Genomic DNA, 111,224 nt, shown 5'->3' on the forward strand with positions numbered 1-111,224 from the left:
TAATCAAAACCCTGTGAACAGGCAGGCTGGGCTGGGGTCACAGCGGGGACCATGGACTTGGTGGTGAGCCTGGACCCCCTGATGGTCAGTGACCTGAGGTCCAAGAATGGGAATGTGGAGAAGGGGAAATGGGGCCAGCCAGTGCCCACGGGCACTGCTGAGTCTCTCTCACCACTGCTGCCTCCCTGATGGCTTTTACCGTGCAGTAAAAATTCAGTCAGAACCTTTTCATCAAACAGCTAAAAATTCAACCAAAAGACAGATATTCATACATAGATATAAGTAAATGTTCATTCAATATTATTCATGAACAGAAAAATATGTTCCCTATTATGTACAATTAAAACAGGAAAAGGTTACATGAGTTATAGTGTAGCCATCAAATTATGTTGTTTTTAAAACTATTTAATGATATGGGGGAAAGATTATCACATACAATTAAGCGGAAGAGCTTGTGTGAGAGGGGTGTGGTGTGTGTGTGTGTTTGTGTGTGTGCGCCAGTGATGCAAATTTTATAAAATTATTTTCATACACATGCAGAAAAATGGCTAGAAGGAAATATACCACAACCCAAGTGGGGGGTTATGGGTGATTTTTATTCTTTCTATATTTCTCTCCAAGTGATTATATAGTAATAATTTTAAATTGTCTAGTGTGATTCATACACTCATTTACATAGGCTTTTTTGTTTGTTTGCTGATGTGTGTGTGTGTGTGTTCTGCCTTATAGAAGATATCTACAATTTAAATTCCTGCCAAAAAATCCTCTTTTTAAAAATTTATTTATTTATTTATTACTGATGTATAGGTGCCGCACAATACCATACAAGTTACAGGTACACAACACGGGAATCCACAGTTCCCAAAGGTGACACTCCATCCACAGCCATTGCAAAGTATTGGTTCTATTCCCCATGCTGCAGGACACATCCCTGCAGCCTGTTCTATACCTAAGAGTTTGTACCTCCCAGTCCCCACGCCCATTTGCCCCTTCTCCATTCCCTTGCCCCATTGTTAACCACTAGTCTGTTCTCTATATCTGTGAGTCTGCTTCTTTTTTGTTAAAAAATATCCTCTTTTTAAAAAATATTATGCCAACACACTTATTAAAGACGTGAGGGGACATTTTTATTTTTTTAACATCTTTATTGGAGTATAATTGCTTTACAATGTTGTGTTAGTTTCTGCTGTATAACAAAGTGAATCAGTTATATGTATACATATATCCCCATATCCCCTCCCTCTTGCGTCAAGGGGACATTTTTAATCTCAGTGAGATAGAGGAACTGTTAGGAGACCACAGCTGGTCCCCTGGTCTCACCTTCAGTGATGCGATCAATAAAAGGGGCCAGGACAGTCCCTTCCGGAGTGAATGGTTAGCCATGCTGCTCAGAGCCACAGACTCGGGTCGGAAGCCCTGCCCTCCATCCTCCCCTGCCCTCCCCCTCATATGCAAGGATGAGGGGACCACACTCTGGATCCTTACCAACTGAGGACCCTCACCTGCTCTCGGGGTCACATCTCCAGGGAGGAAAGGATGGTGCGATACTTCTGGCCACTCTCTCTCACACTTGCTCTCTCCTGATGTCCCCAGATTCCACCTTGTTTCACCAGAAAATAATTCTGGCTGATTTTCTCAGTCTGACGTCCACTATGCTCGTGGCTATGATAAAGCAGAGACGTGGAACAGACAGACATCCTGGAAGGATGCCCCTCATTGTACAAACTGGGAGATGCTGTCTGTGGACCCTGACATATGGAGGGTGCCCAGGAGCAGGGAGGAGAGAACAGGGACCCACCACGTGGTCAAGCAGAGAAGCTTCTCAGCATCAGTCAGGCCCTGGCCTCCACCCACCGCCCCCCCCCACCCCCAATGATGCAAACGTGCCAGGTACGTGTGGGGAGGCATATGGAATCGCGATGGGCTTAGACCAGCCTCCCCTGTAGGAGTGTGATTCCTGTACATCTTGTTGATCTGGGAATACAATATGCTATATGTTTTACTTCTATGCCAATGAGACCCTCATCCAATTTCAGAGCCTCTGCAAGACACCCACTCAGTCTCTCAGGGGGTGACTTGGAATAACACACACTTGGCACAAGTGGCTAAATCATTTACATCCTCTTACCAGCAGGTTCCAGTCACAGCAACCTGATCAATCTCCTGGCCATCTACATAAATCCCCAAAATGACACGGATAATCCGATTAGCTGCAGTGTAGCCCAGTCCCAATTTACAATAGACCATCTGGTGACAGGGTCTCCTCCAAGAGCAGCCCAGAAGGGCCATCTGCTCCAATGCTCCTTATGTCCTGGTGAAGGAGGCAAAGGTGAGGCCGACCACACACCAGCAAGCCACCCTCCTGACTTTGCATGAATCAAGACATCCTGAAATGCTCTGTAATTTAGCTGCTCATGTCCTGTGGAGCCTGCTTTGCATTCTCGGTGAACACATCGTAATATTCAGAATGCAAATTAAACTTTATGGGTGCCATAACCTTGGCCATTTATTGCAGTAGATTCCGTAATTGCCTGATGCTGCTAATACTGCCAAGACTACTTTGGCATTTTTTAAAATACTTTTGCAGCTAGAGCTGCCATGTTGATTAAGCAATCCTGGTGTTTCTTTGCACAACTTCTTAGGCTAATGTATTAGTTAAGGTCCTTTTGCTACAAGCAACCAGAGTCAGTCACAGCGAGAGAGTGACAGTAAAACTGAAGATAACATATATTAGTATACTCAAGTTCAAGTGTATTTCTCAAGTACTTGAGAACTAAGTAGAGGTAACATTCTAAGGGAAAATAGGGTTGCACCAAAACACAAGGAGAGTCAGAAAAAAATAGGTCAGTTTAAGATCAACTGGTGACTATAAGTTATACTAGACAGTAAAGTTGTTTCTTTGAACGATTTGAACCACAAAAGCCTCTCCGGTTTGTCCCAACTTTGAAGAAAATCACGCAGCATTAGGATTATGGCCAGAGGAGAAAAGTCAGGGCTACTATTGACTTATGTGATACCTGTGTGTGAATTAGAGAAAGTCCCCATTCCTCTGGGCAGATCAAATCAGCCCTAGTCAGGGACAAACAGCCAGTGGAGCAGGCAGCAGAGTCTCAAGAGACATAGATCTGTGTTCAGGAGCCAGAAAGCCTCCCCAAAGGCGGCTGCCAGTGCCAGCCCCCCCCCACCCAGGTCATACACTGTGAGTGATTCCTCCTTCAACCTATACCTCCTTGTACTGCCTATTAGTAAACATCTCACTTGGTTCCAAATACACTGTCGGCATCAAGAAAAGTAAATGACGATGAGACCAAAATCTGTCGTCATCTCTGCTGCCTGCTGACCCATTCCTGGAATTTCTATTAACCAATTTTTCCCCTCTGCATAGATGTTTATCACCCATTTATCATGGCAAACTGTGATCACTGGACACTTACATCCTCTTATAAAAGGTGGCTTCTGCGGACAAGCTGGGACCTGGTCCTTCTACCAGGAAAGGCAGTTGCTCTGTGCCCTCTGGGCTTGAGCCCCATCCCAGGGGCTCTGCACCCCTTCACAGGTTCATCAGAAAGCCTTATCACAACCTTTAAAAATGCACCCCACAGAGTGGTCTTGAGGATTACATGTTCTATTATGAGCTTAGACACCTAGCACAGTGCCAGGCACATACTAAGAGTTTAATAAATGTTAGCTATTATTACTCATGTAAAGGAAGAAAGTGGAGTGTCTAAGCAAATACACATTGAGCTTGGTTTTTAAACTCTGAGTAATTAAGGCCCTCAAATTACTTGCATCAATCACAAACTATCTTTTGCTTGAAAAATAGCTTAGATAAAGCTTTCTCAATTTCCCACCATGAACCTCCTATGCTTTTCACTCTGAAATAAACAGAAGGTGTGGCAGAGGAGCAGATGTTATCTGCACAGCCCACATCTCCATGGTCCCCACCATCTCAGTCCATTCTGGTGTGCAGGATGGGACAGGGGCTTGGGGATACCGTCTCCAGGAGTGGCCCTCAACCAATGACCAGTGGCAACTGGTATAGAAATCCCTCAGTCTCCTAACCCCTGGTGGGGGGCAGCAGCTCCCAGAGCTCCCAGCAAAACTGAGCTCCAGGTGCCCATGGTGGAGACCTGCCAACAACACACTGTTAGTGCACCCTTCCATGACCACCAGAATGTGTTGTCTGGAATCACCGTCCAAATAAACCACTTGAGCCCTAATCTTGTCTGATTCTGGGGAAAACCCCAACTCAGACAGTCAGCAACATAAATACACAAGCTAAAAAATTGGGCTTTAAACATATTTGTCTCCAAATTTAAAAACTACTAAGACACACACCAATCGAATTCAAGAAACTCCAACTTATTCATCAGAAAGCCTTATCACAACCTTTAAAAATGCACCCCACAGAGTGGTCTTGAGGATTACATGTTCTATTATGAGCTTAGGCACCTAGCACAGTGCCAGGCACATACTAAGAGTTTAATAAATGTTAGCTATTATTACTCATGTAATAAGTACATGTAATAATTCTACTTTATGTAGAATTTGTTTGGGGCTTTAGATATTTAATTGTTTCAGGAGAACTTTACTTCTTTTTAAAATCTTTGGCTCACAAATGCTATCACACAGTGAACATTCTGTTCTTTACTTCGATCTCATTTGAGACTGGAAGAGTGAGTTTGACCTTGTTTAGAGACACCTTGCATCCTTGGGCTCCAAGCTTTCTCTCCCGCACCCCAAGCTCCATTTAGTGCCAACAAAACATGACTTTATATTTCAAATAAAAATATCTTTGAAAAGGCTCATTAAAGGGTTCATAATATGTGTTGGTGTTTGAAATGAGTCTAAGGTGTATAAATGAATCAGGAACACACAGATTAAGTTTCCCTTGAAATAGAGTTTTCAAAAGAAAGGAATCCTTGGGAGAAAATAGTTATAAGGATTTACTGCTTTGTTTTGTTTGCTGGTTGTTTCATTTTGTTAAACATTTGAAAGACTGTTGAAATTTTTCTCTTCAATAAAAATACCCCTGAATTCTCTTAAAATTGCTGTTAAGAGACAATCATTTCTATGGGCAATAAATATTTAAAGTTCTTGTTACTTAGAGAACAAATTTCTAGAGGTTCTGTCAATCCCCCCAAAATTGTTTTAATATCCTAAAATGAAACATCTTTAAGGACTGGGCAATCTAACATGAATAGACTTCAGCATATGTTTACGTTTCTGCCAAATTTATAAAGTCATCAGCATTACAGCTCATGAAAAACAATTTGTAAGAAAGATTGAAATTCCTTTACATTTTGCAAATTCATTTGCTTGACTTCCATCAAACCTAAAAAAATTTTTTTGGTAAATTATTATCATATCCAAATGTCTCCATGTTTTAAACACTTCATTGTAATTAAATATGCACCAAAGAAAGATTTAAAAAAAAATACTTTTGCCTATGCATGACTAGGCTAACATGTAAAAACGTTAAACGAGATTTAAAAAACTCATTGTTTTCATAACCTGTGCTATAGAGTGGATGCAGTTAGACCTGAGAAAAATTAATTATAAATGACACAACACATGCCTGGTCCTCAAATATTTTAAAGTAACTTGCTTTGACAAAAATGCACAATAGTGGGTTTCTGGGTAACCTATTCACTAAGAGCATTTTCTCTTAGGTATTTCTAATATATTGCCTCTTATAGTTTGAATGGTCTATTACTTTTAAGAAGAAAAACACAGACAGTAATTACTTTTTCAATTTATAGATATATATATGTATTTTAAAAAAGTACTCTTCTTCCTTTTCACAAACAAATCCTAGTCTAGTTGTCCTTTTTTCCCTTCTGGTTACATCTCAGTGGTGACCTCTCCTGTCTCTTGCCCCTACACACCCCACACATACCACATACATCACACACACACACACACACCACATACATCACACACACACACCACATACCACACCACACATACACATACACATCAAACCACACACATAAACACACCACACACACATACCACAAACATCACACCCCTGCCAGCGATTCTTCTGTCTCTGTGTGTGTCTCTCTCTGGCTTCCTCTCTTGATTCTTTCTCTCTTCCCTACTTCCCTATGTAAACCTCTCAAAGAAACTTACTCTTCAGAATTAAAGCACAAATAAAATAATTAATTTGCTAAGATTATGTTGATAAAAAGGAGCAAATAATAAATGATGATAGCAAGTGATAAAAGCAAGCAAATCAATCAGTTTTATAAAGAGTGAACACCAGCTGCTGCCACAGAACAATACAGGAGCTTGATCATTTAACATGTTAAATGTGAGTTGCAGTTCTGCGTTATGCCTCTCTGAGAGGCGTTAGTTTATTCAATAAGGACAAGCCTGTCTCTCCGAGGTGAGATGCAAGAGTGACAGATTCAGCTGGCTTTGAACCACAGACATCACCATCACCCTGCGATACAGACAGGACTCACCGTCCAGAGATCCTTCCAGTCACTGTGTTTCTTTCAGCGAGAGGGAGAAGGGGTGAAATCCATGGCAGAGAATGACAGAACATTTCAGAAACAGAATTTTATTTGTTCTTTTGTTGGGAGAGCTAATTACATGTCGATTTGTGACCTTATGTCTTGATAAACTTATATTGATTGAACAGATTACTTCTTGCTGGTTCAGAAACATTCAGACATATTTGTGTTACTACCTATATAATTTATTGGAGGGCACTGATGGCTTTAATGAAGTCAGAAAGTTTCGAGTAGCAGACGTAATGTAAGGCAGACTGCAATCTATGAATTTTCTAATTTTTCATTCTGGCTAAAACTATTAACTATTTTGATTCATTAGCCATGTTTATATGTTTACATAGTGATTTATTTACATAAGCAGGTCTGTGTAAAGTAGACCAATAACCAGTTCCCTGTACAAGTTCAGGAAACAAGGAAAGAGGGGTCCAAGCTCCCAAGAGAGAGATTTAAATGGGAAGCTGGACCCGTGAGACACTCAGGCAACTGACTAGTGAAATCTGCAACAGTAACTGCAGCCTCAGCCACACTGGCTGCGCCCCACTTTCTACTTCGATGGCCTTTGAACTTGTGGTTCCCTCTGCCTGGGCTGGTGTTTCCCAGATGCACGCATGGCTCTCGGCCCAAATGTCTATGGAGAAAGCTTTCCTGACACCCTAAGTCAAATATACAAAATAGCATCCTTCATCTTCGTTTTATTTTGTTCTTAGCTTCCTATCTTCATTGGCCTGGTCCATAACTTTAGTTATATATTTTATCCACTAGAATTTATTCCTTTTTGTTTACTGCTTTTCTTAGCTCCTAGAAGGGTGTCTGAAGGGCATTAAAAAAATAATTGTTGAATTGACTAGAAGGTAACTGTGAAGCATTAACATCATTTACCTTGACTAATATCATCTCAATACCATGCAAGCCACTGTGACAAATGAAAGACATGGTCCTTTTCTTCGAGATGCTTATAATCTATTTGGTGAGACAAGCCTGTCACATATTATTTTAGCTATCTATTACTGTGTAACAAATTACCCCAAACATCAGTAGCTTAAAACAATAAATGTTTATTATAACACACAGTTTCTGTGGATCAGAATCTAGGAGTGGCTTGGCTGGGTGGTCCTGGCTCAGGGTGTCTCATGGGGTCACAGCCAAGACATCGGCCGGAGCTGGTCATCTGAAGGTTGCCTGGGGCTGAAGGGCCACGTCCAAGAGAGCTCAGCCACATGCTGTCAAGTTAGAGCTGGTTTTTGGTTGCAGGCTTCAGTTGCTCACCACATGGACCTCTCCAGAAGGCTGCTTGAGTGTCCTCATGACCTGCAGCGGGATTCTTCCAGATGAGTGACGCAGAAGAGAGCCAAGTGAAAGCCTCAATGTCTCTTCTGACCTGCCTTGGAGGTCACCCTCTGACATGTTTGTAACTCCCTTATGGTCATACAGGTGAGCCCTATCTGCAAAAGAGTGTGAATACCAGGAGGTGAGAATCACCTTGGAGACTGGCTATCTCACACATGGAATAAATAACGAAGTATATGTGTCCATGTATAATTAAGTGCTATACTGTGAAAACATTCTAGATTCAATCTGTTTTTAGAACTTGGACTTACATAGTTGGAAAGACTTAGTTAGATGGCAAATTTAAACCTCATCTGCACAAAGGTTCCAGATATTTTCACAACATAAACCCCATTCATTTATTCAGTAAATATTTATTAAAGAATTATTCATTAAATAAATATTTATATATAATATTTATTAAGCCACTGCTTGCTGTGCTAGGTCCAGGGTTTAGAATAAAGCTCAGATCCTGGGAAGGGGGAACTCACAGTCCAGGGTGTGTAAGGTCCAAACTTTGGAGCCATAATGGTTTTGAGTGAATTTAAATACTTTGTGCAGTGGGGCAAGGACCATCATCCAAAGCCAGTTTTTCTCTGGACACTAAAAACAGAAATTACAAATATACAAAATATCTGTTACCGAAAGTGGGGTCTGGCTGCTCACTGCTCAAAAGCCAATAAAGAGCCAAAGTTGGTAGAAAGGAAAATTTGCTTTATTTCAGATGCTGGCAACAAGGGTGGGGGTCGGGGGTGCAGACTCATGTCCAAAGGCCACCCCCCACACTGACAATCAGTGGGTAAGAGCTTTTATAGGCGGAGGGAGGGGGCTACATGCAGAAACAGCACAGTCGGCTCTGACAGTCATCTTGAAACTGGTCATCCACCAATGGTCTGACCACCATCATCTTGATTGTTTTAAGTACAGTTAATCTTCAGTTCCAGGGTTGGTTTGCTCCCACTTCTCTGAGGCCAGTTCTTGGAATTGTGTCAGCTTATGTCATGGCTACAGTCTGGTCATCATGCAGTTAATGTCTTCCACCTGGTGGGGGTTTCAGTATCTATAACACAGCTCGCAGGATATGGCTCAGAATATTATCTCTAGCCCATGAAGAAGAACTAAAGGTTCCTCTTTGCTTCATGATTAAACTATTATTATTTAGTCTTGTTGGACTGTTTTCCTTTGTTTCTGCAGTTTCCCACTTTTCTCATTAAACTAATTCTTTGGCTAAAGTTTTTCCACAGACAAAAGGCAGGCTGAGGACATGGGGGTCAAGGACCATATGGTCCTGCTCCGTTTCATATTCACATTACGTGAATGGAAAATAAAATTGTCATCATACTCTCAGTATAAGCAATTTCAATTTAATAGCAGAAAGGTGGATTTTGGAAATAATCAGCTAAGTAATCTAACATCAAAAAATTCACCAATCATGATTACTAAATGTGAAGGGAAGCCACATGTGAAGGGAAGCCACATGACCACCTTAACAGAAGGAATCAGTAGAAACCGATCTTATTCTCTAAAGCACCTCTACTTCCCCTCCCATGCCCAAATGGGAATGCAACCGATTTTTATGGGTTTTTAATTTATCAGGCCACCAAAACATGTTCAAGACCAACGACTCTCCACTAGTGTTTGTCACAACAGTGACTGACCAAAAAGACATTTAGCATCTAAATTAAGTGACCATTGATTCTTTTAACATTTTCTCTTCTCCCTATCCATTGCCTGATTTATTATTCTTATCTCACTTTCAGGCCCAAGTTTATGGCCTATGTTAATGCTAATTTTCCCCCCTCTCTAAGGAATTAGAGAACAACTACCATCTCAGTCATTTGGTCAATGTTCTTTAATACAGAGATTAACCCAATGCACGGTTACAGGTAACATAAAATTCAAGCAGAAACCAAACCCCAAACAGTTATAGGACTGAAGGATCAAAAAAATAAAATAAATTTAAGAACATGAAAAAAAAAAAAAAACCCAGCATAGCAGAGAAATAGACCCTCTACACCTGTGGTGGAACCAAGGACAGACGTAAGAGCCTGACAACTGTACAGACACACTGACTTACTAATTCCTCTTCTAGGAAGGACAAAAATGTGAATGGACCCAAAGATGGAACGATAAGGATGTTCATGGCAGTGATGTATATTTGTGAAAACAGAAACAAATTAAATGCTCATCAAGAGAGTGTTTCATTGTGTGGATATAATTATCTAAGTACACAAAAAAGCAATGGAAACAATCGTGTGATCGATATTACATATGTGCTTTTAAGAGGACATATTTACTTGGAAATGAGGTTGGAAGGATTTTTACAATGCAGCAATGATTTATCTGTAGTTGGTAGGATTGTAGGTTATTTGCATTTTCTTTTTCCTTTTTTTTTTTGGCCATGCTCCTCAGCTTGCAGGATCTTAGTTTCCCGCCCAGGAGCCCTCGGCAGTGGAAGTGCGGAGCCCTAACCACTGGACAGCCAGAGAAATCCTGATTTGCATTTTCTTATTGAGATTTTCTCTTCTTTTTCCACAAGCACACTTAGTGGATGCATCACATCAAACGCTCATCCCTACTCTCAACGACTTTGGCTCTGGGGTAGGCTGTGTGACTTGTTTGGCCAGCAGGATGTTAGCAGGCATGGTGCAGGCAGAGGCTTGGAAAGCACTGGCACGATGGACTTACTCTTGCTCTTGCCCCTCTGCTGTCTCCACAAGGACATGCCCATTGGCAGATGAAAGGTGGTGGGTGAGTGAGGCAGAGCTGAGCTGCCCGTTTTCCCCGAGACTGCCCCAGCTCCCCAAGGGCCGGCCAGTCCCCAGATCCTGAGTGAGCCCAGAAGATCAGCAGAGTCCTGCTCAGGCAGACCTGCCAACCACTGGCCCAGGACGTGAGACCAGAGGAAGGTAGTCACGCCCCCCAGCCTTGCAGGGTCCCTAACTCAATCACATGCTTTGTTCTCTGCTGCTGGCATTTTGTGTTTGCTGGCTGCCCTGCATTCATGTAGCCACAGGCAACCAGGAGAGCACGATGGGAGTTGGAAGAAAAATCAACAACCAGCTCAGGTTCAAACCAAAGTTGTAGTATAGAACTTGCCAGAAGACATTTCTGAACAGGCTAGACTGGAAGAAAGTTTAAAATCAATATAAAAATGGAACTGAGGGCTTCCCTGGTGGCGCAGTGGTTGAGAGTCCGCCTGCCGATGCAGGCGACACGGGTTCGTGCCCCGGTCTGGGAAGATCCCACATGCCGCGGAGCGGCTGGGCCCGTGAGCCATGGCCGCTGAGCCTGCGCGTCCGGAGCCTGTCCTCCGCAACGGGAGAGGCCACAACAGTGAGAGGCCCGCGTAACGCATAAAAAAAAAAAAAAAAAAAAAAAAAAGGAACTGATGTTCTAACATGTGCAAGGCACTGTGCCACGGTCTGGGTGGGTCACCAAGGGCAAGGACACACCCTGCCCCCCTCCTGGAACACACACTGCAGTCGGGGACCCTCCTGGCACAGACCCGGCTCTCAGACAGTCACCAATGACTGGATGCACGTGCCACCGCACTCAAGAGCTTTAAACTTGAAGGTAGTTAAAAATGCATCAGCTCTTCCCCAACCTGATGTTGAGAGCATCATGAAATCAAAAAGGCTGCTCCAACAACTGGATGAACTTAAAGTAACGAGGTCTCTAAGTTGACTCGAACAGAAGAAAATGATATTACGTTTTCAAGGAGGACAAATGAATGTATCTACCTGTAACCTTTCTGACAGCCAGAGACCCACTGCCATCGAACATTCTGCGGCTGGGGTGCATCATTCCCAGCCAGCTGAGAGTTTATTAAGACATCGCAGAGACACCAAACCTTCCAGTCCGAGGCCCCCTGCTGGCAGCCCCAAGGCGCTCACTTTGGAAGCTGACAATCTGAGCTAACATCAGGGAATGGAGATGCTCAGACATGGGGTACAGACTGGCACAGGGATGTCCGCCCACTGGTCCCTCCCTCCCCCTGGTGCCTGAAGATTACAGAATGGTATGACATCCCAAACTTGTCCAGCACCCAGCACCCTTATGTGTTCATCCTGGAGACGCTGGGGGTGTTGCCAAGCCCCGCTGCCCTGTGGAACGAAGTGCTGCCTTTGGTGTGACGGACAAATCTTTCCTCGAGCAGAGCCCAGCCTGCCTGGCCAGCCCTAACTCCCAAGATCCTTTCCCTCCACCCGCTGCACTCCGCTTACCCAGGTTAAATATCTGCTCTTCCTGCTTTTCTCACCTCTGTGCTCGTTCAGCCTGTGACTCTCATGCCCTCCAGCCTCCCCCTCTTCTATCTTCCAATTTGGGCTTTGCTTCCTAGGACTCGCTCCCCAACTAGACTGTAAAAACGATCATTAAAGGACTTCCCTGGTGGCGCAGTGGTTAAGAATCCACCTGCCAGTGCAGGGGACATGGGTTCGAGCCCTGGACCAGGAAGATCCCACATGCCATGGAGCAACTAAGCCCGTGTGCCACAACTACTGAGCCTGCACTCTAGAGCCCACGAGCCACAACTACTGAAGCCCGTGTGCCACAACAACTGAGCTTGCGTGCCACAACTACTGAAGCCCACACGCCTAAGCCCGTGCTCTGCAATGAGAAGCCACCACAATGAGAAGCCTGCTCACCGCAACGAAGAGTAGCCCCTGCTCGCCGCAACTAGAAAAAGCCTGTGCACAGCAATGAAGACCCAACACAGCCAAAATATATATTATGAATAAATTAAAAAAAAATAATAAAAATGATCATCACATAATATGCAACGAGCCAGGCACTTTGTTAGGTGCTTTGCCTGTCTTAGCTCATTTTATCCTGTTCTACAACTCTAGGAGATTAGCATCATTATTATTATTATCATCACCATGTATCCTAGTTTTCAGATAAGGAAAGTGAGGCAAGAAGAGGCTGAAGCAACTTGCCCAGAGCACCAGTACCAGTGGGTCTGGAGGTCACATGTTCACTATAATATTACCAGTGCCCATCGCACTGAATGAAGGAACGAATGAAACCTCTCCTTGAGGCTGTTCCTGCAGGCAGAATTAATCGCACTCTCCTTTGCTTTCAAATCTCCACCATAACACATTCTACCTCATAAAACTGGAGCCCAGTTTCCAAATAATCTGCACTGTCATGCACTGCTGTGCATTCATACCCAAGACCTCCTTTGCTGGAAAGAAGTCAGGCTTGCATAGATCAGGTGACCTCCAGCTCTGGCACTGCTGGACGGCAGCTGCTCCTGAGACAGGCCCAGAAGACCACAGGAGAAGTGGGCAGAAGGGCTGTGGGCAGCCCTCACCATGAAGAAGCACAGCCTTTCCCCCTCTGATGAAGGGGCTCCAAGAGCTTGCTGGTTCACTTAGAACCACCATCTAAGATGCAGGTCCCCTGCCAACCTCCCCTCCTATGCCTCCCACATCTTAGCTTCAAACACAGCAGTAGGTGAGGTTGTGGTGGTTATGGAGGAACAGGAGCAATGGGCTGCAGGCAGATAGCTCAGCAGGAAGTGGAGAGAGGAAACGGTGGTCATGGGAGCACCTAGAGTCTGAGCCAATTGTGTGGTGGAAGCATTGAGTCCCCTCAGGCCAAGACCTAGTGGGGTTTAAACATCAGGTGTTGCTGTCATTGGCCTTCTCTGCAATTCAAGAGGAACCGAAAAAGGGATTTAAGGGGGGAGTCCTAGTTTTTGCTTAACCCGCTCCAAATGAATAGCTGAATGAACATCTGTTGAATAGCTATTGACAGCCCAGGTCTAAAGCTGTCTGTTGACCTCAGAGTCTGTGAGGTATGGCATCTCACCTCTGGCAGGGGACACCTAAGAGGGAAGGAATTGTATGAAGGGATTTTGTAGCTATCTGGAAAGAGCTCCCTCTGCTTTGAGACATTGTTTTCAAATGTACTTTCTGCTTGGAGGACCCCCTATATTTTTCCATTGCTCCATCACTAGATAGAAAATTCCAGAAGAAAGGGGTACAGCCACACACATTTCTCTCCTGCCAGCTCCTTTCCCTCTGCAAATTGCAAGAGGGTTATTTTATAAAATTTAAATGTACGCAAGTTAATTGCCTGTCATAATAAGCAAGTGTCACTGCTAAAACAGACTAATTCTGATCAAATATTTTGGTCAGCTTCCTGGCTTTCAAAAGGTCTTTGGAGCCAGGGTCCAAATTCCACCTTGCTGGTTGAGGCTGTGCTTAAACACACACGGGCTCCCTGTGAAAGGCATTCACATATTTACTGGAATGCATCCAAAGAGACAAAGAATCCTGACACTGCCCATCAGTATTAAGACCCTCCCCCTCCACTGTCTTGAACTGAAAGTCTGTGAGGAAGGCAAGGTGATTTAAACCCACAGCTAAAGTTCAACAGTGAGATGTCCCTTAGAAGACAGACGTTGCTGTTCACATACCCATTAGAGAGAAAATGGTGATGCTGCTAGTGACGATTTCCAAAGATTAATTTTAAAAAGAGAAAAAAGGAAATCTGATATTGATGACTAGCAGATGGAGTAATACAAAACTAAGACAAGTGATCATGTCAAATGCATAGTTAAATTTAATCTCAATAACTATAACTGCACATTTAATCTCAATAACTATAACTGCAATGTCCTTAAACACATACTTGGTTTCCTTCTAAAAGAATAGAAGATAAAGTTGATTTACAAAGCACTTTCACATAACATTTCTCATTTTTTCCTCACAATGCTTTGCTTTAGAAAGTTCCACCCCCATTTTACATAAGAGGAAACCAGATGAGCATTCTACCACCCAGCTAGTAACCAGGTTATTAAACAATATAGACAGTAATTAAGGGCATGGGATCCGGAGCCAGACAGAAATGTACTCAAATTCTGGCCCTTCCATTTACTGGTCATATGACTTAGACAAGTTAATAGTTAAAATCTGGACCCAAACTTACATTTTGCAACTCATAATCCTATGACACAATACCAAAGTGCTAAGGAAGACACAGGCAACACAAGGGGGAGGGAAAAACATGCCTACTTTTCTTTGTCAAATGAGACGCCCCACCATCATGGGCATATCTCCACTCTATGTGATTACTGTAGTGTCTAAAACTACTTACAAGGAACAAGTGACTCACTCTCACAAGCCCTTAGTGCTATGTTGGTGGTGTTGGTATACTATTTATTTGTAATATCTATACATATGCTGCCTCCTTGATAAAGCAATAAAGTTTCCAATAAAACTTACCACTGTGGGCAGTGCAGGGGTGGGCTGAGCCAGTCTGAGGGGCCAGTCTGGGCCAGAACCAAACAAAGCTGGGAAGGTCCAGGCAGAAGGCCTCAGGCTAGCACTCTGGGTCCACCCAGGAGGCAGGACTATTGTGACAGTAGTTCCAACCTAAGGAGAAAATGTTGCAGGTACAGCTGGGAAGCTGACACCACAGCTGGTCTGTGAGATTGTTGCTGGGACCAAGAAGCCAAGTGTGTCGGTTAACTAGGGCCACAATAATGCCGTGTAATAAATGACCCCAAAATCGAGTGGCTAAAAGCAACACTCCTTTATCCTATGGCTCTAGAGGTCACCTGGGGCAGCTCTGCTTCACTCTGCAGGTCTACAGGTCTGAGTTCTTGCCATGGTCTCGGTCTCTCCCTCTCCCAGAGGGCTTGTGGGGGCACATTCCTCTCAAGGTGATGGCAAAGGCACAAGAGGAAAAGAAGAAACATGCCAAGCCTTGTAAGGCCTTGACTAAAAATTGGCACTATCACTTCACCCCTATTTCATGGAGCAAAGCAAAAGGCCAAGCCCAATGTCACAAGGCGGAGGACACTCTGCCCATGACAGGGCCGTGGTAATTATGCAGGAGACTCAAAGAACTAACTGGAGCCAGTAATCCAATTAACTCTGCCCACCTCCATGGCCACATCATTATATCCCTCCAGTACAAAAAACATCCCCACCTCCATCAAAGGGCACCCAGAAGTCTCACTCAATTGTGGCATCAGGAAACATTTAGGACTCCATGATTACATATGGTCCAGATGTGAAATGGACCTGGGAACTAAAAGCACAAGCTACCGGCCCACCCCCTCCCACACCCACACAACAAGCAACACTGTAACAGAGACAGGATAATCACAATAGGCACCCCTATTCAAAATAAGGAAACTTGATCTTCAGCAAATCTGAAGTCCCTCTAGGCAAATTAGAAGAGTTCCCCTGCCATGGGAGTAGGAAGTGCTTCTTTCTCTCTTTTTTTAAAAAATTAATATATATATTTTTAAATTCTTTTTCAAAAAAGTTTATTGGAGTACAGTTGATTTACAATGCTGTATTAGATTCAGGTATACAACAAAGTGAACCAGTTATACATATATCCACTTTTTTTTAGATTCTTTTCCCATATAGGCCATTATAGGAAGTGTTTCTTGATTGGATCGTGGTTCTGTTCCCATGGGAAATGGAGGAGTGGATGGGGGATGGGGTAAGGGTTGGGACCCACAGTCCATGCTCTCTACAGCTCCCGGCTCTGTCCCAAGATACCCTTGCCGTCATGTTCCTCATTGCTTCTGAAGAGGATACTGAAAATTATACCTTTCATTGGTGCCTACGTTTTCCCAGTCTGCTTCCCACCTGAAGAAAATTGGACACACTCAAAAAGAGTTTCAGTCTCTTTAGTTCAGGCTGGTAGGACTTTGGTAATATCACTCTCTCTACAACTTAGTGGGCTTTCTATGGATTTGATTGCAGTTCATTCCATGTGTCAAAATCACAATGTTTTTCAAGACACGTTTCTCTCCAGATTTGAATTACTAGCACTTTGGGCACAACCAGTGGCTGTGGACCCATGCCTCTGTCCAGCTGAAAGAGCTACAAAAAGTCATTTTGTCATATTTTGCAGTGTTACAGCCACACCCCTGATTGGGTCTTTGCCCTGAAGCCATGTTTTCTTGCAAGTCACCTGAATTTGGTCTTTGTCTTTCCTGTTATATAATTCAACAACCATTACCTGGACTTAATCTTTGTCTCCAGGCTGTATCTTAATTTAAGAATCTTTTCCTGCCTAGACTGGCTGAAGATAACAGTTTTATTTTCTAAGTAGCAATTTCTGGGCTGCTTGCAAACTGTTCTTTTCTTTTGTTTGGTTTCTGTTTTGAGCGCATCTCTTCCTTGTAGTAACTTACTGTATGCATTTAAAAGCAAACAACTCATTCTTTCAAAAATTTTCTCTGTCTGCCCTTTCCTTTGGTTATGTTGCCACTTCTTTGAGTGATTTTACCATGCAACAAATCAGTGGATGGAAAAATCCTAATATTTAGATTTGTTCACAGAGAATGTCCCACTTGGACCTTAAGACCAAATTTATCTGTACTAACCAACTCTTCTAGAACTCTACTGAGAGGTATCAAGAACTCGTTCAGCCCTAAAGAAATATTAGAATTTTTAAATTGTACATTTCTCCTGTTGGGACCCAATAGAGAGAAAAATGATAGAATAGGACTTGATCATTTCAAAAATTTTCAAAATCTTACCTTCATCCTTTGGAAGGGCCACAGCAAATTCTACTGGTCTGGAAGTATCTGGAACAAAATGCTACCATTTGTCAGCCCCAATATGGTGGAGTCATAGATTACCTGCTATTTGGTAGAGGCAGTAGATGGCAGAATGATCTGGTTCTACTTAAAGCAGCAGTCCCCAACCTTTTTGGCACCAGGGACCGGTCTCGTGGAAGATAGTTTTTCCACGGACCCAGGGAGGGGGATGGTTTCAGGATGATTCAAGCGCATTACATTTATTGTGCACTTTATTTCTCTTATTATTACATTATAATATATAATGAAATAATTATGCAACTCACCGTAATGCTGACAGGAGGCGGAGCTCAGGCGGTAATGCAAGCTATGGGGAGCAGCTGTAAGTACAGACAAGCTTCGCTAGATCGCCTGCTGCTCACCTCCTGCTGTGCGGCCCAGTTCCTAACGGGTACTGGTCCGTGGCCCGGAGGTTGGGGACCCCTGACCTAAAGCACTACACAGGTCACCTCAGATTCATGAATGCAAGGTTCTTCTAGAAAGAGCAAACAACCATTTTTTTTTGTTTTTATACAAAAAAACCTGTTTTTATACAACCTGTTGTTTTTATACAACAGGTTATTAGTTATCCATTTTATACATATTAGTGTATATATGTCAATCCCAATCTCCCAGTTCATCCCACCACCACCACCCTGCCCCCCCCCCCCCCCCCGCTGCCACTTCCCCCCCTGGTGTCCATACGAGCAAACCACCATTTTTTTCCACAAAGACTCTAGACTGATCTGCAAAGTTTATGACAGCGCCTAGGTCTATAGTAGATGGGTTAACTAACTGTGGCCCATTGGCCTCCACTGCAGAGCCAGTAAGGCCAAGGCTATAGACATTACAGACTCTTGCAAGACTTTGTCCCACTGGAGGCAAAAAGAGACTAATCCATTCAATGTACACAGTTTGTCTCCAGTAAAGATAGAGCTAAGCCTCTTACCAATGGAAATCCCTGAATGAATTTGGCTTCTAGCATGGGGCAAATGGACAAGGTCTTCCTAGAATATAGGGTAACGGAGCTGGCTTCAGTGCTCAACTCTACAGCATCTGCAGGTCTAACTGGGGACTCAGCTTCCAATGGGTGCTGACCCTCCCTAAGTTCATGGAGGCTGTAGACTGGGATGACTTGGCCCAAATCATTCCAAAAAGGATCAGGTAGCCTCCTCAAACTGGACAGAGGGGCTCTTACTCGAATCCAAATGCTTGGGCAGAAGGCCCTGACATATTGCCTTACACCTCACATATCAAACCTGGTGTAACTAGTGTACATAGTTTAACTTCCCTTGGAAGGCAGATGCAATTTCCTTACAATGTTTTCCTTGGGGCACAACTAGATGCTCTGGCTATAAACGTAGGGTACTGCTCACCTCTAGGCCTGCCCTAGAAGGCAGCTAATCATATCCTTGGTCCCAGACCCACAGAAGTAGGTGTCACCTCTGGCTGTGCTGAAAGGAAGATGTTAGTCTATTAGGACCCAGAGGAGCATGGCAGTGGCAGTCAGAAGAGAAAGGCTCTGAGCCAACGGCATTCAGTCATAACTTGCATCTTTTCCATGTGTTCCAATTGTTACACACACTTTATGTAGCTTATTATGTTTCCTTTCACAGTAACCTCCACTCTACAGATAGAAAGAAGCCTAGGCTCGAAGAAGTTCAATAACTTGTCTCGGGTCTCCCAGCTAGTAGATGGCAGCACCGGGATCTGAAGGCAGGCATTCTGTTTCCACATGGGATGTTATCTGCGGGGAGGGTCTTCAGCCACGTGTGAGTCTCAGCCCTGAGGACAGAGATGTTAGTTGACTGCACCTTCATCCTCTTCCTGGGCACATGGCATCTGGAAATTTGAAAGCCTGTATCTTCACATGAACAGAGGCTCCCCCAGCCGCTTCTTGGAAGGAGACTGCAGTTTCCTCTGCCGAAGAGCCAACTCAAATGTTTGTTCGCAGCATCATTTTGAGCTGCCCAAGCTCACAAAGACTCCAGTGGACATTCCAGACTCTATCACTTAGACCACTGCAGAGTCGAATTCAGTCTGGAAATTTCAGCATCTTACGTACGGACTCTCACTTTGATAAGCACCGGCTGCTCCACCAAGAGGAATTAGCTATAAGTGATCTAACCGACCTACTAGTTGGGGTTTAGATTAAACACCTGAATTGTGGATAAAGTCTTGCAAATACAGTTGAAGTCATTTTTATAGTTGATTCTAAGGAGTAACACACAATGGGATCAATTACTTCTTGAGATATTTCGTAGGCTGTGAATATAAAATCATACTGCTAAGGAAAAGTGAAAGAGTTTTTCTAAAATACTCTGGAGTAAATTCAGCTGGAAGAAAAAGGAAGCCTTAGCCTTCACTGTTTTAAACCACTTAGAATTGAAATACGATGTGTGGAGAGACTGTTCCTAGTCACTCTGGTTCGTAGTGTGGTGTTGAAACATAGATTTTGTTAAAGCATGAACAGCCTAGACTCTTAGCTGAACTTACACAGTTTGGCCCAAAGTTGACATGTGTCCTACGTTTCTAATATGCATGTGTTCCTACCTCAGTGAACAGCACTGTGAACACCAGAAACCTGGTCCCATGCCTATATCCAATCTCCAAGTCCTGATCATCCACTCATGTTAATCGAGCCTGACTCTATCTGCCTCTCTCCATCAAGGCACCACCATAATACAGGCCCCCATGCTCTCACAACCAAATTACCAAGTAGCCTGCCCACTGACGCTCTTGACTCCACGGTCCCTCCTGCTCACTCACCCACACTGCACTGCTGTGAGTTTCCTCAAATGTTTGAACCTCTTCCCCAGGTTGCTTAGCCTGGGTACACAGCCTCCTCATCTGCTGTGGCTCAACTTCCCCCCATCACACTCCACTCCAGCTACTTCAACCAACACCAGGGCCCAGATGCTTTCTTTTCTTCTCTGCTTAAGCTTTGGTTTTTGTTTTTATGTGCATGGAATGCCCTTTCCCCTACCCCTGCCCCCAGGGAGAGGGAGGTAAAGAGAGGGAGCCAGAGCTAGAACTGGAGATGGATGTGCAGACACACAAGTTGATGAACACAGAACATGAGTGAGAAGGACACCCACCGAAACCATTCATGGGGACCCCTAAGGAATGGGGCTCCAGGGGGGATGTTAAGGAAGTGGTACTGCAGAATGTACCTTTTACTTTTGTATATTGTTTAGATTTTTCTAGAATGAATACGTTTAACCTACCTCTATATATTTTAAATTACATTTTCCCATCCTCACCTCCAGAGATACAGATTCAGTGGGGAAGGGTCCAGGATTCTAATCTTCCAAAAACCCTCCACAGACTCTTACTCAGTTAGGGAACTGTAGCTGAAAAGATTGTTTCCAGTATAATAAGGCAATTGACATTTTTGTTTTTTTAGAAAGCTCCAACTCTATTACACAACCATTTTTTATTATTTCCTTTTATTTTATAGTAGCTTCTTTCTACTACAAATTCACATTCTCTAAGTATATTAGATTTGAAATATCTGTAAGAATTATAATAGCATTGGCAGTCATTTTAACAGTTAGCCACATTTGAACAAAGGGCCTAAATAATCATTGTAAAGCATGTATTTGTGAAGTAGGTTTCATAAGTCATTTTAAAATTAAGGCAAACAAGAAAAAAACCCTACAAATACAAATATCAGGGTTTCTCAGATTCTAAATTTATAACACTAACTTAATTCCATTTGATTGACTCTCAAAACAATGGATATTTTCAAAACACAAAGTAGAAAGTTATTAGAAATAACAACTTCAGTATAATGTATACCTATTTCACTAAACATTTTTAAGTTTTGACTTTGGGAAAATGTGAAGATGTAAATGTTTTTATAATTAACTTTTGAAAATATCTGTAATGCCCTAAAATGCAGACATCAACGCATCTATTTCTTTAAACTTGTTACTTATATTTTCAATACATTCTCCAGCTTTTAATCTTAGCCCATCAATTACAAGATAGTCCTCTTCACAGTGGTTCTCACGCGAGCTGCCAACAGGAGCTTCAGGGTCACATTTCGATAACTGTAAAAGTAATCATACAAGTCAGCAAATTTACTTGAAGACCAGGCTTAATTATTTGAACAAAACATAAAGTTGTCAGTAACTCCTTAAGAAGGTGTTCCATTTGCTGTATAACGTACAGTAAGTGTGTGAGTGTAAAAATAACATAGTATTTAGTCCTGTCTCTACTCTCCAACATCACACATTTTTAGTTAGTTTTAATTTTATGCTTTGGCAAAATGTGGTCTTTAAAATTAAACTTCTGAGAGTTTTCTATATTTGTTTATTTTAAAAATGATTATTATGTGGAATACAAGTTAAAACTGTTTTAGTCACACTTTTCTGTTCTCATTTTCTCATAAGCATCTGCATTCCTTATGAACAGTGAGAGTGTGTGCTAGCTTAGTGGGAAAGAACACAGGTAAAAACAATGCAAACACACACACACACACACACACACACACACACACACACACGAGATTTACAACTTCAAGGGTCATTAAAGGCAGAGGTAACTTCCCACACAATGTAAGAAAAAAAATACATGCAGTTTATGGGACTTCCCTGGTGGTGCAGTGGTTAAGAATCCGTCTGCCAATGCAGGGGACACAGGTTCGAGCCCTGCTCTGGGAAGATCCCACATGCCGCGGGGCAACTAAGCCCATGTGCCACAACTACTCAGCCTGCACTCTACAGCCCATGAGCCACAACTACTGAGCCCATGTGCCACAACTACTGAAGCCTGTACACCTAGGGCCTGTGCTCCGCAACAAGAGAAGCCACCGCAATGAGAAGCCTCTGCACTGCAACGAAGAGCTCGCTGCAACCAGAGAAAGCCCACTTGCAGCAACGAAGTCCTGACACAGCCAAAAATAAATAAATAAATAAATTAAAAAAGAATACATGCAGTTTAGACAAGTGCTTTCATGTATCAAAAATGTACCTTTCATTACAATAATTATTAAAATAATTATTATTCAGTAAACTCTGTCTTATCTGTATATGGACTATCTAATTTGTGAATTATTCAGGTGGATTCTTATAATAATCTGAAATTAATTCCTTCCCATTTTTTTCCACGTCAGGGCATGTCAACTAGTGTTAATATTAGCTAAGAACATAATTAATTAGAAAGGTGACTCTACTGAGGAAAATAATCTCATAAAGTATTTCAATGACAAATAGAAATGGATTTTGATTATCCGTGTGTGTATGCTTTTTGTTCATGTTGCTACGCTCAATTCATTGGTATAAATACTTGAGAGTAATTGACCTGAAACCTCATACATGAAATGAATGATGAAAACATCATCAAATTCACAACTTTGAAAATAGCTCAAACACTATCTGCCCAGAGAATAAACATGCTCAGAACTTTAAAATTATCAGATGGCTCCTTTTGATGTGTTAGCTTGTAAAGGCCACTTTCTCCTAAAAACAAAACACATCTTCAGTGTTAAGTGGTATTACCTTTGGAAGATATATTAATTTTTCCTACTAACAAAAAAAAGAAATCCCTTAGGTGATCATTTTTTTATTTTTAAGCTGTAAATTGCTCCAGCTTTGACAGCTGGTCTCATTGCTATTCTCCTTATTTAAAAGTGAACAAGGTCCTAAGTACCCTGAACCTGCCATGAATTCCAGACTTGTAAAGCTCAGTGTGGAGAGAAGCTTACGAACCAGTCAGCAGGTGGCACTCACCTGCCTACTACCAGCAAGTTAAAATGGTTAAATTTTATAATTTCTAAATGACTTAGAAAGCATAAAATATTACAAGAATCTAAAACAAAGAGCAAGCTCCTGGCTGGTGATGTATAAAAACTATGTATTTTACCTTAAGAAATAAAAATCAGAAGTAATTTTCTGTTCTATGAAGCTACTAGTTATAATGGCAAAATAGAAGCCAATTCTGTGGCTGTAAAAGCTCCAGGACATTTCTATAAAAATCAACCTGGCTGTATTTTTTTTTTTTTTTTTGCGGTGCGCAGGGCTCTTACTGTTGTGGCCTCTCCTGTTGCAGAGCACAGGCTCCAGACGCGCAGGCTCAGCGACCATGGCTCACGGGCCCAGCCGCTCCGCGGCATGTGGGATCTTCCCAGACCAGGGCACGAACCCGTGTCCCCTGCATCAGCAGGCGGACTCTCAACCACTGTGCCACCAGGGAAGCCCCTGGCTGTATTTTTGAAAAGACAAACTGATAAGACTGGAAAAAAAAAAAAACCACTGCAAAAATCCATATGGTGCTCAAACAAAACACACATTTGCTAGAAAAGAATAATTTATATATTAACTACATGTATACAACATATATATCACCAATCTATAGCTCTTGTTCTACAAAGGGTAGGATCTATATAGAGACAACAAGTTTTTTGTTTTTTGTTTTTTTAAAAAAGGAACTCTAATTGGAAAAATGGCATTCACAACCCATGGAAATTCAAGTACAAGTTGGTATCGCTGACCAAGAAAACATTTATGTTTTTCAGCTCAGCAAGTGTTTTTATCATTAATTTTATTTTCCTTGGCATTTTGATCTCAACTGTAAATTCTGTATATTTTCTTGATTTCTAACTCGGTCAAGGAGGTATTTAAGAATCATCTTTATTCTTCTTGAAGTTCTGAATGAAATCAGCCAAAGTGGGTAAACAATCTTGTCCACTTACAAATCCACCTTTTCTGCATCTCAGAATAGATAGACTTGGGGATGGGTAGTTCCGCAAATTGAGAATATGGGAAAAGAGACAAAGTGACAAATTCTTAGCTCATACTCTCTCCAGTGGCTGCCACTGACAATTCTCATCTGTAATAACAGCCAACCTTAGGTGTCAATTACTCTGCAAAGCACTTTTCCTGGTTTGCCTTGTTTCACCCTTGGCTAGGCAACCTTGCCAAGTTCCCCAGGTCCTCACTGGCAGGACCAGGATGGGCACATAGGCACTGTATCCTGAGCCTGTCTCCTATCCACTGCCCTCCTGACTCCAGGCACACTATATACCCAAATGAGGGAATGAGAGAAGGAATGAAACCTTAAGGTTCCAGGGCTCCCCACTGCTGTTTTTCTTCCTAACTACATAGGGAACAGCTGTACCACCTTGTGGAAGCATCTGCCCCATGACTTATTTTTCTCACATCTGCCACACTGCTGCTCTGTGTTAATGAGCTGGGCTTGTACCTCATTTTATTTGCACAGACATGGAGCTGATGTGCTGAGCAGTGTGTCAACCAACTCAAAATTGCTGTTTTCATATATAAATATTGAATACAGTAAGCACACATGGCCTTTCTCAGCCCAATATAGCTGACCAAAAGAAAAAGACAATTTAGTTAAGAATGGTGAAATAGAGTCCAGTGAAAAACCCCACCTCCAGGATGTTACTAATGAGGTTTGTCCCCATGGAGATCAACCCTGTGCATGAACCAGGCAGAGCAGGTTTCCTGAGCGGCTCTCGTCCCGGCCCTTCTCCTGACTGTAAAGATGGGCACCCCCTTGATGACAGTGAGCCCCTCCATCTCTCTTCATTCCAGCCTTAAATATCTAAAATAAAAGAGCTCCTTGGCTCAAATATACTTTTTTCAAAGACTGATAGATGCATCTTGATTTCTCAACAGGCTACTAGTTTATTATTCACCTCATGATAATCAAGGGCTCAAGTTTCAGAAGTGAAAAGCACTTCCCATAGAGTGAAAATGAAGATCCAGGAACAATTTCTGCTGTTTGAGGAGTCTGGAGTTGCTGTTTAGGCCTGATGGTCACTATGGACCTTACCTTTTCTCCTGTATCTGTCTCCTCTCTGTGCTCCCCTTCGGACTCATCAGGGGCGGCTGTGGGCTCCCGCGCTTGCTCTAGCATTTGCTCCAGCTCTTTTAGTAAAAGTTCTGTCTCAGAGACAACTAAAGAAACAACGTTAATATAGTCAAAAATGTTATATCTTAATTAATTCAATCTAATTCATACTATTAACCACCCCCAAAGAGGACATTTTCTAAAGTTATGAGATTAAAAAATAAATACTTTGTATAATTTTCAGATAGGCCTCTGCCTGATGTGAAATTACTATGGATTTCCAGGTGAATCTTTTATATTGAATAATTATTCCTTGAAAAATGTAGGTTACATTCTTGCTATGTGTAGACTATAAAGTATCCCTGAAACATCAAAAGCTCACTAGAAGTTTGCATTTTTAAAATAAGGAGCCAAGGGCACCAAACTAAATTGTTATTTATAGACCGAGGGTCAGCAACTTTTTTTCTGTGAAGGACCAGAGAGTAAATATTTCAGGCTTTGTGGGCCAGATGGTCTCTGTTACAGCTACTCAATACTGCTGTTGGATGCAAACCATACACATACTTAAACCAAATGAGAGTGGCTGTGTCCCAATAAAACTTTATTTACAAGAACAGGCAGCAACTGGTGGACCGTGGGCCACAACTTGTCAATTCCTGCAATAAACTATTAAAGCTACTGTTTAAAAGGGGAAGCCATGTAATTAAGTGGCAAGGCTAAGTCCAGACTAGTTTATTCCTAATCAAAATATCAATGCATCTTAACTGCCTAATCTGATTAAAAAAAAAAACCCACACACTTATAAAAATTGTGGTTTTTTGGTGCTACTGTGACAGAAATATGTAAGTATGTAAAAAATCTGGTAATTGATTGAACTTGCTGAGATAAAATAATATCCCCATCAAAGAAATAAACACCTATTATAACTCTACAGACTCAATCACTGATTAACAATATCAACTGAATTCCCGATTTAAATAAAACAAACATTTTCATTTGATACCAAGTCTTGTTGAAGTAAAGATAAGGGGAAGGAGACCCGGGTGGCCTGCTCCTGCAAAACAGACTGATGGGGGCCCTGAGAAGTCTTCCAAGGGCAGCATGATTGAAAGAGAAAGGCCACGAACACATACCCCATCACCTTCCACTCTGGTTATACAAATCTGACACACCACCTCTATTATGGACTGCTCATTGGCAAGTAACCAAAAATCACACGAGGTAGAGCAGCTGAAAGTTCATGGAACCCAAGCAGGACGCACCCTTCAGCACTAAAATATTATCAATGAGTATATCAAGGTGTTCCCAGCAATCATATTAATTTAATTGTGCATGATATACACATCCATTTGTGTGTGTGTGTTTACACACACAGGTATCCTTGTAAACTAAGCACGCTATAAGGTAAAAACAGAGATTATTAACGTGAGACGTTCCAGCTCAAAAGAATTCATATTTTATTACCATCTTCTTTTATTTAATCAACAAATGTTTATTGTGTGCCTACTAAGGGTCAGGGGCCCCAGAGAAGAGCCACAGACCAACGAGCCTTCCTGGTCATCATCTCCATCTAGCCAGTCTTAGGTTTTCTTTGTGGAAAACTCTCAAAAACAGTTTGAAAGAAGCTTTCTGATAAGCCATTCCATACCTCAGAACCAGTTCCTATGTTTAAAGACAAACAAAAACCGTAACTGACATGTTAGTTGTAAGCACACAGACCTGTGTTAACTGCAAAAGCCTAAGAACACAGAGGATAAGCTATTACATTCTAGAACAATGATATTCAAAATCTAGGGGCACAAGGATCACCTGGAGACTTTATTAAAAAATACGAATGCAACACCATATCTACTGAATCAGAATTTTCTGTAGGAAAGTACATTTTCACTGAATCAGTTTTGTTAATGAGATTAACCTCTCTTTATGACAGATTTCTTACTTAGTAACCTGTCACTTAATAACAACTGTGTGGCTATCTTCACACCAATTCCCCAGTCCCACTCACAGATGTTGGGTTTTCCTACTTTACATTCTGAGTCTATGGAAATTGATAACTGACATTCAGTGCACTGCTGAGAAGGTGTATTTTGAGCTCTGCTGTAAAGGAAAAATGGCACACAAACTTCTTTTTATTTCTAAGGCTAAAATACAATCAATTTATGATAATGAATGTCATTGCCAAGCGCCATTGCAGGCTCTCTGTTTTCAAGTGATCTGGAAAAGTATGTACACTGCCTTTCGATCAAAGGGAAGACAAAGTAATGGACGACTTCATGAATCAACCAGGGTTCATAACACCAACTTGACTGATGTCAAATTCTGCTTCCAGAGCAACAGGAGGCTTGCTTTTCTAAATGGGTATTCCTATACTGTAAACGCAGAGAGTGCAAAAATAATTCTCAGAAATTGCAGTTACTGTAATCTACAAACTAGGTTATCAAAATTGGTCAATGATCTCCTCCAAAGATAGAGAATGCACGCCTGTGCTAACTGCATGACTAATCAACTTCTATCAATCCTCATTATCCTGTAGTTTTCCTAACTTGCTTCAATTTGTTGAGTGATAGCTGCTCTATCATGCAGAGAAAGTGGAAAAAAAAAAAAAGAAAAGAAAAGGAAAGAAAAAAGTATCTCTCATACTGAAGTCCATATCTGGCTTTTAAAAATGACTTTTTATAAAATAAATCAGTGTTTTTTTCCACTCCTGATAAGAAATAACTTACTGTTTATCTCAATAAATCAGTCACTATTTTTAAAAATAAATTTATTTATATTTTATTTATTTTTCACTGTGTTGGGTCTTCGTTGCCACACGTGGGCTTTCTCTAGTTGCGGAGAGCGGGGGCTACTCTTTGTTGTGGTGTGCAGGCTTCTTTTTTTTTTTTAACATCTCTATTGGAGTATAATTGCTTTACAATGGTGTGTTAGTTTCTGCTTTATAACAAAGTGAATCAGCTATACATATATATATATATCCCCATATCTCCCTCTTGAGTCTCCCTCCCACCCTCCCTATCCCGCAGTGTGCATGCTTCTCATTGTGGTGGCTTCTCTTGTTGCGGAGCACAGGCTCTAGGGCCACGGGCTTCAGTAGTTGTGGCACGTGGACTCAGCAGTTGTGGCTCGCGGACTCTAGAGCACAGGTTCAGTAGTTGTGGTGCACAGGGTTAGTTGCTCCGCAGCATGTGGGATCTTCCCAGACCAGGGATCGAACCGGTGTCCCCTGCGTTGGCAGGCGGATTCTTAACCACTGCGCCACCAGGGAAGTCCAATCAGTCACTATTTTAAAAGCCTTCAAATGTATATTTATGAAGTTTTCTTTACTCTCTATTTCTCTATTAAATGTCTAAAGAAGCTATTTCCTCCCTTATATAACGAGGTCACTGGCTGGGTTATTTCAAACCTGGCACTGAAAACTAGCATCTTAAATAAACTTTCAGGGCCATTTCAATGTTGGAATTTTGAAGTCATTCTTACAGAAAAGGAGGGTGAAGAGGCGGAAAAAGCACTTGGTTTTGTTTTGTTTTCAAGTAACCACAAACCCTCCTCTGCGTGTTCATGATTTAAACGTAGAGATGAGTGAAATACAGGCTGAAGTGGAATGAAGAAGAGGACACCTTTCTGGGACACAAACAGAAACAGGAGGCACAAAGGCCTAGAGGTTAAAGGTGACTCCAAACCAAGAGCAGGTGGGCAAAGTTTGCCTTGAATAGCAAGACAGCACCCTTCTCCCCGTTAGACTTTTACACTCCAGACCCAGGCCTCAAGCTTTCATCTCCTACTCGGGCTCAGCCACCGTCCAGACCTTTCCTATATTAGCCATTCTCTGCCATGCTCACCTATCTCAGACAGCTAATGAACACATCCTTTGCTAACTTATTAATTAATGTTAGTAGATTACTAGTTAATCCAGGGTACTATGTCAATCTTTCATCTATCAAAAGTTTAATACACTGTCTACTTCCCAAAAATGAGGTATTTACCAACAGAAAACACTGATACAATAAAACAAATGACAAAAACTCAAAGACTGAAAATAAAAGAAGTCAAAATCAATTCATTAAGGAAGATACGAAAGGCATTACATTTAAAAAATGCTTAGACCAACTACCATTGCTGTAAAGAAAAACCATAAATTTAGCTTTAAGCTTCTGGTACTCAAAGCAACCAAGGAAATTGTTGCAAACTTTGATTAATTTTAAGAAGCTATGTGACCTTAGAAAAGTCATGTAACCTATTAAGTACCTCAGTTTCTCCACTGACAGAATGGGCGTTAAAATAATATCTACCTTATCTATCTCATATAGATCTTGTGAGGGTTAAATAAATTGATATATATGAAATGTTTAGAAAAGTGAGGACACATACTAACTGCTACAGGTGTTATCATTATTATTATTGTATTATTATTTCATCATCAATGGATTTTTTTTTTTGGTCTCTAAACACTGAAAAAAAATATATAATACAAGATATTCCGGGTGGCAATTCTCCAAAAAAATACAGACATGCTCCACAAATAGCTATTTCTTAGATTAAATCTCTTTTTATAACCACTTTTTAAAATTGAAGTATAGTTAATTTACAATGTTGTGTTAGTTTCAGGTGTACAGCAAAATGATATATATATATATATATATATTATTTTCCAGATTTTTTTCCATTATAGGTTATTACAAGATATTAAATATAGTTTCCTATGCTATACAGTAGGCCCTTGTTGTTTACCTATTTTACATATATAGTAGTGTGTATATGTTAATCCCAAACTCCTAATTTATCTCTCCCTCCCGGCATTAGATTAAATCTTTATACAGCCATGAATATACAGTTTAATTTATTTAATGATTCCTCAATTTTTTCTATTATTTTCCAGAAATAGTCCTCTCTTTGTCAGATAAGAGGGCTTCTACTGCATCTCTTTATTACAGATGAAGAAACTGATACTTGGAAAGGTAAAGTAGATCCACTTAATTGACTCTCCCTGGGATCTCTAACTAAGGGAAAGAGAGAAGCAACTGTAGAGTATAAAACCCATAATGGAATATCACAGCTGGGGCAGTAGACTAACAGGAGACACATTAGCACCTGGGAGCATAAGGAAGGAGGGTCCAAAAGTGGGGTGGAGACTCAAGAATCTGATGGTATAATTTTCCTCTGTTGCTCGATCTAGGACTGATCCTACCTTAAGCTAAGAAGAAATGAGAGATCTCAGAGGCCCGCATCAAGGGATCCACAGAAATATGGGTAGTGGGTAAAAAATTTGAGGAGGGTATAAACTACTGAAAAAGAACTACTCTTTCAGGAAGTAGTCAGCTCTTACAAAGAACACAGAAGACTAGATGTTTCTGTTCTTTAGTTCAAATGGGATTGAGGAGTGGAACACTGATCAGGTAAACTATTTTAACAATTAACTACTGAGACTTTCAGAGCCATACAGAACATGACACTACTGACAGGGCTTCCCTTTAGTGGAAGACTACTGAGATGTGTTCACTCATTTACATGGAAGAGTCATTTCCAGTCAGTGGATTCCTGGCAGGCATGAATTGCTTCTGTAGGATCCTGTGCTAGTTGGAGAGGAGAAGGATCCAGCTGTAGTATCAGGGTCACCTGGTGGTAACTCAGCCTAGGGCTAAAATGACTTTTGATATTTCTACAGGAATATCTGAAAAGATCATGTGAGGCAAAGCAACAAAATAACCAAAAAAGAAAAAAAGCACCTTAAATAACAGGAAAGCAGTAGCAGAATAAGTTTAAGAAGAGATAGAAACAACAGAATTTTGTAGTGGTTTAGGAGAGGAGCCAAAGAAATTTCTTTTTAAAAAATAACTACCTCGGGCTTCCCTGGTGGTGCAGTGGTTGAGAGTTCGCCTGCCGATGCGGGGGACACGGGTTCATGCCCCGGTCCGGGAAGATCCCACATGCCACGGAGCAGCTAGGCCTGTGAGCCATGGCCACTGAGCCTGCGCGTCCGGAGCCTGTGTTCCACAACAGGAGAGGCCACGATAGTGAGAGCCCTGCGTACCGCGCAAAAAAAAGAAAAAACAAAAAAACAAAAAAAAAAACCTACCTCGTCCTTCCTCTGCCTGCTTTCCTTTCTTTTACTGAGACTGAAAACAAATGGCGTATTTAGCCAATGGAAATGAGAGCCCCGTAGGATCTTGGGGTGGCTTCAAGGAGAGGGAGTGTGGCACAATGACTTCTCTGGGTTTAACTGGCTTTGAAACCTCTTTGTATGGCTGCCAAAGTTCCACCTAGCAAACAAGCATGTACCTGCTTTTCAAGACCAACGAAAATGTAGGAAAAGTAAAGTGCTTTTGAAAGTGAAGACCTTCTCCCTGCAGGCGACATTCTCCCTACTGTGGTCTAACTCCAATGGCAATTAATTCAGCTGGAAGCCCTAGGCTGCTGCTTTTCTTCCTTCTCCCCCTTTGGCACCCCTAGGACCCCAATAAATATGGAATAGATAAGTCTGGATTGAAGCGTATTGATGCTGGTATTTCCTCCCACAACTGCTGATGCTTTATTTTAAAAAATTAAATATATGACAAAGCCAGAGAAAATTTAATTCGAGGGAATAGAAACCTGAAGACAATTGAAAATCCCTAGTATGTAAATCAATACCAAAAACCCACTAATGTTTCTCATATATGTATACATGTCCATTTTTTTTTCCTCAAAGGAATACAATTATATGTGGTGAAATTAAATATAGGTAAAAGAACTAAAAGCAGGACAGGCCTTCACATACCCATGTTTTCCTCTGATAAGGCATCATCTGAACAAACATTTTCAAAGGATGATTTTAAAATAGCTTTCCTAGAAAAAGAATTTGACAGATTTATTTTCAAAAGATCAGGCATGTATATTTAAATAACTGTTCATGCATATTCATTGGTAACTGTAAATTATGAGTATATATTTCCTACCTTGGGGTACTTTTTCTTTGTTGTTGTACACAGTAAGTAAGGCAGTGAAAAACAAAATAATACTGATCTGAGCTCTCACTAGGTGAAAACCACTAGTAATCTACCCAGCACCTTACAAAGCCTTTTTCGTGTAATCCTCCCTCCAAAAACCTACCAATTGTTACTCAGAGGAACTAAGAAATTTGACAACATAGGAAAATGGTTGAATGTGACAGTACTAAATTCTGTCAGACTGCAAAATCCATGCTTTTCCCACTACACCATGTTGCTGATTTAGAGTCAGAAAACATCTGTTCAAACGCATTTTCTCTAACCAGAAGATCTTGAGAAAGTCACTTAAATTCTTTAAGGCACAAATTCTTCATCTTTTAGGTGGAGATAATTATGATATACCCCTATCTATTTGATGGGGTTACTGTGAAGTGTCAAGATTAGGAAGTGAAAGTCCTTTTTAAAAATTTAATTATTCATCTTCTAATAAAGGACAAAGAAGAAGAGAAGGACTGTCATATTAGGCCAGTCTTTGTCTTTGAATAGGACTCCTTTTCACATAACACTGATTACTATTCATTAAAAAAATAAATAACCTGTATGGCTGGTTCGGTGATAAACACTAAAACTTGTCATCAGTGACTCATTATAAAGGCTTATTTCTGGTTTGCATTACCTATTTTTAAACTAAAAACCTGCTTCTTATCTGGTTGCTCACATGATATTAATCTTTGAAACTTATAGTTCAACACATCTGTACCAACATAAAACTTTCTCCATAATTCTAAGCCTACTACTTATCATTTTATTAATTCTTTTAGAAAATTTAAAACGTATTTCCCTAGAGAAACAAAATTAAGAACCAGGGGGAAATGTCATATAAAAATTAAACCCAAACAACCCCATCCAAAAATGGGCAGAAGACCTAAACAGACATTTCTCCAAAGAAGATATAAAGAATGCCAACAAACACATGAAAGAATGCTCAACATCATTAATCATTAGAGAAATGCAAATCAAAACTACAATGAGATATCATCTCACACCAGTCAGAATGGCCATCATCAAAAAATCTAGAAACAATAAATGCTGGAGAGGGTGTGGAGAAAAGGGGACACTCTTGCACTGCTGGTGGGAATGGGAATTGGTACAGCCACTATGGAGAACAGTATGGAGGTTCCTTAAAAAACTACAAATAGAATTACCATATGACCCAGCAATCCCACTACTGGGCATATACCCTGAGAAAACCAAAATTCAAAAAGAGTCATGTACCAAAATGTTCATTGCAGCTCTATTTACAATAGCCCGGAGATGGAAACAACCTAAGCGCCCATCATCGGACGAATGGATAAAGAAGATGTGGCACATATACACAATGGAATATTACTCAGCCTTAAAAAGAAATGAAATTGAGTTATTTGTAATGAGATGGATAGACCTAGAGTCTGTCATACAGAGTGAAGTAAGTCAGAAAGAAAAAGACAAATACCGTATGCTAACACATATATATGGAATTTAAGGAAAAAAAATGTCATGAAGAACCTAGGGATAAGACAGGAATAGAGGCGCAGACCTACTGGAGAACGTGCTTGAGGATATGGGGAGGGGGAAGGGTGAGTTTTGACAGGGTGAGAGAGAGTCATGGACATATACACACTAACAAACGTAGTAAGGTAGATAGCTAGGGGGAAGCAGCCGCAAGGCACAGGGATATTAGCTCGGGGCTTTGGGACAGCCTGGAGGGGTGGGATGGGGAGAGTGGGAGGGAGGGAGACGCAAGAGGGAAGACACATGGGAGCATATGTATATGTATAGCTGATTCACTTTGTTATAAAGCAGAAGCTAACACACCATTGTAAAGCAATTATACCCCAAAAAAGATGTTAAAAAAAAAATTAAACCCAATATATATATATATATTTCAATTTTATCGTAATAGTTTTTAATTTAAAAAAGCATACCTTTTCCTAAATTTGGGCTTTTTCTTTTGAGTATTATTTTTGGAAACTTGCATCTGTAAAGTAACAACACAAAAAGATCAGTTAGTTCATATGGGATACGATGAGTTCAGTATAATAATGGATCCTATATGGTCTGAGTAAGTTAGCCCAGAATAAAAACTCTGGTCCCCAGCCCTAAACAACATATGTAATTCTAAGTCAGCCACTTCATCATCACTGCAATTCCACTGACCTGCTCAACTTCTAGGAATGGTCGACTCATCCAGTACAAATGCCTACCCCCTATATCCACTCTCCCTTCCTCACCTTCCACAAATACACAAAAATACTAAGTAAAACTACTTTTAAATTTTAATTCATATATGATCTTTAAAGAAAGAAAAATTCAGATGCCAGAAACATGTGGAATGCAAAGCTATATAGGTGGGAACTGACATGGTGAAGACCCACAGAGAATTTATACCAGAAAAGGGCCAAAAGGGCTTGGGACTGGGGTTTTAATGTCTAAGCAAGGACAAGATGAAGGATGTGGAGGAACTGGAACCCTCGTACATTGCTGGTGGGAATGTGAAATGGTGGAGCCATTTTGGAATACTGTTTGACAGTTCCTCAATGTGTTAAATGTAGAGTTACCCCATGATGCAGCAATTCCACTTCTAGGTATATGTCCAAGAGAAATGAAAACATACGTCCATGTAAAAAATTATATTTGGTCATAATTATGAAACTATGAATGTGCATAACAGCATTATTCATAATAGCCAAAAAAGTAGAAACAACCCAAATATCCATTAATGGATAGATATGTGATATATCCATGTAATGAAATATTACTCAGCCTTTAAAAATAGTGAAGTACTGACACATACTACAACGTGGATGAATCTTGAAATCATTACGGTAAGTGAAAAGTTGAAAAAAAGTCAGACACAAAACGCCACGTTGTACGATTTCATTTATCTGAAATGTCCAGAAAAGGCAAATCCATAGAGACAGAAGTAGATTAGTGATTGCCAGGGACTGAGGGGATGTAGAAATGGGCAGCGATTCCTAATGAATATCAGGTTCCCTTTTGGTGGTATGAAAAAGTGTTCTGAAATTAGATAGTGGTATTGGTTGACAACTGTGAATATACTAAGAAACACTGGATTTTACAATTTAAAGGACTGAATAAGTTATATCTCAATGAAGGTAAAAAATTTTTTTAATGCAGTGACATGGAAAAATTGAAAGTAAGTAGATACAATATATCAATGATTATTAACAAAGGGAATACTGCTACAGTATTACTCGTAGAAAAAAGCAGATATTAAGGCAAAAAGCATAATCAGAGATAAAAAGGTTATTACTTAATGCTAAAAGAAACAATCTACCCCCAAAATATAATAGTCCTGAACCTGTATATACCAAAATCTTAGCCTTAAAATATACAGAGAAACAGAATTACAAGTAGAAACTGATGAATTTACAGTTAAAAGGGGATATTTTAATTTACTTCTCATAAAAAAATTATATCCTAATAATCACTCAGGGGAAGTTTGTATGAAACATTCAGGGAATTCATATTATTATGATGCTAAAGAGTAAGTGATCTTCTTTTTGTGATCTTCAACCTCAAGGTAATATTCAAATAGTTTTTCCAGGACTGTTATATATCTATATGTTAAAAAATATGTATAGAAATACTGTTGTCTAAATCATTGAACTACATCTCCAAAAACAATGTAATGCTATTACTTCTATCTTGTTATTAAGGATCAGTTTATATTACATGCATATTTGAGTATGAATTGAAAGGCTGGTCACAAGTGGAAATGAAATTCAGGTAACAAAGTGAAAACTGCTTTATAGGTACTAATAGAAAGAAATACTGCTAGACGACTACCATAAATTACAGTGAGTTGTGCTGGTCATAATAAATTCCTTTTCTCCTTTGTTAAATACTCCATAGCAGCCAAAATGGACTAGTCAGTATTTGCCAAACGCCCTGTGCTTTCCTGCTCCAGCCTTTGACAACGTATGATGGATGGAGAAGGGCACTGCATCTGGAAGGAGAGGGTCTGGATCTGGACACTGACTCTGGCACCTACAAGCGGGATCACCTTTGGTAAGTCACTGACTACTCTAACATCCAGCAAGAGCCTGGCGTAAGGTAGACACTTAATAAATATTTTCTGACTAAATGACCATTCTGCATTTCAGGGTCTTCTTTTGTTAAATAATGCTAAAAAAATAACTACTTCAAGGCATTTGAGGGAAGATTAATTACACAACATGCCAGGAAGTATCCAACAGTGTTTGGCAATTAGTTGATGTTCAGTCACTGTTTCATTGTTATACTAGTCCACCAGGTCAGTGTCAGAACTCTACCCTTTTTCCTTAGACCATACGACAGAGGGAACTTGGCACTTTGATATGGCTGGACTTTGGTAGTGTATTAGTTTCCCAAATCTGCCATAACAAATTACCACAGATTTGGTAAAGCATCAGAGAATTATTGTCTTACAGTTCTGAAGGATAGATGTCTGTCTCATAAGAACACTTATCGTTCCATTGAGGGCCCATATTATCCAGGATGAGATCATCTCAAAATCCTCACCCAAAGGATTTGCAAAGATCCTTATTTCAAATAAGGTCACATTCTGAGGTTCCTGGTGGATGTATCTTTCAGAGGCTACTATCCAACCCAGTACAAGTAGACACTAAAGATTACTTTATCTAATCTATCTCTTCCCCTTCTCTTCTTGTGTTGCACAGCTGATTCTCCTATGTTGTCCAGTCCAATGCTATTCCGAACAAGAGCCACAACATGACAGAATCAGCAACATCTGAGAGCTTGTTAGAAATGCAAATACTCATGGCCATCCCATGTGTACCAAATCAGAAACTCTGCGGGTGGGGCCTGGAATCTGTACTTAAATAAGCTCTTCAGGTGACTACAGTTTTCCAGGCACTGATCTAGCCCACACCCATCCACACAAATATATTGCTATACAAGCATCACTGATTTTAAAGAAAACAAAGCAAGTATTAATTCTTTTCTTGGACATAAAAACAAAGAGGTGTATGTATAGACAGCATATGCCATTTACTGAAAAAAAATAATTAGCATTGTGGACTAGAATGGCAAATGAGAGAACTGCCTTTTACTGCAAAGGACAGAAAATCTATAAGAATTGTGTTTATATCAGATTAATATAATCTGCATAAACTGACTTGATATTGCCCATTTCCTTAAGCCACTATTCATCTAAATTAAAAACCTTTTTTTGGCTCACACCAAGGAGTACTTCCCAGAACTTCTGCTGCCAGTGTCCTTGTCCCCACAGTGAGCCACAGCCACCCCCTGCCTCTGCAGGAGACCCTCCAACACTAGCAGAGACCCCTGATGTTGGGGAGCAGTTGAGGACCCAGACCAGTCACTGATGGTGACCACACGAAGACAAGTTCTGGAGACTAGGAAGTCCAAGATTAAAGTGCCAACCAGAGCTTTGGGGGAGGATGGCGGACATCACCTTCCTCCCCACAGATACACCAGAAATACATCTACACGTGGAACAACTCCTACAGAACACCTACTGAACGCTGGAGAAAACCTCAGACCTCCCAAAAGGCAAGAAAGTCCCCACGTACCTGGGTAGGGCAAAAGAAAAAAGAATAAACAGAGACAAAAGAATAGGGACGGGACTTGCACCAGTGGAAGGGAGCTGCGAAGGAGGAAAAGTTTCCACACACTAGGAAGCCCCTTCGCAGGCGGAGACTGCGGGTGGCGGAGGGGAAAAGCATCAGAGCCGCGAAGAAGAGCACAGCAACAGGGGTGCGGAGGGCAAAGCAGAGAGATTCCCGCACAGAGGATCAGTGCCGACCGGCACTCACCAGCCGGAGAGGCTTGTCTGCTCACCCGCTGGGGTGGACGGGGCTGGAAGCTGAGGCTCGGGCTTTGGTCGGAGTGCAGGGAGAGGACTGGGGTTGGCAGCGTGAACACAGCCTGCAGGGGGTTAGTGTACCACGGCTAGCCGGGAGGGAGTCCGGGGGAAAAAGTCTGTACCTGCCGAAGAAGCAAGACTTTTTCTTCCCTCTTTTGTTTCCGGGTGCGCGAGGAGAGGGGATTAAGAGCGCTGCTTAAAGGAGCTGCAGAGACGGGCGCAAGCCGCGGCTAACAGCGCGGACCCGAGAGACGGGCATGAGACACCAAGGCTGCTGCTGCCGCCACCAAGAAGCCTGTGTGCGAGCACAGGTCACTATCCACACCTCCCTTCCGGGGAGCCTGTGCAGCCCGCCACTGCCAGGGTCCCAGGATCCAGGGACAACTTCCCCGGGAGAACGCACGGCGTGCCTCAGGCTGGTGCAACGTCCCACTGGCCTCTGCTGCCGCAGACTCGCCCCGCATCCACACCCCTCCATCCCCATGGCCTGAGTGAGCCAGAGTCCCCGAAGCAGCTGCTCCTTTAACCACGTCCTGCCTGAGTGAAGAACAGACGCCCTCCGGCGACCTACAAACAGAGGCGTAGCCAAATCCAAAGCTGAGCCCCGGGAGCTGTGCGAACAAAGAAGAGAAAGGGAAATTTCTCCCAGCAGCCTCAGAAGCAGCGGATTGAAGCTCCACAATCAACTTGATGTACCCTGCAGCTGTGGAATACATGAATAGACAACAAATCATCCCAAATTGAGGAGGTGGGCTTTGAGAGGAAGATTTATTATTTTTTCCCCTTTTCCTCTTTTTGTGAGTGTGTATGTGTATGCTTCTGTGTGAGATTTTGTCCCTAGGGCTTTGCTTTCACCATTTGTCCTATGGTTCTATCTGTCCGTTTTTTTTTTGTTGTTGTTTGTTTGTTTTGCTTTACGCGGGCCTCTCACTGTCGTGGCCTCTCCCCTTGCGGAGCACAGGCTCCGGACGCGCAGGCTCAGTGGCCATGGCTCATGGGCCCAGCCACTCCGCGGCATGTGGGATCTTCTGGGACCGGGGCATGAGCCTGTGTCCCCTGCATCGGCAGGCAGACTCTCAACCACTGCGCCACCAGGGAAGCACCTGGTTTTTTTTCCTTTAAAAATTTTTTTTTTCTTAATAATTATTTTTATTTTAATAACTATTTTATCTTTATTTTATCTTCTTTCTTTCCTTCTTTCTTTCTTTCTTTCTTTTTTCTTTCTTTCTTTCTACTTTTTCTCCCTTTTATTCTGAGCCATCTGGATGAAAGGCTCTTGGTGCTGCAGCCAAGAGTCAGTGCTGTGCCTCTGAGGTGGGAGAGCCAATTTCAGGACACTGGTCCACAAGAGACCGCCCAGCTACACATAATATCAAATGGCGAAAATCTCCCAGAGATCTCCATCTCAACACCAAGACCCAGCTTCACTCAACGACCAACAAGCTACAGTGCTGGACACCCTATGCCAAACAACTAGCAAGACAGGAACACAACCCCACCTAGTAGCAGAGATGCTGTCTAAAATCAAAATAAGTCCACAGACACCCCAAAACACACCACCAGACGTGGACCTTCCCACCAGAAAGACAAGATCCAGCCTCTTCCACCAGAACACAGGCACTACTCCCCTCCACCAGGGACAGGCACCAAAAACAACAGGAACCATGAACCTGCAGCCTGCAAAAGGAGACCCCAAACACAGTAAGATAAGCAAAATGAAAAGACAGAAAAACACACAGCAGATGAAGGAGCAAGATAAAAACCCACCAGACCTAACAAATGAAGAGGAAATAGGCAGCCTACCTGAAAAACAATTCAGAATAATGATAGTAAAGATGATCCAAAATCTTGGAAATACAATAGACAAAATGCAAGAAACATTTAACAACGACCTAGAAGAACTAAAGATGAAACAAGCAATGATGAACAACACAATAAGTGAAATTAAAAATACTCTAGATGGGATCAATAGCAGAATAACTGAGGCAGAAGAACGGATAAGTGACCTGGAAGATAAAATAGTGGAAATAACTACTGCAGAGCAGAATAAAGAAAAAAGAATGAAAAGAACTGAGGACAGTCTCAGAGACCTCTGGGACAACATTAAACGCACCAACATTCGAATTATAGGGGTTCCAGAAGAAGAAGAGAAAAAGAAAGGGACTGAGAAAATACTTGAAGAGATTATAGTTGAAAACTTCCCTAATGGGAAAGGAAAGAGTCAAGTCCAGGAAGCACAGAGAGTCCCATACAGGATAAATCCAAGGAGAAACACGCCAAGACACATATTAATCAAACTGTCAAAAATTAAATACAAAGAAAACATATTAAAAGCAGCAAGGGGGGATTCCCCAGTGGCGCAGTGGTTGGGATTCTGCCTGCCGATGCAGGGGACGTGGGTTCGTGCCCCAGTCCGGGAGGATCCCACATGCCATGGAGCGGCTGGGCCTGTGGGCCATGGCTGCTGGGCCTGCGTGTCTGGAGCCTGTGCTCCATGGCAGGAGAGGCCACAGCGGTGGGAGGCCCGCATACCTCCAAAAAAAAAAAAAAAATCACCAAGGGAAAAGTAACACACAAAGGAATCCCCATAAGGTTAACAGCTGATCTTTCAGCAGAAACTCTGCAATCCAGAAGGGACTGGCAGGACATATTTAAAGTGATGAAGGAGAAAAACCTACAACCAAGATTACTCTACCCAACAAGGATCTCATTCAGAGTTGATGGAGAAATTAAAACCTTTATAGGCAAGCAAAAGCTGAGAGAGTTCAGCACCACCAAACCACCTTTACAACAACTGCTAAAGGATCTCTAGGCAAGAAACACAAGAAAAGGAAAAGACCTACAATAACAAACCCAAAACAATTAAGAAAATGGGAATAGGACCATACATATCAATAATTACCTTAAATGTCAATGGATTAAATGCTCCCACCAAAAGACACAGACTGGCTGAATGGATACAAAAACAAGACCCCTATATATGCTGTCTACAAGAGACCCACTTCAGACCTAGAGACACATACAGACTGAAACTAAGGGGATGGAAAAAGATATTCCATGCAAATGGAAACCAAAAGAAAGCTGGAGGAGCAATTCTCATATCAGACAAAATAGACTTTAAAATAAAGACTATTAAAGAGACAAAGAAGGACACTACATAATGATCAAGGGATCGATCCAAGAAGAAGATATAACAATTGTAAATATTTATGCACCCAACACAGGAGCACCTCAATACATAAGGCAAATACTAACAGCCATAAAAGGGGAAATCGACAGTAACACATTCATGGTAGGGGGCTTTAACACCCCACTTTCACCAATGGACAGATCATCCAAAATGAAAATAAATAAGGGAACACAAGCTTTAAATGATACATTAAACAAGATGAACTTAATTGATATATATAGGACATTCCAACCAAAAACAACAGAATACACATTTTTCTCAAGTGCTCATGGAACATTCTCCAGGATAGATCATATCTTGGGTCACAGATCAAGCCTTGGTAAATTTAAGAAAATTGAAATTGTATCAAGTATCTTTTCCGACCACAACGCTATGAGACTATATATCAAATACAGGAAAAGATCTGTAAAAAATACAAACACATGGAGGCTAAACAATACACTACTTAATAACGAAGTGATCACTGAAGAAATCAAAGAGGAAATAAAAAAATACCTAGAAACAAATGACAATGGAGACACGATGACCCAAAACCTATGGGATGCAGCAAAAGCAGTTCTAAGAGGGAAGTTTATAGCAATACAATCCTACCTTAAGAAACAGGAAACATCTCAAATAAACAACCTAACCTTGCACCTAAAGCAATTAGAGAAAGAAGAACAAAAAAACCCCAAAGTTAGCAGAAGGAAAGAAATCATAAAGTTCAGATCAGAAATAAATGAAAAAGAAATGAAGGAATCAATAGCAAAGATCAATAAAACTAAAAGCTGGTTCTTTGAGAAGATAAAGAAAATTGATAAACCATTAGCCAGACTCATCAAGAAAAAAAGGGAGAAGACTCAAATCAATAGAATTAGAAATGAAAAAGGAGAAGTAACAACTGACACTGCAGAAATACAAAAGATCATGAGAGATTACTACAAGCAACTCTATGCCAATAAAATGGACAACCTGGAAGAAATGGACAAATTCTTAGAAATGCACAACCTGCCAAGACTGAATCAAGAAGAAATAGAAAATATGAACAGACCAATCACAAGCACTGATATTGAAACTGTGATTAAAAATCTTCCAACAAACAAAAGCCCAGGATCAGATGGCTTCACAGGCGAATTCTATCAAACATTTAGAGAAGAGCTAACACCTATCCTTCTCAAACTCTTCCATAATATAGCAGAGGGAGGAACACTCCCAAACTCATTCTACAAGGCCACCATCCCTCTGACCAAAACCAGACAAGGATGTCACAAAGAAAGAAAACTACAGGTCAATATCACTGATGAACATAGATGCAAAAAGTCTCAACAAAATCCTAGCAAACAGAATCCAACAGCACATTAAAAGGATCATACACCATGATCAAGTGGGGTTTATTCCAGGAATGCAAGGATTCTTTAATATATGCAAATCTATCAACGTGATACACCATATTAACAAATTGAAGGAGAAAAACCATATGATCATCTCAATAGATGCAGAAAAAGCTTTCGACAAAATTCAACACCCATTTATGATAAAAACCCTGCAGAAAGTAGGCATAGAGGTAACTTTCCTCAGCATAATAAAGGCCATATATGACAAACCCACAGCCAACATCATCCTCAATGGTGAAAAACTGAAAGCATTTCCACTAAGATCAGGAACAAGACAAGGTTGCCCACTCTCACAACTCTTATTCAACATAGTTTTGGAAGTTTTAGCCACAGCAATCAGAGAAGAAAAGGAAATAAAAGGAATCCAAATCGGAAAAGAAGAAGTAAAACAGTCATTGTTTGCAGATGACATGATACTATACATAGAGAATCCTAAAGATGCTACCAGAAAACTACTAATCAATGAATTTGGTAAGGTAGCAGGATAAAAAAGTAATGCACAGAAATCTCTGGCATTCCTATACAGTAATGAAGAAAAATTTGAAAGTGAAATCAAGAAAACACTCCCATTTACCACTGCAACAAAAAGAATAAAATATCTAGGAATAAACCTACGTAAGGAGACAAAAGACCTCTATGCAGAAAATTATAAGACACTGATAAAAGAAAGATGATACAAATAGAAGGAGAGATATACCATGTGCTTAGATTGGAAGAATCAACATTGTGAAAATGACTCTACTACCCAAAGCAATCTACAGATTCAGTGCAATCCCTATCAAACTACCACTGGCATTTTTCACAGAACTAGAACAAAAAAATTCACAATTTGTATGGAAACACAAAAGACCCCAAACAGCCAAAGCAATCTTGAGAGTGAAAAACGGACCTGGAGGAATCAGGCTCCCTGACTTCAGACTATACTACAAAGCTACAGTAATCTAGACAGTTTGGTACTGGCACAAAAACAGAAATAGATCAATGGAACAGGATAGAAAGCCCAGAGGTAAACCCACGCACATATGGTCACCTTATCTTTGATAAAGGAGGCAGGAATGTACCATGGAGAAAGGAAAGCCTCTTCAATAAGTGGTGCTGGGAAAACTGGACAGGTACATGTAAAAATATGAGATTAATCACTCCCTAACACCATACACAAAAATAAGCTCCAAATGGATTAAAGACCTAAATGTAAGGCCAGAAACTGTCAAACTCTTAGAGGAAAACATAGGCAGAAGACTCTATGACATAAATCACAGCAAGATCCTTTTTGACCCACCTCCTAGAGAAATGGAAATAAAAACAAAAATAAACAAATGGAACCTAATGAAACTTCAAAGCTTTTGCACAGCAAAGGAAACCAGAAACAAGACCAAAAGACAACCCTCAGAATGGGAGAAAATATTTGCAAATGAAGCAACTGAGAAACGATTAATCTCCAAAATTTACAAGCAGCTCTTGCAGCTCAATAACAAAAAAACAAACAACCCAATCCAAAAATGGGCAGATGACCTAGACATTTCTCCAAAGAAGATATACAGACTGCCAAAAAACACATGAAAGAATGCTCAACATCATTAATCATTAGAGAAATGCAAATCAAAAGCTCAATGAGATATCATCTCACACCAGTCAGAATGGCCATCATCAAAAAATCTAGAAACAATAAATGCTGGAGAGGGTGTGGAGAAAAGGGAGCACTCTTGCACTGCTGGTGGGAATGTGAATTGGTACAGCCACTATGGAGAACAGTATGGAGGTTCCTTTAAAAACTACAAATAGAACTACCATATGACCCAGCAATCCCACTACTGGGCATATACCCTGAGGAAACCATAATTCAGAAAGAGTCATGTACCAAAATGTTCATTGCAGCTCTATTTACAATAGCCTGGAGATGGAAACAACCTAAGTGCCCATCATCGGATGAATGGATAAAGAAGATGTGGCACATATATACAATGGAATATTACTCAGCCATAAAAATAAAGGAAATTGAGCTATTTGTAATGAGGTGGATGGACCTAGAGTCTGTCATACAGAGTGAAGTAAGTCAGAAAGAGAAAGACAAATACGTATGCTAACACATATATATGGAATTTAAGAATAAAAAAATGTTATGAAGAACCTAGGGGTAAGACAGGAATAAAGACACAGACCTACTAGAGAATGGACTTGAGGATATGGGGAGGGGGAAGGGTAAGCTGTGACAAAGCGAGAGAGTGGCATGGACATATATACACTACCTAACGTAAAATAGATAGCTAGTGGGAAGCAGCTGCATAGCACAGGGAGATCAGCTTGGTGCTTTGTGACCACCTAAAGGGGTGGGATAGGGAGGGTGGGAGGGAGGGAGACGCAAGAGGGAAGAGATATGGGGACATATGTATATGTATAACTGATTCACTTTGTTATAAAGCAGAAACTAACACACCATTGTAAAGCAATTATACTCCAATAAAGATGTAAAACAAAAAACACACACACAAACAATAACAACAACAAAGAAAACCTTTGTTTTTTTTTTTTTTTTTTTTTTTTGGCCGTGTGGCATGCAGGATCTTAGTTCCCCAACCAGGGATCGAACCCAAGCCCCCTGCAGTGGAGGCATGGAGTCTTAACCACTGGACCTCCAGGGAAGTCCCAAAATTAAAAATCTCTTTAAGCAAGAAGAACAAGTTTGTTAGCTGTGCTAAATCTGAGGCTGTAAAATTTTGATCAGCAATTTATGCTCATAGAAGACATAAATATGTTTTGTAACCTTTTGAGAATAATTATCAGTCAGTAATCAGTAAAGAGCTGCCTACTTTGACAAAAGAATGAATCTGTATCTTGAATAATGTACATAAACTCCTTGTCAAAAGTCATCATATAGAAGGAAAAGCCAATATTCTCATTCCCCTTTGGTAAATCTGCTGGGAAATATATGCTTGGAAAAGGATGAAAACTGGTTTCATGCAACATTGTAAAAGATGGTTATTACTTAATCTGAGTATCTGGAGAGTACCAATAATAAAGTTAAGTCTTCGGGTTCAGATAATATTTGTTTTTAACACTTCTTTGAAAAGGAAGGAAGGTTGAAATGATCATTTTCTAGCCCTATTTAAACATGATTTCAACAGATCATCTACAAATCCAGTGTTTCTTACATAGATATCTGCTAATGACCAATGTTTCACTCTCGTCAATCTTCAGTAGAGGGGTATTCCTGTGAGATTTGGACAATATCAGAGACCAGTCCCTGGCAACATGACTTATAAACATCTAGTTGTCCCTTGCACTCTCTTCAGCCATGTATAAGTTCACACTAAAGCACTGTGGATTTCTCTGCTTTGAGGAGCTTACTAGAAAAAATACTGGAGTGTGTGGTCAAGCAGTGAGCTGAGACACAGGAGAATATTTTGCCCTAAGATAGAAATTGACCACTAGACCACCTTAAACAGAAGGCATGAAAAGGCCTTCCATTAACAGCTCCCAATCTTGGCTGAGGACAGAAGTAACAGGACACCTCAAGGAACTATATGACTATGTACTTCACTGATAAATTTTGAAGTCTTGCACTTGATTTTTTTTTTTAAACAGTCTTTGACCATCTAGCTATACCAGTGATAGAACACAGAAATTCAGGAAGTTTATTATTTTTTAAATAGCACAGATTGTACTCATATTTATATAGAGCTTCAGAATACTAAGGACTAATAGGAACAGAGTGTCCAGAGAGGAAAGAGTTCCATGGAAATCAGAAAAAAGCAGAACTTATATCAGTGGTTTATCCGATTGAATGAAGCTGGTAAGTTAGATTATTTGACTTGCAATTGGACACTGTCTAAAAATCCAAGTCTGTTGAAAACAATTCCTATTTGTGTATAGTTTTTCCTAAGTCACTGGATATTTTAGCAAGAGGAATGTTGGGAAAAGGTAAGATTTCTCAGGAAGACTTTCTAGAATCTACGTATTTCAATTAAATCCTAAAAAGCTGATGTACAGAGAACATTCAATGATTATAGTACCCATATTACACTATTCTTTCTGGACTAAAGAACAAATTTTGAGACCTTCATTATCTATTTTACCACTTTTCTCTCCATCAACTTGAGTAGTAAGGATAATTGGCCTGATTCTTTAACCCATCACTGTCAAATTCTGAACATTAATCCTCAGCAACATGCAAAAGAAGATGATCTCCCCTACACAGGAATAGACAGACTCTGCAAAACAGCACAATTTTTTTAAAAAAAAGACTATTCTTTAAAATATTTTATCTGGATCCAAGTCTTTACATCAGCTGAGGATCCCAGAGGTTGAAATGAAAGACATTCTTGAGCCTAGATTCATGGAAGGATATGCAAGATACACCTCCCTTTGTTTGATCTGGGTGACTGTGTTCCCAGTATGTGGGGGAGTACAGATTTAAGATGTGTACCTAATATACATATTTCATAACAGAGCAAATTATTTTTGAAGCAAAGTAAAGGTATTAGTACATAAAAAAAATCACCCCAAAGTCATTACAATTTTAAAGAATTTAAAAGTAATAATTTATGTGTCTTCAAAGAAAAGCAATAGGCTTGTGTTGTCTAATATAAATAAAAAGTTTGAAGAAGCTATTATGGGCAGAAGTCAAATGTTTATAAATTTAAAATTATAGATTCATTCTAATAAGTTATATGTAAATTCTACTAATTTTCACTAGCATACTTTTTCCAATGATAACAACTTCCCTCTGCAAACAGGAAAACGATAGCTATTTCTATTAGACATAGAAAGAACATTTTTAATATCTAGTGCAATAGCTACATTCAAATTCCTTTTGTATGTCATATCCACTTTTCTATGGATTAGTAAGATTGGTTTTGGTTTTAATGGAATGGGATGAGGAAGGTGACGATGAATGAGAAATATCCCAAACTTTGGAAGAAACCCAGATTCATCGTGTGTGTAGCTTGATGTTGGAGTCATAATTTGTGTGTCTGGATGAGAGAAAGGACTATACTTGTAATGAATATAATCAACAAAACTGAAGAAAGCTGCATAATACAACCTTTAGTCCCAAATAACAAAGGACAACACCTGCTCTTCATGTGATTAGTAGGACTCAAGTTGAAAAGGTTTTTGTATCTTAACAAAAGAGCAATCACATTTTGTAGAATTCTTTTTATTGCCTTCTGGCTCAAAGTTAAAATATAGAATAGAAAACGTGGAGAGTTATGGTTGAAAAGTTTTGAATTTCTGGAATCTGTGACACTAGATTTTAAGTATTACTAAACTTGAATTCCAAGTGAATTAATACCTTGAGTGAATTTTCAAATGGGTATAATGTGCAGAGAAACAAAAATTAATACAATCTTCTATTATTATAAATGGTGACATTTTAAAAATGATATTTTATTTTTTAGTAATTAGGATGAAAACAATTCTTAAAAGTTAAGAGAGGATATTACTGATAAAGATGAATTTCTGTTTACCAAGTACCAGGTCTGCATAACTAAACTTTGAATTTACACTCGCCACAACTAGAGAAAGCCCACACACAGCAACAGAGACCCAATGCAACCAAAAATAAATAAATAAATAAATGATTTTTTTTTCATTAGAAAAAATAAAAAAGAGATCCTTTTCCAATTAGTAACAAATCATGTGGGAAGGCCTTAGTTAGAAATACGTAAAATTCTACATTGAAAAAAACTGAAGAAAAAATGATAAAGAGACATATTTCTACGTGTGTGCATTCACTTTATAAACATGTAATTTCTCTCCAAATGAATACATAGATTTTCTACAATACCAATCATCACCTCAACAGAATTTTTCTTGGGAGACTTAACTAAATATTTCTAAAGTTCATCTGTATGTTGTTAAAACTATTTAAATTGTGCCTTTATTGAGGTTTCCATGGGAAAGGAAATGTAGGGTAGGGTAAACAGTTTAGGACTGGCTACTTTGAATAATTTTGGAAGGCTTTGGTCTAGAGGGGTGGTCTCCATTGGCTGGAACCTGGGCCTGGGATAATTTAGGGCAGGGGCAATACTGGCTTGGTATTTGAGAATTTGATAAGAAGGTAGTTGGGTGATGTGGGTTTGGAATTAGTTGGTACATATGAAAGATGTACCCTGTGCCATCTAGAAGATCTGGCTAGTCTTGGGAGGGACAGTCTCTCCCCAAACAGAAAGGGTTTTTAAAATGTCAATTCATCATAATATACATACATACATACATACAATCTGAAAAACTAAACAGGCAAGAACTATGAAAACAATTTTTGAAAAAGTAGGGTAATGAAGGATCACCAATCCATACATTAAAGAAAAGATAGAGAAACAATAGCAACAGCAATTTAGAATTCTTTTAAGACTAGATACGTGATATAGAAACAGATATTTTGACATGTTAAATGCCGTATGTTATATTATGAAGAAGGTATACTATATACTATAAAGAAGATAACAAAAGAAAAACAGTAAAGTAAAGAAGGGAAAGATTATTTATTAGTCAATAAATGGTATTCGGATAACTGGTTTTAGTGTAGGGGAGGAAAAATGTCTTTTTCCTCTATCCTTCTAAGCTCTCAGTTGGGGCCCCTGTAACAAAAGATAGATTAAAAAGAGAAAAGCATACAAATTTATCTAAGGTAAGTTTTATGTGACAGGGGAGGCTTCATAAGGAAATGAAGATCCAAAGAAGCAGTTCAACCTATAAATCAATCAATCAAAGTAAAAAAAGCTCATGGAAGAAATGGGCAAGGATATGCACAGGCAGTTTTCAGAAGAAATATGTCCAATAAATATATGAAAAATGCTCAACCTCACTAAAATAAAAGAATAAATAACAGCAGATTGAAATAACAACGGCATATTTTTCTCCTTTCAAATATTGGCAAATATGTAAAAATTGGTGATATCTAAAGCTGGCAAGGGAGTGGGAAAAGCATTGATAGTGGTGGACACGAGGAGAGAAACTACTATTCGAGAATATTGTCACTTAAGGAGACTGTCAAGGCTCAACCTATCCCAATCACAGTTTTGACAGTAACTAGAGTTAAACATATCTCCACACACAATGTATAGAATGACATGTTAAATTTTAAGAATTCTTTTAAAATGCTATTAACTTTATAAATTTTCATTAAAAAGATTCATACAAATGTCTGATATTGTTCTCTACTTAACTTTAAGGTAAAGTCCATATTAAGCTGTGAATTTTAATTATTTGAATTTTCTATGAAGATTGCATACATTACAATAACATGACATATTAAAAATATTTTAGTATATGAGAGTATGTACAAATAAAAGCAATTGTTTATTTGTTAACTTACAATTTTCTATTATTCTAATATTTGATAATTCTATAACATTGATATAAGTAACTATAAATATTAAATTTTTAGTGTCAACTAACATTTAGAAGAAAAATTTGATTATATGTCATTTTCATTTAAAATATTAATTTAATTTTCTTTTAAAAATAGTGTTAATCAGATTGAATTTGAAGTCTGTATATTTGATTTAATAAAACATGATCTTACCCCTTTCTTGGCCACCACAGCAACTCTGCCATCTGCTTTGGATTTGTCTGTAAGATAATAAGGTATGGCTGCTTCAAAAAAGTGAACTACACTCCTATTCAAATAAATGCAACATTACACAGTTAGAATTTTCTACTTTCTTATACCATGATATGTGTTTTCAGTGGTTCTTTTGATCAAAATGCTAACAAACTCAGCTCCCAGAGTTGAGTAAAACAAAGTAATCCAAAAGTAATGACATCAGGGATTGGTATACTTATTTGACAAACCTCCTCCCTTAAATCTGATGGCTGGTTGGATGTCCACCAGCTAGCATCTAGTGTATCTCATTTCTAGACAGCTTATGGTCAGCTTATGTGCTCTAGAGTATGTAGGATCTGGAATTAAATCCCAGCTACCTCTACGTGTACATCTATTGGGCTGGCCAAAAAGTTTGGAAAAACTCTAACGAACTTTTTGGCCAACCCCATACTACCAGCCAGACATGTAATAAAGACTTTATAGAGACAATATCTTATTTAATCCTCATGATAGTTTTAAAAGGGGCGTACTCCATCTGCACTTCACAGCATGAGGTCATGCAGTGGGGGCAGATCCATTTGACTACAAATCCCTAAGCTTTATGCCTGCTGCCTCCATCTGGGGTCCCTGAGCTGCCAACAGTGCATCAGAGAAAGACTCAGCAATAATGAAGAGTCTAATCAAATAGAGAACAGATGACCTTTGAACAACATGTGGATTTAAAGTGCAGACCCCTTGCACAGTGAAAAATCCACGTATAATTTTTGACTACCCTAAAACTTAACAACTAATAGCCTACTGTCGACTGGAAGCCTTAGTGATAACATAAACAGTCGAGTAACACATATTTTATATGTATTATACACTGTATTCTTACAATAAAGTAAGCCAGAGAAAAGAAAATGTTATTAAGCAAATAGTAAGAGAAAAAACATTTACAGTACTGTACTGTATATATCAGTGCTGTAACTTATCTGTTTACAAGATGAATCATCTGCCTGTCAGTACCTACAGCAATAATGTCTTCTATGATACAAAACACTGTAGATGTCACATGTATTACTAACACTAGACATCAAAAATTAAAAGATAATGTGAAAATGAAATTCATGTTTAACAAAGAAACAGCAACATGACTGCTTTATGGTTGCCTAGTGTAATTGATATGATTGTTTCACAGTAGCCTTTCTTATACACTAATGAATGAATGGTTATCACATTTTTATGGCATAGAGTAGTACAGTCATACTCATAAGATAGGATGGGAAACACTGTTACATTTTGTTTAAAAACCCTTACCTGTGATGATAGGTTGATATGCAGTATCTCCAATTATGAGAGAGAGGAAGAGAGACATACTGTATGGTAATGTAATTCTTTGAAAGCAAAGTTATAAGACAGTAAGAAAACTAACATGTTATTACTTTTATGTTAAACATCACTCACCTTATGCCTATATAAGGTTAGGCTATCCACCTCAAAACACACTTTGCACACAATGTTCTACATGATGAATACTTGGGCGTTGATGATGATGAGGACACAAAAAGTCTCATACAGTACTTGCCATACAGGTATTTGATTTTCACATGAAGATACTCTCATAATACACAACAGATAATTTTATTAACTGTATGGCAAGATGATTATTTACTATTCATTGAGTAGAAGTGGATCATCATAAAGGTCTTCATCCTCATCAACTTCATGCTGACTAGGCCGAGGAGAAGGAAGAGGAGGAGGGGTTGGACTTGCTGTCTCAGGGGTGGCAAAGGCAGACAAAGTGGAGGAGATGGAAGGGGAGACAGGGGAGGCAGGCATATTTGGTGTAGCTTTACAGAAGTGCATCTTAATTTCTGTCTGACTTTTTTGCTTTTTCATTTCTCCAAAAATGTTTCTATATGGTACCAACCCTTCTTCCACCGTTTGCTTTAGTTCCAGTGCCTGTATCGTAGAAGGGTCCCTGTTGTTTTGCTTTAGCCCATATCATAGAAGAGTCCATGTCGTAAAAAGTCAAAACCTGTCTTGAATATTTGGAAACCTTCTGCCAGCTTGTCTGATGTCAATTTGTTTTCTGGCACTGCTTCTTCTACATCCTCGTCCTTACCTAGCCCTGGTTCAGAAGCACTCATCTGTTAATTCCTCTGGAGTTGGTGTCTCTTAGCTCTTGAATTTCTCCAAGATCCATATCTTGAAACTCTTCGCCCCCCACCCTTTTTGCCTTATCCACAATCTCTTTCATGATTTCCTTGATTGGCTCCATCGTAAATCCTGTGAAGTCACGCACAACATCTGGTCACAGTCTTCTCCAGCAGGGATTTATTGTTTCAGGCTTGATGGCTTTCACGACTTTTTCTATAACAACAATGGCATCTTCAATGGTATAATCCTTCCAGACTTTCACAACGTTCTATCAGGATTCTCTTCCACAGCGTTGACAATCCTTTCCATAGAGCACTGTGAGTAATGAGCCTTACAAGGTCCTTATGACCCTCTGAATTAGAGACGTTGTGTGTGGGGGGCAAGTAGGCCACTTTGACGCCTTCAGTGTTGAACTCATGGGGTTTTGGGTGGCCAGGGGCATTGTCTAATATCAGAAGAACTTTAAAAGGCAGTCCCTTCCTGGCAAAGTACTTCCTGACTTCAGGAACAAAGCACAGATGAAACCAATCCAGAAAAAGGCTTCTTGTCATCCAGGCCTTCTTCTTGTAGTACAACCAAAAGACTGGCAGCTGCTGTTTATCTTTTCCCTTCAAGTCTTATGGGTTCGCAGCTTTATGGATAAGGGCAGTCCTGATCATAAACCCAACTGCATTTGCACAAAATCATACAGTTAGCCTATTCTTTCCTGCTTTAAATCCTGATAGTCACTTCTTTTGCTTACTAACAAATATCCTTTGTGGCATTTTTTTCCAGAATGCACTTTTGTTTTCATTAAAAATCTGTTCAGGCAGACATCCTTCCTCCTCAGTGATTTAATGGTGTCTGGGAACTTGTCTCTTGCCTCTTGGTCAGCAGAAGCTGCTTTTCCTGTTATCTTGACATTTAAGCCAAACCTCTTTCTAAAATTATCCAACCATCCTTTGCAGGCATTAAATTCTCCAACTTTAGATCCTTCACCTTCCATTTGCTTTAAGTTGGCAAATAATGACCTCACTTTTTCTTGAATCATATTAGAGTCTAAGGTATGTCCTTCTGATAGCAAACCTGCACCCACATTAAGGCCACATCTTCAAGATAAAAAGGTACTGCACAAAAAGTGCAAGGTTTTTCACATGCTGGTGTAACCACAGTGACGGCTTCACAAATTTCCTTTCCTTCTCTTTTTTATTTCTAAACAATGGTTGGATTCATCCATCTTGAAATGGTGGCAACTTCAGCTGCAGACCTCAATCTATGCTACATACCAAGCATGACTTATTTCTTGGGAGCACTTCCAACATCACGAGTGGCACTTTGTGGGTCCCATGGTGTTATTCAGGGTTTATGGTATTGCAGTAAATATTATGGAAAATATTGGGCTGGCCAAAAAATTCGTTCAGTTAGTGATACATTGTTCAATAAAATTCTTGGTAAAAATGAAAAACGCGTCTTTTATTTTTACTTAAAACCAAATGAACTTTTTGGCCAACCAAATACATGAGAACCACGAGAAAGAACTTCCTACTGTGATATGCAACTTAGTGGAAAGACGAAGTGCTCATGTAGAGGTGACTGGTGTCACAGCGTTTTAAGCAGATGTGCACTACATTTGGGCTTACTGCTACAGCAGCAGGAGATGGCTAGGAAAGTATTACCGTAGTACAGTATGTATCACAGTTATCTTTATGCAATCATGGTTTAATACTGCATCTTTATGCTTGTTTACATTTCTCTCGACTATGAATGGTTCCACATACAATCTGTGTTTGCATACATTTTGATAAATTTTAACTTTTTATAATAGATTTGTGCATATTTCATGGTAGTAAATGATAAAATAGACTAGTATCTACATATATTTTAATCATTCATGACATACCTTTTTCTTAATTTTTTCAATATTTCTAGGCTATGCAGTTCATCTGTGAATTTTTTCAAGTTGTCACAAATCTCCCCAAAACTTTCCATATATTTATTAAGTGAATTCGTTGAAATGTGCATGTAAGTGGACTCACGCAGTTCCAACCCACGTTGTTCAAGGGTCAACTGTATAGAAAATTACTTCAAGATATCATTTTGATATGAGCAAAAGTATATATGTGTGTGTATTAGTAAAAATCATTGGCACAACTGTTGGATTTTTAAAAAATGTTCAATCTGGAATTCCATAATTGAATAATTATATGTAAATATTTATTCATAGATATGTTTTAGAAACCTTAATATTGTGGTAATGAAAAATGGAAAGAGCTATGGACATTAATTGTAAAGTTTTAGGGTTACATTTAACATTAAAGAAAAATGTATAGAAATTTAATTTATCAATATAGAATTTTAATTCACAATGAACATGTAAAACAAACAAAAAGGATAAATACCCATGAATATAAGAGAAAATAAATGCTTGCTATCTAAAAGCAAATTTTCTAGTAAAAAAACTATTCGCATAAAACAGAAATCTAGAGGAGCAGGTTATTATATTTATACCTACAACTGGCTGGCCACATGTGAACTGCCCTTTTTCCTGTGCTCAGCTGTGTGCTTGAAATAATCCCTTCTTCTGGAGTACACTTTTTCCCTACTGATGAACGTACAAGACCATCTACCAACACAGATGATTCTTCAACTAGGAGAAATTCCCACCTCTTTTGCAAATCCATAGTCACCTTAGTCTATAGAACTTTCTAACTTGTACTGATATTATGGTTACTTCTATATATGTGTAAGCACTCTGCAAGGCTAAGATGTGCCTCAAGGCAGGGACCATTTTTCATATGTACAGGTGCTCAATTTTTTTATAGTTAATTAAATATATATGTATTTTATTCAAAATATTATATGGATCTGAAATATACATTGTACCTGAACAAATCAGTATAATGTATTAATTGAAATCATAGAATATTTACATGGCATAAGTTACTATACTAGACAGTGTAAAATATAAAACACTGTATGTTCTCAGACCTTCAGTTTCTTTACTGATAACCCAGGAGTAATATATTGGTATACTGTGAGATTTAAATAATATAATCTACATAAATAAAGCTCCTAAAACAATGTCTGGTAGATTTTAGATAATCAGAAATGTTCTCTTCCATTTTAGCTAATTGGTATGTGTGTTAGAGAAAGAGAGAGACCTCCTTGTAGTACTAGGGAAAATAGTTCATTGATGATATATTTCACTATTGTCTCTTTTTAAGTGATTCCATCATTATTCCATTTAAATAATTATTTGTCTTTCAAACATAGTTGGAAATAATTGATGAGTAATGATAAAATAGCAAAATGTTTCAAAAGAGAGGAAAAAATAAGATCGTGGCCCAGCGAAACCTGATAGCAGTTACAAGATAGAATAAGTTTTGTTGTATCTAAAAATTTTTTTCCTCCCTGTTCTTTTGAAGACCTCTGATAACAATAAAAATCACAATGAAATATTAATCTGTACAAATGGCTAAAACTGCACAAAAAGAAACACAGAAACTAAAATTGGATCCAAAGGACCCTGATCATATATTGAGAGTTAATGATAACAGAATAGAAATTTATGTTTCTCCTCACAACGTAAGTCATTCTTATGTAAAATTTCCAGTAGGGAGATGAATTGGGAACAGAAATATCCAAACTGTTGTTCAATGAACACTTTATGCTCAAAAGTTGCAGAATCGTCTTCCAATGCAAGAGAACCACTCTAATTTCAAATGCCAAAGGGAAATTCTAATGTAATACTTAAAAACAAAACAATCACTAGCAGTTTCTCTGATAGTAACAGTAGGCCCATGTTCAACTTCAGCACCATCAACTACTTTCTAAGAGCTGCATTCTCCCTAGTGAGAAAGGTTTAATTTCCTCCCTTCAGAAATCTCTGCATGTAAGGACCCTCACATACAGAGTGAAAAGCAGTTAACCGGAAATGTAGATTTGGATAATTAAAAGGGCCTCTTCTGAGCTACATCCAAATCATATTTTTAAAGTATAAAAGAGAAGCTGCAGGTAGAAAATGAAAATGTTCCAAATGAGTAGCGATGGTTATGCCTCATGACCCATAACAGATGTTAAAATTTTTATTTACAACCATATTAGAGAGAGGTACAAATATTAATATAAATCAATGGCTTATCTTCTTTAAATAATTTTTCTAAAGCTTGTCCATTCATGGCCTCAGAAAAACTGTCAGTATGTTCTTTAAACATGACAGCTGAGAGCATTTTCTTAAAAACAAAAAGGACAGTCCAGTTTTCTGTCTGTCAGTAAAGAGCTTGGAAGTCACCACTCCAACCTAACAACAAGTAAAAGGATGAACAGACTGAAAATCAATAACTCTTCTTAGATCCCTCAGGGAGTGAGTTCACAGGGTAAACCACTGCCCCCAAATTTGGAGAGACAAATTGCTTACTGGCAAATTAAAAGAACCACAATTTACTGGAGTTGAAACCTTGCCAAGAGCCAATGCCTGGGAAGGAAATAGGAACTGAAATCCACGAAGTGCTGGAGGCTCAGTGTGAACAAGCCTGAGAGAGAAAAACCCCAGAGGGATCCAGTCCTGGGGGAGGGAGATGTACTTTGGTGAATTTACCTCCAGGAGCTCCATCAAGTTCTCACAGTGCCAACTGGGAAAATAATTCCCTGTGCTTCAGGCAGTGGGAGGAAAAAAGTAAGGGTTCTGAAATATGCCAGAGCTTTCAATTCTTCTAACAAGGCCTGTCCTCAAGAGAAACTGTTTTACCAGAACCTAACCTACTGGGGTTTTTTCAGAGCCTAACCAGCCTGGAAGAAGGGAAATGCCCAAATCCAGCCTGTTGTAGCCTTCCATGTGGGGGAAGGGAATTCCAACTCCAGCCCCCTTTAGCCATCATGGACCACCTAAGCGGTAAAAAAAAAAAATGAGAAGCACTCATTAAACTCAAAGCCCAGGACTGAGACCTAATCACAGGACTCCAAAATGCCTCCCCTACCCCACACACCTTACCACTGCACTAGTAAAGGCCTCTTTAACACAGTTCTTTTTACCTGGTACATCATATTCACCTTTCCACAAAAAATTACAAGGCATACTAAAAGGGAAATCACAGTTTGAAGTGACAGAGCAAGTGCTGGAAGCAGACCCAGATATGGCATAGATGTTGGAATTATCAGACTGTGAATTTAAAGCAACTACAGTTAATATACCAAGGGCTCTAACGTTAAAAGTAGACAACTTGCAAGAACAGGTGTGCAATGTCAGCAGAGATAAAGAAATTCTAAGAAATAATAAAAAAGAAATACTAGAGATCAAAACACTGTAACAGAAATGAAGAATGCCTTTGATGGGCTCATCAGTAGACTGGACACAGCTGAGAAAAGACTCTCTGACCTTGAGGATACATCAATAGAAACTTCTAAAACTTATAAAGAAAAAAGACTGAAAAAAAAACTGAACAGAATACCCAAGATATATGGGACAACTACAAAAGTGTAACACGCGTGTAATGGGAATACCAGAAGGAAAAGAGAGAGAGAAAGGGACAGAAGAAATATTTTAATTAATAATGACTGACAATTTCCCCCAATTAATGTCAGACACCAAACCATAGCCCCAGGAAGCTCAGAGAACACCAAGCAGGACAAATGCCAATAAAAACTACACTTAGGCATGTCCTACTTAAACTGCAGAAGAATCAAAAATAAAGAAAATTCTTGAAAGAAGCCAGAGAGGGGAAATTCTTATCTTTGCTCCTTACCTATAAAGGAGGGAAGATAAGAATTTCATCCAGTTCCTCTCAGAAACCGTGCAAGCGAAAGGAGAGTGGAGTGAAATATTTAAAGTGTTGAGAGAAGAAACCCACGAAATTAGAACTCTGTACCCTGTAAAATTATTCTTCAAAAGTAAAGGAATATACAAATTGTGAGACAAAGAAAAATTGGGGGAATTTATTGCTAGAAGTCCTGCCTTACAAGAAATGTTAAAAGAGAGATAGAGGGACTTCCCTGGTGGTGCAGTGGTTAAGAATCTGCCTGCCAATGCAGGGGACACAGGTTCGAGCCCTGGTCTGGGAAGATCTCACATGCTGCAGAGCAACTAAGCCTGTCCACCACAACTACTGAGCCTGCACTCTAGAGCCTGTGTGCCTAGAGCCCGTGCTCTGCAACAAGAGAAGTCACTGCAATGAGAAGCCCATGCACCACAACGAAGAGTAGCTACCGCTCACTGCAACTAGAGAAAGCCCACGAGCAGAAATGAAGACCCAACACAGCCAAAAATAAATAAATAAAAATAAATAAATCTATTAAAAAATTATAAAAGAGATAGAAAATGGTATAAACCAGAAATTTGGATCTACATAAAGGAAAAGCAGCAGAGAATGACTAAGTAAAAGTAAAAACTTTTATTTTTCTCATTCTTAATGTAACTAACAGAAAATACTTTGTTCAAAATGATAGCAACAATATATTCAATAATATATATATAGTGTGTGTGTGTGTGTGTGCGCGTGTGTATGTATGAAATGAATGACAACAATGATACAACGGACAGAAGAGGAATCAGGAAATTTTTGTTAATATAAGGTACATTCATTACTCATGAAGTTATAAAGTGTTATTTGAAAGTGGACTTGGATAACTGTAAATGAATATTGCAAACTGTAGGAAAACCACTAGAAAAATTAAAAAGAAAGAATAATTGATATGCTAAGAAAGGAGAGAAAACAGAATTATACGAAGTGCTCAATTAACACTACAAAAGGCAGAACAGACTATAAACTACTTCATTTAACAACAGCAGCTACACATTCTTCTCAAGCTTGCTTGGAACATTCACCATGATAGACTACATTCTGGGCCGTAAAACATACCTTAAAAGGTTAAAGAAATAGATATCATATAGGGTTGGCCAAAAAGTTTGCTCGGGTTTTTCTGTAAGATGTTTGGGAAAAACCTGAACAAACTTTTTGACCAATCCAATCCAATAATATGCTCTCATATCACAACGGAATAAAAGTAGAAATCAAAAACAGAAGGATAACTGGAAGATCCCAAAATACTTGGAGCTTTAACAACACATTTTTAAATAACATATGGGTCAAAAAAAATCTCACAAGAAATTTTAAAATATTTTGAATGAGATGAAAAAATAAATATGGCTTATCAAAATTTGTGAGATACAGTGAAAGCAGTGTTTAGAGGGGAATTTATAGCATTAAATGCATATATTATGAAAGACCAGAGATCTAAAACCAGTATGCCAAGTTTCCACCTTAGGAAGCTAGAAAAAGAAGAGCCAGTTAAATCTAAAGTAAACATGAGAAAAGAAATAATGGTACAGAAATAAAAATTAGAGGAGAAACAAATGAAATTGGAAACAGGAAATCAATAGAGAATATTAATAAAACCAAAAGCTGTTTCTTTGAAAAATCAATAAAATCAGTAAGCCTCTAGCCAGGCTAACTAAGAAAAGAAAAGAGAAAACAGAAATACTAGTGTCGAAAAATGAAAGAGAGGGCATCACTACAGATCCCATGGACTTTAAAAGGATAATAAATAAATGTTATGAATAACTCCATGCCCACAAATTTGATAACCTAGATGAAATGGACAAATTCCTTGAAAAACACAATCTGCCAAAAGTCACACAGGAGAAATAGACAATCTGAAGAGCCTGTATCTGTTTAAAAATTGAATCAATATAATAAACTTCCAAAACAGAAAGCATCAAGCCCAGGTGAGTTCTCTGGTGAATTCTACCAAACATTTAAGGAAGAAACTATACTCATTCTCTATAAACTCTTTCAGAAGATAGAAGCCAACAGAATACTTCCTAATTCATTCAATGAAGCCAGTATTACCTGAAATACCCAAACCAAATAAAGATATTACATGAAAACCACAGAGCAATCAATATTTCTCATGAACATAGATGCAAAAATCCTCAACAAAATATTAGCAAACCAAATCCACCAATGTATAAAAAAGAATTACACACCACAATCAAGTAAGATTTATTCCAGGTATTCGAGGCTGGTTCAACATTCAAAATCAATTAATGTAATCCATTACATCAATAGGCTAAAGAAGAAAAGTCACATGATCATATCAATAGAAGCAGATAAAGCACTTGACAAAATCCAACACCCATTCATGATAAAAACTCACAGCAAACTAGGAATAGAGGGAAACTTCCTCAATCTGAGGAGAATCTACAAAAAATCTACAGCTAACATCATCCTTAATGGTGAGAAATGCAAAGCTTTCCCACTAAGATCAGGAGCAAGTCAAAGACATTCCCTCCTCACCACTCCTTTCAATATTGTACTGGAACTCCTAACTAATGCAAGAGGACAATAAAAGAAATAAAAGATACAAATTGAGAAGAAATAAATAAAACTATCTTTGTTTGCACATAACATGGTCATCTAAGTAGAAAATCCAAAAGAATCAAGGAAAATACTCCTGGAAGAAATAAGTGATTAGAGCAAAGTTGCAGGATACAAGGTTAATATTAACACAAGAATCAATTGCTTTCCTATTTACCAGCAATGAACAAGTGGAATTTGAAATTGAAAACACATTACCATTTATATAGACACCCCCCAAAATGAAATACTTAGCCATAAATCTAAAATATGGACAAGATTTATACTAGGGAAGCTATAAAACTCTGATGAAAAATGAAAGAAGATCTAAATAAATGGAGAGATATTCCATGTTCATGGACAGGAAAACTCAATATTGTCAAGATCTCTGTTCTTCCAAACTTGATCTATAGATTCAATGCAATCTCAATCAAAATCTCAACCAGTTATTTTGCAGATATCAAGCTGATTCTAAAGTTTTTATGGAGAGACAAAGACCCAGAAAAGCTAACACAATATTAAAGAAGGGCAAAGTTGAAGAACTGATCCTACCTGACTTCAAGACTTACTAAAAAGCTACAATGATCAACAGTATAATATTGGGAAAATAATAAAAATAGATCAATGGAACAGAATACAGAGCCCAGAAACAGACCCAACAAACATAGGCAACTGATCTTTGACAAAGGAGCAAAGACAATATAATGGAGAAAAGCTAATGTTTTCAACAAATGCTGTCGGAACAACTAAATATCCACATGGTGTGCACACACACATATACACACACAAAAGAATCTAGACACAGACCTTACACCTTTCACAAAAATTAACTCAAAATAGACCACACATCTAAATGTAAAATGCAAAACTATAAAACTCCCAGAGAGTAACACAGGAGAAAATCTAGATGATTTTGGACATGCTGATAACTTTTTTTTTTAATGGTACAGAGAGGGGTAGATTTTATTTATTAATGTAGTGATTAAAAACATTTAAGAAGAGGAGCAAAAAAGCAAAAACTCAGAAAAAAAATAGACTCAAGGCACTTATAAGGAAATGTTATAGGAACTTTGAATACCATTCCCAGACCACATGCTTCTAAAACAACAAGTATTCACAGTTCCAAATAATCTCAGCCCTTGATATTCAGATAGTCCAGAAGTGCAGATATGCACCAAATCTCAGCTTAGGAGAAGGATTTCCAAACACTCAGTTCATCATGATTTACATTCAGAGGAGGAGTTGCTGCAAAGGAAGAGCAGCCCTCAGAAACCTTCTGCATCTTTAGCTGAGGCACAAAGAACAGAAAAAGACAGGAAGACACTTTCTATCCATTTCTCCTTTCCCACACCTTTGCTTTACAGTCAGGAAAAACCCTCAACAGAAGTACCCAGATTCCCAGACTGATAACTTTTTAGATATAATACCAAAGGCAAGATGCATGAAAGAAATAACTGATAAGCTGGATTTCATTAAAATTAAAAACTTCTATTCTACAAAGAACACTCTCAAGAGAATAAGACAATCCACAGAGTGAGAGAAAATATTTACAAAATACGTATCTGATAAAGGACTGCTATTCAAAATATACAAAGAATCTTAAAACTCAACAATAAGAAAATGAACAACTGGATGACAAAATGAGCAATAAACAGACAACTTACAAAAGAAGATTCAAAGATGGCAAATAAGTATATGAAAGGATATTCATCATCATATGTCATTAGAGAACTGCAACTAAAACAATAAGATACCTCTACACACCTATTAGAATGACCCACACCAAGGATGTGTAGCAACAGGAATTCTCATTTATTGCTGGTGGGAATGCAAAATGGTACAGCCACTTTGGAAGATACTTTGACAGTTTCTTACAACACTAAACATATTCTTACTATGTAATCCAGCAACTGCACTCCCTAGTATTTGCTCATTTACTCAAGTGAGCTGAAAACTTATGCCCACACAAAATCCTGCACACGGATGTTTACAGCAGCTTTATTAATAATCGCCAAAACAGGGAAGCAACCAGGATATCCTTCAGTGGGTGAATGGATAAATGAACTGTGGTACATACAAACAATGGAATATAATTCAGTGCTTAAAAAAGAGCTATAAAGACATGGGGAAACATAAATGCATATTACTAAGTGAAAGAAGCCAATTTGAAAAGCTACATACCATATGATTCCAGCTACATCACATTCCAGAAAAGGCAAAACTATGGTGACAGTAAAAAGAACAGTAGAGGAGTCAAGAAGGTAGAATAGGAGGACATGGAATTCATTGCTCCTCACAAGTACATCAAGAATACACCTACAAATGGAACAATTCTCACAGAGCACCTGCTGAACATGAGCAGAAAACTTCAGACACCTAAAAGGACAAGAAAAATCCCCTCAACAACTGGGTAGGATGAAAGAAAGAAGAAAAAAAGAAAAGAGGAATCAAAAAAGGGACCAGCAGCCCTGGCGGAAAGATGAAGGTGAGGGGAGGTTTCCACACTCAGAAAAACTCCCTCATGGTGGGGAAATCAGCTGGGACAGAAAAGGAACTTCGAGGGATCAAAGGAGAATGCAGTGGATGGTTTGTGGAAGACAGGACAAAGTAAGAACTGCATGCATGATCTACACCACAGCTCTGCGCATTCCAGTCTGAGTCATGAGTGGCCAGTTGCAAAGGGGGGCTGGGTCCTGGAAAGAGAGATTTGGAGCGTGGACCCAGGGAGGGGACAGCTGTTAGCTGTGAAAAGATAACCAGAAGGGACAGGAGTAAGGAGATCCACAACCAGGAAAGTCTGTGGAAAAAGCCTGGGACACCACAGAAGCAAGGCGTATTGTTGAGTAGTGCGCAAGGGGCAGAGCCGCCATTACAACCCCTTTCCCCACCCACTGACTTCTTCAGCCTCCGGGGACACTGGGAGGGGCTCCCATCTAAGTGGGCCTGCCTGCCCCTCAGGCCAGGGTCTCCTTCGCCCGTGTAGGTTCTGGGGGCCTGAGCACTGCCCATCCCAAAGCCTCCTTGAGAATCAGCCCTGGGCACCCATGCCTGGGACAACAGTCTGCCGATGCTGGCGGGGGCTGAGTGCTAAAGTGAGGGGTTGGCAGAACGGATATGGGGAGAGGAGCACTGTTGGCTGTGCAGATACAGCAGAGAGGACAGGAGTGAGGGGATGCATGGCCAGGAATGCCCCTAGAAGAAGTGTGGCCTGCCTGGAAAGCGAGGCGCCATAGTTGAGAGGCACATGGGGGGCAGGGCCACCACCGTGCCCACACATCAGTGCCTGCCTCCGTGGGCACTGGGAGCGATTCCCACCAGAACGAGTGCACCACAGTCTGTTGCAACTGCCTGCTGGTCCATGCCACTGCAGGCAACTCACGCACAACCCAATTGTAGCCGCCGTACCCCTCCCCAGCCTGAGTGAGTAAGTGTGCCCCAAGCAGCTGCTGCTTTTGCTCCCTCTTGCCTGGACAAGGAACAGATGCCTGAGGGTGGCCCACATGCAGAGGTGGGGCCAGAACCAAAGCTGAGCCCCAGGGGTAGTGTGACTAAGGAAGAGGAATGAAAATCTCTCTGTGCAGCTACACAAGCTGTGGATTAAACCCCTGAGAACGGCTTGGTAAATCCTGTGTCTGTAGAATACCTGAATAGATGAGTGTTCCCACAGTTGAGACCAATCTAGCCTTTGCAGCAGTGGACTTTGGGGGCAAGTACACGTGGGAGTTGAGCCAGGTCAGAGTCTGAGCTGGCCCCACAGTGCCCAAAGCAGGTCCAGACCTACCTAGAAGTACTGGAAGGCCTCCTGGGGAGGTGGGGGATGGCTCTGGCTCACGGTGGGAGCAAGGACACTGACAGAGGAGGCCCCAGGAAAATATTATTCCTGTTATTCTTTTCTTCTTTGTTTCGTTTTGTTCAGTTGTTGGTATTGTTGCTTTTATTTTTCTTTTTTTAATATATATATTTTTTACTTTTCTATTTTTACTTCACTTTTTTGCTGTTTTGTGGGTTTTCTTTATTTTTGATTGTTTTTATCCTTCTGTTTTAGTTTCATTTTCATTTTTTGTTAGTTTAGTCCTTATTGACTGTTCTCATTTTTGAATTCTTTTGTTTGTTTTGTTTTATTTATTTATTTATTCTGTGTCTGAGTGTTGCCGCTGTTTGTTTGCTGCTGTTTTTGGTATTTGTCTTGGGTTTTGTTTGTCTGTTTGCTTTCTTTTTATTTTCTCTCAGGCTGCAATGTGCAGCTTGTGGGCTCTTGGTTCCCTGGCCAGGGGTTGGGCCTGGGCCTTTTGGTGGGGGAGGGGGTGACAAGTCCAGGACGCTGGACCACCAGAGAATTCCCGGGCCCAGGGAAGATTAATCGGCATGTGCACTACTGGAGGTATCCATATCAACACCAAGAGCTGGCCCCACACAACTGCCTGCAGGATCCAGTGCTGGACACCTCACAACAAACAACCAGCAAAACAGGAACACAGCCCCACCCATCAGCAGACAGGCTGCCTAAAGTTGTAGTATGCTCACAAACACCCCAAACATACCCTGCCCGTCAGAGGGAAAAGATTCAGCTTCACCCACCAGAGTGCAGGCACCAGTCCCTTCCACCAGGAAGCCTACGCGAGCCCCCAGACCAACCTCACTCATCAAGGGGTAGACAGCAGACGCAAAAGGAACCACAACCTTGCAGCCTGCAGAAAGGGGACCATAAACACAGTAGGTTAGACAAAATAAGATGACAGAGAAATATGTTGCAGATGAAGGAGCAAAGTAAAATCCCACAAGATCGAATAAATGAAGAGGAAAAGGCAATCTACCTGAAAAAGAATTCAGGGTAATGAAAGTAAAGATGATCCAAGATCTTGGAAACAGAATGGAGGCATGGAACCAGAAAATATAAGAAATGTTTAACAAGGACTTAGAAGAACTAAAGAACAAACAATCAGTGATATACAATACAATAACTGAAATGAAAAATACAACAGAAGGAATCAAGAGCAGAATAACTGAGGCAGAAGAATGGATAAGTGAGCTGGAAGATAGAATGGTGGAAATAACTGCCGAGGAGCAGAATAAAGAAAAAAGAATGAAAAGAAATGAGGACAGTCTCAGAGACCTCTGGGACAACATTAAACACACCAACATTCGAATTATAGGGGTCTAGAAGAAGAGAAAGGGAAAGGGCCTGGGAAAATATTTCAAGAGATTATAGTTGAAAACTTCCCTAACATGGGAAAGGAAATAGTCAATCAAATCCAGGAGGTGCAGACAGCCCTATACAGGATAAACCCAAGTAGAAACATGCCAAGACATATATTAATCAAACTAACAAAAATTAAATACACAGAAAAAATTACTAAAAGCAGCAAGGGAAAATCAACAAATAACCAACAAGGGGATCCCCATAAGGTTATCAGCTTGATTTTTCAGCAGAAACTCTGCAGGCCAGAAAGGAGTGGCAGGAGGACATATTTAAAGTGATGAAAGGGAAAAACCTACAACCAAGGTTACTCTACCCAGCAAGGATCTCATTCAGATTTGACAGAGAAATCAAAAGCTTTACAGACAAGCAAAAACTAAAAGAATTCAGCACCACCAAACCAGCTTTACAAAAAATGCTAAAGGAACTTCTCTAGCTGGGAAACAGAAGAGAAGAAAAAGACCTATAAGAACAAACCCAAAATAATTAAGAAAATGATAACAGGAACATACATATTGATAATAACCTTAAATGTAAATGGATTAAATGCTCCAACCAAAAGACACAGACTAGCTCAATGGATACAAAAGCAAGACCAATATATATATGCTGTCTACAAGAGACCCACTTCAGACCTAGGGACACATACAGACTGAAAGTGAGGGGATGGAAAAAGATATTCCATGCAAATGCGAATCAAAAGAAAGCTGGAATAGCAATACTCATATCAGACAAAATAGACTTTAAAATAAAGACTATTACAAGAGACAACGATCATATGACTATTACAATCATAACAATCAAGGGATCAATCCAAGAAGAAGATATCACAATTGTAAACATTTATGCACCTTAACATAGGAGCACTTGAATACATAAGACAAATGCAAACAGCCTTAAAAGAGGAAATCAACAGTAACACAATAAGAGTCGGGGACTTTAACACCCCACTTACACCAATGGACAGGTCATCCAGGCAGAAAATAAATAAGGTAACACAAGCTGTAAATGACACAATAGAACAAATAGGCTTAATTGATATTTATAGGACATTCCACCAGAAAGCAGAAGAATACACTTTCTTCTCAAGTGCTTATGGAACATTCTCCAGGATAGATGGATATCTTGGGTCACAAATCAAGCCTCGGTGAGTTTTAGAAAATTGAAATTGTATCAAGCATCTTTTCCAACCATAACGTCATGAGATTAGAAATAAATTACAGGAAAAAAACTGTGAAAAATATAAAAACATGGAGGCTAAACAATACACTACTAAATAACCAAGAGATCACTGAAGAAATCAAAGAGGAAATAAAAAAATACCTAGAAACAAATGACAATGAAAACACAATGACCCAAAACCTTTGGGATGCAGCAAAAGCAGTTCTAAGAAGGAAGTGTATAGCAATACATTCCTACCTCAAAAAATAAGAAAAATTTCAAATAAACAAACTAACCTTACACCTAAAGCAACTAAACAAAGAAGATCAAACAAAACCCAAAGATAGTAGAAAGAAAGAAATCATAAAGGTCCGAGCAGAAATAAATGAAATAGAAATGAAGAAAATAATAGCAAAGATCAATAAAACTAAAAGCTGGTTCTCTGAGAAGATAAACAAAATTGATAAACCTTTAGCAGACTCATCAAGAAAAAAGAGAGAGGACTCAAATCAATAAAATTAGAAATGAAAAAGAAGTTACAACTGACATCACAGAAATACAAAGGATCATAAGAGACTACTACAAGCAATCATATGCCAATAAAATGGACAACCTGTAAGAAATGGACAAATTCTTAGAAAAGTACAAACTTCAAGGCTGAAACAGGAAGAAATAGAAAATACGAACTGACCAATCAGAAGTAATGAAATTGAAACTGTGATTAAAATCTTCCAGTGAATAAAAGTCCAGGACCAGATGGCTTCCCAGGTGAATTCTATCAAACATTTAGAGAGGAGCTAACACCTATCCTTCTCAAACTCTTCCAAAAATTTACAGAGAATGGAACATTCCCAAACTCATTCTACGAGGCCACCATCACCCTGAAACCAAAACCAGACAAAGACACTACAAAAAAAGACAACAACAAGCCAATATCACTGATGAACAAATCCTCAACAAAATACTAGCAAACAGAATCCAACAACACATTAAAAGGATCATACACCATGATCAAGTAGGATTTATCCCAGCGATGCAAGGATTCTTCAATATATGCATATCAATCAATCTGATACTCCATATTAACAAATTGAAGAATAAAAATATATGATCATCTCAATAGATAATCCAACACACATTTATGATAAAAACTCTCCAGAAAGTGGGCATAAAGGGAACCTAGCTCAACATAATAAAGGCCATATATGACAAACCCACAGCAAACATTATTCTCAATGGTGAAAAACTGAAAGTATTTCCTCTAAGATCAGGAACAAGACAAGGGTGTCCACTCTCGCCATTATTATTCAACATAGTTTTGGAAGTCCTAGCCACAGCAATCAGGAAAGAAAAAGAAATAAAAGGAATCCAAATTGGAAAACAAGAAGTACAACTGTCACTGTTTGCAGATGACATGATACTATACACAGAAAATCCTAAAGATACCACCAGAAAAGTAGTAGAGCTAATCAATGAATTTAGTAAAGTCGCAGGATACAAAATTAATACACATAAATTTCTTACATTCTTATACACTAACAGCAAAAGATCAGAAAGAGAAATTAAGGAAACAATCCTATTTACCACTGCACCAAAAAGAATAAAATACCTAGGAATAAACCTAGCTAAGGAAGCAAAAACCTGTATGCAGAAAACTACAAGAAACTGATGAAAGAATTCAAAGGCAACACAAACAGATGGAGAGCTATACCATGTTCTTGAATTAGAAGAATCAATATTGTGAAAATGACTATACTTCCCAAAGCAATCTCAAAATTCAATGCAATCCCTACCAAATTACCCATGGCATTTTTCACAGAACTAGAACAGAAAATTTTAAGATTTGCATGGAAACACAAAAGGCCCTAAATAGCCAAAGCAATCTTGAGAAAGAAAAACGGAGCAGGAGGAATCAGGCTCCCTGACTTAAGACTATACTACAAAGCTACAGTAATCAAGACAGTATGGTACTGGCAGAAAAACAGAAGATCAATGGAACAGGATAGAAAGCCCAGAGATAAACCCATGCACCTATGGTCACCTAAGGTATGACAAAGGAGGCAAGAACAGAGAAAAGACAGCCTTTTCAATAAGTGATGATGGGAAAACTGGACAGCTATATGTACAAGAATGAAATTAGAACACTCCCTAACACCACACACAAAAATAAACTCAAAATGGATTAAAGACCTAAATATAAGGCCAGACACTATAAAACTCTTAGAGGAAAATGTAGACAGAACATTCTTTGACATAAATTGCAGCAAGATCTTCTTTGAAACACCTCCTAGATTAATGACAATAAAAAATGAAAATAAAAACAAAAATAAACAAATGGGACCTAATGAAACTTAAAAGCTTTTGTGCAGCAAAGGAAACCATGAACAAGACAAAAAGACAACCCTCAGAATGGGAGAAAGTATATGCAAATGAAGCAACTGACAAAGGATTAATCTCTAAAGTATACAAGCAGCACATAGAGCTCAATATCAAAAAAACAACTCAATCCAAAAATGGGCAGAAGACCTAAATAGACATTTCTCCAAAGAAGACGTACAGATGGCCAAGAAGCACATGAAAAGAGGCACAGCATCACTAAATAAGAGAAATGCAATCAAAACTACAATGAGGTATCATCTCACACTGGTCAGAATGGCCAGCATCAAAAAATCTACAAACAGTAAATGCTGGAGAGGGTGTGGAGAAAATGGAACCCTCTTGCACTGTCGGTGGGAATGTAATACAGCCACTACGGTGAACAGTATGGAAGTTCCTTAAAAAACTAAAAATGGAACTACCATATGATCCATCAATCCCACCACTGGGCATATACCCAGAGAAAACCATAATTCAAAAAGACACATGCACCCCAATGTTCACTGCAGCACTATCTACCATAGTCAGGACATGGAAGCAACCTAAATGCCCATCAACAGAGGAATGGATAAAGAAGATGTGGTACATATATAAAATAGAATATTACTCAGCCATAAAAAGGAATGAAATTGGGTCATTTGTAGAGATGTGGATAGATCTAGAGAGTATCATACAGAGTGAAGTCAGAAAGAGAAAAACAAATATCGTGTATTAGCACATACATGTGGCATCTAGAAAAATGGTATAGATGATCTTATTTGCAAAGCAGAAATAGAGATACAGAAGTAGAGAACAAATGTATGGATACTGAGGGGGAAAGGGTGGTGTGTGGGGGAGGAATGGGTAGATTGCGATTGATCTTATACGCTACTGACACCATGTATAAAATAGACAACAAATGAGAACGTAATGTATAGCACAGGGAACTCTACTTTATGCTCTGTGGTGACCTAAATGGGAAGGAAATCCAAAAAAGAAGGGATACATGTATACGCATAGCTGATTCATTTTGCTGTACAGTAGAAACTAACACAACATTGTAAAGCAACTATACTCCAATAAAAATAAATTTGAAAAAAAAAAAAAGGACAGTAGTTGCCAATCAGAGGGGTAGGGATTGGGCTGGGAGAGGAATGAATAGGTGGAACACAGGGGATTTTTAGAACAATGAAACAATTCTGTATGATTACTAAAGTGGTAGATACATGTCACTGTATATATTTGTCAAAACCCATAGAATGTCCAACACCAAGAGTGAACCCTAATGTAAACTATGGACTTTGGGTTATAATGATGTGTCAGTGTTGGTCTATAGGTTGTAACAAATGAACCACTGTGGTGCAGGATGTTGACAGTGAGTGATGCTGTGCGTGTGTAGGGCAGGGGGTATATGGGAACTCTGTACTTTCTGCTTAATTTCATTATGAACCTAAAAGTGCTCTAAAAAATTAGTATATTTAAAAATAAATAATTCAGAGAAACAAGGGTAGAGATAAGGACATCTACCCTAAAATGTAGAATATATAAAAAATATTCATCCTACAAATAATACAAAATCCTAATGCTGAGTTATAAAGAAACTATATGAGTAACAACCCTATTCATTTAAAAAATACAATTGAAAATAAAAAATAATGAATTTCCTATATAAGAAAAAGTTTTCTAGACCCAACAGAAGAATCACTGATTTGGAGTAATAGTTAATACAACAAAAACACGGTAACCAAATCATGTGTATAGGACATGGAATTTTGTTATACTATGACTGGGTCTATATTTATGTATCATTGACTGACCCTGTAGATTTCAACAATGAAACAATTGCATCAAACATAATAGTGGGCCAATTTCTGCAGGGTAGGAAGAATTTAGGCCAAAAAAATTAGTAGTAATTATTTCTAGGTTGAAAGAATGAATTTTGGGGGTAAAGAAATCCTCAAAGTTGCTAGAATGAAATAAGTGGTTTGCCTCTAAGCAACTAACCTTTTGTAAAATATCTGAATAATGGTTAATTACCTCTCAAAACTACTTTGAATACAGTAAGAAGCTGAATACGTCCTAGAATCCACCCTGGAAGCTAAGCAGGCACGGGACTAAACTGCTTATTTTGGAGACAGTGAAGAGTGAGTATGCAATGAGTGAGCCCATGATGGCAAAGACTGAGCTCCTGGAAGTCTGTTCGTGCCTGTCAATTTGGGCTACTTCAGGCACAAAATGACAGTCCTTAGGCATATGGCTCTCTATAATCAGGCCGAATTACACAAATTCTGCATGCAAAAATCATCAGACTTTCAGCTAGAAAATGGTCTGTTCCTGCAAAACTGATTAGATATAACCCGGCTCAAGAGTCTCTGGACGAGTAAGAATGCCAAAGGACCCAGACATAAACACCCTGGCACACACAACAACGGCAACGGCATAGTTCCATAACTTAGTGAGAAAGCAGGATATTGCTAGTGTAAAATGGTTGTAATGTAACTTTTAAAGGTAACAGATTATATTACTTCAAAATATTAATGTTTAAAAAAACTAAATATGTCAAAGTTTATTCTGGTTACACAAGAGAAATGTACAGCCCATGCAAAGTGTAAAATTGTATTTGTGACAGTAAAGTGAGTTCAACCTTTATGGCTAATAAACAGAGACATTATATTTTCAGCACAAAGAATAAAATCACATTTGTGGTAATAAATGTCTTTTGACCAGAGTAGTTTGCTTGTCATTCTTTTTCCACTCTTTTCAAACCTATTTATATGCTTTAAAATCTAAACTTAGGTGGCTAGGTTAACACTTAAACTTTTTTTCAAGTAAAATGTTTTTACATATAAGTTTTCAAAATATATATATTAAACTTTTCCACAGGATAAAAAATATCACTCTTACTTTAAAATTCAGTTAGCACCAAAGACCAGATCCTCCCATAGAATAATCTGTTTTAGAACTTTAGGTGGATAAAATGAGAAGGGGCCTTGTAAGATAAAAAAAATTCTTATGATCACTAAGCAGAAAATTTTTTTAATATATTTGTTTATTGAAAAATCATTTCCATGCAACTATTACATTCTTTTTAGAGTTAAAAATGTGTTCTACCTGCTATATGCCTTATGATCAATTCATTAAAAAAGCTATCCATAAACCATAATATTTATGGTTCAAGAGAACTTTCCTTGAAAACGACTTGAAATATTATAATATTTTTTCACCTAATTAAAAACGTTGAAGATTATTTTTCTATCTCTGCCTTGAATTTATTTAAAAATAAAACATTTTGAAAAATACTTTGTTCTGAAATAATATAGCACATCCAAGTAAAAGTTTCACTCCAGGAATATATTTTAAAGCCATGGCTTCTAATTTTGAAATACATGCTTTGAAATACACAAGAGGACCTATGTAGAAACGCTAAGAACAAAGATGACAGAGCGCTAATTAAAACATCTACATTTAAATAGACTGCATGTTTAGTCTTGGAAAATAGTTTCAGAGGGCAAAAATGCATACTATTAACCAATATAAGAATGATTTTTCATTGGACAAAGATATACTATTTTCCTATGAAAAGGAGAGAAAATTTTTTTAATGTGCAAATATATTTTGGAAAGCATGCACCTGAATAAATCCTTATTTTGAGGTGGTAAAGAATAAAAAATCACATGTACCCTGTTTCGATAGGCAGCACCTTTCCAGTCTTTGCTCGTGAGAGTATCCATAGAGGAGGTATGCTTCTTGTAGTGCACTTTTATACCACTTCTTTTTATTCGTACATTTTCCTGGCTAAAGAAAGAGAGAAAAATAATAAGATTCATGTTTAAGCTTATAATTTTGTTTTAACATCGACTTGATTTAGCTGTTGAGCTGGAACTAAATCTAAGCATTGTACAATATATTCCTTAGATTTTGTTATCTAATTATTATTTTATTAGTATTTTAGAATATAGCAAAGTTATGGAAAATTTGCATGTTAATAACCAAAAGGGTCAGAGTCTTAATTCACTAAAATAATATTTTAATATGATTTATCTCCTATTTAGAAAGTTACAAAAACTTAAGACCACCAGTGTAACAAAGTAGTGAATATTAATCTATTTTATCAGAATAATGTTGATTCCCTTTTAAGTAACATAGCAATGATAATGAAATGATAAAAACTGAAAAGCCTAGTTTCTTATTGTAGTAAATAAAATTAATTCCATTCACATCTAATAAATGACTGTTTTCAGGCATAGTAAGCGCTCAATAAATGTTATTCTACTTGAATACGGTACTTTTTCTAAATGTTTATTTAGTTTTTTTCTTTTAGTTCTCTATTTTTTTTTTAAACTTTTTGTTTTATATTGGAGTACAGTTGATTAACAATGTTGTGTTAGTTTCAGGTGTACAACAAAGTGATTCAGTTATACATATACATGAATCTATTCTTTTTCAAATTCTTTTCCCAATTAGGTTGTTACAGAATATTGAGCAGAGTTCCCTGTGCTATACAGTTGGTCCCTGTTGGTTATCCACTTTAAATATAGCAGTGTGTACATGTCAATCCCAAACTCCCTAACTATCCCTCCCCCAACCTTCCCCCCGGTTACCATAAGTTCGTTCTCTAAGTCTGTGAATTTGTTTCTGTTTTGTAAATAAGATCATTTTTATCATTTTTTAAAAAATATATAATTTGAAAAGAAAAATAGAGTCAAAGAATCTCTAGGTTAAAAATGACTATAAAAATGATCTGGCCCAGTAATTTTGCAAATGTTATTTTAGAGCTTGCCCCAAAAAGGTTTTTCTAATGTTTATAAATGTTACAATTTATAAAATACATGCCACCATTTTCTTTTTGAAAACTTCACCATCAAAAAGAATACAGGTGTTACACTGCATGTGGTGGTCCTAGACACCAATTTATTTGGTATAAAAGCAATGAAAAAAACGTATCAAACAAAAACCTAGTTTTGTATACAGAATATTTAAATTTCATTTATTAAGTTATTTCTTAGGAAAAAGAAAAGATAGGCGGATACAATTCAATGAACATTAGAAAATTTAAACTAACTTAAGAATAATTAACATTTACAGATTTAAGACATTTCTGCAACTCAAATGTTGTAATGATGCTAAGAATTAACGGGTAGTGAAAAATCACCTGTAAGCTGTTATAGCACTAAACAACTGAAGTTAAGGAAATTTCTTGAGGAAAACCAATGTGATACATTGCTAATATAAACTGGCAAGTTTGGGGAACTAAAAAGCATTTTTTAAACCTGTGTCTCTGAATCTTTAAGAATTTATCAGTAAGTATGTGCCACCTAGTGGTAGTAATACAATTAAACATCTTCTAAAGAACTCAAAAAGTTAAAGACTCTTACTTTATAAAGAATTCTGAATTCCAGAATAAGGCTCAGCTATGCATTGTATTTTTTCCAACTAGTTTGTTCTTTAATTGAAGTGATTCTAAAAGTGTAGAATGTGACTCCCTATCCATCCCTAGTACTGAGTGTTTCTCCCAAAGACACCCAATATTACCAGTTTTTTTCAGTCTTCCAGAGACATGGTATAGTACCTACAGGCATTTACATCATTTAAATATCTGCTTTTACAGACTGCTATGAATTGTTATATACTTTGAGTTTTTCTATTTGTCTTTCAGATTGCTTCATTTATGGATTTATTCAACATATTCTAGACCCTTGGGATCAATCACTGAAGAAAACAGACAAAGCTTACATTCTAACCAGTGGAACAGACAATCCACAATAAGCATAACAAATAAGTTAAGGCTACAGTTTAAGAGGTTATAAATACTATGTAATAAAGAAAAGATGAGGCAATAAAGTGGTCAGGGTAACTGTCATTGAAAAAGTGACAACTGAGCGAAGACCTAAGGTAGGTCAAGGAGTTAGTCCTGTAGATGTCCAAGGAAAGAGCACTGCAGGCAGAGAAAAAAGGCTTTAAGATAGGAGAATACAAGTTTATTCAAGAGGCATCAAAGAAGGGAAGGTGGTTGTGGGTGAATGAGGAAGCGAGTGAGTAACAGGGAATGATGTCCAATAAATTAACAGGGGCCAGGTCATGGAGGTCCTTGCAGGCCATTGTAGGGATTTGGGCTTTTACTCTGAGTTAAACAGGAGCCATTACAGAGTTCTGAGCAGAAGAATAACATTTGACTTGATTTAACATTTTACAACAATCACTCTGCTTGCTTTGATGAGAACAGATTATACAAAGGCAAGTGTAGATGTGGATGACTGGCTACTGCAATCATCCAGGCAAGAAATAATGGTGGTATAGATCAGGTCATAGCAGCCACTGTGGTGAAAAGTGGTAGGATTCTGGATATACTCTGAAGGTAGAGCAAAAATAATTCCTTGACCAACTGAAGATTGGTTAAGAGAGAAAGAAAGGATGACTCTCAGGCTTTGGGACTGAGCAAGAGGAGGATGTGATTTGCCATCCACTGAGATGGGGAAGGCTATCAAGGAAGTGAAATGGGGGGTGGTGGTGGAGATCAAGAGTTCAGACATGCTGAGTACGCATTATGACACCCAAGCGAAGGTACCAAGTAGCAGTTTGGTAAGGGAATTCGGGAGAGAGAACTGAACTGCAGATAAAATGTAGGAAACATAGACACACACCACACACACACACACACACACACACACACACACACATGCACACCATATTTAAAGGCAAGAAATTAGATGAGAAAACCAAGGGAATGAGGATATAGATGTATGTATATCCAAATACGTAGTATGGCATGTACCATTATTTATTTTACAAACACCCTTGTGATGGATTTAAGTTTTTTCAAATATTTTGCAATATGAAACAATGCTGCAATAAAAATTTTTTTGTCTGTATGTCTCTTTACCCTTGTGAAAGTGTATTGAAGCATAAATTCCTCAGATGTTGAATGACAGGTTTATACATATTTTAAATTTTGGAAGCTTTTGTGAAATCACTCTTGAGTGAGGTGGTCAAAATTTACCACGCCATGAACAAATGCTTCCTCACACTCTGGAGAACACTTCCATTACCAAACTTAGATCTCTGCCAATATTTTTAAGGAAAAGATTGGTATTTCCTTTTTATTATCATTTTCATTTTTTGAATTCTGTAATATGAGCAATTTTTCATAGTTTTTCCAGCTTTACTGAGATATAATTGACAAATAACTGTGTAAACTTAAGGAGTACTACACAATGACTTGATACACATACACATTGGGAAATGATTACCATATAGGGTTAGTTAACATATCCATTAGCTCACGTTAAAACCTTTATTTGTGTGTGTGGTGAGAACATTTAAGATCTACTCTCTTAGCAACTTTCAAGTATATAACACAGTAATTAATGTTAACTATAGTCACCATGCTATACATTAGATTCCCTAGAACTTATTCATCAATTTTTCATATTTTAAAAAGTCATTTATATTTTCTTTTCTATGAAATGACTGTTCAAATCCTGTGTTAATATTTATATTGGTCGTTTTCTCATTGATTTGTAAGAGGTTTTTATATATTAAAAAATTGCCCTTTGCTATATGTATTGAGAACATCTTCTCCTGTTAAGTTTATCTTTTAGTATGTTTGTATTTTCTTCTTTGTTCATTTAAATTTTTCATCCTTCTAGAACTAATCTGGATGTGAGGTGTGAGGTATAGCTTCTGCTTCATTTTTTCCTAAGTAGCTAGCCAGTTGTACATACATAATTTATTAAACAATACAACTTTTCTTTAATTATTTGAATATAACCTTATCACTATTTTCAAGTACTTTTGGACTGTATATTGTTCTATTAATCTATCAAATAACTGTTAATATCAAACTGCTTTAACTACTAGAGTATTACTATAATTTTATAGGTCTAACTCCCTCCTCTATGTTTTAGTTTCTTACAAATGTTAGAATTTGACCCTTGAACAACACAGGCTTGAACTTTGCAGCTCCTTTTATATGTGGAGTTTTTCACTAAATAGGTACTGCTGTACTACACAATCCATGGTTGGTTAAATCTGTGGGTGCAGAACAGGTGAACTTTGATGGCCACTGTGAAATTACTGCAAAGTTACAGGTGGATTTTCAACTGCAAAGCGGGTTGGCGTCCCTAACCCCCAGGTTGTTCATGGGGTCAACTGTAGGGTGGGGTTTAAGTCCTTTTTAATGGATGTGGTACATATATACAATAGAATATTACTCAGCCATTAAAAAGAATGACATAATGCCGTTTGCAGCAACATGGATGCACCTAGAGATTATCATATTAAGTGAAGTAAGTCAGACAGAGAAAGACAAATATCATATGATATTGCTTATATGCGGAAACTTAAAAAATGATACAAACGAATTTATTTACAAAACAGAAACAGACTCACAGACTCAGAGAACAAACTTATGGTTACCGGTTGGGGAAAGCGGGGGATGACAGATTGGGAGTTTGAGATTGACATGTGTACACTGCTATACATAAAATAACCAACAAGGACCTACTGTATAGCACAGGAAACTCTGCTCAATACTCTGTAATAACTTAAATAGGAAAATAATTTGAAAAATAGATACATGTATATGTATAACTGAATCACTCTGCTGTACACTTGAAACAATACAACATTGTTAATCAACTATACTCCAATATAAAATAAAATTAAAAAATAAAAATTGAGATTGCATAAAAATTAATTTAGGGAGAATGGACATCCTTCCATATTAAATCTTCTAAACCAAGAAGAGGATTATATTTTTCCATTTCCTTAAGTTTTATTTTCTGTCTCTTGGTAGCATTTTAAAGTTTTATTCATATAGATCTCTTATGTGGTGCTCCTTAAACTTACTCCAGTACATTATATATGCTTTGTTGCTATTATAAATGCTATTTATCCCTTCATATTTTCACATTTGTTACTGCTTTAGAGTAATTTTACAACTGCCACATAACTGAATCTCCCTATTGTTTGTAACAGTTCTTCTGTTGTTTATAATAGTTTTATTTATAATAGTTTTTCCATTTGACTTCTACAGGTTTTCCAGGTAGACAATAGTAACAAAACAGAACAGAGACAAGCTTTTAAATGTCATAAGAAGGAAATCTTCAAGGCAGCTCTGTAACAGATTTCCAAGGAGCTAAAAGCTTATGAAGTCAAGGATTCAGATCAATGACTTCAGATGAGACTACAGAAAGGGCTGGGCATTCTTCAAATTCCAGTAAATTCTTTGATCCCAAGAGAGAATATCAGGGACTTCCCTGGTGGTCCAGTGGTTAAGAATCCATCTTGCAATGCAGGTGACGCTGTTCTATCCCTGGTCAGGGAACTAAGATCCCACACGCTGCAGAGCAACTAAACCTGCTTGCGGCAACTACAGAGCCCACATGCTCTGGCGCCTGCATGCCACAACTAGAGAGCCCACGTGCTCTGGACCCTGCGCGCCACAACTAGAGAGCCTGCGTGCCCCAAGTAATGAGCCTGTGCACTCTGGAGCCCGCATTCACGACTAGAGAGAACCCCACGCACCACAACTAGAGAGGAGCCCCTGCTCTGCAATGAACAGCCTGCGTGCTGCAAAGATCCCGCATGCCGCAACTAAGACCTGACACAGCCAAAAAAATAATAAAATAAACAAATAAATTTTTTTTAAAAAAGAGGGAATATCATATCTTTCATTATGTTTATATTGCTTTGGCAACTGGAGTTTTCTCAATCAGTTTTATTAAATTTAGGGTGGAGGGGGAAAATAATCATCATAGAAAGAGAAGGAAGACATATAGTCTAAAAATTTTTGTGAATTTATGAGCATAAATAAGATAATTCTTGATAGATGTGTTCTTGATAGATGAATAAGCATGTAAATATTTGGAGTAAAGACGAGGTTTGAGACTAAACAGATGGTTAGGCAGGGAAAGATAGTACCCTATGTCTGAGAAAATTCCTAGCTGTATCCAAAATTGAAGTTTGTAAACTACTTTCCTAAGTGATCTTGTTCCAATCAAGCATCACTGGCTGACTGAGAGCCTCAGTACCATTTTCATATTTCCTAGGGTCTGAGGAGGAGGCTGAATGTCCCTTCTCAGTAACTTACAACTCACTGAGCATGCTGTGTGTTAACACCATATACTAATACGAAGTGGCACATTCAAAGAGAAGAATACCTATGTATTTGTCCACCCAGTAAGGCCATTAAAAAGAAATCTGCAATCTGGCAGAAATTCATATCATCTGTTGCTTTCTATTTTAAGATTGCTTCTCCACATAAAAATTAATCAAGATATAATCATCTGGAGCTGTAGCAGGATAAGTTTCACTTCTCAAACTCAAATGTGTGAGCAATGTCACATTACCTTCTTTTCGCTAAATAAAATTGAATGTGACAGCCGTTGTCCAACAAGGATAAGAAATTTGATCTTGCTCATTTTTGGGCCACCCCTTACTTTCTCTATGTTCCTGTAAATTGGAAGGGAATACATGGTGCCCGAACAGCGAGGACAGATCATTACTCCTCAACGCATAAGGCTTTCATGAATAACATCTGTGTTCAAGTCCCTTGAAGTCAGGTAATCGAACAGCTTCCTTGCCATGCCTGGTCCAAAGGATCCTTTCCAAGGCTGTGAACCTTGCCAGCATGGCTTCAACCTCCTGGTGCACCTCGTGCCCTTCTTCTCCAAAGTGTTCCACTCACCAGGGCACCGGCAGACCTCTGTCCTCTTCCATGTCTGAGGGAATCTCTTCCTTGCCTAGCTGCTCCTGCCTGCCCTGTTCCCATTACTGCCCACCCTCAGGGAACTCAGGTCAAGACAGGTAAGCTCTGCTTTAGATCCCAACAGAAAATGCCCCTGAGACATGAGAACATGAGGGGCCTGACCACTTTTTGGAATAAGTGAAAGGGAAAAATATAATCAAAACAAGAATTATTATCAACCAACCACTGGTATCTGGCTGGCTGTGGGGAAGGATTTCCTAGCGCATGGACTCTGCAGATGGAGTCTTTCCTCCCCACCCCTGCTCCTTCACTCTACCTGCCTGTGTCTCTCCCTTCATTTCTCCCCATGGCACTCGTCAACAACTAAAAAAAATTAACTTGTTGACTATGTGTCTCATCCCACTAATTTAAGTCTCGTGACAGCATTTAAGTTTTGTCTGTTTTGATCACTTCAGAGCCTAGAATTGGTAGAAATAATAGCAGCTCAGTAAATATTTTGGGTATTATAAATAGACATTTTTTATTCAGGGTGGCATGGGGAAAGCCCAGACAGGAAATTGGGGATGAAACTAAAAGGCTGGGCTACAATCCTGAATTATGTTATTATCCTTAGAAAGGTAAAAGAAAAATGTATAAGCATGATGACTATCTAGCATTATAATATGGTGATATTACTACTAAGATGATATTAAACTTCATTTTTTATAAGGATGCAGATCTTTAAAGTACTTCATGAGCCACTGATTTATCCTATGATATTAGTGGCATTTTTTTCTTGAAAAAAAAAGTGGGCCTAATTTCAAGTACTTTGAATGTTATGTAAAAAATAGTACTTAATTTTAAAATTAAATTCAATCAAATGCTTAATATAACCTATTTGGGGGGACAGTAGAGCCTCACTAAAATCCTGTAGGTACAATATAGCATTTACTATCCAAAATTATCAATTCAAATTTTGATTATATAGACATAAAAGTTAGCTGCAAATAAAAGTATTTACAATTTAGAAAATTTATCTTCAGACATAATGTTGAGCATCTATTAAAAATTTGGAAAACTGGAATCATAAGTACCTAGATTGCTTTATTGGGCTTCATAAATTCATTGAAATGGCTTCAAATATTGACAATTACTTTAAGTTATTTCATTACTTTAAGTTATAATATGCCTTTAGAAACATGGGGAGATTAGTCACAGATTTCATAACCTAAAGAAATAAAAATAATTTTCCTTCATAATACATCTCTGCTAAATGTTTGAGGATCAACATCACCACCTATTATAAAGTCCTCTGCCTGGGGATTCGTGTTGACTGCTGCTATTTATACATTCAAGCTTCCAGTGCACCTCGTTGGCTCTATGATGCACCCTTCTAAATATTTACTATCGGGCCAAAGCTATTGTTTTCACTTAAAGCAATCCAACAGAAAGTTAATCACAAGGCTATCTTGTCTTCCTTAAATTGGATTTCTCCAACAGCAACCAGTAATCTCGACAGTAAGAACATTCCCATTCCTTTGATGCCAACTAGAAGATAGTCACAGCCACCCCTGTGAACCACACACGCCTGGGCTTCCTAACACCTGTCTCCCTTCTCACCTGCCGTCTTTAACATAGGTTCTGGATTATTTAGACAGCTCATTCAAATTACTGAACACTTGAAGCAATAATGCTTTCAAAATCATAAATAGGAATTTGCTTACTCTAACTCAGCAGGATTTTAAGGTCAAAATAACTTAGGTCCCCCACTTCCTATACCACTAGAAAGTGTGAACCAGTTAAGCTGACACCCCCCAACCCCCCAAAAATGTTCTAGCTCTGTTTAGTCTGATCCTTTACATCAATTTGAAAGATAATACCAAGAATGCAATGAGTACTAGGAGAGAAATTAGGCAGAAAAGAAAGAATAAGAAAATGTGAGAGTCAAATCTTTACAGTGTGATTCCATTACTTGGCTTGAAACACTGGGAATTACCAATGCCAGGGCCTGAGCATACCCTGAACCTTGATGGGGGGAAGTGGAAGGAAGCCAAGTAGTTTTAGGTAAAACAGCCCCAATGGACAACTCAGAAAAATCACAGGCAGTATAGATAAGCTCCTTATTAACCTAGACCTTAACATATGTTTTCTAAGTATTTTGAATATCTAAGTTCTTTTCCTACCAAGATGGATAAACAACCACTGCATGTTGATTTTAAAGAAGACCCAGTCTAACATTTTAGGCTGGTCTATTATCTCGACTGACATCATTTAGAAAACAATTTTTTTTTTGCGGTACGCGGGCCTCTCACTGTTGTAGCCTCTCCCGTTGCGGAGCACAGGCTCCGGACGCGCAGGCCCAGCGGCCATGGCTCACGGGCCTAGCCGCTCCGCGGCATGTGGGATCTTTCAGGACCGGGGCACGAACCCGCGTCCTCTGCATCGGCAGGCGGATACTCAACCACTGCGCCACCAGGGAAGCCCCTAGAAAACAATTTTTATACAACCAATACATTTGTCATTTAGTGTGTGGACCTGAAACCAGATTTTGAGAGAAGGAGAGAAAGAAACAGGGCTCCAGATATCACAGCAGGGAGACAATGAGTCACCACCAAAGAGAGACGCTAATTAAAGGGACAGGGGAATCTAACATCACAATTTTGCTAAAGATTTGCGTGGCTTCTTTAGCACCACAAACTCATAAATACATTAATAAATTTCACAAAGTAAACATAATAAAATAATGTATGTTTCATATATCTCTTTTTTAGCTAATTCTAGTAAACCAGAAAATAGGTATTATGGTGAGAAAATCGGCTATACAGTGGTTCTTGAGCTTCACTGAGGAACTGTAGAGATTCTCAGCACGCTCCCCAGTATGCAGGTTCAGGAATATATATTTTTAAAGAGCTCTATGGGAGAATGTGATGATGAGCAAGTTTGGGAACCAAAAACAGAGTAAAACAAAACAAACCCTGGCATCAGGATACCAACGTTAATAATAACCAATTATTTCTAAGAGAATTACAAGGGAATGAAATAATAAATACTAGCTTTTAATGACAGCCACGAAGAGGCCCAAAATCTATGGCTGGGAATCAATGCACTAAACGTGAAGAGAGCTTTCACATCTTTGTCCAACTTTGAAAAGCCCTGGTTAAAGGTTAAGTTAATTAATCAAGCTGGCTGAATTAACAACAGGAGACCAATAAGAAGGGCTTTGTGATTTTCCAGTTTATAGATGAGAGCTTATTATGAATTTGGTATGCTTATGAAGATTAGAAACAGATGGTCCAATGTAAGCCTCAAGCAGGCTGACATATAATGTAAAAGCCTGGGGCTTGCACTCAGAAGACCTGGGCTTCAGTCCCAGTTCTGCTGCTATGTGACCTCAGGCAAGTCACTTAACCTGAGCCCTAACTTTCTTAACAATAAATGAAGATCACATGAGATAGCGTATGTAAGAGGTACTTTATAAAATGTAAAGCATTTTCAAATGTTGGTTATCAATGTCATAAATGATCAGAATATAAACATTTATCATTTAGTCTCTGCAGTCCAAGAAAATGAGACAGAAACTCTACCTATAATAGGGAGGAGTTGACTGAGTGTGTACTTTACGTCCAAAGGAATTCTACTATTAAAGAGTCCATTGTTATTTTTATTTACTAATTTATCCAATGCTTATATAGTACTAAGTGTCAGGCACAGTCTGAAACACTTTACAACTTTTTTTTACTTCCCAACAAGCTTACAAGGTAGGTACTATTATTAACCTCATTTTACACATAAAAAACTGAGGCACTGAGTTTAGACATTGCCCAAGTTCATACAGCCAGTAAGTAATAGAGCTGGGATTCATACACAGGCAACCTGGCTCCAGGATTGACGGGCTCAATGACTATAAAATGGTATTTCACAAAAAGGCATTCTGTTGCACAAATCTCCAAGATGGTGTTATGAAGAGATTGTAGGTCATTATCATAAGAAATAAATTGTGTTGAAAATGATCGGAAACTACCATCTGGCATTTTCTGTATCAGGTAATAGTTACATTGCTTAGGAAAATTTTTTCTAGGATTATTAATCAGCCGTTAAAAACTTAAATCACCACTGGATATACGGTTAAAATGGTAAATTTTATGTTACATATATTTTAGCACAATTAAAAAAATAAAAAACCTTCATTTTATTTATTGTGTACAGTTTAAAGTATTTTACATATTTTGATTTCAAGCTGTAGAATTTTTATTTTGCAAAACTGAATATATCATTAAGTCTGCAACAAGAAATTATTTCATTGTTCTGTAAAAGTATTAGTAATATATTGATGAAATAAAGCACAGGAAGCAAGTGAGCACTGGGTCAATAGATAATTTTTAAGGCCCGTGCTTATCTCCAGGGCTGCTGTCTCCCACAGCTCTGGCCAGGCTGCCTGCTCCACCTGGGGAGTTAAATAGAAGTTGGAGAAGGGTTTAAATCAGCCATGTGCTCATTTGCTCTGAGCCTTAAAAAAGTCAGGATTGGCTTAAAGGATTTTAAGTAACAGTATGAATGGATATCAAGACCTGAGCCTAAATGACAGTTAACATACTTGGCTGCTATTTTCTACTCCACATTTGCTTGTTTTTTAGGGAATATGTGTTTATGGGAAAACAAATGTCATATTTATTACAGACAGACGCTCGGATTCTGTTTAAAAATAGAATCATACAAGCAGGTGGGAGAGCCAGGAGAAGAGGATGGTTAAATATATGACACAATCAGTTCATATCCTGTGAGCTGAACAAAATGGTGAGGAAGTGGTAATTCTGGAATTTATTTTCAAAGTCAGTTCAATCTGCATTGTTTAGGGTTTTGCCTGAATCACAGACTGTTCCTGGTAATTGGTTAGAAGAAATTTTTTTTTAAAGTGGAGAAATTAAAGAAAAGAGCAGTTAATATATCAATTGTACACTTTCAGTTATATGGCTCTGAGTTTTGGACTTCATCGTTCCCTAATGGAAGAATGTACCAAAAAGTTACTCTGCAACTGTTTACTAATTTAAGAACCTCAACATAGAAGACTCATTATATAAGGAAGCCTTACTCATAAGGGATATGACCCTGAAGGCAATTTAGTGAGCCTTGTATTTTGGCTTAAAGACAATGATCTGACTCTGGTTTCTTTGACAGAAAATAAGCACTTCTAGAAAGTTGAGAAGGCTATATAAGGCTAAATGTTTCTAGGAAAGATTATTGTTGTTCCACTGAGGAGTCAATATGAGAAATCTAGCTGACTTAATACATTTTTCATGCATTTGATGATGGGAAAGGTAGCCACCTGTTCCTTCCTTTATCAACTGAGTAAAGTTGGTCATATTATTTGGATTTGGACTTTTAACTTCAATACAAGTTCAGATATCTAAATTCATAAGAGATTAAGTCGAGAGATGACAGAGGTAAATTCAAGAATTTATTTGGAGCAGCAAAGTCAGCATATATAAATCGAAATCGTAAGTAAATCGAAAAGACAGAAGAGAGATATGGAAAAAAACTGGTTTTATTCAGTTGCAAAGAACTTGAAAGATAATATTTCCTAGTCTCTTCCAAATTCCATCAAAGAAATTTAAAGTATCTTGAGGCATTGCTGATATTAGGGACTATTCATTCACCAAGTAGTCAGATTAAGAAGGCTCTAACCTATCTCCTACTTTCAAAAGGTCTTAGCACTTCTGCTTACACTAAACTAGAAAAGCACGGCAGCAATTTCTGGGAGCAACATATTGGCTGATTAAAAAACACTAAAAGCATGTCATTTTTCACATATAATCTTAGTCAAAAGAAAATATATTATTATCCACCTGATTGTTATTTTTTTTTTGTACTCTCTCCTGTAGATGTGGGTTTCTAGGAAGAGGAAATAAGTAATGTAGCTATATATTTCTCCTGTACTTCCAATGACAGTATGAACTATTACTATTATTATTAAGAGCCTACTACATGACAAGCACTGTGCTAAGTGCTTTACATGTATAATCTCAGTTAAACCTGTAACAACTCTATGAGGCATATACTATCATAACCTCCATTTTAAGATGAGGTGTGTGGGATTTGTAACAGGTAAGTGACTTCCCTCAGGTCAAATGTCTAGTAAGTAGTACAGCCAACCTTCAAACCCAAAAAACCTGGCTCTAGAGCCTGCCTTTTTAAATCACTATGACAACTTCACTCTTTTCCTAATACATTACTACAAGTTTTCTTGGCAGATTATCCACAAATAGTTCACAGTTATAAAAACATGTTCTAATTCCCTTAAACTTTCTCCAGGCCAAAACTAAAGGATGCTTAGAAAACAAGCAAACAAAAAAATCTTAATCCAATAATACCAAAATTATAGCAAAATTTATACCAAATATGGAATTGGTATGATAAAAATTTGCTGAGAGGTTGGTAGGTATACAGGTTATTTGCCAGCAGGAACATGGTACAAAAACACACATATATACATATGTACATTTTTTTTTTTTGGCAAATGTGATTTTCCACTGAGAGCTGGCTCAATAGATTTGTATCCAGTTTCACTTCATTACTCTAAGAGTGAAATGTTGCCTGATAATCTAGTTATAAGCTAATTTGCTAATCCTTATTATAGACTACATTCTTAGAATTTGGATCCTAATAAATCTTAGAAGAAAAACACTTGCTCAGATAGATGTTAATCCAGACACACTTGTCAAACGACTACTGCAAATGTAATTTGAAAACATCAAGAGTTCTGCTTGGTCACTAGTCCTCCTCCAAAGGGGAACATCAAGCAGTAAATAAAAAACAAGTCTACCAGAAACTGCCATCATTCAACATGTATATTAGAATTAAAAGGTGGAAATGTTCCTCATTTCAATGTGGAAAAACATTCAACAATAAATTAGACTATTGCTTATGTATACGTAAATTGGCAAGGTATAGGAGAGAAAAATTGGACCTCGGGGTTAGACATCCTGATTCTAATCATTGCCCCATCCCTTAGCAGCTGATTGACCTTGGGCTAGACATGAAGCCTGAATCACAGTTTCTTCCATATGTCAATAGTGGTGATGCCTATCTTCATGGGGTTGCTATGAGACTTTAAATATTAAATTTATTATATTATATATTATTGTGTTATATTATTATAAAAGGATCTACCCAATCCTTGGCCTGTAGCAGGGGTTCAATTACATGATTGCTATTTATAGGCTTGTTTAGTTACTGGAGTCACTGCAGTGCATACTGACAATCAGAGCCCTCTGCTGGAGGATATTTACTGGACCAAATTTAGATTCAATGTATCATCAATGCTGGTAATTTCTATCATATGTTTATCATAATACAGAAAAGAAATCAACTTATTTGATAAATTACTACAGGTTGTGTTAGTTCTACTTACAGACTGGAAAAATTAAGAGTAATGTGATTTCAGTCGTTTGGCTGTATTCTGAAGAGTACTGAAGCTTCAGGAATGGTCCTGCTAAAGATACAGGTTACAAAGAACTGTAACATCCTCTGTACTATCATTAGTGTATCTGTTAGGATAATCCTAGGGGCTTAAAGTGAGGCCTATATCTTCTTCATGTTGCAGATCTGTTATCTGGTGGCAGTGGAGGCCTTTGCTAAGAGTGATCAAGGGATCTGGGCTGAGAGAGTAGCAAACGAAAATTTCAATTATCAGTCACAGAGCCACAGAGAAATAGAGAGCTCTGGATGATGTTGCACTGGACACAGTCATATGCTCAGATATTCATCACTCACTCACAACTCATTGGTCTCACCCCACCTCAAGAGTATCAAATGTGCATCTCTACTTTATAACAGGAAGGCAGTAACCTGCAACATTTTGGTGAACAGTATTAATGACCACCCCAATTAGGAAGCAGAATTCTAGGAATTGCAGAGCTCAAATTTAGCAATACAGCATTGCTCCTTTTTCATATCCCTGGAAAACAGAGGCAGCTCCATAATACAACGGGTAAACACCCAAATGACATCTGGTACCCAAAGAAATGTTTACACATCTCCAGGTATATCCTCCCTACAGTAGTGAGCAGACTGTTAAAATACATAGACAAAAAAAATCCACTCACATCATGGACCAAAAGAAACCTAAATTTTACCACAGGAGCCTCCTAGCATCAGGGGTGAACAACTTACATTTTCTTGGCAGTATAAAGAACTAGAAAATTGGGCTTTCCTGGTGGCGCAGTGGTTGAGAGTCCGCCTGCCGATGCAGGGGACACGGGTTCGTGCCCAAGTCCGGGAAGATCCCACATGCTGCGGAGTGGCTGGGCCCGTGAGCCATGGCCCCTGAACCATGGCAGCTGAGCCTGCACGTCCGGAGCCTGTGCCCCGGAGACGGAGAGGCCACAACAGTGAGAGGCCCGCAAACCTCAAAAAAAAAAAAAAAAAAAAAAAAAAAGAACTAGAAAATTGTAGGCCAAGCGATCACTGGTTGGAGTTCATAATTTATGTCCAATAAAAATTATAATGACTCTATATAACTTATAGATCATCAACTAAAACATGCTATACATATTACATTTAAATTATACATCAGCTTTATCAGCAATATCTATAAATTATGTTCAATGACAAGATTGACTTTAAAGCTGTGTTCAGGGAAACTCTTACTTCTGGGTTAGACATGTGAACCTATGGCAGTCAGCATCATCTCCAGGCAAACCAGAGTGAAAGACTAACAAAGGAAGTAGGAGAAACGCGTCGTGAAACAGTGAGCCATGACCACAGTTACATTACTGCACTAGTAGAGTTAAACCAACAAAAGTCTGATGCCTCAAGTTGAGAAAACTTAGTCAGTGGTTCTCTCTCTCTGGGATACAGATTCATTTGAGGGACTTAGAAATGCTGAGTCCTGGCCTTACTCCAAGAGCTTCTGATTTAATTGATCCAGTAGAGTACAGCCCAGGCATTGCTGTGTTTTGTTTGCTGTCATTGCTTTATAAAGCCTTCTAATGCAAAGCGAGGCTTAAGAAATACTAAACTAAGTCATGTAGTCTATCAAGCAAAGAAATAAACTTGCAAATAATGGATTCTGCAGACATGTACCTACTAAATATAAAAGAAACAACATTTGTGCTAACTGGGGAAAGAACTGTATTCCATGCATCAACTCTTAAATAGCTATCTAGCACATGTTCACATCTATTTTCTCTAAGTAATTACCAGAGTGACAGGTATTTTGAATATATACCATAAGAGAATCAAGGTTTCTTTAAAAGGGGAAGGGAATTTCAGCTATCTTTATACTACTGATTTTATAGTAAATGAAAAAATAAAATGTATGAGTAAACTAATATAAATTACAAATACAAAATCTAAATATTACTTTCAACTTTTTTCTGAAGTATATCCCAATATATTGATGAGTAATTTTATTTACTGGGGAAAAGCTTATCACCTGTATATTCATATACATATTCATCCACAGTGACAGAGCTCTGTTGTGCTGTCAACAAGAAAATTAATAAGTCACTGGTCCCATAAACATACCAATTTTTCAGTGACCACTAAAAAAAATAAAAGAAAAAAGAAAAACTAGACAAACCTAAACTAAAAGAGAAGACTTAACATTTTCAGAATCTAAAACTAAAAAATATTTAATTTTTTCATAAATGCATATAATGTCTTTCTAGAAGAGCTTATTTCTCTTTCACAGTAAAACACACACTGCAAAATATAGTCCACAGTCAGTGAAAACTCTGAAATATTATTTAATCATTTGTTAAACTAAGCTTACACAAATTAGGAGAAAGTAATGTTGAAATAATATATATGAAGTAAGATACAGTCAGCTTAAACAGTGAGAGCTGTATATGCCTATCATTCTGTGTCTACTTTTAGAAAAGGAGCTCAGACAACAGGTGCAATGTGCAACCATTCTCCATCTCTTCTACAAAAATCTTTAAGAAGGTCTACATTGTCTAATATACATTTTTTATTTTTGTGTAAGTGATATTTTTATGGGGGGAGGGGTGTGAATTTAATATCTGGATCAACCTGGCACAGTGTAGAGACAGTATTTGAGGAAGTAGGAGCTCCAGTGCAGAGAGGACCATAACAGATTAAATTCCTGGGATGTCTAGGCAATTGAACTGCACGTTGGAGTCAATACTATCTCCATCTCCAAGGGATATAGTTTGATATTATTCATTTTCAAACAGTTACTCATAGGTACCATTTTTCTATCTTGGTTGTCAGTTGACCTCTTCGCTTTCTGTTTCTTGACTTCTCATTGGGGCAATGAGCCTTTAATCATCTGGGAGTTTCCTTCTTGGCAAGCGGAGATTCTTAGATAGCCAGGAGTAGGGAATCGGAGCATAGCAGGGCAGCTGGGCATGTGCCAGCTGAATCTGAGGTAAAGGGGAACTAAAATTTCAGCCTTGAATGAAGAGACCCACAGAAGAAGGCATCCCTATTATATTAGCTCCAAGAGAGGAAATGAAGAAAAAGATACAAACAAGAAGAGAGTAAGAGACACGAGCCTGTAGGTAGACACCATGAATGACAGTAGAGGATAGAGCCTGTCCCAGAGCCTGTGGTCACCCAGTGAGTTATCCACCCAGAGCACCCAGCCAGCTGGGGGAGTAGGGAAAGAAGAGGTGAAACAAATGCTTTATTTTTCTCTGTTCTCATTCTTGCTTTAGGAGCCTATTTAATTTAAGCAGCCCTGAATTCATGGTCTTTGCTTGTATTAATGCTTTCAGAAGGTTAAAACCTTATGGCTCCTGATTCTTGAGTTTAGTTTTGTTTTGCATCAGATTTTTTCCTTGTCCCAGGGATTAATGGTATCCTCAGTGGAATCAGACTATTCAAATTTATCCTGACAGAACTCAAATCCTGAGAGTAACATTACTTCAGACAAAAATACACTTTGATTTTTTATGTATGTTTAAATACAATTTCTTAAGAATGCCCTGCTCTTTATCACACTGTCAAATATTTAAGATTCTAATTTCTGCCTCATGAGAAGCTAGGTTTCCCTATCTTTTAGAAAAGGGGAGGGGCACATAAGGAAGAACACTCCTTCCTATCTTCTGTGGTTGCCATCAGAAGTGCCCAGGGACACATCTGAAATGTCCGAGCAGAGAAGGTGCCTCATACTAAAATGACTGGCTCACAACTACCATGAAATGGATGTATGTGATGTTATTCCATACTTAAATATTTCTACTGAAACAGCCTTCCCTTCCAGCTGCTTTCAAGCTGAATAGAACAAAGGTACTGTTTATGCCAGAGAAAAAGTAGAAGTCCATCTGCAAGTACCTCAGATTTCCTTATACTGTGGATTAAATGGAGAAGTATATATATATACTTCTCACTCTAAAATAGGAACCATCCAAATTGAGTCAAAGGCATTCACATTTCTGACATCTACTTTTTAATCAGATTTCTAATGAAAGCATGGTTTGCAGATGAAAAGTTTCAATATTAGAATACAGATACGGATAATTGAATTAATTTATAACAGTTAAACCAAACCCATGAAAACAGGTCCAATTCACTTACTCTCATCTCATCAACTTGAGAATTGAGTCTATTCATTAATTGTAGTGTGTGATTTAAAGTTTAAAAAGAATCAAAAAATACTGAAGGAGTTAGTATAATGAAATACTGTTTGAAATTTGAAAAATCTGGTTGCATTCCATAATTAATCTTCCCTGTGAGCTAGGGCTATAACTTAGAATCTTCTCAAGAGAATTAAAAAATTACCAAATGATGGAATTGTAAATCTGTTTCAAAAGACAATTATGGAGTCCTCAGTTGATTTACACTATATTGCCATTAGAGAAATAAAATTTAAAACTACCTCGTGGCTATTTTTATATCCATACTTCCTTTGAAAAAGCTGCTTTAAAAATACAAATATTTGAATTTAAACAAATAGTACATACTATTTTGTTTATATAAATATAAAAGTAAAAAATTATATCTCTTTTAGGATCTGAGACAAAATGGCCATAATTAAAAACAAGTGCAAGAGGAACAAAGTTTTGATGTTACTGTACCTACCTTTAATGTGATACTATAATGTCCAACAAACGTTGCATCTATCCATGATCTTGAATGGGGATCACCCAGGAATTCTATGTGATACTGTTCAACATCTCCATCCAGGTCATAGGTCACATATTTCCCTTTAAAAGGATCAGGGCAAAGTATCCCTGGCCAACTTTCAAAAGAAAATATTTTTATTATTTTGATGCTTTAAAAAAGGCAGACATTAATATATCTGTCACAATCACCTGTCAAACTTTGCCCTTTGAATTTTAATAACTTCTTTACAAATTTTAAACATAGTCATATTGTATCTTTTAAAAGTAGGATATTCAATTGATGCAAGTGATCATTTGTATCTTTGTAGATATAGAAAGCTTTGAAACAGTCACATACTCAAGACATTCATAAGATATGAGGAGAAAGACTCATAAGACAAAAGAATGATTTCCAGGGTCTATAAGAGACATTTAGGCACTGCTAATAGGAAAGATAAGAGAAAAAAGAGTCATCAGATTCATGGCAGGCTTGAATCAACTCTCACCAATCAGAATGATTAACTACTAAAATGTTAACCCACTGACAGGGCTTCTGATGGGGTAGGAGAGAGCTAGCGATTCATGAGCCAGGATTGCCAAAGTGGTTTGGGCTGTTCTGACACTGAACTTTGTAACAACTGTGAGAAAAGTAGAAATAGAGTCAGCGGTTCTGTGTTATCCCTCCCCCACCACACCTGTTCCACTGGCAGTGACCAAATGGCTAAAAATCCTCAGTACTGCAAATAAGGTTTATTCTTTACTAAAAATAAATCTTAGGGGAACGTACAGCAGAAATCTGACTGAATTTTACAGATCAAGATCCAAAATATGCATATCTAATATACCCAAGCATTCAAAAATCTGTACAATTATCAAGTTCTATTATTTATAATATTATAATTATCTGTACAATTATCAAGTTCAATTATCTGTACAATTAACGAGTTCAGTTTGCAGTACCACAGAGCGAAAAAGGTAGAGAAGTTCAAATTAGAAGATCCAGGCTCTAGTTCTGCCTTCTACCAGACAGGAGGCCTCAAGCAGGTAACTAGGCCTCACTATAACTCTGGTTCCTCACTGCGCTGTTTCAAAGTTCAAACAAACATGTGCTTTACACATTTTTGGTTTCTGGCAAATTAAAATGGTGTAAAGCGCCATCATTATGGACTGAATTATGTGATCCCACCAACCCGCATTCATATGTCGAAGTCCTGACCGCCAGTACCTCAGAATGTGACTGTATTTGGAGAGGGGGTCTTTAAGGAAGTAACTAAGTTAAAAGGTGAGCCCCAATCCAACATGATTAGTTTCCTTATAAAAAGAGAAGATTAGGACCCAGACACACACACAGGGAAGACCATGAGAAGACACAAAAAGAGAGACCCACCTACAAGCCAAGGAGAGGCCTGAGAAGAAATCAACCCTCTGACACCCTGACCTCAGAATTTTAGCCCCCAGAACCGTGGGAAAATAAGGGCTAGAGAAATTAAAAATTGAGTCAGACAATCTTTAAGCCAAAGAAGAATTGGAAATGATAATGGAAAGTCAAGTGAAAGTTCAGGACCTAAATGAAGAGGACCATCTGGTTGTTATCAGGCTCACGTCACGGTATCTTACTGCTATTTGGTGACTCTTACTGGGCTGCACTTAAGAGTTAAACTTGAGTGCAGTTTATCTTTTAAATCTACAATGGAAATATAAATTGCTGAGGGAACACACTCAAAAGAAGGGGGCTTCAACAGGCAAATGAATGACTAAGAATGAGTGGTAGCTGCAATGGAGACCCTCAACTTACCAGAAGTCAAGGAACAAGTGGGTCCTTCAATATGATCAATAGCTATTTTAAAAACAACCAAACTATGATTGTTACATTATATTTGTTTAAACTGTTTATAAAAGGTAAGGGGCTCATGTTTAATACTAGGTGATTTGCACTTCACAGCAATTTTAATATGGATTACTGTCAACCCAATACCAATTTATGAGCAGTACCTACTCCATTCAGTGTAAAACAGTCTCACAAAATGGATTTCTGATATTTAACACATGAAAGAAAGATTCTGCAGTTATTATGTGTAAGATGAGCTGCTACTTTTCTGACACAAATTCTGATACAACTATTTTTTAAGTGGAACCTATTGGGTCCCAGAGTATTCAATTTAAATTATTACTCAATAAAATATAAACAAAAAGAGATGACTCCTAAAAAGAATTAGATACCAAAAAAAGAAAAAAGCTTTGGTTCATTATTTAAAACATATTTTATTACAGAAAGTATTGCATACTGATTTAAAGATGAATTATGAAAAGTATTATGAAATGTCCAAATATCTGGGGTACTTTCAGGTGGTGCAAAGGAATTGTCTGACTCCTAGTCTGTACATATCAGCTAAAACAGAATGTACCAAACTACAGGAAAAGCTGAGCAGAGGCAATACATCATGTAGAAAACATGATTACTTCTCTCCAGCTGCTCCATCCATCATCATCTCTGACTTCCTGTGATTGAAGAAAGAAGGTGATGTCCATTTTTTCCCCTCACTCTGACCTCAATTTGAGTTCCCAAACTGTCAATGATGATAGTGCATTGTGCATTTCTACTTCCTGATTTTTCACTTTCATATTGAGGAGTAATTCTGAGTGTTGTGTGGGGCTTAAAGGTGAAGAGGGACAGTAAGAATAGGCCACCCAATGGAAGGGTGTCAGAATTACAAGGAAAGTGTATGGTCAATCTCAGAACCTGTGGGTGGTGGAAGGTAAAATGTACAAACACAACAAGGTCAAATAGACATCAGGTGTTGAAATCCACTTGCAGGAGGAAATGGAAAATTTTGGCAGGACAAGAAACTTCAAAGGAAAGTGAAAATACATTACAAAGAAACTAATGTCTTACACATTCCTTATCCAGCGGAAATGATCTTTAATGAGTTGGCTACTGCCTTCAATAAGTTGAAGCTTAAGCATGATAACAGCTGCCATGTATTTATACCGAATGAGAAGAAATATATAACTTTTATTTTCAAACTGTGGTCTGGATGTTTAAGAAGATAGCAGATTTACTTGGGCCTCATTCTTAATCTGTGGGAAACAAAATGGATGAGTTGGAATCATCACTAACTTAATGTCATACTTTCCAAGAAATGTCTTTGTTATACCTAACTGCAGGGACCGTTGGGAAGAGGAAATTTCTCATCTGCACACATATAAATCCATAAGCAAAAGTATGCAAATGAGAAATAATCAAATACTATTTTATAATACTGAAAGGATCTAGTAGAAACCACAATTTATAAATGTATATACTATATCTAAAAAGTATCACTGGATTGGTTTGTTAACTTAAAGGCATATCTGATTACTAAACTGTTTAGACTACAGTATTTAGAATGCAAATATATTTTCTATAAATTAATTTTCATACTTATGAGAAATCATTGTAAAATGTCTGGTAAACATGCCTAGTTTCTGCTTGATACTGTATTTTCCTATACTAAGTGAGAGATGCACTGCTAATTTTTACTTTTAATTTCTTTGCTCTTTCTAGCTAAATACAATGTATTTGATCAATCTTTAAAAATAAAGACTTCTTAAACATTATAGAGATAGTTTTTGTCTTCCTAGTAATGCAGACAGCCCCACCCTCAAGCTCACATAGGCATTACTCAAAGGCAAGAGGCTGCATAAGTATTTTATAAGTATGTAGGTGTGTGCTATCTTATAATGTGATGATAAATATAACTATTTTAATTTGATTTTCCATGGAGCTTGACCATAGACAAAGAAAATGATAGGCTCTTAACTATTATTTATTTTTATTATATAAAGATTAAGCAGGCATTTCTTGACTCTGTATCAGTCTCTCTTTAGCTTTTCAGCTTTATTGGAAAGTATGAACTCTTCTGAGAAAGAATAACTCTGAGATGTTGATAAGATTGAATTTCTGAGCCTTCAAAAGCTACGTATAAGGACATGGGCTAATAAGAATTGACCCAGATAATGCTACACTGTTAAGCGTCTCTGTAGCCAGCTGACTGATCTTCCCACTTGAAATTTCAGGGTCTATAACATTTCTTAATTAAGAACTGATGTTTGGCTGCTTTTAGTAGGCTAATTCAGCTTTATATTCTACTACTGCAATTTATCTTGTTATCATCTTTCTATTGTATTTGTGGAACTGAATAAGCAATACAGCAACAGATTTGAGTTTCTTAACCTGAATTTTAAGTCTGTGCTCATGTGTACTTAGTTTATAAAAAGAAATATATGTGACTACATGCCAAATGCATTCTACTCTTTCCAAACAACAAGAAGGTAGTTACAGCTGTATTCTGCAGCATTTTGACAATCCTAATCATAGACTGGAGGTAATTTAGGGACTAGAGTAAAACATGCTTCATTCATATTTCAAATCCTAACCCTCAGCTACAAGTACAAAACTGCAAAAGAAATTCCTAATCAAATTTCTAACATAATATTTCAGACATAGTGACAAGATTCAAAACCATTCCTTGAATGAGAGTTATTGAAACTTCAGAATTTCCAGTAGAAAATACAAATGCTCTGCTTTCAAAATGTTAGAGATATGAAAAATGACAATGAGACTACAAATACCTTCATAAGTAACTTCAAAAATGAGTGTTCATATACATAACCATCTAGTTCCTCTTCATGCCCATCCTAGTTACACAGAAGTCAGTTAATATATATATCTTTTTACAACATTTCATATTTGATCCTTAGAAAAACTCTCAGTAACAAAAGGTTACTCAGAGCTGATGTGTAACATTCCAAATCTCTCTGAGATGTGGAAATCTCTCTGAGGTCGATATTAAGTGTATTGGTTGAATCTCTCTGCAAAGATATTAAGTGTATTGGTTTGCTAAAGTTGCCATAGGAAAATACCAGAGACTGGGTGGCTTAAACAACAGGAACTTATTTTCTCACATGTTTAAAGGCTAGAAGTCCAAGATCAAGGTCAGCAGATCTGGTTTCTCTTGAGGTCTCTCCCTGGCCAGCAGACTGTTGCCCTCGTGCTCTGTCTTCGCATGGTCTTTACTCTGTGCACATGCACCTCTGGTGTCTCTCTGCGTATCCAAATTTTCTCTTCTTATAAGAACACCAGTCAGATTGGATTAGGGCTCACTCTAATGGCCTCTTTTAACTTAATCACCTCTTTAAAGGCCCTTACATTCTGAGGTTAGAGTTTTAACTTATGACCTTTGGGGGAACACAATTCAGCCCGCAACGGTAAGTGACAGAGCAAGAGCATGAATCTAGGTACTGACTTGAAGGCCTCTCATGTGTGTTCTGTGTGTGTGTTACATGAGCCCATCACAGTCTCCCAATGAAAGCAAACGTCTGATATTTTTCATGGAGAATAGTTGAATATAAATGAAAACAAGATGACAGGAGAAAAGGAAGCGGAGGGAGAGGCCCTTCAAGATGGCAGAGGAGTAAGACGTGGAGATCAACTTCCTCCCCACAAATACATCAGAAATACATCTACACGTGGAACAACTCCTACAGAACACCTACTGACGCTGGCAGAAGACCTCAGACCTCCCAAAAGGGAAGAAAATCCCCACGTACCTGGGTAGGGCAAAAGAAAAAACAAAGACAAAAGAAATGGGATGGGACCTGCACCAGTGGGAGGGAGCTGTGAAGAAGGAAAAGTTTCTACACACTAGGAAGCTCCTTCACTGGTGGAGACAGGGGCTGGGGTGGGGCGGGCGGCGGGGAAGCTTCAGAGCCAAACAGGAAAGCACAGCAACAGGGGTGCAGAGGGCAAAGCGGAGAGATTCCCGCACAGAGGACTGGCACTCACCAGCCCGAGAGGCTGTCTGCTCACCCCCCGAGGCGGGTGGGGGCTGGGAGCTGAGGCTCGGGTTTCGGTGGGATCGCAGAGAGAAGACTGGGGTTGGTGGCGTGAACACAGCCTGAAGGGGGCTAGAGTGCCACAGCTAGCCAGGAGATAGTGCTGGAAAAAGTCTGGGCCTTCCTAAGAGGCAAGAGACTACTGTTTCGGGATGCGCGAGGAGAGGAGATACAGAACACCGCCTAAACGAGCTTCAGAGAAGGGCGCCTGCCGCAGCTATCAGCGCAGACACCAAAGACGGAAATGAAACGCTAACACTGCTGCTGCAGCCACCAAGAAGCCTGTGTGCAAGCATAGGTCACTATCCACACCTCCCCTCCCAGGAGCATGTGCAGCCCGCCACTGCCAGGGTCCTGTGATCCAGGGACAGCTTCCCCAGGGGAACACACGGCACACCTCAGGCTGTTACAACGTTACCCCAGCCTCTGCCAGTGCAGGCTCACCCCGCATTCCATACCCTCCCTCCCCCTGGCCTGAGTGAGCCAGTGCCCCTTAAACAGCCACTCCTCTAACCCCATCCTGTCTCGGCGAAGAACGGATGCCAGAGGGCGACCTACACACAGAAGCGGGGCCAAATCCAAAGCTGATACCAGGAGCTGTGCGAACAAAGAAGAGAAAAGGAAATTTCTCCATGCAGTCACAGGAGCAGCGGATTAAATTTCCAAAATCAACTTGATGAACCCTGCATCTGTGGAATACCTGAATAGACAGCAAATCATCCCAAAATTGAGGCTGTGGACTTTGGGAGCAACTGTGGACTTGGGGTTTGCTGTATGTGACTGATAAGTTTCTGAAATTTATGTATATCTTAGTATAGTTTTTAGCACTTGTTATCATTGGTGGATTTGTTTATTGCTTTGGTTGCCCTCCTCTTTTTTATTTATTACATTCTTATGTTTTTATTTTAATAATATGGTTTTTATTTTTTACTTTAATAACTTATTTATTGTATTTTACTTTCTTTCTTTTTCTTTCTTTGTTTTTTTTCTCCCTTTTCTTCTGAGCCATGTGGCTGACAGGGTCTTGGTGCTCCAGCTGGATGTCAGTACTGAGCCTCTGAGGTGGGAAAGCTGAGTTGAGTACACTGGATCACTGGAGACCTCCTGGCTCCATGTAATATCAATCGGTGAGAGCTCTCCCAGAGATCTCAGTCTCAATGCTAAGACCCAGCTCCACTCAACGACCAGCAAGCTCCAGTGCTGGACGGCCCATGCCAAACAACTAACAAGACAGAAACACAACCCCACTCATTAGAGGAGAGGCTGCCTAAAATCATACTAAGTCCACAGACACCCCAAAACACACAATTGGATGCGAACCTGCCCTCCAGAAAGAAAACATCCAGCCTCATCCACCAGAACACAGGCACCAGTCCCCTCAACCAGGAAGCCTGCATGACCCACTGAACCAACTTTACCCACTGGGGGCAGACACCAAAAACAATGGGAACTATGAACCTGCAGGCTGTGAAAAGGAGACACCAAACACAGTAAGTTAAGCAAAATTAGAAGACAGAGAAATACGCAGCAGATGAAGGAGCAAAGTAAAATCCCATCAGACCAAAGAAATGGAAAGGAAATAGCTACATAAAAAAGAATTCAGGGCTTCCCTGGTGGTGCAGTGCCCCGGTCCGGGAAGATCCCACATGCCGCAGAGCGGCTAGGCCCGTGAGCCATGGCCACTGAGACTGCGCATCCAGAGCCTGTGCTCTGCAACGGGAGAGGCCACAACAGTGAGAGGCCCGTGTACCGCAAAAAAAAAAAAAAGAATTCAGAGTAATGATAGTAAAGATGATCCAAAATCTTGGAAATAGAATGGAGAAAATACCTGAAACGTTTAACAAAGACCTAGAAGCACTAAAAAGCAAATAAACAATGATGAAGAACACAATAAATGAAATTAAAAATTCTTTACAATGAATCAATAGCAGCATAACTGATACGTGACCTGGAAGATAAAATAGTGGAAATAACTATTGCAGAGCAGGCTAAAGAAAAAAGAATGAGAATAATTGAGGACAGTCTCAGAGACATCTGGGACAACATTAAATGCATCAACATTCAAATTATAGGGGTCCAGGAAGAAGAAGAAAAAAGAAAGGGACTGAGAAAATATTTGAAGAGATTACTGTTGAAAATTTCCCTAGTATGGGAAAGTCCAGGAAGCACCGAGAGTCCCATACAGGATAAATCCAAGGAGAAACATGCCAAGACACACATTAATCAAACCATCAAAAATTAAATACAAAGAAAAAATATTAAAAGCAGCAAGGGAATCGCCATAAGGTTAACAGCTGATCTTTCAGCAGAAACTCTGCAAGCCAGAAGGGAGTGGTATGACATATCTAAAGTGATGAAAGGGAAAAACCTACAACCAAGATTACTCTACTCAGCATGGATGTCATTCAGATTCGATGGAGAAATTAAAAACTATACAAACAAGCAAAAGCTAAGAGAAGTCAGCACCACCAAACCAGCTTTACAACAAATGCTAAAGGAACTTCTCTAGGCAGGAAAGAAAAGAGAAGGAAGACACCTACAATAACAAGCCCAAAACAATTAAGAATATGGTTATAGGAACATGCATATTGATAATTACCTTAAATGTAAATAGATGAAATGTTCCAACCAAAAGGAACAGACTGGCTGAATGGATACAAAAAAAAGACCCGTATATATGCTGTCTACGAGAGATCCACTTCAGACCTAGGGACACATACAGACTGAAAGTGAGAGGATGGAAAAAGATATTCCACGCAAATGGAAATCAAATTAAAGCTGGAGGAGCAACTCTCATATCAGAAAAAACAGACTTTAAAATAAAGACTATTACAAGAGACAAAGAAGGACACTATATAATGATCAAGGGTTCAATCCAAGAAGAAGATGTAACAAGTGTAAATATTTATGAACTGAAAATAGGAGCACCTCAATACTTAAGACAAATCCTAACAGCCATAAAAGACGAAATCGACAGTAAGACAATGATAGTAGGGGACTTTAACACCCCACTTTCACCAATGGACAGATCATCCAAAATGAAAATAAATAAGGAAACACAAGTTTTAAGTGATACATTAAAAAAGATGGACTTAATTGATACTTATAGGACATTCAATCCAAAACAACAAAATAATCTTTCTTTTCAAGTGCTCATGGAACATCCTTCAGGATAGATCATATCTTGGGCCACAAATCAAGCCTTGGTAAATTTAAGAAAATTGAAATTGTATCAAGTATCTCTTCTGACCAAAATGCTATGAGACTAGAAATCAATTACGGAAAAAAAAAAAGTAAAACATACAAACACATGGAAGCTAAACAATATGCTATTAAATAACTAAGAGATCACTGAAGAAATCAAGAGGAAAGCAAAAAATACCCAGAAACAAATGACAATGAAAACAAGACGACCTAAAACCTATGGGATGCAGCAAAAGCAGTTCTAAGAAGCAAGTTTATAGCAACAGAATCCTGCCTCAAGAAACAAAAAACATCTCAAATAAACAACTTAACTTTACACCTAAAGCAATTAGAGAAAAAAAGAACAGAAAACCCCCAAAGTTAGCAGAAGGAGAAAAATCATAAAGATCAGATCAGAAATAAATGAAAAAGAAATGAAGGAAACGATAGCAAAGATCAATAAAACTAAAAGCTGGTTCTTTGAGAAGATAAACAAAATTGATAAACCATTAGCCAGACTCATCAAGAAAAAAAGGGAGAAGACTGAAATCAACAGAATTAGAAATGAAAAAGGAGAAGTAACAACTGACACTGCAGAAATACAAAGGGTCATAAGAGATTACTACAAGCAACAATACGCCAAAAATAGACAACCGGGAAGAAACGGACAAATTCTTAGAAAAGCACAACCTTCTGAGACTGAACCAGGAAGAAACAGAAAATATAAACAGGCCAATCAAAAGCACTAAAATTGAGACTGTGATTAAAAATCGTCCAACAAACAAAAGCCCAGGACCAGATGGCTTCCCAGGCGAAATCTATCAAACATTTAGAGAAGAGCTAACACCGATCCTTCTCAAACTCTTCCAAAATATAGCAGAGGGAGGAACACTCCCAAACTCATTCTATGAGGCCACCATCACCCTGATACCAAAACCAGACAAAGGTGTCACTAAAAAAGAAAACACAGGCCAGTATCACTGATGAGCACACATGCAAAAATTCTCAACACAATACTAGCAAACAGATTCCAACAGCACATTAAAAGGATCATACAATATGATCAAGTGGGGTTTATCCCAGGAATGCAAGGATTCTTCAATATACGCAAACCAATCAATGTGATACACCATGTTAACAAACTGAAGAACAAAAACCATATGAAACACTCAATAGATGCTGAAAAAGCTTCAACAAAAGCTTACACCTATTTATGATAAAAACCCTCCAGAAAGTAGGAATACAGGGGACTTACCTCAACCTAATAAAGGCCATATATGACAAACCCACAGCCAAGATCGTTCTCAATGGTGAAAAACAGAAACCATATCCACTACGATAAGGAACAGTACAAGGTGGCCCATTCTCACCACTCTTATTCAACATAGTTTTGGAAGTTTTAGCCACAGCAATCAGAGAAGAAAAAGAAATAAAAGGAATCCAAAAGAGAAAAGAAGTAAAGCTGTCACTGTGTGCAGATGACATGATACTATACATAGATAATCCTAAAGATGCTAGCAGAAAACTACTAGAGCTAATCAATGAATCTGGTAAAGTAGCAGGATACAAATTGATGCACAGAGATCTCTTACATTCCTGTACACTAATGATGAAAAATCTGAAAGAGAAATTAAGGAAACACTACTTTTTACCACTGTAACAGAAAGAATAAAATACCTAGGAATAAACCTACCTAAGGAGACAAAAGACCTGTATACAGAAAATTATAAGGCACTGATGAAAGAAATTAAAGATGATACAAACAGATGCAGAGATATACCATGTTCTTGGATTGGAAGAATCCATACTGTGAAAATGACTATACTAACCAAAGCAATCTACAGATTCAATGCAATTCCTATCAACCTACCAATGGCATTTTTCACAGAACTAGAACAGAAAATTTCACAATTTATATGGAAAGAGAAAAAACCCCAAATAGCCAAAGCAATCTTGAGAAAGAAAAATGGAACTGGAGGAATCAGGCTTCCTAACTTCAGACTATACTACAAAGCTACAGTAATCAAGACAGTATGGTACTGGCAGAAAAACAGAAATATAGATCCAAGGAACAGGATAGAAAGCCCAGAGATAAACCCATGCACATATGGTCACCTTATGTTTGAGAAAGGAGGCAAGAATATACAATGGAGAAAAGACAGTGCTTTCAATAATGGTGCTGGAAAAACTGGATAGCTACATGTAGAAGAATGAAAATAGAACACTCCCTAACACCATACACAAAAATAAACTCTAAATGGATTAAAGACATAAATGTAAGGCTAAACACTATAAAACTCTTAGAGGAAAACATAGGAAGAACACACTTTGACATAAATCACAGCAACATCAGTTTTGACCCACCTTCTAAAGAAATGGAAATAAAAACAAAAATAAACAAATGGGACCTTATGAGACTTAAAAGCTTTTGCACTGCAAAGGAAACCATAAACAAGATGAAAAGACAATCCTCAGAATGGGAGAAAATATTTGCAAACGAAGCAACTGACAAAGGATTAATCTCCAAAATTTACAAGCAGCTCATCCAGCTCAATATCAAAAAAACAAACAACCCAATACAAAAATGGGCAGAAGACCTAAATAGACATTTCTCCGAAGAAGACATACAGATGGCCGAGAAGCACATGAAAAGCTGCTCAACATGACTAATTATTAGAGAAATGCAAATCAAAACTACAATGATGTATCACCTCACAGCAGTTAGAATGGGCATCATCAGAAAATCTACAAACAACAATAGCTGGAGAGGGTGTGGAGAAAAGGGAACCCTCTTGCACTGTTGGTAGGAATGTAAATTGATCCAGCCACTATGGAGGTTCCTTCAAAAACTAAAAATAGAAGTACCATACGACCCAGCAATCCCAGTACTGGGCATATACCGAGGAAACTATAATTCAAAAAGAGTCATATATGATGTTCATTTAAGCACTATTTACAATAGGCAAGACATGGAAGCAACCTAAGTGTCTACTGACAGATGAATGGATAAAGAAGATGTGGCACATATATACAATGGAATATTACTCAGCCATAAAAAGAAACAAAATTGAGTTATCTGTGGTGAGGTGGATGGACCTAGAGCCTGTCATACAGAGTGAAGTAAGTCAGAAAGAGAAAAACAAATATCGCATGCTAACACATATATACGGAATCTAAAAAAAAAATGGTTCTGAACAATCTAAGGGCAGGACAGGAATAAAGATGCAGACATAGAGAATGGACTTGAGGACATGGGAAGGGGAAAGGGTAAGCTAGGAAGAAGTGAGAGAGTGGCACTGACATATATACACTACCAAATATAAAATAGATAGCTAGTGGGAAGCAGCCACACAGCACAGGGAGATCACCCTGGTGCTTTGTTAGCACCTAGAGGGGTGGGATATGGAGGGTGGGAGGGAGACGCGAGAGGGAGCGCATATGGGGATATATGTATACATAGAGCTGATTTACTTTGTTATATAGCAGAAACTAACACAACATTGTAAAGCAATTATACTCCAGTAAAGATGTTTAAAAAAATTGCAAAATTAAAAAAAATAAAAAGAGAGGCAGCAAAACTCATGAAAGACATTATAAAGTTTTCAATAAAGACTAAACTGGAAGGAACACTGAAAAAATAAGTTCAATTTGTAACTCCTTCAGAAAAATAAAAGATGGAAAGGGAAAAATATTTAAATTAAAAAAATGAAAAGATGAAAACATTGGAAGAAAAAAGTAATACCAAATCTAACCACAGAAGATTCACTATCAGTACTACAGAAGTCCCAAAATAAAATCAAAGCAATGCAACTGAATAAACTGCTTAAAATTTTAAAAATACCTTATTGAAATAAAAAGATTTGAAACCATACACTGAAAAGGCAGATTGCATACTTGGGAAATAAACTCAGAACAGGAAAACCTAAGCCATACAGCAGTAAATATACAAATACCTAAAGAAAAAGAAAAAAATCTTTTAGGCATTTAGGCAACAGTTACAGAATATAAATGTTTTTCAGGATAGGTCATGCTGTGCCATAAATCAAGATTCAATGAAACAGACTACAACAGTTAAATTAGGAATCAATAAAAATAAGACATTTTTAGAATCCTGCATATTTTATAATTTAAAAACACATTTCTAATAACTCATTTCAAAGAAGAAATCAAAAACTGAATAGTAATAAAATAAAACATATTAAAATTTGTGAGATATAACTGAAGTAGTACTTAATAAGAGAAATTTATAGCTTTAATCACTCATATAAGGAGGGAAACAGATATGAGTCAGTTATCTAAGTTTCCAGTTTAAGAAACTAGAAAAAGAAGACTTAAACCCAAAGAAGTCAGGGAAAGAATAACAATGAGATCAAAATATAATAAATAAGAAGTTAGACAACAATAGGGAAGAAGTTGATTCTTTGAAAAGTTCTGAAAGTCAATAAACTTAGCAAGACTATACCTCAATAGTTTACTATAAAACAGCAACAAAAATCTTACCTTGGCCAATTCTGTAATTTTACCAAAACCAGGCTTCCAAGAGGGAGCTGTGAATAGACGATCTTAAATCCACTTTGATGAAGCTGAGACTCTTCAGGAAAGTCTTCTTCAGAAACAGAGCACTTATTGTACCTTAAGTCAGTGTTCATGAAGCAGTACCATGATTCATTGTGATCAACTTTGGCTGCATCCTCACTTGACAACAATCTCCATTTCAAACAACTTTCATTCTCACACTGAACCCACACTTTGTTTACATAAATGTTGTTTTCCACTGAGGAATCCATTGCCGTATTACAATATTCTGCTATCATCTTACTATTCAATTTTCCTTTTTCCATAAATGCATTTAATCTGGAAAATAAATAACAGGAAAATAAAAGAATAAGATTTGAGGGTATAAGGAGAGAAAGTTAAAGCCAAAATCCGAGAAGTGGCTCTTTTATAACTTTTTTGCCCACCTCCTCTCTGTACATGCTGAACATGTTACGTTTCCACCTACCCAGAAACAAAGGAACAAAACAGAAGCATCAATTACTCTGGTCATAAAATGCTCCAAAATTAAAAATAATAAAAGTATGATGGAGCAGAAGTGGAGTAGAGGTTTACTCTAATATCTATTCTATTACCAGTCAGTACATATCCAGTACTTTTGCCATAATAACAGCTAAGGCTTATTCAGTGCTGACTATGAGCCAAATACTATTCTAAGTGCCTTATGCACACAGCTTATACAGTCTTCCCAACAACCTCAGTATGAGCACTTTTAGAGAGAAAAGGAAAGCTTAGAAAAGTATAGTAATTTATTTAAAGTCCCAGAGGTACTATGTGACAGAGTTGGGATTTAAATGCAGGCAGTTTTCTCCCTAATTGTGTGGTCTTATCCACTAGGCAGTACTGCCTCTTGGGTATATGGTGGACATAGTGTGACTTGATCCCCTTTTCTAATTCTGAGGAAAACCAAAGGTAGCAAAATATTTCACCATGTGAAAATTTGAAATTTATTTTTTAAAAATTAAAGGATTCTTTTGCTTATATAGCTTTGCCTTTTATCCATTATTGATTCAAGTGATTTGAAAAAAATTTCTCAGAGGTTTTTTATTATGAAAATTTTAAACATATAAAACGTTAGAATTATATGAGTTAGTCCCTGACTTCTAGCAAAAATAATAATAGTTACGTGTATACTAAAAAATAAGTAATACAGCTGAAATACAAGAAAAACTATCAGCAACTTTTTTTTTTTTTTTGCCGTATGTGGGCCTCTCACTGTTGTGGCCTCTCCCATTGCGGAGCACAGGCTCCGGCCGTGCAGGCTCAGCAGCCATGGCTCACGGGCCCAGCCTCTCTGCGGTATGTGGGATCTTCCCGGACAGGGGCACGAACCCGTGTCCCCTGCATCGGCAGGCGGACTCTCAACCACTGCGCCACCAGGGAAGCCCTCGGCAACTTATTTTGTAATACAAAACCTATTTTTTTAAAAAAGACTTACATATACCATATTAATAAATTAGTAGAACAACCACTATCCAATATATGCACCATTTAAAGACGCTCTTAATCCATGAGTTAATTGTATAATTAGAAACACACTTAAAATCACACTTTCCATGATCACTACAAATCGCTTTAGAATAAAATTTGCCAATATATTTCAATAGCCATAGCCACAATTATTGATCTATTAATCCCACTCATTTGAATGTATACAAAGAAAATAAACTTAAAAGAGACTAACATAATGAGGAAAACAATAGCAAAGATGAATAAAACTAAAAGCTGGTTCTTTGAGAAGATAAACAAAATTGATAAACCTTTAGCCAGACTCCTCAAGAAAAGAAGGGAGAGGACTCAAATCAAAAAAAAAAATAGAAATGAAAAAGGAGAAGTTACAACTGGCATCACAGAAACATTCTACAAGCAACTATATGCCAGTAAAATGGACAACCTGGAAGAAATGGACAAATTCTCAGAAAAGTATAACCTTGAACACTGAATCAAGAAGAAACAGAAAATATGAACTGACGAATCAGAAGTAATGAAATTGAAACTGTAATTTAAAATCTTCCAACAAACGAAGTCCAGGACCAGATGGCTTTCCAGGCGAATTCTATCAATCATTTAGAGAAGAGCTAATGCCTATCCTGTTCAAACTCTTCCAAACAATTGCAGAGGGTGCAACACTCTGCAACTCATTCTATGAGGCCACCGTCACCCTGTTACCAAAACCAGACAAAGATATCACAAAAAGGAAAACTGCAGGCCAATATCACTGATAAACATAGACGTAAAAACCCTCAACAAAATACTAGCAAACAGAATCCAACAACACATTAAAAGGATTATACACCACGATCAAGTGGGATTTATACCAGGGATGCAAGGATGCTTCAATATATGCAAACCAATCAATGTGATACACCATATTAACAAATTGAAGAATAAAAACCACATGATCATCTCAATAGATGCAAAAAAAGCTTTTGACAAAATTCAACACTGATATATGACAAAAACTCTCCAGAAAGTAGGCAGAGAGGGAAACTAGATCAACATAATAAAGGACACATATGGAAAACCCACAGCAAACGTTATTCTCAATGGTGAAAAACTGAAAGCATGTCCTCTAAAATCAGGAACAAGACAAGGGTGTCCACTTTCATGACTATTATTCAACAGTCTTGGAAGTGCTAGCCATGGCAATCAGAAAAGAAAAAGAAATAAAAGGAACCCAAATTGGAAAAGAAGAAGTACAACTGTCACTGTTTGCAGATGACATGATACTATACATAGAAAACCCTAAAGATGCTACCAGAAAACTACGAGAGCTAATCAATAAATTTAGTAAAATTGCAGGATACAAAATTAATACACAAAAATCTATTGCATTCCTATACACTAACAATGAAAGATCAGAAAGAGAAATTAAGAAAACAATCCTATTTATGATTGCAACAAAAAGAATAAAATACCTAGGAATAAACCTAACTGAGGAGGCAAAAGACCTGTACTCAGAAAATTATAAGATGCTGATGAAAGAAATCAAAGATGACAGAAACAGATGGAGAGATATACCATGTTCTTGGATTGGAAGAATCAATATTGTGAAAATGCACATACTACCCAAAGCAATCTACAGATTCAATGCAATCCCTATCAAATTACCAATGGCATTTTCCACAGAATTAGAACAGAAAATTTTATGATATTTATGGAAATGCAAAAGACCCTGAATAGCCAAAGCAATCTTGAGAAAGAAAAACAGAGCTGGAGGAATTAGGCTCCCTGACTTCAGATTATACTACAAAGCTACAGTAATCAAGACGGCATGGTACTGGCACAAAAACAGAAATATAGATCAATGGAACAGGATAGAAAGCCCAGAGATAAACCCAGGCACCTATGATCACCTAAGCTATGACAAAGGAGACAAGAATATACAATGGAGAAAAAACAGCCTCTTCAATAAGTGGTGCTCAGAAAACTGGACAGCTACATGTTAAAGAATGAAATTAGAACACTCCCTAACACCATACACAAAAATAAACTCAAAATGGATTAAAGACCTAAATGTAAGGCCAGACACTATAAAACTCTTAGAGGAAAACATAGGCACAACACTCTTTGACATAAATCGCAGCAAGATCTTCTTCGATTCACCTCCTGGAATAATGAAAACAAAACCAAAAATAAACAAATGGAACCTAATTAAAAGTTTTGCACAGCAAAGGAAACCATAAGCAAGACAAAAAGACTACCCTCAGAATGGGAGAAAATATTTGCAAACGAAGCAACTGACAAAGAATTATCTCCAAAATATACAAGCAGCTCAATCAAATAATGGGCGGAAGACCTTAATAGACATTTCTCCAAAGAACACATACAGATGGCCAACAAATACATGAAAAAATGCTCAACATTACTAATTATTAGAGAAATGAAAATCAAAACTACAACCAGGTATCATCTCGCACCAGTCAGAATGGCCATCATTAAAAAGTCTACAAACAATAAATGCTGGAGAGGGTGTGGAGAAAAGGGAACACTCTTGCACTGTTGGTGGGAATGTAAATTGATACAGCCACTATGGAGAACAGTATGGAGGTTCCTTAAAAAACTAAAAATAGAACTACCATACGACCCAGCAATCCCACTAATTGGTATATACCCAGAGAAAACCATAATTCAAAAAGTCATGTACCACAGTGTTCACTGCAGCACTATTTACAATAGCTAGGACATGCAAGCAACCTAAATGTCCATCAAGAGAGGAATAGATAAAGAAAATGTGGTACATATATAAAATGGAATATTACTCAGCCACAAAAAGGAATGAAATTGGGTCATTTGTAGAGATGTGGATGGACCTAGAGAGTGTCATACAGAGTGAAGTCAGAAAGAGAAAAACAAATATCGTATATTAATGCATATATATGGAATCTAGAAAAATGGTATATATGATCTTATTTGCAGAACAGAAATAGAGACACAGACATAGAGAACAAATTTATGGACACCAAGGGAGGAAGTGGGGGTGGAATGAATTGGGAGATTGGGATTGACATATATACACTATTGATACCATGTATAAAATAGATAACTGATGAGAACACACCGTATAGCTCAGGGAACTCTACTCAGTGCTCTGTGGTGACCTAAACGGGAAGGAAATCAAAAAAAGAGAGGATATATGTATATGTATCGCTGATTCACTTTGCTATTCAGTAGAAACTAATACAACGTTGTAAAGCATCTGTACTCCAATAAAAATTAATTATAAAATACAAAAACTAAAAAAATTTTTTTAAAGTTACTAACTTGTACATACAAAGACCAACAATATTCACTGTGCACTGCTTATCATATTGAAAGAGTAGAAAAAATCTAAAAACAGGAAGAACAAAATCTAAAGGAAGATTATGAAATGTTGCTGAGATATACATATATATATATATATATATATATATACACACACACACACACACACACACACACATATATATGAATTTGGCTAATACTTTTGCAAGGAAATTTATGAGGAATAATACTGCATTTTATATTACAGTTGAAGTGGGTCACTAGACAGTAGATTAGAAGTTGTTGACTCCAGACTTTGGAACCAAATGAAATGTGAATTCCTCTGAGGCTCTGCTCCTCACCAGCTCTATATCCTTGGGCAAGGCATTGTTTTGCATTTCACTTCACATTTGGTGTACTTCCTCGTGTTTGTGTGTGTATGATAGCTTTCTTTTTCTTTTTCTATTTCCAATCCTTATGTCTTCTTTTATTACACTGGCTAGGACAGGTATAATATTGAATAGAAGCCACTATCCTGCTTTTTTTCCTAATTTTAAAGAGAATGATTCTACTATTTGACTATAAAGTCAAACATATATGCATTTTTTGGGTAGAGACCATTGAAAGGGAACAAAAAATTGTTTTCCTTTAGTTACCAGTTAATGAAGAGAATTTTTGTTGTTGTTAAACCTGAAGTGGTGTTGAATTTTATCGAAGGCCTTTCTGTATACTGAGGTGAACATAAGGTTTTTCTTTTTAAATATGTGAATTGAGTAGGTTGTATTAA

At 38.3% G+C, this 111,224-nt stretch overlaps 1 protein-coding gene across 1 annotated transcript; it reads right to left on the reverse strand.

Annotated features, from left to right (window-relative positions):
* Positions 1-21,296: 21,296 nt before the first annotated feature.
* On the reverse strand, positions 21,297-105,981 carry ZCWPW2 (zinc finger CW-type and PWWP domain containing 2). Its single transcript, XM_065886392.1, has 6 exons — positions 105,641-105,981; positions 92,061-92,220; positions 50,123-50,169; positions 34,109-34,161; positions 25,204-25,328; positions 21,297-21,458 (listed from the first exon to the last, which is right to left on the reverse strand). Exons 1-6 carry the CDS (start codon positions 105,979-105,981, stop codon positions 21,297-21,299), a joined length of 888 nt encoding a protein of 295 aa, XP_065742464.1.
* Positions 105,982-111,224: the final 5,243 nt, after the last annotated feature.

Source organism: Phocoena phocoena, chromosome 10 (genome assembly GCF_963924675.1).
Source record: "Phocoena phocoena chromosome 10, mPhoPho1.1, whole genome shotgun sequence".
NCBI lineage: Eukaryota > Metazoa > Chordata > Mammalia > Artiodactyla > Phocoenidae > Phocoena > Phocoena phocoena.

Coding starts and splice junctions, on each gene's coding strand:
- ZCWPW2 (XM_065886392.1), bottom strand. CDS start 105,981: ATGGAAAAAGGAAAATTGAATAGTAAGATGATAGCAGAATATTGTAAT. Junction 34,162..50,122: donor CTGTGGTGGCCAAGAAAGGG/GTAAGATCATGT, acceptor GTTACTTTACAG/ATGCAAGTTTCCAAAAATAA. Junction 21,459..25,203: donor AGACAGATACAGGAGAAAAG/GTAAGGTCCATA, acceptor TTACTTTTACAG/TTATCGAAATGTGACCCTGA.